Source organism: Streptopelia decaocto (assembly GCF_964273445.1).
Source record: "Streptopelia decaocto genome assembly, chromosome: 2".
Taxonomy (NCBI): domain Eukaryota; kingdom Metazoa; phylum Chordata; class Aves; order Columbiformes; family Columbidae; genus Streptopelia; species Streptopelia decaocto.
Window position 1 is genome coordinate 113969521 of NC_138655.1, and position 144179 is coordinate 114113699.

Below are 144179 nucleotides of genomic sequence, written 5' to 3' on the forward strand. Positions count from 1 at the left end.
GCACTGAAAACCTGTTGAATGAGAACCAAGGCAGGGAGGAATAGCTCCAGAGGAGCTGCAGCAGGAGGGCAACATTAATCATTCCTGATTAAATAAAGCCCAGCAAAACTCAGCTTTCCTTTCAAATAGGCAGGGTATCCCAATTTCTCCTTCCTGCTCCAGACATTACATTGTTGAGTTGATTTGCTACCAAGAGATATGCCGTGTTAAAGGACACCTTCAGACCATCCCCCTCTCATGTTAAAGTAGGCATGTTCAACAACAGCAGAGGGCAACTCACTGCCACAAGAGCCTGATGTTTATTGGGGAGGTTTTGGCCCTTGGTCTTTCTGCTCTCCTGCAGACAGAGAGGTCCTCAGCAGCAGCTCCATGCAGAGGCTGTTCAGCCTCACCAGCCCTGTGGCTCCCAGAGCTGGGCTCCTGCCACACCACATGAAGATAAGCACATGGGCCCATGAGCCTCAAGCATTCCTGTGACCACGGAGACAACATGTTGCTCACGACTCTAAGACTAGAAAAGACTGAATGACTTTATGATGACCAGAGATGCCTACAGTGAAGACTGTTTTAAAGGGGTGAGATTTTTCCATACTACTGGGCCTTGGCCTAACACTGTTTCCAGGAAGGTCAGCTAGAGTTTTATACTTGACTTGTGGGACCAGAGTCAAGCCAGTGCTTCATGCTCTTCAGGCTCTTTCCTCAAGTTCAGGAACTTGCTACCCTCCTGTCTTTACACCCCAAACGTGGGGAGCTTTGCACAACATGGCACTCAGAGGATGGGCTTTTATTCCCTCCCTCTAAGGCAGCAAGAAGGTAAGTTAAACTGCTGAAGTCCTCCAGGACCAAAGCCTGCACTGCTTGTGAACCAGCCCAATCCCAGTGCTGGAAATACCAGCTAGGAAAAAGCCAAGTTTGAGGGACACTGTATATGGTCTGTGGCTGAGGAACTTTAGTTTCCTTGTCTTTTTGTCTTAAGGGAACAAACCAGACTTCGGGCACAGCTCTGAAGAGGCAAGGAAAGAGTGCAACCCAAGAGTGCTCGTGTTCTGCTCACGGGGAGTGCAAAAAAGTCATAAAAGGCAGAGAAGGGGGAAAAGTCCATCTCTGAGCTCAACTGAGATGGGGGTTGTGCTAAAGAGCCTCTCATCTTTCTGTCTACGTTTTCCACTTGCTCTGAATTAAGTTCAAAGTCCAGTTCCCACCTTGCAGAACTACAGCACACAAATGGGAAGGCCCTTCATCACACAACTCTTCCTTTTGATGAGAGCAAGTCATCACACTGGAGAGTTGCTCTGAACAAGGAAGTAAGATTAAATGGGTTATAACAAATTCACCCCATCTCCACCCCTTCATGCAACATCTGCTGGAGAAGAACAAGGAGAAAGCAGGAGAAGCAGAGGGGTGGTGGAGGCTCTGGAGGGAGGTTTGCACCAGTTACTGTGCCTGCTGCCAGCCACCTCTGTTAGCTGCCACAGATGCCTTCACTTTCTAAAGAGAGCAGTGATTTAAGATGATGCCATTTGAGGGAGTGTCTAGCATAAACACTGCAAAAAAAGATCAAAGTTTCAAGGAGCGCTTAATGTTTTGAGAAAGCCTCCAGACAGCTGCCCGAATAGAAACCAGGAGTATTTTCCCTTTTCTTACTTCATCCTCACTCCTGGCTACTCGGAAAGATCAAGCAAGGAGCAGATGCTCAGAAAAACGTAAACTGGTTGGGAAAACACATATGTGCAGAGAGCACAGCTATGTGAAGAATACATTTCAATACCAGCAAAGAAACTCAGGCAATTCTGTTAATTAAGAAGCATCAATAGCCTGCCCTGCTCTCCTGCTCCCATGACAAGCAACAGCTGCTGTAGCTTTAGAGCAGCAGCCAGCAGCAGGGCTCATCAGGCAGAGCAGAGGATGGAGACATGGGAGAGATGAGTTCAGTGACCCTTGAGCACCAGCCTTCCTGCCTGCTTTGGCTTCCACAGCTGTGAAATGTGCCTCTCCTCTCCTGCAGCATCTCTGAGCTCTGCTGCTGCAAACCTGCACACAGCTACTAACTATGGAGGATAATCATAGTAACAACAATAATATAGGTGGGTCTTCCTTGCAAGAGGCTGGTACACTCCTAACTTATTGCTCAGGCAGGGTAGCATGTGGTGTATGAAATAAGGACTCCCAAAACACAAGCTCACTAAACCTTGCAGTAACACAGGCATCTGGCTTCTCTCTAATGGCTTTTTTTCAGCTTAAAAGGGCCTTCACTCCCCCATATTCTGTCTCCAGATCCAATATCTTGATGCTACTGATCCAGTCCTTCTGGAAGTACAAGCTACCTGAGCTGTTCCAGCTGCAGAGAAAACCCTCCTGCAGGCAGAGGCAGCAGCCCAGCTTTTTGGTTCTGGCCATTCTCACGCTTTTGGTTATTCCTGTCATGCGCCACCTTATGCCAGGCTGAACTTCCTCCACATAAATACTAAATAATGACCAGTCACCAAATGGCACACTTATCTTCTGAGAAGCTCATCCATCATCTGTAGCTGACCACTGACTCTGCTTCAGACCAAGGGCAACAACCTTCCTGGGTTATTACAAGACTGTCAGTTCCATTTGCTATAGGGGATTTCAAGCACAGGGATTATACAGATGAGGTGGGAAGCATGTTCCCTACAAGCCCTTGGGGCCCTGATGATGGCCTGGGCAACCACCTCCATGCTCCATCTCAGCCACTGATGGGGGACATGCCCCAGCATCTGGAGTCTTTGGTCCTGGAGAGCAGGGACAGCATGGGCTGGCTCTTGCTGCTGTCTCTGTGAGCACCAGGCCTCCAGGTGCATCATTGCATTTGCCTTTTTTTTCCCCTCCTCTTTAAATGATGTGAGTTTTCCCTCTCCTGGAGTCCAGAGGCACTGAAGCAACTCTTTGGGAACCCACTCTCTTTCCTGCTCTGCTGAAGTAGCAGAATATGCAGCATAGAACTGGCAGCTCTGCTCATGAAGGGAGTTGCAATGCTCACGTAAAAACTATCCGATTCCTCTTCCCAAGTCACAGCCTAGCTTTTTTTTGCCATGCAATTATGCATAGGAAAATTTGAAGGACTAGATGGCAGCTTGTTTCACTGCTGCTGCCATCAAGTAAGTGGTGTAGGGGGTAGATGGGAGTAAAAGTAAGGATTTGCCCCCAGCAGAGCAAACCTGGTAGTCCTTACTATTACACCCTACATGAGCAAACCAGACTTAGCCTCCCCAAGAGCCCTGCCAGCACATCACCCCATATGCTGCTGCACACAGCCTGCCAGGACCACCTGTGGGGTGGTGTGTGCATGTCCCTGCATACGGCTGGAGATGCACCCCAATTCCCTCTCTGTTTTCCTAGAAGGGTTTCCAGAATAGAAGCCTCAAAACTGGGTTTTGATTAGAATGATCCAGGGAATGATGTGAAAGAGTCAACAAATTGGACTGAATGGAGTAAACAAGATTCATCAAGGCAAAGCCAAGGCAGGAATACGTGGGCAAAGGGCTCTGCAAGTTTCAGGATGATGAAAAGAGGAGGGAATAAAAGGAAAGCCTATAAAATGGTAAATGAGGCAACCAAGGACAAGTGAGAATGACTAGCCCATTGCTGCTAATCCAGCCACAGTTTTCAAAGCAGGATCATGAGTCACCAACCCCACCAGGGCTGGAACAGAAACCCCAGCTTACCACATTAAAAAAAAAGGGGGGGGCGGGGGAAGAAAAAAAGCATTCTGGTTTTGGCAAAGCCAAGGGCTCCCATTTGTGGCACATGGGAAGCTGGAGATCTGGAGTCAGGTGCTGCAGGTACGTGTCCCTGGTAGGGAGTCTGCAGCAAGGCTGCCCACAGGTGAAAGGCTGCCTGGCTGGACCGCTCACCTGCATGGAGAGATGCTCCAGGGGAGCGGGGCTTTCCTGGCAGTTGAGGGCTCGCCAACACATCGCTGGGCAACCAGCCAGAATGGGGTTGCCCTCTACACATCGGTGTTTCGGTTTTGCTAGAGAACAAAAATCCGGGACTTTTTCTAGGGGGTTTTAAATAAGTTGAGTGTCCACGTTATTTCCTTCTTGCCCCAGCAAGACACAGCACAATCTGAGCTCTCACCCAGTGGTTTGGGCTATTTCCAGAGCCCTGAGTCATGCTGGAGGCTCTGGCTCTGCCACCAGCAGCATGGGGAGCTCTGTACACTCACTGATGACATTGTGGCCATGCCATGAGAGCCAGCAACACTTCTCAAACCCCTCTTTGCCAATCACAGGACTCAAGGCATTTTTAGAGAGCAAAAGGGCCTGTGAAGCTTCTGCCCTGTTTTAACTAACCCATCACGAAGCTGTGCCTCTGCTTTTGTGCCACTCTACATTGGAAACCTAAAAACACACAGGGCATAACACTGCAGACAGCACACGGCCTCAAAGAGGCACCCATAGAAATGCTGCGACTGTGCTGCCTCATGAACCCAAATGGAGCTGAACTGCAAACCAAGAGCATCAGCCAGCTGGGAGGGTTTTACAGACTTTAGGTTTGTTTCCCCCCTGGCCTGCACTACGTGTTTAGGGTCCCCAAGCCAGACAACAGAGCAGTGCTACCTAACATGGTGGGAAGCAGAAATTTGGGCTTGCACCAGCAGAAAGCAAGAGGCGCAAGTCCGTGTTTCACTCAGCTCAGGCTGCTGGGGCGGGCAAGAGATGCACATGTGCACACATATTTATACACACGAAAGCACAGGCATCTGAGAAAGGCTTCATTTCCCTGCAGTGGCTGCCCAGACACACTGAAGGTATTTTTGGGAAGCCCAACATCCCCTTTTCATGCAAATCAGCCAAGCAGCCCAGCAGTGCTCAGGGTAGCCAGTCTTTCACTGTTCAACCACAGAGCATCACCCCCAAATTTGGTTCTGCAGCAGGGCTGAGATGCACAGGGGCTTCCAACAAAATAAACACACCTCTTGCCAGACAACAAGGTGTATTACACCACCAGATCTGCAGAGTTCACCAGCCAGCACAGCCTTCCAGCTTCAGGTGGTTCCCTCTTTTATTTTAAGACCAGAAGCCACTATCATCAGGGTTCTGCTAGTTACAGACCACAAACAAGCAGGAGCCCTGCCTATGTGCGTCAAAACATGCTGTTGAGCTGAGGCAGCTATTTTGGGGGTGAAACAACAGGACACTCACAATTCCTAAAGCTGCCTGACCTCTAAGAAGTAGCAGTAGTGCTCAATGACATCAGCAATTATTTATGCATCTATAAATAGCAAACACCCCTGTGCTAGCTAATGTTATCTCCACCTCACAGATGTTTCACCTGGTCCCTCACCCTAGGTCTCAGGAAAAGCACTATTCCAAGGATCCCTACACACCTGGAAGAATTTTTATTTCTGATCTGGAAGATGGGATAAAAGAGATTTATTCCACATTTTACAGCCTGCTGGGTGAGACAAGGAGGGTGACAAGACCCCAAGGAATTCAGCCTTAGGAAAGGGAGAGAGCTGCTCCCATCGCAGCTCCAGCACAAGCCTGTCCCACCCACAAGCACTTGACAGTGCTGCCTGTTGCCATCTCCAAAGCAGCTTTATTTAGAATAAAAACAGCCATCACAGGGTCTCTGGGGACAGGTTACTGTGCAACTATCCCCCCCCGCCCGGGACCACAGGGCCAGGCTCTCCATTTGCCCCACTGTTGCAGGGAGGCACAGATGCCCAGTTCTCGCTGTTGCTTGCACCCAGGGGACAGGCAGCAGCAGGAGAAATCAGGGAGATCAGCCTTCATTTTAGAGGTCAGCCCAGAAGTCAGGAGAGATACAGGGTTCATTGACTTGTTAAGCAAACAGGGTGAAGCTAAGCTTATCTCACATCACCTGTGGGCAGCCAATACCCAGGTGGAAGGTAAAGTGGAGAGGCCAGCAGCTGCTCTCTGACCCCACAGCTATTCAGGTTTGGACAAATGACCCCTTCAAGGGACATGGCTGTGAATTGCTTAAACAAACACAAAGTTCAGACAACTATAAAGAATTTGTCTCACTTGCCAAAAACAATTACAAAACACCAGTGTTTTCCAAAAAACAAGTCTGTACGGCTCACTTGTAAGAAAGGTGGGAAGAAGCCAGAAGCTGGTGAGCAGTGGAGATGAAGAAAGACTTCAGTTCTTGCCCAGACAAGACTGGGAGGGAGGGCTGTTTTGCTATTATTGCTCACAAGAAAACATGCAAGGTGACCGTAGTCCTGCACACATTTGCAGGGAGAGGGACAGCAGAGGTCCCCTGGGCATAGTGGGTGAGGCAATATTTGATCACAGCCTCCCCAAGCAGGCTCAGGGGCAGCTTGTGTCATCACCCACTCAGTCAGGAGGTGACTCACCACAGCACAGGGGCTTTTTAAGTCACTTGCCCTCAAATCAGTAGCAACTTCCCACACAATGATCCCAAACAGCTTTGAGGAAACAGAATAACTTGGCCAGCATCTCCCATCAAAACAAGTCTATATGCCCTTGTCCCCTAGTGAGCAAGGGAGGCACATGAGAATTGCCTACCACAGCAGTGAGCTTTGCCATTGCAATGTTTGATTAAAAGACAAGGTACTACTCCCTTTTCTCTCCTTGAAGGCTGGGCAAGAGGGTGGGTTTTTACTCTGTGCAATACCAGAAGCATCTGGTCATTGTTGCTATTCTAAAAGCCATCTAAAAACATGAGCCAAAAACAGAGTCTTAGAGCTGTATGCAAGCCTAGTGAATGAAAACCTCAATAGCAGAGAGGACACAGCCGTCAACACCAAAATAACTTCTTGTCTCCAAAGGCTCAAACTGGTAAGAGGATCTGCTGGGCTGAACACTGCAGGAATACCATGTGATTTACACAAGTGTTGTGTAATTCATGGCATGAAAATGCAGCCATGCTTTCCCCAATCTGTCCAGAGATGAGAGGCAAGAAGCAGAGACAAAAGCACTGGTGCAGATGACTTTCACCCCAAAATCCCATCTGGGACTCCTCACCCACCCTTTGCCATTCTAACCACTATGATGGAAGCTGTTCTTTTACTGGTTTACTGCAGGATGAAATAAAGAAAGAAGTCTCCAGGGAACAGAAAGCCATTGTGAGTTTGCACAGCCACATGAACCAGCTGGGACAGGTCACCAGAGCAGATGAACCGCTGGCTTCCCATGTTCAGCCACACAGAAATATGCATCCAGGTATGCAGCTTCTCACACACCCCTCACTCCGGAGCGCTGCCAAACCCTCTTCAAAGGCTCCTCCAACCACACTGCGTTCCTACCAGGGGTTTGACACATTAAGAAACCTTCCATCCATCCATCCCCAAAGGTTGTTTTCTGAACAATTATTTTCAGTCCCTCCTGCAGGCAGAAGATGGTTACGCTTTACACCTGCCTGAAATGGATTCCCAGCAAGCCACAAAGTATCTCACCACACCTTCCCTCCATTCCTCCCTTCCTGAGGGCTGCCCAGACAAACCCTTTTTCTCCCCATGGGCCAGGCATGGAGCTGCATACCAACTGCCCCACAGCAGGGGGATTTAAAACCTCAGACTTTGCTGCTTCATTTTACCACCAAGCCCCATAACTTGCTTGTGTTTTGGTTTCCATTGCAGGGATAACAACCCTCAGGCACATTTAGGAGGTAAAACAGGCTGCATGAGGAGCTTTAGCACAACAGATTAGATCTCAAATTTTTCATAAAGAAGCATTTAAAGCAGGAACATAAGCATCTAAAATTTTAAAGTTTAGTCTATAGGGAATAAACATGAAAAGCAACATTTTTGGTTTAAAATTTCCCTTTGCCCCCACATCCCCACTTGCTGCAGCATGACTTACCCACCATCCCCATTCTCAGATGCTGAAATACCTCTTCTGGTGTCCCCAGTACAACAGCACTCTGAGTAGACTGAAAACTTGCCCACCACACTAAAACAACCTCCAACTCTACACCCAACCTGGGAGAGGGCTTTCAGGTCCCTCTATAACCTGACCTCACAACTGGCAGCTGTTGGGGATTAAGTCCCAAAAAGTGAGGGTCAGCAGTACTTCACAATTATCACCTCAGAAAGGTGCTGGGAGAGAATGCCCTGAGCCAGAAAGCAGCAGGGGAGCACCCTGGCCCCAGGGGGATTGGATCAGGGGAAGGTCCAGGGCAGCCAGAGGTGCGTATCCAGAACAACCTTAATCCCTTTGGGGTGGCCCTGCTGAGAGGTTCGTGCCCTCTGGGTCTAAGGAGTGCTGGCAGAGGGAGAAGGCAAGGCTTGCCATGGCCAACCAGTGAAGTAAAAGCAGGAACACCATCTTGCTGTGGAACAGAGAGTGGGACATTACCTGGCATGCTCCTTGCCAGCTCTCACATCTGAAGGCTTCGCAGAGCCCTGGCCCCTCTCAGATCAGGAAAGGTGATGTACAAGGCTTGGGAATGTCATCCCTTTCCTGCTGCTGAGCAGGTGGGTTAATTAAACAGGCCATGCCATTGAATGGTAAAGAAGATGCATGATCTGGAGAAGCATGATGACCTCCCAGCTGGGCCCAAAGTGTTGGAAAATTGTGATTGCTTTTCCATTTGAGCCTGGAGAGAGCATCCTCACTGAGCATCCGCTGCCACCACCAGTGACTGAGGGCCAGCACACAGGCAGCTCCTGCAGCCAGCACTCACTTTGGCTCACTGCCTCTCACGGACAGGTGGGGATGGAGATTTGGGAACAATTAAAATTTCTGGGGAATGATTTGAACTCTTAGCAAGGTCTGATTTGTGGAAAGCTGTAATCAGCCTCACTGAGGATTAAGCCCTTCAGTCTAAGTGAGGGCACCCAAAAGGCAAAAGCAACCCACACCAGATCTCCTCATCCCCTGCCTTCCCATGGCCAGGCAAAGGCTTGTTCATTGCTTTTCATCTGCCTGCAGGTCATGCTGACCGAAGCCATAATATCACCAAGACGGAAGTCAACAGAAACATGGAGGAAGAAGAAGAAATTCCTGTAAACACCACTGGCTGCTGCTAAAATTAGATGGGAAGGGTGATGTTTCTGAATTTTACTGTTCCTTCCTGTGATTTCCCATCCGCCAGGCTCGTGCTGGTGCTGTGAGAGCAGCTCCCTGGGATGGAAGGCTTCCCGCAGCAGCTGTTCCCAACAAGCTGACATTGCATGGCATGTAGATAGATATTTTTAAAGTTATTTGGCTTCCCCTGTCCTTGCATATTAGCCAAGATAACATGGGCAAGCACTGCCAAGAGACCTCACATCTAAGTACAGAGGAAAGTCAGGGGGCTATGTCCCTCCTGCCCTGTTATGGCTATCTCAGTCACCTTGGCTGGGAGAAGAGACCTTTGTCCCTGCGTGGGGAGCAGCCAGCTTGGCTCACAAGGAGGTGGTGGAGCTGGGAGAGAAGCAGCAGCACTGCTGGGAGCTGAGCGCCCTGCAGCAGCCCTGGCTGCAGCCCCATCTGGCCAAAATGGAGCTGCACACCTGCTGCATGAGAGTCAGTGATGGGGGGAGGCCCTGGTACTCCACTCAAAAGCAGGTGACCCAAGCTGTGTCATGCTTTGCTTGATGGTTATCTGTTGAATGGATTTCAAAGGCAGTTTTCACAGGCTGATGCCTCCCTAAGGCAGTAACTCAAAATCCAGAGCTGCCAAGGACAGGGTGTTCATCCTATTGTTCCCTTGGCTGCTGCCCTCCCCAGCTGAGGAAGGGGCCAAGCTCCTTTTCCAGGAGTTCATGAGGAGCTTACAACTAATAAATTTGCCTCCCAATGCTTCTTGTTGCTTTGTGCTCCTTGGTGGGCCTCAGGAAGCAACCACAGAAGATGCACCAGCATCAGTAGGGGAGAGTTCAACAACCGCTGCTGGTTTTGGGCAGCACTGGTGAGATACAACACCTCTTGCTGCTGGCCAAGCCACTGAGGTCTGAGCACAACCCAACTGCTTCAGAGTTTATTTGGCCAAGCACCTACCAAATCCGTTTGCATTTATAGTGGGGAGGAACACGGCCGCTGCAGGGCTTGGAGCAGCCAGAGGAAGCGTTTGCAGGAAGCCAGAGTTAAGCGAAGCCAAGGCCACACTGGGGTTTCTGCTCTGTTTATGGGACTCATCCTACCTTATGCAGATTCCTGGAGTCCCCACCAAGTCCAGCCCATGGCTTGAAGGCAGTTGCCCACAGCCCTGTGCAGGCATGTGTGGGGGGAGCTGAGGAGCTGGATCTGCAGGATGGTTGGTTTGCCTGTCACAGCCCCAATAATTCATCAGGATCAGATCACACAAGCCTTTCTCACTGCTCTCACCCACCATTTATTTCAGAGGCTGGCTTTTCTTCTCCTGCCATCTTCATTTTAGTATTGTTAGAAAGTAGTTACGACCAAAATTAAAATGGATGGATGAAGTTCATGGTTTACAGAAGGCTATTTCTACAACAGGAAAGAAACTCCACAGCTCTCTTGGTTTCCTATGTAAAAGACCAAACTTTTACTCCAGGTTTGCCTGTAATAGGTGTAGCATCCCTCATTTTTCCTCATTTTAGGCAACAATCCAGAGATGTGCAACCTCTGCATTTGCTGAGCATCTTTCCTCCTGGGCAGGGCAAACTCCCCCCCACTTCCAGGCGTTTCCTGGGGCGTCCCAAACTGATGTGTTGCCCTCAGGAAAGTGAAAAGCACCAGCAGCTCTGGGAGGGTAGAGACTCCTCCACCTCCCCACCCTACAGGGAAAAAATAGAGCAGCTTTTTCCCTGCTAGATTATTTCCTTGGAAGTTTCCTTTTGTTATATGCATGGGACGAGTCTGTTCAGACCTTTTCTGACCACCAAAACATCCTTTCTTATATAAAGCATTGGTGTCCGAGACCAGTGGAGGCTGGTCCAGCCCTGCCTTTGCTCTGCTCCTGGCCACCCTCGTGATTCCAGGGAACGCAGCCTTGCTTTCAGGGCACCCTTTTTGCATACACAGACTTTCTGGCAGGAAGAAAGCTGGAAATAGGCACATTTTCCCACACAGGTCCTGGCATGCAGCCCTGGGGCAGCACTGCTTTCTCCCCCCAGCCCTAACCCAATGCTGCCATTTGGGTGCAAAGCCAGGAGGAAGACTAATTGCTGACAGCATTGCCAAGAATCCCAACTGCACAAAACCATCATTCCATTTTTAGCATCTTCCATACAGGAATCTCACAAGCGTGTGACTGAGGAGGTGTTTTTGCCTTCCTCCCTTGGCATTCCAGGTGGGACAGCTGGTGCCTCTGCAGTGTGAGCTGGTCACCAGTGGCCACTGTGAGACAGGAACAGGAGCCAGCCCACCACTGGGATTGCCGATTTCCAGCTCCTGATGCCTAGGGAGCCCACAGCTGACCCAACCATGGTGTTTCTCAGGGAGATTTACTCTTCAGGGTCAGATCCACAGCTGGGTGCTTGAAATCTGCCTCCACCCAGTGCTTCTGTAAGCAACAGCAGAGAAGATTAGGAGGGAAGATTACGAGGAAAAGCTGAAGGAGCTGGGTCTCTTTAGCTTGGAGAAGAGGAGACTGAGGGGTGACCTTATTAATGTTTATAAATATGTAAAGGGTGAGTGTCACGAGGATGAAGCCAGTCTCTTCTCGGTGACAACTTATGATAGGACAAGGAGCAATGGGTGTAAACTGGAACACAGGAGGTTCCATTTAAATTTGAGAAGAACACTGGATCAGGCTGCCCAGGGAGGCTGTGAAGTCTCCTTCTCTGGAGACATTCAAGAACCATCTGGACACCTTCCTGTGTAACCTCATCCAGGTGTTCCTGCTCCGGCAGGGGGATTGGACTAGATGATCTTTCGAGGTCCCTTCCAATCCCTAACATTCTGTGATTCTGTGATTCTGTGACACCAAATACAGATTGAGGACAAAAATAATGCAAAATCACGGTGTTTTTTTGGTGGGATGTTTTTGTTTGTTTGTTGTTTTTTTGTTTGGGTTTGATTTGTTGTTTTTTGAGATAAACCATGTGTGGAGGCTGGCCACAACTATTCTGCTATGCAGAGCCCTTTCCCATGCACGCTCAAGCCCCTAAGCCCAGAGTCAGGCTCTCGAGGACTCACCCAGATGCAGAGCTGGCCAAAACCCAGCAAGTGTGAGACAGGGAGATGGACTTCCAGCAGCATTCAGCACCTAAAACCCTGCCTCACCATCCTCATGCCACTGCTCTCCATCGTGTAACAGAGAAGACCAAGCCCTGAGGGGGCTACTGGGGGACTGAACCCTGCCTGACAGCCACTGGGACCTTCACATGCTTTTCCATCCTACAAGTCAGTTTTCATGCAGAAAAATCTCTGTGGGCATCCCTGGCACCAATATTCAGGGGTGAGGAGGGTTTTGCATGCCCGGAAGCGGCAAGCGGGCGCGTCTGGATGCTAGCACAGCTTCCAGTGACAATCCGTGAACAGGGTTGGCCAAGCCTTTGATGAAAACCACATGGAGCATTTTCATCCGCCAGCATTTTTGGACCTGGGAAACCTGGTCTGAAGTAACTTGATGTGGTGAATCAGAAAATGAAACAATTGAAACAGAAGTGTCCCATGGTCCAGGCTGGGTGTGGGGATCTTCCCTGCAGAGCTGGGCACCACAGGTTATGAATATGTATAGGCGTTCCTAAAGCTTTCATGAATATGTAACACTTTACTGCATTTAACCAAGCTCACAGCTACTGTAAACACACGCATGACTTGGGCGGAGCTATTCCCTGTGTGTCCAGCGCTGTAAATGCTTCTTTACAATCTCAAGGGTTGTAAGGTAATTTCCTCACCTCATTGAGACTGTGACTGGGCCAAGGCAATGGGTCACTCTTTCCACCACTCTTTGCAGTTGGGTAGGAGCCAAGAGAGCAAGCAAAGTCTTTAGCTTTTCAGTCAACAGGTGATTTTGCATGTGACAGAGACTTAATTTCCATTTGGTTCAGCTCAGAGTCAGAGGAGACATCTGAAGCTCTGGAGCAACCTGAAAGTCACTGGCATTTCTGCCCCTTCGGTGCCAGTGACATTTCCCCTGAGCCCTCCCCATCCCTGGCAGCTCTCAGGAGCTTGGGCTGATCCTGGATACAGTCTGGGCAGAGAAGGTAGACAGTGCTTTATGCACAGCTAATTCATTAACTTCTTGCCACCTGCAAGTAGTCCGGGTCTGAAGGTCTGCCTGCACACCTGCTCCTCAGTGGGTGACCCATAACTCATCAAATATCTTGGCATGTATCAAAATAAATCCAAGGTGCATGAAATCCCTTGGGGTTCCAATGAGCTCAAACTCTTGTTTGACAAAGTGATGGTCACCTGAGGAAAAGGACGCCACCCCCTGACTCTCCTTTGGACAAAGCCAAATGCTGGCAAGGCTGTGGTAGAAAGGAAGGAGCTCGGTGTGTGGACAACAACAACTTTTGCTGGAGAGCAAAGACTTTCCTTGATATATTCATAAGGATATCTCTATTTTTAAGGCAACAACGAGAGCCACTCAAAGCACTTGGCTTGAATCAGCAGGGAGTTAATATCCCTGACAGAAATCCCTCAATGAAAACTCAGCATGCTGTCCCTTCACAGCGTGCAGCAAATCGGCTCAGCAAGCTGAAAAACAAGTTGTGTGCCCATCCTCTGGTGCTCAGCAGGGGCCAGAGCACAGCTAACACCACAGGTGGGGTGCTGCTGGTTGAAAATTTGGGCACAGCTGCCCTGTGCAGACACAATTGGCACAGTGGTGCCTGGGAACAAGGTGCTCTGCAGGGGCCCAAAGCTGAGGTGGATGCTCCTGCCTGCAGTGGCTGCTGCTTCAGGATGCCAGGAAAGTATCAAGAGTAGTGTGGCCAGCAGGTCTAGGGAAGTGATTGCCCCATTGTACACGGAGCTGGTGAGACCCTACCTCAAATACTGTGTTCAGTATTGGGCCCCTCACTATAGGAAAGACATTGAAGTGCTGGAGAGAGTGCAGAGGAGGGTGATGAAGCTGGTGAGGAGCCTGGAGCACAAGTCTGATGAGAAGCAGCTGAGGGAACGGGGGCTGTTTAGCCTGGAGAAAAGGAGGCTGAGGGGAGACCTTATCGCTGTCTACAACTACCTGAAAGGAGGTTGCAGCATGGAGGGTGTTGGTCTTTTCTCCCAAGTAGCAAGTGATAGGACAAGAGGAAATGGCCTCAAGTTGTGGCAGCAGAGGTTTAGATTAGGAAAAATTAAGGAAAAATGTATTCACAGAAAGGGTTGTCAGGCATTGGAACAGGCTGCCCAGGGAAGTGGTTGAGTCACCACCCTTGGAGGTGTTTAAAAGACATGTACCTTAGGTTCTCAGGGACATGGTTAAGTGCCAGAGTTAGGTTATGGTTGGACTCAATGATCTTGAGGGTCTCTTCCAACCAAAATGATTCTACAATTCTATGAAATGCAGCAGGGATGGCAGGCACCAGCCCCCAGATCCTGAATTAGGTCAGTGGATTTGTAAAATCTGGCACTGCAGCTGCCTTTCCACAGGGATTAGGCGCAAGCGCCACTCAGACACTCTGACATAAAAACCCCAAGAAGCAGCTCATGGATGCTCGTCTGAACATCTGTGCTCTCCCTGCAGCCAGGGGGTTGTGGGGCTGCTCCAGGGGCCTGGAGAGGAGAGAGCCTGTGGTCATCCCTCCCACGCGCCTCTCCCGGCCATGGCCTCGGCCTCCCCAAAGGGCATTGCCCTCCCTGGGGGTGGCTGCTGGGTCAGTCACCTGAGAGGCCCTGCAGCGGCGTGGGAGTAATCTCAGCAGTGAATGCAAGCAAACCTCCCCCAGGAAACCAGGAGAAACTGCCAGTAATGAGGCAATTATCTGAAATGGCTGAGAGCTACCCCAGGAGCTCAGGAAACCCAGCTCAGTCACGGGATGAGGTCATGGCCAGCGGGGACACCAGCTGCAGAGGCACATTCCTATTCACTGTGCAAAACTAGGCCCAGCTTTTTTATCCCATATATAAGCAAACAGTATCTCTGCATAAACTCACATCAATCATAGAATGGTTTGGGTTGGCAGGGACTTTAAAGATCATCCAGTACCAACTCCCTTGCCATGGACAGGGACACCTTCCACTAGACCAGGTTGCTCAAAGCCTCCTCCATCCTGGCCTTGAACATTCCCAGGCATGGGGCACCCACAGCTTCTCTGGGCAACCTGTTCCAGTGCCTCACCACCCTCATGGAAAATAATTTCTTCCTTATATCTCCTCTAAATCTACCCTCATTCAGTTTTAAGCCATTACCCCTCATCCTATCACTACATGTTCTGGTGAAAAATCTTTCTCCAGCTTTCTTTTAAGTCCCCTTTAGGTACGTGAAGGCTGCTATAAGATCTCCCCAGAGCCTTCTATTTTCCAGACTGAACAACCCCAACTCTCTCAGCCTGTCTTCATAGGAGAGATGTTCCAGCCCTCTAATCAACTTTGTGGTCTTCTCTGGACCCTCTCCAGCAGGTCCATGTCCCTCTTATAAAGACATACAGAACAACTTGCTGGTTTGGAGACATCAGTTTCAAATAGCACTTTAAGCAGCATTAAAAATCCTTGTTTCTGAGTCACAAGATACCTTTCTAATGCAACTTCATTTTCTGTGTGTTTTTTATTTCTTTTAAGTGCACACAGAGGCAGCAGCCACACTGTCAGTTGGTCCCTTCTTGTCATGTTGTGATGCTCACACCAGGCTGGGATGCTCCATATGGCTATGGATTTCAGAACAGTATAGTTCAGGGTTTTGCCTTTTCCACTGCTACTGGAGCTGCCCAAAGACACAGAATAATTCAGGGAGAATAATTCAGAAAGGGATGGTAGGGAGGTCTCTGGTCCAACCTGCTGCTCAAAGCTCAGGGCAGGGTGCTCAGGGCTGTAACCAGACAGGCTGTAAAACCTCCAGGGATGGAGCTCGCAGAGTCCTGGGCACCTGCACAGCCACCCTGGGGCCTCCTTAGAACTTGCTGCAGTTCACTGACATCCAGCATGTACTGGGGAGGATGCAGTATCCACACATGGTCTAATGAGTGCCAAGTAGAGGGAGATAACCTCTCCCCTTGACCTATGGGCCATGCTCCTGGACTTAGGGTGGGATGCCACTCGTCTCCATCGCTGCCAGGGCACGGTGAGGGCTCAAGCTCGGTTCCTGTCCCACCACCCCCAGGCCTTTCCCACTGAGCTGCTCCATGGTCAGTCCCTCCCCAGTATCACTGCCAGGGGTTAATCCTTCCCACTTGCAGCACTTGGTGCTTGTCCTTGATGAATTGCATAAGGATCCTTCCAGTGTTTTCTGACATCAGGTGTGCCATCAGCCTTTCTCCACTCACTGGGGCCTCCCCTGGTCTCCAGGCCCTTCCAAAGGTGAGAGACAGCAGTTTTGCAAAGACAGTAGCCAGTCTTCTCTGCATCCTTGGGCACAGATGCAGCCCAGGCGCTCAGGTGGACGTGCATGGATCACGTTCTCTGCCATAAACCCGGGCTTGATCCAGCTCCTCCAGACTCCCACCAAATGGAACCATCACATCCAGCCAGGACTATGAATTTCAAACGCTGATGCAGGAAGAGCATGTGGAAGAGGAACTGAAATTATCGAGTAGGAAGGAGCAGGTGTTAAGCTCAGGACTTCTCTGGCCATGGGAAATTAAATTTCTAAGTAAACGGGACTGTTTGTTTGCATGCTTTCTCCACGCAACTGCATTTCCGTAGCTTCATGTGGATGGGGATTGTCCTTGTAGATGGAAAGACCGGAAGACATGTAAACCTGGTATTTAGAAAAAACAACATTAATGGTAAGAGCAGATTTTAAGAGAGTATGAGGCTAATGAAAAAAACTGATCAAAGAGTAATAGGAATCACATGACAGAATGATGACCTTGACAAGAGCAGAAGAAATAGAACGTAGAAGCCTATTGCCAATGCCCATGATGAACCCCACTACTTATAATCACTTCGTGACTTAATAAACTGGCCTCCTCACCCATATCAAATGAAACTCCCCAGGCTTTCAGGCATCCACTGTTGACCATCTGTCTTTACGGACATAAATTTTTTAATATCTTTTAAATCGGTGTCACGTGTGCCTATTGCACTATTTCCAGGAATTTCTGGGCTAGCATTTGCTGTCTGCACAGCTACAGAGATGATCTTCTGTTTTACCACAATCTTGTGACCTGACTTAATTTTCTGGCTGCTTCTTTCTCCATAACAGGCTCCCTTATTTTGTTAGTTCCTCTACATTTCAAACAATGTGTCCTTACCTCTGGCCCTCAGCATTATCCACCAATGACCTAAACAAGATAACTTTGCAGAATGTATTTTTTACTGAATATTTTTCTCCTTTTTTTTTTTTAGAGCTCAACCTCATGATGTAGATTTTGCACCCTTCTATGCATCAGGTCATCTGCTTCACCATAAGCAGCTACTCACAGATCTGAAATCTGGAAGTGCCAGATAGAATTGCACCATGGTCAGAAGGGGATTTTGTTGGGGGCTTTGGGTTTGTTTTTTCAAAATCACTGCATTTTTGGACATCACCAGCTACCTCATGCCTAATACCATGATCATTTTTTCTTTTGCAAGCCAGAGGCATGGAAGAGCTGGACAGTAGAGACTGAGTATGTCTCAGAAGAACAACAGATGTAAGGTGAAGGCAGCACATAGAATAATTTAACTAGCATTCTCTTTGATTAATTAGAAATAATACCATTAAACCACACTATCTGGACCCTGAGACCTTCACCTGTATCCTCATGTGCCAGAAGTGCTATAATTTCAGACTTCTTCAAGTAGCTCCCATTTAAAAATTAGCTTTAGCCTTCTCCCTTTAGGGATTAGTCCCAAATGTCCCTCCCCATCCCACCAGCCTGCAGCTGAGCAGTACAGTGGATGGACCACACAGAAACAGTGAGGTGACTCAATGGGTTTAGAGCAGCTTTTCTAGACACTGAGGTTAAAAGATGCTGGAGTTATCAGCTGTAAACTAGCTATGAGTTTGTGGTCTCAAGGATGGCACTAAAGCTGAAGAGCTATACCTGGTGGAGCCAGTGTATCTCAGGTCTAATTGCTGTGATATCAACGGGGAGCCAGGACATTTCAAGGCAAAGCTTGAATTGATATTTAAAGTGGTTTGCTTGTGACTCAATAAGGCCCACACAAGACTTCAGGAGGATGCTGAGATTTAGTGGTGGGAGCCAGAAAGAAGAACAGTAGCAGCAACATCCTGTAAAACAGAAACTCGATGCACCATTAAAGGCAACGTGAGCAACACCGAGTCACACTTTCAAAATTCATGCAGCACTAATATCCAGCTTGCAATCCAATGCATCCCAAATGCATGGGACTACAGCTTTGCTTTGCCCCATCTCAGCACCAGGACACCCCTCTCTGCAGCCCAGAGACTGTCTCAGCTGTGGCAGCTGAACAATCCCTTGGCCCATCGGCTGGAGAAAGCAAACGGAGAGCCAAAGTGCAAGAGGAACAGCCATGAACAAGAGGGCTGAACGCTGCTCACCCAGTATGGGAATTACTCACTGGCTTTGCCTCATTGTACCCTCGCTCACCAGAGCAACAAAAACCTCAGTACAAGGAGCTCTTGTATGGTGGGAAAGGGAGATGAGATGAATGGCAGGAGGGGATGGTGGAGAGGTGGAGGAGAAGGGCAGGACAGTGTGGGAGGGGGCATGAGGCCATGGGGGGTCTGGGCTGGGGCAGACCCATGGGGTCTTTTCCCACAGTTGCTGTAGGGGCAGAAGGAGAGACCAGGGCTGGGGGAGCAGGGTGCAGCCATGGGGAAAGCAGGCAGGAGATGGGGGAAACTAAGGCAGGAGGAAGAGGAGGAAGGTCCTGGAAGTGAGCTGTCACTAAGCTGCCATGCAGGGACATGCTGGGAACAGGAAAGTGGAGATGTTTTTCTAAATGGCCCCTTTGAGAAACCATTAAAACACATACCCCTGCATATCCCTGTATTCAGGGAAAGCTTTTTTTCTGCACCTTTCCCAAACTTACTAAAGCCACCACATAGGGAAAGCGTGTGTCAGTACACGTGGAGACATTCCTGCACACACTCGCACACCACCCGCTCTCTTCAGGCTGTGCTCACTGAAAGACAGTGGGGAACAAAACACCTTCCCTAAACAGGAACCACAGGTCTAAACTCAAGGTGCTTCCCTACTGTGATTCTTAAGATTTTTATCTGAGGCATTGGCAAGGTGCTCCTGAGACAGACAGAGGCTGCAAACAGAGCCTGAAGTTTCTCCTGCTCCCAGAGGAGGAAAAATAAACCTTTGTGAACCCATCGGTTGAATTTCATAAGGCAGAGAATGTTGCCACCTACTGCTTAAATATGGGTAAATATCAGTTTTCCTGGAGTTTGGGTCATTTCCGCGTTTTAAACTGTTTTCTAACAGCTGTTTTTTTTGTGTTTATAACTCAGCTGCCAGCACCTCCTCTTCCATTGTACTGCTGATGAACACAGTGGACCACAAAACACCCCCTTCTCTGCAGTTTCTTCACTGTAAACAGGTTTGCAAATCAGGCGGCTACCACAGCAAGCAAGCAACACCTGCAAAGCCTTCAGAGGAGCCCAGGTAGGTGCTCAGCTGCCACTTCTTCCCTGGTGCCTATAAGTATAATGTGCAAATATTCGAGGATGGTGAGGATCATGGTGGCCAAATCCTGGGCACCCAAAAGCAAAATCAAGACAGGACAGGCTTTAAAAATAATTTTTAAAGAACTGTAAAAAGTGCATAACCTAAACACACTAGGACCAGGTGTCGAACTGCTGCCCTTGTTTGCGATTCAAAGAATTCAAAGGATTAGAGCACACACACTTTGTACAGGACTAAATAAAAAGGGCCACATTTCTGCAAGAGAGCGGCTTGGCAGGCAGAGGGAAGTGAAGCAAGACCAGCCAGGGTTGCTCTGCAGGCAGGGCTGATGAAGCCTCAACACTGCATTGCTTTTCCCCCTGGTGAAATGCCTCTGGGGAAAGATCCATTAATCACAACCATCTGGAAAAGAGTCTCAGCTGCAGATGCAGTCATGATACTGCAGAGGGGATGGCAGGACAGAGCTGGGGCCAGGGCTGAGCAGCCAGGCCAGCACTGTGGACAGGAAGGGACAGCACATGGTGACGATGCCACATCCCTCGGTGGGGCCCGGGGAGAAACTCCACTGGAGTTTGGTGCAATGTCCTTTGGGGAACAGAGCTGCAACGCCTTGGGAATCGCACAGATTCAGTCTGAATTCACCTGGTTACCTTCTGTAGGGTCTCCAGACAGGATGAAATTATGCTGCTGCTACTTTTCTTAGTTCTCTGAAAGTTGAATCAGCTCCATGCGGGGTCTAAAACCACCAAAGCAGCAGCAGCAGAGAGGAGCTCATGCCACACTAGGTGGCAGGACATTCAGCCACCAAAACTGGTCAAACCCATTTAATCCATTTTGCCAAGACTCATACCCCTGCCTCCACCCCCCACCAGAAACATATTTTTGCTTCTGCAGAGAGACCAGAATTTCTGTTTTCCCAATAGTAACTGAAAATGTCTACAATTTAGGTGACTTTCCCAAGTTCCTAGAGGCCTTTGTTGGCCAAGTGAAAGCCCAAAGGCTGTCAGCACGATTCTAAAACTTGGCACATTCAAAGTAATTCCTTCCTCTTAGCGAGGAACCAGTGGTGTGCTGGGGTTCTCATACTGCTCCAGTTAATCTCTGCTAAAGCCCACAGACCCGGGCAGCTTTTGCTGGGAAGAAGAGGGCAATATATTGTTTCTGAATTTAACAATCTCTCCTCAGGCATCAGTGAAGTTCAAATCAGCAAAGATTTCAAAACTTCACCATCACACTTGCCTTGTGAGAACTATATGGATGAACCAAGTCTGGGGAGAAGTGATCGAGCAGCTTCCCAAAGGAGAAGAAGAAATTACTCTCAATGTATCTAAATGAGATGCTCTTGTGAGCAGGAAAGGGATTCCTCTTGCCTCTCAGTAATCTTGATAAACTACAAAAATCTGCCTTGGTCATTGTGACATGCCAGATTTTTCCATTTCCTTTCATTGCCTTCCATGAAGATGATTGCTAGCAGATTAAGGGTGGTGGGTGGGTCAGAGAAGCCAGGGGAATAATATCCTCTTAACAAAGCAAAACCACAAGTTTTATCTCCACTTACGCAGCCTAGCTGTCCCAGGGCAAGCTGAAAGATGATCACCTTCATTTAAAGATTGCTCTGGCTGCACAAAATAAGCATCTTGGCTGCCTTGGAGACCCCTCCAGATGACAGCACAGAGATGATATATTACAGAAAGAGAACCAGAGCTGCCTTCCCAGGCATGAAGGGAATGGATAAAGGTTTGTACTTTTCTTTTTTGTCAGTCAGCAGTTTCTTCTCATGATATTGCTTGAAATATCTGTTTCCTCAGTCATCCGCTTTTTAAAAGCTCATTAGAAGAAAACAGGATACAGCACACAGGGATTATTCACACCTGCAGCAGCACTGCCTGGCATCCCTGTCCACTTGCAGGTCCCACAGCGCAGCTGCTGGATCCGCACCCACAGTCACAGATGCCCTCCTGCATCCCCTCCTGCTCACATGGGGATGCCCCAGGCAGCTGTGGATACCTGATGAATGGGGCAAACTCACTGATCTCACAGCTGTATATATCCCTGGTGACAACAGGAAGGGGAAAACCTTCTGTTTACTGTGCTTCCTCGCTGCTGTCAGTACCCAGAGACAGCCAATAACCTGTAGCAACAAAAGATGATGGGAATAATGCTTTGTTCCAGCATCAGCAGGTGGTTAGGTCCAGGTGTGGGGAGAGGAATTGCATTTGCGCTCTCTGAAGAAGATCTCTGCCATTTTTACCAGGAGATAGCACCCATTTCTCAAGATGAACACGTGCGACTAGTCAGAAGCAACAGCTGAGGAGTTCCTGGGAGAAGTCACCATGTGGCAACTGGAAGGCAGGGGTGGGCAAAACCACAACGCAGTGCGAAGCTTCCAGTGTGCTCCATTGCTGAAGGTGCTGGTACGGGCAGCTTGTTTCAGGAAGATCTGACACAGCAGATCCTAGTGTTGGGGCAGGCGAATCGTGATGGCTGGCCACCAAACCCACCAGCCCCCTGGCAGAACAGGATACACAAGAGAAGATAGGATGAAGCAGGCACGGGCTGCAGAGAAGGGAATAGTTGCCTTTGCTGAGCCTTCAACAGTGTCAGGTCGGGAAATGGAGATGCTGGCAGTGGACAAATATAAACTGCATTGAGAGAGGCTTGTAAACATTAAGGTTAAGCTGGCAGGAAACCCAAGAAGCACACATGAAAGCAACCTCAGCAAGTGGCCCTCAGGGAAAAGCGCATCCTCACCCTGGGCACGTAACTCGGGCTGTCCCGGCTGCCCACAAATGCAGCTTGACAATGCTGCACAAGTAAGATGAACCCTTAATACATCAGTCTGCTCCACAAGTTCAGCTACACCTTCTGCTTATTGCTAAAGCACGAACTGGTAATCCAGCCCAGTTCTTGATTTCCATATTGTTTTATTTGTATCAAAACCTTTAAAAGCATTAATATTTTAAGCCATTTATATTAAAATCAGACTGAGGGGTTTCTTGAATCAATGAAGGCAAAACCAATCCTCAAACAATTAAGAATCTCTTCTTTATGCTCACTCTGGAAATTACGAAGTGGGAAATGTAGGTTGCCTCACTCCCTGGGGTGCCAAATTGAGGAATGCTTTGGTATAGCTTGAGCATCCTGACCACAAGGTGAACTCTGGTGATAAAAAGGTCACCTGAACTCAAGGGGTCCAACATGTGGCCTTACGAGGAGTCAGAAAGAGCATCAGCTGGTCACCAAGTACCAAATGGGAAAACCAGAGTTAAAGCAGAAAGAACTACACCAGCGCTTTATCAAAACTTAGCCCTTCTTATTTCATACTGGAAACGGGAATATTAGCATCCAGATACTCAGGATGCTGAACCTGAACCGGTGCCAGTCAAGATAAGCAACCCAACATGGGACTCTATTTTACATCAGTTTGCAGACTTTATTCACTTTTTCATAAATATAGATGCATTTTCCTATTTCTCTCTCTATAAACAGGAATATACCCACACTCCCATGTAAGTGTACAGGCTAGCACTGTTCACAGGTCCATGCGTGACAGCACCAGGATCATTTCCCCTTCCTCACTACCTCTTTCACAGAACACGCTCCAAGCTGAACCAAGATCTTCACTCTAAAACAAGAGCAGCAAAACTTTCAGCCTCATGCCTGCCTGAAGACTAAACTATATTATTCTAACAACTGCTGCTACAGAAACATGCAGATGATGTACAGAACTGCTCTTTTAATACCTCTTCCTTTGTGCCTCAGCAGAACAGTAACATTTCCCAGCACACACACCGCAAGGGAAACAAGAGGCAAGTCCAGTGCTTTCCAGTGACACTGGTTTCTGACCCAACTATCATCTACACCACAAAACCTCTGCCACACGGTCTTTGAGATGTGAGGCAAATACAGGGAAATTTAAGTACTTATTTATCAGGAAGTAAAATAAATCTTGACACACTTATTATTTATTCAGTGGAAGAAAGAAAAGCCCTTGGGTGTATCACAGTACCTCTTTAGGTTACAGACTTCTTAGTTGCTACACAGCTTCCGTATCACAAGCTGCACAGGTTCACACCTCCTAGTCTCTTTTTTTATTTTTTTTCTTTTTACTATCACCCCCCTCCCCCACTAGAGAGGGCAGAAAGTCTGAAAAAGAATTTATTTTTTAGCAAACTCATACTCTTCTGGTGCAGCCCCTAAAAAGCCGAAGCACTGAAGAAACAAGTTACGAGGTGACAAAAGTTTTCCCAAAGGGACAATGCTGCATTTCAGAAAAGAACTCAGAACACTTGATTTCTATATGCTCTAAATTTTAATTCAAATACAAATGCTATATTATAGAATATATATGATTCCTCACACAAGATCTAACAACAGCTCACACTAATCTCTGATTATCCTGGGGGTGTGTGTGGGAGGATAGAGAATAGGAGTGGGGAAAAAGACGACAAGCATGATCAAAACAAGTTTCCTGATAAATGAGATCTCTGTTTCAGAGCAAATGGGAACACTGAAGCACTATTGTACCCACAGACAGTATCTCCGGAGTTTTGACGATTCCTAAAGGTAATTCAGAATCTGCAGCTTCTGTCCTAGATGGGAACTCTTGCCTGTTCTTTACATTATTCAGTTTATTGACTTGAAATGGGAGTGGGAGAGGGGCAGATGCAGGCAGTGTCCAGTCTCCATGACATTAAAAGATCAGATTTCACAATTCTATTTACTTGAAAGGGAAAGCTATGTCCACTTGCTGAAAAGAGATAGGCAGTATATGTGAAATGAGTTCGAAGGAGGCTGTTATATAGACTACCGAAAATGTCCTCACTTCTTTGGGAAGCCAGCTGAATAAATGGTATTTCTGGTAAGTGTAACTTATGTAAAAGAAAAGCGAAGAGCAAGGGAGTGATAGCAGGGGTTACACAAGGGACACCTGCAAAAAATCAGACATGCTTAATTGTTGCACAGGCAAACATAAAAAGCCCCCATCAACTTCTTAGCAACTGAAAGGCTGTATTTTTAAAGATCAAATTCCCAGCTAATACGTTTATTAGATTCTCATTCAACTAACTAGAAAAAAAAAAAGACAAAACAAAGCCCCCCCACCCTTGTCGATGACCCACACAGAAGCCCCCGAGGAGGCTGCAAATACGTTGTCGCACCAGAACGTCCCGAGACACAGAGAAAACCGAAGCCAGAGCAAGCAGAACGCAGCCCGGGGCCGCGGACACTTGGTGCCCTCTCCTGGGCAATTCAGACCCTGCTCTTGCCAAGCCAGAGCACAGACACCGAAAACTTCATTTCCTGTCGTAACCGTTCCACAGTACAGAGCATTTTCTATACCTTGAACTCACTCCTCGAGCGAATCAAAGACACGGGTCAATCAAATCCGGACAGAAGAGAGAAAGTTCAAACACCTCCCGGAGAAGCACTCGGCTGTTTCAACTCCTTCAAAATTTCTGACGCGGCAGCGTGTTACATCACAACATTGTTTATTATGTGACTTTTTACAATACAAACAAAAAAATACAGAAATGCAGTATATGAATACAGCTAAATGCAAAATGGTGATGTTTTTTCTTGAGGCCATATTCCCATTTCTAGTAAAATCAAGAAAGACTGCACACAGGTAGAAACAGGTTGGAAGTTAACTCCACAATTTTGCCTAGAAATGACCTATAAATGCGTTTTCCTGCTACTTACCATAAAATGTAAAAAGGGAGTTAAAGGAAAAGCTTTACTCACTGGTTCCTACCATATGAAAGAAGCTATATTCTATTTAGGAGGGCCAATATATGGAAAAATATCTAAATTAAATGTTGTTACAAAAAATGAAGCAGTAATGAGATCCTCCTGGCTAAAGAAGTTACTAAATGAGAATAGCATATATTTAAAGAATCCAAAACATAAAAGGGTTGTTATAAAAAGCTTAGGTGCACTGTAAGCCTACAACTTTTGTTTTTCCATGTGTACTTTTAAACAATGGAAGTGTCAAAAATAGGGTCAACTGTGTTAGACTAAATTACATTATTGTATATGCTGCACTGAATGGATTTCTTGTATTATAATAATAGAGAAGCATTGTTTGCATCATATTATGGCAATTTATCCTCACTAAAAACCGTCTAGAGTCCTTGCATTTTTTAACATCCTGTAAACTGTCAAACCACCAGAACATGATTGTACAACAGTAAAATGTTTCCTTTTGCATTAAAATGACATCTGTTTATAAAAAAAAAGGAAAAAAAAAAAGGTACTTAGAGCAGTTTTATTTTTCCAAGTACACAACACCCTAGACAATTCAAGGCATCTCATTCTCCATCAAAATTAACAAAAATTTGTCATGCTGTTAAATCCATTACTATGGATACAACTGGTGCAAAATTGGTCGAACGGATCCAACAAACACTGATGTCCAGGCTGGCATATTGGCAACTAATACATAACTGGTGGTCAAAATGATGTATTTAAAATATCTTCCCTTTCTTCTTATTCTTTTCCAAGGTTCTAAAATGATATTTAAAAAAAAAGTTGGTTAAATAATGCATACATGCTCTGGTTTAAAAAAGAAAAAAAAAAAATCAGTAATATACATCTTTTAAAATAAGCATTTTACAAAGCTTTACTGGTTGCAATACAAAGCATAGAACTTCTTATGTGCACAGTACTTGTGCTGCATGAAGTGAGGCAATGCATTTATCACCAGATTTCCCATTCCAAAGACTAGGAGAATTAAACACCTTCATTCTCAAGGTTTTAATTCTTCATCTTTCAGAAGTCTGACGCAACCTAGCTTTCAAATACAAACCATTTTTCTACATGGATCTAGTTATATATGGATACAACGTTTTTGAAAGTTAAAATCTCTTCAGAAGCCAATAATCTTCTCAATGTTTCTGATATATACCCATTTATAACTAAACACAGTTCAGTATTTTTCTTGGCTTTGAAGTGACACTCCCTTGGTGGTCAACCACCACTGACCATTATTACCACAGAAACTGCCTTTTAGCAGAAAGCTGCAGAACATTGACTGTGAACTGCAGGACAAGACTCCAATTTACCTGGAGGAATTCTGTTGTTCCAAAATACGTTGCTGAGCTTCCCAGTTCGCTTTCTCTTCCTCAAACTGGCGACGCTTTTCCTCTAATTCTTTGTGTTGTGCCTCCAAATTCTTTTTCATCTGCTCGTGGCGTCGCTGCAGCTGGAGAAAAAGTTATGAACAGAGTCAGTAAGCACAGAAAACACAGCAACTTTTGGAGCTGTAGTAATAAACATCAGCAACTGATGCAAGAAAATACAGTACTATATTTTCTCTACAGAGAAAAGTAACTTAGACCAAAAACTATAACGTTATAGATATTGCCAATAACAAAAACAAAGAGGGTATTAACTGTAAAATGAGGCTATGGGATGAACAGAAATCTCCCCAAACACTGCCCAAGTTAGAAATAGGAGTTGTAAGCAGCTACACATGCCAAACAAAAGGAAATTCCAGAATAATAATGTTAAGAAGCAAATTGCAGAGTATTTGAGTGTCAGTAATGCATAAATTAGCATCATCTTTGACTTTGTGCAGGGGAAAAACCCAACAAACATTGATTTCATCCTATACTATTAAGTATAGTAAGGATCTGTTTAGGAAAACATTAAGTGAATTAACTTATTCATTGATTATTATTATTATTGAACTGTCTGTACTGCTGGAACAGTATAAGAAGTCTCTCCTGCAAGTTGATGGGTCAGACTGACAATCAAATGTGTTGTACGTGAGAATGGTGACACTGTCAGGAAAACTGATTCCTTTTGTGTGGTGTAGCATGTTTTTTAAATTGAGTTAAATAAACCTCCCTCTTTTCTTACTCTCTTCTAAGTCCCTGTCTAACACAAGCCCTTTAAAACGTATTTCCTTTCACAGCTTTTTCTTTTTTTAGTACTTTATGTTCAGCACTGTCTATTGCCTACTCTTCTGCATTTAGAGAAATAAAACAGAAGTTTACAGTCATGAATGGTGAAGAAAAAAGAATGAATTCCATGAGTGTTTAAAAAGTGATAACACAGGATGCACTCAGTCAAAAAGTCACGAGGTAGTACATGAAAAATAAATTCTGGTTGGTTTTCATACATCAAGCAGAGTGTGGAGGCCGGAAGTGTAAGCGGGTTCAAAAAGAGTAGAGACAGAAACTGAGGGGGGATAAATCCAGTGAATAACTAAACATCTTGATTCAGATAAAACACCTAGCTTTAAAATCCTCCAATTGCTGACTGGTGCATCTTAGCATTTATATCCCTATCTATTCGCTCCTCCAAAAGAAGAAAAAAATCTAGATTGATACATGTATTTTTTTTTTCCTCTGATCCACTATGCCTTGGCTCCTTACAATGCCTGGGCTGCCAAGCATTTCAACTATTCTGCTAAGTTTCCTCACATTGCCTCAAATTTAGAGCCAAATTTTCTATAGGAACTTGCGACAACTTTGAACTTCTCTATTACGCTTCTTGTGAGAAGCTGCCTTCTCAAAACTTAATTTTCTGCTTAAATGTAATTTTACAATAGCCTCTTCAAAAAGATCACTTCCAAATCTGCTTGAAGCCCATAAAAAACAGTTTCACTGTGAGGACTTCACCTGGAGATGACAGAATCGGAATTAAATATCCATAAAATTTATCCACGTTCTAATGAGACCAAATCACTGACAACAATATATCCCTGATTTGCTCTTAGTCTAGCAATTCTCACGTAGGTGATTTCTTACAAACATAATGTGAAATTCCCGAAATGTCTTCTTGATATATAAAGCAAATTATCGTTACTACATTAGCTTATGTAAAGCATGAAAATCACAAGAACCTTTTAAAGCACATGAAAGAAAACGGGCATAAAACATTCCAAAGAAGTGAGAGGAAAGAGGATTAGTAAGGAAATAGAGAGGTATTTTAACATACTGTGAAAACAAAAAGAGAATGTATGTCAACATGCAAATTATTTTAAGTTTGGGCTTATACAATTTCCACAAAGAAAAACTGAGAAAGAATAACTGAGTTGTCTTTAACCATAGATTTCAACTACAGAATCAATTCCTAGCCAGAGGTGATGTTGCAAAGTCTTGGCAAACAGAACCACCTCTACACTTGCTCAGCCTCAAGCACATTGGAGTTTAAGACATTTCGATTACCTCAGCTTCAGAGTCCTTCAGTTTCTGAACCTTTTCTTTGACTTTCATCTCGAACACCTGTTCCATTTCCATTTCCATTTTTTTCATTTTGGCTACGTGCTCCCTCCTTTCCTCCTCCATCTGTGCCAACGGGCTCCTGCCAGAAATCCAGAAGAAGCAGTTAGCTATGTAAGAACTTTTTTCCTGTCTATTACATTAGGGCATCTGTAAAAAACAAGATAAAAATGCTGAAGTATTAAGATAAATAACATCGCTGTATGCACTGCTAGCTTGAACTCAATTGGCATTATTATACTAACTGTTTAGCTAAACTTTCCTCAAAGACATTTCACACAAAATCTTTTCCTTCCCCACAACTGATTTAAATTACATTTAAGTTAACAAAAAATCTTGACTTTCTATCTTTGGTAGAACCTGGTCATGGGAAGAGAGGAAATCAAAGTTACAACAAAAAAATATTGCATATTCCAAGTGATCTTCAGGCGTCCTGTTCTTTCCCATTCAAATATATACCAAAAATTAATGGACATAATAAGTTGGAGAGTGGTGCAGACAACAGTTCCATTTCCTCTCTAAATCTTCATTGTTCCAAGTGAGCCCAAGATTAAATTAACACTACAGCTGTGGTGAACACTGTGGTCATACTTTTGAAGAGACAGCAACTTCGCAAAAAAGGTTCGGGCAACCGAACATTATTATTTCATGAAAGTGTTAATTGGAATATGTTCCTTTAGAAAACTACTAATAAACTTAGTGTATAAAAATAACGTACATAGGTTTTAATTTTTCTGTACACTCTATGGTAACTACTTTCCTGGATTCTTCTGAATGTTTAAAGCTGTATAAGCCTGCTATCCATGCTGTGGTGAGACAGGCTTTAAAATGGAAGTTTCACATTAGATAACCAATAAACAGGATGATTTTGATCTAATGATGATTGCTACATACAGTCCTGTAGGACTTTTCTGCTCTTCAGCAAAGGGCAATGAAAACAAATCACTGGCCTCTTGTGCCAGTTTTGAATACGTACAGCTTAAAATGACAAAGTTTTGACTATTGTGTTGGTAAAAATGAAGAACGGGATGTATTTGGAACTGTTACAAGCAAGCAGCAGATGATAGCTACTGTAACATATGCAAAAGCCGCTCAGACCTGCAAACTGTAAAATAGATGTGGCAGGTCTAAGCCACATTTTTTGATAGGCAAAACTATTTTTGTTTTAATTGCTTGGAAAAAACAAACAGACAAAAAGAAAAAGCCTGTTCCAATTCAAATAATGCAAAAAAAAGGCATTCTGAAAGGAGAAAAGAATTGACTAATTTTCAGTCATGACTGAAACATAATTAGCAACATCTATCTTGATTCAGAATTTGCCACTCCTTCTTAGAGGAGCGAAGGTTATATATGAAACATAGTTAAGATCTGGTTTGACTATTAATGGCTCATTTTCTCCTTCCTGCTTGCCCATTTTCACCAACTAACCATACAGTCAAAGTAATTAATGTCATATGAACTTTTGACTCAAATACCAGTATTTTAAAGGTGGCAATTGGTGTGGGATGAGAAAGAAGAAAATGGCACTTCTGTTTAAAAGAATAAAAATTAAATTGAATCTGAACTAATAGGTGCAAAGCTTGGATTGGTGAGTAAAATGCTGTATAATATACATGACTGAAAATGATCCTTAGTCTAAGGTTTACTTTGGGCCTTCAAAAGGCCAACTGCTGGCAACTTTTGTCAAAGAAAATAAAACGGTTAAACACAGGTGAAGCACAATAAAACACAAAAATAAGAAGGAAAATGAAAGAAGAGATGAGCAACAGTACTTGTGTGGAAGCTAACCAGCTGTCACGACTATTTTCTTCTTGGTACCTATTAGAAGTGTAAAGTTCTCAAATGTATCTGCTCTTCAAAAATTAACCTAAGAAGCAGATCTGAACACTGACGAATCATTGTTGCAGCCTCTACAGACTTGAAAGGGGAACAGAACCATCCTTCTACTGACAACATCATAATCTAACGGGGGTGTCATGCAAGCTCTGTTTGAGAAACTGGTAAAAATCAGTCTGCACAGAAAACTTAATAAACTAACAAGTGAGCATTTACAGCTAAGAGCTTTACAACTTAGGTCACAACTGGTTTTGTTAGGTCTTAAGCATGTGACGTGGGAAAACGCACATCATCCTGCATTCCAGGATGAAACTATACAAGGGACTTGAACAACAAAAGAGTTGAAAGAAAAAAACAACAAACAACAACAAAACCCACAAAACAAACAACAAAAACAAACCACGAAATAAACAAAAACCCCACAAACCACTAAACAAAGATATAAAACATTGAAGTGATTTAACAAGACGTATGTTAAAACAGCCCTCTAAATTAATCTGCAAAAATTAAAAATTATTCTAGATATGCACAAAGTGGAACCTCTGCAAGCCAGTAATAAGATAATACCATGGCCAGGAAAGATTAAAGTAACTAATTCCCCAGTCCTATGAAAAGTGGTAAATTTAGACATAAAAAAAGAAAACTCCACTGATTCTTTATAAGGATCTATATGAAGAGGATGGAGCTATGGACAGAAATTGCGGGAATGTCATCATTTATGCACTTCCGCTCACTGTTGAAATTGGACCAAATTTGTCTTAAGGCTTAGCCAAAAAATTTCTGAAGAGGATGGGTTTTTAAAAGAGAGATTTTGTTACTCAAAGTATTTATAATTTCTTAAGGTTTACATTAGCACAACTTTAGAACGAAAAAGAACTGCTAGGGAGAAAAACAATGCCGAGAGCGGGATAACAGGAAATTGGTTTAAATTTGAAACATTAAACAGTGAAATCTTTCTTGTGTTTATAAAATTTTTGTCTTTAAGTTTTTTGGAAAAATTTAAATGACCACTTACATGCCTTCAACTGTGTCAAATCTAAAAAACAAAAAATACAGAAGCTTAGCTTAGCATGCTTAAATAAAACCACAAAACCAAAAGCAATAATTAAAAAAGTAAATTCATTATTAATAGATTCCTAAAGCTAATTATGTGCTTCCCCAAAAGCAAGTTTTTCACAGTACAAGGAAAGACTGTTAGTTAAAGCTTATTATATTTATTTCAAATTCAGTTAGTAAATCACTACACCATGTAAATATTAATGTAGGTTTGATGTGCAGATACTTCCAGGAATAGTTTCCCTAGAATACACATGCTTTTAAAGCTGTTTTAAATCTTGTGGTGACGTGAACAATCACTTGCTCTAAACTGGCTTTTGGAAACCAATGCAGTACCGAGGCTTCTCTGTTCATTTAAGAATTGTCACCTAGAAGAGGACGTGATATTAAAACCTCATGAATGCTCCTGTGCTGCAAAAAGAGCACTTGACTTGCATGGCCAGCAGAGGTCTCACCGCGGCTGGGCTGGGCTCAGAAGGTTTGGCAGCAAGGTCACCTTCCCAGAGCCTGGGGCTTAACCCCAACATACCTTGTGTTAGAGCTTCACTAGCGCTACAGGAGGGGGGAAAAAGGTCTGAAAACAAGATTCGGATATTAAGCCTCACCATCTAGTAAGATGGGCTTAATAACATTAAAACCACTTCACAGAATTCACTAAGAATATAGAGAAAAGGAGTTAGAAGTAGTCTAAGCTAAGCTGTTAGAAGGACCTCTACGCATCGTCTATTTTGTTACCCCGTGTGACAGGTTATTGAACAGATCAGTAGAGGGATAAGGCTCATCCTTACACTGTACAATACGACTTCCAACAAAATACGATTTTAAGTTTAAACTCACTGAAGATATCGGCTTCATGCAGGAAACTGAAAAGATTTCTCAAATAAATAATTTTAAATTTCCCAGCAAATGTCAATTTTCACGCATGTCATGTAGTACACGTGTGAAATTACAATTACCATGTAGTTTGAAGACAAGTTATCCATGTATGTGAAGATTACCCTTGACATTTTATGTTATCTTTTTAATGGATGGAATGAGGTTGAAAATTTGAAGAAATCAGACACCAAACCTAAAACACAACAAATCTACGTAACCATGGAAAATACATGCTTTGGATTGCTCTTAGGTCAACAAGTTACTTGTGGAACAGAGTTTCACCAAATCAAAGGAGACAAAACTGAGAGAAAATGATCAACTGAAGAAACTGTGTCAATAATTCTGCACAGTATTATCAAAACTTGTAGCAAAACTTGTATTTGTTTTCACGTTCACATTTTTGTTCGAAGAAATATGTTCACAGTTGCATGAAAAAACAAAGATCTGCTAAGATCGTAAAAATACAGCTGTTTTAAAAGTACAAAAGGTCAATCCAGCTCCAACAGCTGCCAGCAGGAGATACTTTTGGAAAAGCGCAGGAACCACTGCATGTACATCTTTTTTACATGTACCCTCCCAGCTTCCAAAAGAACAGCGGTGAAAGAATCAGATTTCCAGAGGACAAGTCAAATATTGCTCCATGTTGAGACACAGACACTTCTTTCAAAAGGCAAGCAGGCAAGTGTTAGAATTCCTCAGGGGGCACACAGATAAGCTGTTAATATTTGTTCTTCTCCCTTTCAACTCATTTCCAGCAAGGCACATGGTTATTAGGAAAATTCCATCTACGCTGCTTCAACGATGCCAGATTCAAAAGTACAAAACCACACTGAAGCCAAAAAAGCCTGTTAAGGCTTTAAAAAAAATGCTGCAAATCAACATGTGGATAAGGTAACAAGTATAACATCAGCTGCTTAATAACCAGTATATGTACTCAGGAATTTTATTTATCTACTTATTAAGTGACCCTCTGTTTGGAGGAACAAGCTGTAAGGGAAGATTCAAAATATTTCTTACAAGTTTGCAACAGATTTTGCCATCTTTAAGATGGTTGAATCAAACAAATTGATAACTTATTTATTCTCTTGAAAAAAGATAAAAGAAAACCTGCACCAGTTGCATTTATTCACTTCTGAGGTGCAGCACTGCAGTGTTCTGAGTGACAGATTTCTTACGGAGAAAATCGTTCCAAAAGGCATCTTTACCTAGAGATATTCAGGTGGGACAGCAGAGTGACCTGAGATGGCAGGAAATGCAGAAAACCAGCATGTTTCAGAAGGAGTAATCCCAGACCCTCTTAGCATAAATTCTAGCTAAAAAGGAAACCCCAGCCATGCTGCCTGGGGAAGGTGGGGAGAGGGCCGAATGAACAACACAAAACCAGTTTTTAACCTTTCTGGTAGATGCATTGATACAAAAACGTATCCTGTTATGTTTTTAATTTGGGAATAAATAAAAACCATCACTGCGTTATTCTTTTTAATAAGAACGCAGAATAGCTAATCCTTACTTCAATTAGCCAACAGACTAAGTCTGTAGATGCAGACCAGCACAAATCTGAGCAGGCACAAGAAGTGGTGAAACTGTAACCACTAAAATTAAGACTTTTCTAAATCTAAGGAAAACATACTAAGATTTGGAAAGGGAAAATAGTATTAAACAATAACAAAAGAATCCAAACAACTTCCTCTGATATCCAAAATTGCAATGAAAAGTTTCACTTTTCAGTACAATAACAGCAAATAATAGTACAGTAAAAAGTGTAGTAATAGCAACTTAGAAGTCCTGGAGGAAATGCAGAATTTTCTATTCTGCCCTACTATTTATACACTATTGCCTCAGCAAAGAGGATGTCAGTTCAAGTTCTTGTGCTCAAGCACATTTTCTTCTCTGATGTGGCCACCTGCACCCTTTTCTTCCTTAATGTGCAAACTACCTCACAGGCCCCTCACCCCATTTTTTCCACATTGATTACCTCATTTAGTAACTTTATTTCTCAAAACTCCTCCTCTCTCTACCAACACCACCATACTGTTATGAGGACAAGTGTAGCTTGAGAAATATTTCTAACCTACTTGCATTCAGAAGCCTTGAGATGCAAGTCAGGGATAATGTGACGGCAAGAAACACGGCAGTGAGAAAAATTAATCACTGTGTTATGGACACATGAAGATCTCAGCAGTAAAAATACTTAAATTCAAGAGTGTAGATGTTCTCAAGTAGCATTACAAAATGAAAAATACAGTAGAGCCTACTTTTAAATCTTCCATCTGTTTCATCAGACTGGCAACCAACTTTCTGTCAGAGGCAAATAAAATGACATGCTAGGGTTGAAAAAACCCAGCAACAACAAAACCCAAACCCCTGCATTGCAACCCTCCTCTCACAAAAGACAGAGATGTTGCAATAATTTCCCTCACATGATAAGCAACCCTAGAAGTAGCCAGGGCAGCATTTCAAAGATGACAGCAGTGCATCTGGATTTTCAACGTTTCTAAACAAATATTAACCCGTTCTTCTCAAAAACATCCCTGACACTGAGTATTGAGCATTCATACCAAAAGAGCCAGTAATTCCAAAAGTAGTATGCATACCAAAATAGAAACCTCAATGAACAAAAACTTTGCAATAAATACCAGAGAGAAACAAAACTTATGAACAGAAATAGTAAATGTAAGGATTCTCTTCAGAACTGAAACTAAACCCCAGTTATTTAACATGTTCACATAAACTAGTGCAAACCTTAACAAAAGAGGAAAAAAAAAAATTCATAAGTAAACCAGAAACATACAGTGTTCAGATCAGAACACAGTTGAAAAGGCAACCAATTGGAGGATAAATAGCAACAAAACCACCACCTCCCAAAAAGCCCCCAAAACTCACCACACATACGCAAAACCAACCAAAGAAAACAACATAGAGCAAAAAGATTACAGTGCAATACAACCTTAACAAGAACTTACTTTGTTAGCTGCCCTTTATTTTTGTTGTTGTCAACGCCATTGTATGTAACAGCTGCCAGTTTTCTGCTTCTGTAGTTCTCATAATGTACATTATTAGTGACATCTTTCAGGTCCTGCATATGAGTTCTGTCAATAAGTGCAATCAGCTTAGTGCACAAATACAAAATACTACCTGAAAAATCAGTCCCTGCTCATTTTGTAAATTGACTTAAATTATATCCCTCCATTCATGTTCCATTGCTCACAATGTTGTCATTCTTCCATTTACACAGTTGGCAAGACAGCACAGTCACAGAAATAGCAGATTATTTTGCAATGAACTATCTCAAGTTTGCAATATTGCAAACATTAACTTGCAGGACCAATCCTCAGAAAATTTTGAGTTCTTGGATAGACTTGCAAGCATTTGGAGAACAGATATGAAAAGTGTGCATTACAACTGTAGCAGGTGTGCCATGTCTGGCAAGAAACAATAAATAAGCCAAAACCTCCTCATTTCTATCTTTTAAGTCTGCAAAAGCTAAATGTAAAGTTCAAGACTACAGCATTAGCTTCCTTTAACAATTTTCCACCATCGGCTTGGAGAAAAGCAAAGCTTAATAACCAAGGGTTGTTCCAGCAGTTCAGTAAGTGATATCTGCTGTGAGCATAGGACTCAGCATCTAATACAACGAAGCACAGGCAGTCTTGCTTTATACAACTGCAGCACTGTAAAAAGCCTACAACTAAGTACACATCAGCACTGACAACTTGGGTTCCTATGCTTTATCACAATTTTTAAAAACAAGCAATCAGAAAGTAAGGAGAACTACATAAAAAAAAAAAATCACTACCACCACCACTTGCTAAATATGTGGTTAAATGAGATCATAAAGTGTAAGATACTATTTACAATTAAAAATATGAGTATTAATATGAACTCACTAGCTCAAATCCTTTTTTTATCCAATATATGACTTTGTACTCTCCCAGGCATACTAGAAAACCAAATGTTAACTGTAAGTTACTTACCTTATCAACATGTTCCTCAGAATTGTGAAGTCACAGTGTTCACCGTTTTCAACTACAGAAAGAAGTAAATTTTTGTTGAGATGCTAACAAAAGTAAGTGCCTTACACAGAGGCACGGCTTTGAGATGTCACCCATCTCCTACATTAATTCCAACACCAGATTACTTCCAGCCTTTCCTTACTCAAACAGTATGTGCATTAACAGTAGGAAAGTATTAACAATATATCAATATATCTTACCAGCAAAGTTCCTGTGCTCCCCTAAGTCATGCTGGCAAACTGTACTCTGAGTCAATACAGCAGAATAAGCTACCGCAACAGAAACACAGTTTTGCCAGTTTAACTAACTTTACAATCCTTTGGAGGCCCTTCCAGCACAGCTGCATGAGGATCAGACACCAAGTGATGAGCTCAGCCTAGAACCAGCTATATCCAAAACCCTCACAAGACAGAATGAACACAATATATTGCTCCCTGCCCCATCAAATTAGTTCCAAAAATCTTCATTTTAATTTTCATGTGGATTTAGTTCTAACCAAGCAAAGGAAGGTCCTACATTTAATTTGATGCACCTGCCTACAGACCAAAAGAGATGGTTAGCAGCTGTCATTAGATGCCACCTTTTCCAGCTCTGCCTCTCACCCCATCACTGTAGAGGAGGCTGATGCTGTCAGTGGCTTTTTCCTGACAGATAATGAAATGGCACTGGAGGAAAATGCACACCCCAGACCGCTCTGGCATGCAGACAGAGAAGCGACACACAAAGCTCTTCGCATACATAAAACCACGAAGCAGGTTCCAGTGTGTTCCTGAAGTAGAGATGGACACTTTCACGGGAAGAAGGAAGAAAAGCAAAATGAAGGAATTAAAAGGACCCACAGAAGTTCAGTGAATCCTACAAAGAAAAATATGAAGCACACAGCCTCTTCTATATGCACTCCTGTGTTATTTTATTCTATGGTTTCACACAAACTGATAAGTTCCACTCAGTACATGAAGCCATACTCCCAAAAAAGCATCGACTCTGAGTATTCTATCCGTAGCTGACAGACTCAAGGCCACTTAAAGAGGTTCCTTTTTAGACAGGCTGTAGTTCTCCCCTTCCAAAAGTTGTACAATCATGTGAGTGTGAAACATTTTAAAAGTTTTGTTTTAAAATAAAGCAGCACCATTTTTTCCATTTCCAAGTGCTAACACAAGAGCCTTAAATAAAGTTTGATCCTCTCTGGTGCAGCTGGTTTTTACTTTCTGCCAAACCTCATTTCCTGCCAGACAGGCACTTCAAAGTGCTACAGCATTTCTCTTTAAAGTATTCGTCCATACTGTGCTTGCTGGTAGGGTTTTTTTGGTCTGTTTTACACTGCATTGAATTTATAGTCGATTGCCTTCGGAGGGCAGAAGTAGCGAGAAAAAAAATTCTCTTTATTCAATACATGCACACTACAAGGAAAAAGTTCAATCATAATGGAAAAACATTTGAATAGTGATTGTTTCACTATACAGCATGGTGCAAGCCATGCTATGTGCCATTTGAACAGCACTAAAGCACAAACAATGTTTGCCAGAACATCATGCAATTGTCTTTACGTCTCTATAATAGCATAAAGTAAGTTTTAAATAAATTAAAAAGAAAAAAACGCAAAAAAACCTCACCACAAAAGAAGCCACTATCAGTTGCCAACCAGTTAACACAGTTACCTTCCCATTGCTATACCCAGCAATTAAGACTCAGATTATTTTGGGGGAAAAAGAAAAAATTCTTCCAGAAACTTTAAACTGAATTTATGCTAGTCAAGCTGACCAAATTAACATTTATCATGTGAACACTTTAGAAAGAAGAATTTAAGAAACATAGGTTTTATATGAACAAAACTACAAGAAGAATGCTAGCAAACAGTTGTAAATCTAAGCCTCATCATCAACTCTAGTAAGTTACTACAGGTTTTACAACTCCTCAGTAAGGCTTCAACAGGAATCTGCTTGCAAAGTTTATTGTTACTGAACCTTTACCTTGTTCCAACATTGTCAGAACAACAAATGGCATAAATAATAATAAATAATAAATCTCCAGGCCAAAGCACATTCCAAATTAAGCATTACAAACATTTCAAATACCAACTAGTGTCTGGTTAGTTTTAAATGGGTAAAAATAATGGGAAAGCCTTACCTTCTGCAACACCCCATGGGTACTGCCTTCCTCTCACTCTCTTGCCATTGACTTCAATGATCGTATTACTACCTACCACAGCAAGAGGTAAACGGTCCTGCAAGAGAAAGTGTCACTTTTAGAACAAAAATTTCTTCTGCCAAATGATACTGAAAGCATGGCCATGTATAAACTTGATGTAAGCTCCTTAGTGCTATAACACTGCAAAATGCAGCTTATCTGAAGTGCAAGAATAGTTATGTTTACTGACCTCTGTCTACTTTAATGGCATGTATATACACGCACCCCTTTTAAATTCCTTACACTGTTGTATTCTGTAAATTTAGTTAAGAAACAGACGTTACTGTTACTCAGTAAGCTAAGCAGCAAGCAAACCACTTCCTATTTAACTGATTGCACAGTAATTATTTATCAATTCATATTCCCACTGGCTACAGGACTGTTACTTTGACTGGATTTTGTACCCAGTTTTCAAAGGTTTGCAAGTAACTACATCAATTTTTTGTTTTCAGCTGAACCAAAAATCCATCCAGTATAACAAGCAACAAAAGAGCCAAGAGCAGCTTCAAGTAGCTGAAAGGAACAGTGTACTAAGTATTTTGGACTCTTGTCCTGGCTTTTATTCTGCTCTTCTCCTTTAGGCTCAGGCCCAGAATATCTTCTGTTTGTGCTATTTGTGTGTATCCATCCTAAGCGATTCCCACAGTAAGAAAAAAAAATTGAAAAGCTCTTACAGGCTGTCAAAGCTACTGAACAAACAGAAGCAATGCTCAAGGAGCATATACAAGATGGACTCCAACATAAAACAACGAACCAAAAAACATGAGTAAACAAAGAGAAAGCCTTTCAACTGCCTGATAGCCCTTTGGATTTTCTTTAGTCATTTGTCTCCATTAAGGTTTCAGTATATTAATTAGTCACACAGCTTTTAGCTGTAACACACAGACTCTGTGCCGCTGCCCACCTCTGCCTGAAAGAGAACCTTTGCCTCCCTCAAGGATCAGAATCAAACAAAATGTGGTAGGTGGATAAAAGTCAAATAGGGGTGGAATAAAAAGGAAGTGATCTTTTAATAGTTTATTAAATAAGCACATGATCTAGTGCTCTAATTCTGAATTTTAGCCATTAAAGTACTCAAGTCATCTAAGAGTGTCATCCATTGCCCCTGCTGAGGAACACTGACTCTCAAAACAGTTTTACATCCAATTTTTATCTTCTACACATATTGGTGGGCTCTTCATTAATGACAAAAAGCTTTACACTCTCTACCCTCCCCAACCAGTAGGTAGTTTTTCAAAGGAAAATGATTTACCTTTATCTTTTTAACAATCTTATTTTCTTCTTCATCATCCGTTTCTGGAAATTCATATATTTTAATTTTGTGTTCTTGGATTTCTTTCATTATCTAAAACCAAAAACATGTTATTTGTTGGACGAATTCATACTTTGTAATAACTCCCCTTCTTGCTGCCATTAGATTGTCCCTCCTTTTGTTTTATATGCAAAATCCTTGCATAGCAAGGTGACCAAGCTCCATCATAAAACTTGTACATCTTTAATGCCATCAGGTGACCACAAGGGATTATGAGCCAGAGCCTCACAGCTGACAGAATATTGTCCATCAACACAAGGCCCTCTACAAGAGGGCAAACAGAGATTTACGCTAATGAGAATTCTAACTGCACATGCAAAAACTAATACGAGACAGCTTAAATTCTCAGATCAATCACACAACGGAGTCTCTCTCTCAAAAAAAAATATTTAAATAGATAACTGCAGGCATACTTCAGCCCTTTGAGTTCCCACAATAGCTACTGCTGTCACTCCTTTTCTTTTCTGTTTCTAGCTCACCTGAGCAGCAGTTGCTTGAAGCAGGATCACCTGCCTACTTTAATAGAGCTTGTGACTGGCAGACTGACACTACTGGTTAGTTGTGTTGAAAAATATTTGCAAGCACTAATGAAAATTTAAGAATAACTGACAGCGTAATAAAAAATAAGACTCTACTGTTTTGGTGCTTGATTTGTCTGAAGGGTATTTTTAAAAACATGCTGATTAGTTTTCCAGAATTTTAGAATGGAAAAGCATTAGACCATTTAGCTGACAAGCTACACTCCAGAGCCCTGGGGAATATTTCTGGTTCACGGGTTTGCAATCTTACAAGAACAAGAACTTACAAGTTTCCAATTCATCCAAGGACTTATTTTCAACATTTGATTTGGGAAAGTCTCCCCTATTTAACATCAACTTATTGATAAAGCTGCTTATATTTTAAGAAATATTCTGCGTTCTACTGTTTTTCCCCCTTTACATCAAGAAAGCCCCATGAAATGCAACCAAAACAGACTTCAGGTCTATAGCACCTTGCTTAAGTTTCTCCAAGGCAGAAATGGTCCTTTAATTTTTATTCTTAAATCAAGAGATTTGCATATAGCATCTCTTAGTGCCACCTTCTTTTCAGAACCTGTGTTCTTCTAAAGTAAGACTGGACACAGTTCAAAAAACAAACTTCATGCCTTGTCTTGTTCTCTTTTGGGTCCTCCTTATCCTCTTTATACAATACAGCATATAGTTGAAATAAAACATAAGCCACTTGGAGACACTAGTACCCAATTAACTCTACAAGTACAAAGCAATTGTATCACTTGTATCAATGTTAGAATTATCTCACCATCTTTAAAATGCATTACCACAGCCCACAACAGAACAACAGGTATACTGATTCTCATCTAATACCTGAGGCATCTTTAAGAAATATAGCACATCAACATGAAAGTCAATACCACAATACAATCAATAATACTGTAATACTGTTAAATACCTTTTTTTTTGTTTTTTTAAACACACAACTTCTGTTAGGCACCTAAATCTTGAAAGCTCCCTTCCTTCCTTACTGATTTTTATCTCAGCAGTGAATTATTTCACTTGCCAAGAATCATGCTACACTTGAAAACTCTTCCCCTGAGGACAGAAACAAGATTATTTCACCAAGAAATATAATTAAATCTAGAGATATAAATTACTTAGCTTTGCTGTCTCAAGTTGTTGCTTCAGGGTTTAAACTTTGCATGTAAGAAGTTAAATCTCATCATTTCCATAGGGATCAACTTACTAAATTATCCCATGTTGTAAATATCAATCTTTCAACTCACCTGTTTTTTAAACTGTTGGCATTCCTCAGGTGTAAGTGTGTCTGCTTTGGCAATAAGTGGAATGATATTCACTTTTTCATGCAGGCGCTTCATAAACTCTATATCCAAAGGCTTAAGTCTGAAAGACAGCATTAGAGCTTTGCAATTTATAGTCATTAAACAAGAATGTACAAATGACTTGAGATTTGTCCTGACAACTACTCTTAAGATAATGATTTATGGGTGATAGATGCTTGAATGAAATTCAAAAGGCTACCTGCAACTGCTATAGGAAATCCCCTGGTTTGTATAATACCAGAAAAATAAGTTGTAAATGAATATTACTAGCAGTCGTGAGACTTCTGCTAGCTGAAATTGCACTATTTAAGCAAGTGATAAGAATGCTCCTATGAAGATAGTAAAGCTCATGCCATTTGCTGGAAGCCAGTTCCATTTAAAGCCTGACTGGTAAGAGTTTACAGATGTGATTCCGTTCAAATCTGTTCAAATACACAGTTTCAGTTTCTGAAACTCATGTTTATTTGTATGCTTCTTCCTGAGAGTGGGCTGTGAGATCTTTTTTATACATTACATTGCTAAGACAGTAAACTCTGTGGCCTGGGTACAAATGAAGTAGAAATATCTCATCTCTAAATCACTATGGATAACAAAAAGACCATTGTGAAAGTGGATGACAATGACATGAAAACTAAAACACACACCACATGGGTATATAAAACCATTGATGTGGATCAAAGTGGGCAATATTTCCTGCTTGCTAAAGTAAAGCCACAGAGGTTTTGATGCATTCATGCCTCAGAATTACAGCAAGTTTACTCAGGCTTAAAGGATTTAGCAAGATTATTTCTCATATAAAATAAATTAGAATTAGGAACATTAAAACCAGATTCATTTGGTACTCAAATTTAGCTGCTTCTCCAAAACATATATAAAAGAATAAAGAAAACATTATAGAACACATATTTAACTTCACTTTAACATTTTCCATCTGCCACTGAACTTCTCAGCTTTTCAACATGTTTCCATTAAATAGCTAACATGAATGCACATCTAGACTAAGAGCACCAGTCTGGCTATCCATTTGCCTTCAGATGCCTTCCCTCTCCTCGCTTCAAAAAGCTACTCCAGGGCAAAAACACAGTTTGAAGGGCAGTTGCCAAAGCAGAATAGTTCAGAACGACAACAGTGCTCACCTCAAGGGCTGGAGTTTACAGTCGAGACTGGAGCAGGAGCCTTTACATAAAGATCCCAGAACTGCAGAAAGAGTCTACAATTCATTATGACCCCATTCACTCACCTGGGAGTCTCCTCACACCCCTTCACTCTCTCTCTTTACCCCCACACAAACTAAGCCATCAGTTCAGATATTTGTGGGGATACCAGCTGAAAATGGTAGGATGTGTTAAATACTAGAATCGTTTAGGTTGGAAAAGACCTTTAAGACCATTAACCTAACACTGCCAAGTCCACCACTAAACCATGTCCCTAAGAACCTCATCTGCACATCTTTTAAACACCTCCAGGGATGCTGACTTCACCACTCCCCTGGGCAGCCTGTTCCAGCCTTTCAGTGTATAAATTTTCCTAATATCTAAACCTCCCTTGGTGCAACTTGCTGCCATTTCTTCTTGTCCTGTTCATGACAATTCTCCAGTAATTGAGAGACATTATGCAAATCTAGCTCAACTTTACACTTTTCTCCACAAACAACATGAAATACCTGTACAAGGAACATACTTTTCCAGCTTTTACCTCACAAATTTACATGACCAAAAGTTAATTTATGTGAAGCTTCACCTCTGTTTTTCCTTATGAACAATTAGTACCTCCCACTGGTTTAGCAAGTTTTAACAGATAACAGGGAAGTGTGGGGTGTGAAGGAAGACAAATGCGTTTTGCAGAATCTGTGAGTTAGCTTAGAAAAGATTCACTAACACAAGAAATGGATCCTTTTCCCTTTACTGAAATGACATTTTGATTTTCCACACTAGTAAAACAGTATATGCCAAAGACTCAAGTGTTTTCATTTAAAATTAAAATGCATGTTCAGCAAAACTGACATTACAAACATGCATGTTGAACAACAACAAAATGTTCTGTTAAGGCCAATCTACAGAAAAAAAACACTTCTCCATCTCCCAGTATTTCTTTCCAAATTTGAGAAGCCTGTCTAGTTCAAAATTATGAGAAACATTCCAATGCTAGCTAAAGAAGCTGAGTGTAATAAGTGGACATTTTTCACTGCCTGAAGAATATTCCTCAGAATTCCTTCATTATTACCTTCAACAAGTTATACTACTTTTGTGTCATACAATACAAGATACTGCTTATCTTCTCCTTCTGGTTTTGAAAGTATCGCCTAGGAGTCTCTGACAAATTTAATCAGTTATAATACAGAGATAAAATGCTCAGGAACCAATTCCAGATATAGTCAATCAGTATCTAATACACACTGAAAATGCAGTTCTCTCTGCCTACCACTAGATAGAAGTCTGATCAAGTTAAAAACTAAGCAGGGGTGGAACACTGCATCATAATTGGAAAAAAATCCAGAATATGTGTAGTGGAATTGTCACTAGACAAAGGATTACAGCTCAAGTGAATTAAAACATTATTATAAGGATGCACAGAACTTCCCATCTTCAATTTATCATTGAAATTAGAAGAAGGGATGAAGAGCAGAAGGAAAAAATCCTGTTGCTGGAAACATGAACCAGTTTCTCCTTCTAAACAGGAGCGTGTGCACAAAAGACATAGATGACAAACGTGTGAACACGTGTGTATTTTTAATTGTTCTAACACTATTTTTATTGTATGTATGTAAAGTACAATTATGTTTTCTGGTGTTCTAACTTATTACTTGTCTGGCTTGTTGACGTCTGACAAGCTCAAGTAAGCTCATCTTGAAATTAAGCATGGTCCACAGGCTGTTAGAAAATCCTATTTGCAACTTTACACAACCAAGAATGACAAACTTGAATATTTATCAGAGATAAGAGACAGAGAAAGGAAACATAAAATACACTCATACAAACCCATGTCCTGAAGGAGCAATGAAGTATAAACAACACTGCACTCTGTTATCTGGCATCTGACGTCTGTTCACTCGAGACTCTGCATTCAGGTAGTCCTCAAATTTACTGTCAATGTAGTCGATAACTGGCTGCCAACTGCAGAGGTTACATGAATAAAAACCTGTAAGTTATATCATTGATGTAAAAAAAGTCTGTCTTTGCTAAGAAAGAGGTGTACACTACTTCCCCATAGCTTGCTTTTTTTTTTTTTAATTAAGAGCATATAGCACATTTTAAGTGACCAGCTCTTCAACATAAAACCAAGTTACACAGCTCTGAAGATACAATCTGTGAGTTCCCTGAAAAACCCTTTAAAACACAATTACCTTCATTTTAATAGCATTAAATAGAACACTTAAGAACAGCAGCCAAAGGAATATGCTTTAGTGGTCACATCTTGTGACAGCAATAAAGTCAGTTCTGCATGTTGCATGTGTGGACAAAGAGGCAAATGCTCCATTCACTTTAAAGGGAAAAGCTGACAGCAATTCAATTGAATTATAAAGGTACTTGGAACTGCAACAGTTAAAGTTTTCAGCTACCTGAAAAGTTTAGAAGTGTTGATATTTTAACTGAAGATCAAAATTTGCATTGAAACAAAAAAAAATCACAAGGTATTATATCTCACACACACACGCAAAACACAATTCAGAATTATTGTGGGAGAACATACAAAGAATGTCTTACCAATTACTATTATCCACAGCATCTCCAAATCCTGGTGTGTCAACTATTGTAAGTAGTAACTGAACACCACCCTCTTTGATTAAAACTTTTGACTGCTCAACCTGTAAAATTGATAAGATTAAATTTTCAGCAATTTAATCACCCATCTTAAACACTGGGAAAAGCATTCAAGAAATAAAACATCTGACAAAGAATTGCTAACTTTACTGCTTCAGAGGGATACTGAGTCTGCCTTTTGCTTCTAAAATCACAATAATTTCATAATTATTTTCAAAAGGAAAAAAGGTCATAATTTAAATGAAGTCAGTGATAAAATAACTCTGCTAAGTATATACGATATTAAAAAAAATAATAATAATCTGAGGTATCCAGACAGCCCCATAAACCAGGCATTATACTTGAACTTGGGTCACTTGAAAGATAATTACGGTTTTCAGAACTAATCATCTCCCCAAGCATCTTGGATACTACACTTCTAGTCCTGCTAAGGTGCTTTAAATAATACATTTATTCTTCAGCTAATACAATGCTTTGGAAAGGAATCAGAGCGCAAGTGATGGTTTCCTGTTGAAGGTAACACAATCCAGCTGCAAACTGCTGAGCCAGACCTCACGTGACTGTAATGGATTGGGCTCCTGCGAGCTCAGGGCAGCGATGGAAACCTGGCTCGGGAGGCAGCTGCACCAGCACCAGGCGTGACGCAAGGGCTGGGCGTGGGAACGCGTCCCTCCCGCCGTGACCACCCATCCGCAGCGCAGCCCAGTCAGCATGTCACACAGATTGAGCACGTCCTGACGCTGAAAATTTAAGCTAAAGAGCAAATGGACTGCCGCCCCCTTCTTCCTACTAGTATCTCCGTAACTATTGATGATGCCCATGTCAGGGGTACCTGCCTGAGAAAGTCCTGGGCACCACTGACACATCAGCCGGTCTGATCCACGACAGTAAGAAATTACAAACTCATGTTAGCATGTTGGCTCCTTCCAATTGCTCAAACATTTAAGCATAGTTGTTTGTTTTTTGGTTTGTTTTTCCCCTGATATTAAGACAACTTCTATTAAAGTACTAGTAACACCATTTGCTAGATACAGATTCAAGAAATCAGTCCTGTGAGCCATTCAGAGTCACACGCAAGCTGGAAGACAACGATGCCACTTTACTGCTCATTGCTTAACCCTTCTTAAGCCTCCTGAACCCTAACTGAGGAAAGAAAAAGTTACATTTAACTAGGTGCACAACTGCATGCACATTCAGTAATGAACTTTCAGAGAGAGTAGAAACTTGGATAATAAATCCTATCTGGATGGTCTCTTGGCCAGCTCAAGATTTGAGAGAGATCGTATCAATGCTGCTTAAGTGCTTGCACATCCCTAGTTACAGGGGTGAAACAGACACACAGCCACACCTGAACATTCCTGCAAACACTTTGAAATGACTGGTTATGTGATGCAATGTAAGTCTACAAGATAAATTACCACTCTGCAGAAAGTCAAACTACATACCTCTTGCACAAGCAAAACATTGATTCCGATTCAGGAATGAATATATAGAAACACAGAAAACAGTAACTAACTGCAAAGAAAGCTCTATATTTCACTCCTGAGTATGCAGGATGCTATTTTTATCTACTCATCAGTATGGAGCCTATCTGAGCCAGATCCATCTCTTTAGCTACTAGGACTCAAACAATTAACTCAACTATACTATGGCTGTCTACAGCATGCAGTTGTCATGAGCTGGTTCCTCACCCAACAGACCAAAAAACCCAAACCCCACCAGTAAGGTAGCTTCACAAAACTAGAGTCCTCAACACTAGGCTACCTGGATGCCAGTCACAGCAGAAGCCAGGTTTGGGTGGACTTCAAAAGGCCAGCCAATTCAATTGCCTACTTGAGCAGAGTGTTGGGTTAACCCTTGCTGGATACCCACCAAAGCAGCTGTATTACTCCTCTCCTCAGCTGAGTAGGGGAGAGAAAAGTAGAACAAAAAGCTCGTGGGTCAAGATAAGGACAGGGAGAGATCACTCACCCGTTACTGTCATGGCAAAACAGACTCGACTCGGGAAAAATATTTGTTACCAATCAAATCAGAGTAGGGTAACGAGAAATAAACTGAATCTTAAAAACAGCTTCTCCCCACCCCTCCCTTTTTTCCAGGCTTAACTTTACTCCCAATTTCTCTGCCTCCTCCACCCAGCAGTGCAGGGGGATGGGGAATGCAGTCAGTTTATCACACATTGTCTTTGCCACTCCTTCCTCCTCAGAGAAGGACTTCTCACACTCTTCCCTTGCTCCAGCCTCGGGTCCCTCTCCCAGGAGACAGTCCTCCATGAACTTCTCCACAGGCTGCAGTTCTTCACTAACTGCTCCAGTGTGGGTCCCTTCCATGAGGTGCAGTCCTTCAGGAACAGACTGTTCAGTGTGGGTCCCCCACAAGGTTACAAGTCCTGCCAGCAAACCTTCTCCACCCTGGGCTCCTCCCTCCATGGGTTTCACAGGTCCTACCAGGAGCCAGCTCTAGCACTGGCTTCCCACAGGGTCACAGTCTCCTTTGGGCACTGCCCTGCTCCAGCATGGGGTCCTGCATAGGCTGGAGGTGGATCTCTGCTCCACCGTGGACCTCCACAGGCTGCAAGGGGACAGCCGGCCTCACCATGGTCTGTACCACGGTCTGCAGGGGAACCTCTGCTCCAGCACCTGGAGCACCTCCTGCCCCTCCTTCTTCACTGACCTTGGAGCTGTTTCTCTCACACATTCTCAGTCCTCTCTTCCGACTGCAGTTGTGTAGACTTTCCCCCCTTCTCAACTATGTTATCCCAGAGGTGCTACCACCACCACTGATGGGCTCAGCCTTGGCCAGCAGCAGATCCATCTTGGAGCCAGACATCACTGTCTCTGTCAGACATGGGGGGAAGCTCCTAGCAGCTTTTCTCACAGAAACAGCCCCTGTAGTCCCACCACTACCAAAACCCTGCCATGCAAACCCAATGCAAGCAGGCCTTACTGCAAGGTTAGGAAGTGTAAAACAAAAACAAACAAACAAAACTTAAAAACCCAAAAAACAATACCAAAACCAACACATCCACCGCCTAAGACACCACCAAGTTACCCCTTCACTAACTGTACAACTCCCATCCTTCCAGAAGTGTCCAGTCCAAAGCCATGAGAACGTAGGAATACACACAGTGCTTTAAAAACTTAGTTTAATTGTGGTGAATGTATTTTTCCCCCCTTAAGAGTTCTATGGAGAAATTTTCTTGCACACCATCAGTGCCAGAACTCAAGAGAGTAATCCCCAGCCACACAGTCAACTCAGCCAAGAGTTTACTACTCACAAGCTTCAGCACACAGGAGATTAACTTCTGATTCCTCACATTCTTTTTGCTATCTTGCACACAGCGGCCACAGAACCCTCCTATAACCAAGCTCTCTTGGAAGTATAAGAAACCCGTAACACATCCAAAGTACTAGAAATGATAATGTTACTGTACTCTTGCCAAGTGCTACAAGGTATCAGCTTTATTCTCCAGCACAAAAATTCCCAGCAAGAACATTTAAATTATTAAGCACTCACAGCGGAATGCTTTTACAAAAGAAGCAATTAATAAAACATTATCTTGAACCTGTGTTTATAACAAAGGAAAAGGAAGGTCAGAAGATCCTCAAGACATGCCACGCCAAACATTTTTCCTGATTCTGTATGCTTGTAGAATCTAAGTGTGGCTGAATTTATACAGTCACCTTCTATCAAATGGCCTGTGGTAACTGAATCCCTGCAGACAGTTCTAATACCTTACTGGGAGGTAAGGATTCAAGTTTATTCTTACTTTTCATAAAGTCATGTAGGTATCTTGCTATCAGGTCAGGGTTTTCAAAAACCTACAGAATAAGAAAAATGAGTTGATCAAACTAGATGTCCTCTGCTCCTGTCGTGGGAAATCAGACCATATCCACCATACATTGTAAGCTGTAGAAACAGTAGTTGAAAAAACTGCCATAAAGCCTCTGTAAAGCTGCATTTTTCTAACTTAAGGGGATGTGTCCATACATGGTCAAAGGCACAGAAAGCAGCAACATCTGGAACAGATCCAGAAAAATCCCTGTAAACTAGTGTCATTCACAGTTAAGCATCCAACTGCATCCTATCATCTGATTTACAAGTATTCCCAATGGATTCAGGGAAAGCATTAGTTCAAGTCTTGGAATTTAAAGCTTTTGATTAAAAGTCTCCTCCAAATGGCCATTTTCCCATGCACTCCAGTCAGCTGGGTCATACGGGGCTCCTTGGCAGTCACTTCGCTGCATTCATGTCGTGATGCTTGTCACAGCTTGACTACTTGTAAAGGATTAAACAAGCCCTTACCAAACTCCATTTAAGAGAGTCAAATAATGAGAAAAGAGATTTCATACTCATCTTTTTCTGAGGAAGTTTCCTTTGAATTCATCTGACATCAAGTCACTATGAACTGTTTTTCCGCGTTTTCCATTAACTTAATACAAAGGACCTGCCCCACAAAACTTCAAACTGCAATTGTTTTCAAGCCCAAATCACAGTTTCTATTAATCTATGTGAGACTCTCTTATGCAATTCCTGACCAATAAATTATTCCCACCATATAAAAGTAGGCGATTACTACCACCAAGATTTTAGGATGCTCAGGGTGATCCGTCTCATCTCTACCCTGCAAAACTCTTGACATCCTCAACTTAGAAAAGCTTACTCTGGCAAAAAGCACAAACTCCATGGATCCAAACAGCAGCTCCAACTGTTAATTCTTCAATTTCGTATTTGACTGGAATCATGTCTACATCATATGCATAGTTTCTAGCACACATAATTTTCAAGGTTGTAGGGAGAAATAGTTTTAGTCTCAGACACTGACACAGAAATAAGACAGTTTCAGTTTCCTTTTTAAAGTGCTACACTTACTAATTTATCATTCATCACCAGAAGTAATTGAAATCAAAGCAATGGTGCACTGCAAGTATACTCAAACAAAAAAAGAAACAAACCACTTACTAGATAAAGTAAGCAATAGTTTCTATGGGGGAAGGTGGTCTTTAAATATATTTAATTTCAATCATATTATTTCCTAAGTCATGAGAGACCCCAATTTGCTTCTGAAAATAGTTTTGGCTAGCTTTTGTCTTGGTGTTTGTTCGTGGTTTTTGTTGGTTGGGTTTTTTTGCTTGTTTGGTTTGTGGTTTTTTGTTAGGGTTTTTGTGTGTGTTTTGGTTTGGTTTTTGTTTGTTTGTTAGTTTGTGTGTAAATTTTACATAATATTTCTCCCAATTTAAATAAAGATCTTCTAATGACAGAGGATCCAACCCACGATTATTTAAATCGTAATCTAATGAAAATAGCCCGAATTGGTTTAGTTTCAGCTAAACCAGTGTGTGATTAACAGTAATGAAACCACGCTAAGTCTCTCTTTAAATAAAAATGAAGTCACCCTTCTACTTCATTTTCTAACATTCACTGATTAATAAGTACAGTATACCAGACCTTAACTATTTGCACACCTTTTCCATCTGACTTCACATGTATTTGAAATAGGTACATAAATTCAACCCTTTCCATTCAAATAACGGGCTAATGCCCCACTAACAATCTTTTAAGTCTACTTTGTCAGAGTCACTTTGGTTTTACATTCAACTGATAAAATACCCTAATAGACATGACCAAAGCTTAGAGGAATTTACATACATTGTTACTCAAACTTGGCATGTTAAAAATCTTTCTTTCAAATTAAAAAAAAAATATATTTATCCTGCAATAAATGCATTTGTATTAAAGACTTTGATGTTGAGCTAACTGACAAGCAATGTCATTCACCTTCTTAGTACGAGCATAACTAACTTTTTCCTGGTCCTCTGTTAATTATTCAGTGTTCTGAGATTAGATTAGAAAAATCCTTACCCAAAACCTCTAACAAAAACAAATCAAAACTGCCACAAAACACTAAGGTCAGTGGATCATAGCACTGGAGCACAGTTATTTGACCCCACTGAATAAAATAAAGCATCCAATTTTACAGCTTCTGCTTGGCACCTTGTATAATCCTCCTAAATAAGCACAAAGCTTAATCACTTCAACAACTCTATACTTGCACAGTCACTTCAACCACAGCTGAGGTGGTCTGAGATTCTTGTATTTTGTAATACAAAAAGCATGCTCCTTTTCTTGAGAGAAAATATAATTTCTCAGTAGGAAATTATAACACAAATCAAATGGATCAAGTTCAGTTTTTCAGTCTGGCTAAATATTTCAGTTGTATCAGGTACTTGAAGGAACATCTTCTCTGCCTATATAAGTCTAGTGCTTAAAATCAGCCAGGTTCACCCTGGTCCCAGATATGTTTCAGAATAATTGACAACAGGCAGGGGGGGATAGTACCACAAAGGACACAGGTTGCAGAAGACTGTTGGATACTATTAAACATTATGTCCTTGCACTTATGTAAAATCCTCTAATATCCAGCATCTCAAACCCTGCCATAGGGGGTTTAGTACACATTTACTGTTTCTACAGATGTACTCAATACTTTAATTGATAAAAAACCATTCCATTTCTGAGCAGGACTGCACCCATGTGATGTTTCCAAAGTACATGTAGCACACAAAGTACTTCACTTCAGGGTTCCCACGCTTCAACAGGCTACAAGCTCCATAACCTGAAAGTTTTGTGTAGCTAAGCTATCCTGAAAGACATACAGAATATTTCTTAGTGGCTCAAATCCTGGCTAAATTTATTTGAAATACAGGTGCTTATGTGACAACCGTATCCCCTTACATTACTAAATTGCAAGTTACATCCTTCAAGTTGCAGTTTTGTTACCCGGACATACCTGTACAGTCTTTTTAATTCTGTGAGAAGGACCTGGATACTCTGGGGAATACAATTCTGTTAAGAATAATGAGTTGATTAATGTTGATTTTCCCAGTCCAGATTCACCTAGAAGAAAACAGAACAGTTTCAGTAAAACCAGGGGTATCACACAGAGTATATACATTTAGATCTGCAGTTCATTACTCTTGAAACATACTACCTGAAAACACTTAATGCACTCTCGGCCTTGAAGAATCTAATCTTTTCCAACTTCAAGGAAAACCTTGCAAATGAAAGTGTCACTGCTGGATTCTATAGACGTTCATTTTTCTGATCCTATTAAGTACTGAACACACTTAGCACTTGTCCATCACTCCCATTACAAGACACAAAAATCAGATTGCCCCATGTTGAAGTTTATAAACAGTATGTCTTCCTAGTATTACTTCCTATCACGATGCCAAAGCAGACTAACCCATCTCCTTTATTTCAACTATTATTTGAAGGTCTTCTTGCCAGGGGCGGGGGGGGGAACAAAACCCAACAAAATGCAGTTCCAGAACTATGTGGTTTGCCTGGGAATTTTGTTGTTCATTGGGCATGGAAAGGGGTTGCATTTTGTTTGTTTGGGTTTATTTTGGTAATTTGTTCATGAGCAACAATAAGTCAGCCCTGCTAAAGCATCTGGAGACACCACTGCCATGGCAATCCGAGCAAATACAGTTACAATTCCCATAGCAAAAATTACCCCTATTGCCAGCTCTACAGAGACAGGAGCAAGAATTTCAGATCAACTGCTTATTACAGTATTTTAAAAGGCAAGTCTTTTCCTCAGTTTTCTATTGTAAAGAAACTACTTCAACTGGACAATTCACACTATGAAAAAAGTATACCAAAGTGATACTTTCTATTTAAGCTTTCATATGCAGTGCTGTTAGTACATTGACCTAAACAGGAACAGTCACATAGAAATTCGCTCTTAAACTAATGAATTTGGGTGCAAAGTGTTGGTGACATACTTTTACCAGGTGAGGAGAATGAGCTGCTCTGCCCCCATTCTTTGAAAACAACAAAAACCAAAAACCCACTAATCCTCCCCATGCCTAAACAAATACTGGTTGATTTAAAGACCAAAACTCAAAGTTTCACAACTTGCCTTGAGGTGCATGTCCCGGATTAATGCAAATAATTGAGAATTACAAAAAGTCGTTAGGAACCTCAGCAGACAAGACCTTGTCTCCACTGTAATAGCCAGCTCGATTTCATACACAAGCTGGCTTACGCACATCAGCCGTCTCGGTTACAGCGGTGTAGCTCAAAGCCTCTGCAGCACCGAGTGGCGCAACCTGATTAGCGATACCGTAAAGGGATTAGCAGCTGATAAAACATTGCAACCAGAGCTCCCGCAGGCTGCCTACGCTATTAGTAGTGTTCATTCTCCAAAGCCCGGCCTGCCCGACAGATGAGCTGCCCCGTGCTGCAGGCAGAGGGGCTGTGGCAGCCAAGGAACAAGGAGAGTGATATTCCCATCATAACCTCCAGACAGCAGTGCTAGGAATGCAACCCCCAACACAACAGCTGTGTGTGAACCAGAAGGGACAGGCTTGCTGACAAGCATTTCGTCACTACCGCTGCAGATTTTGCCTTTTTCTGCGGTCAGATGCATCAGACATTTCAGAACTAGGCGGTAAATACAGTGCATAAAAGCGCCTGACTGTAAGGGACTCATGTTCTACTTTAGGGCTGAGTCGGCTGCAGCTGAGAGGCTTCCCTGCCAAATTTGCAACAGAAAGGAGCTTCTGAAAAGCACAGCTTTTCAACCTCATAGCTGCAGCTGGTTTAGAGCTTAACCTATGTCACCATCTCACAACTCTGCTCAACATGCACGTATCATTCCAGTTAACTGAAGAGTTTTCTATCCACCCTACTGAACCCCTCAAGAGGAAGGCCCAGATTTTGCAATATGCAATTTATATCCCTTCAGTAAACGTAGCGTTTTTTACCATTATCTTGCAAAAGGCTCTCTACTGCACTAATGAAAAATTATTTCTGTGGCAGATTCTACTTCTATGTACAAAAGGGGTCGTTGCTGCTTCTCCCTTTCATTAGGGTTATTGCTGGTCTTAATATGCTGCAGAATTTGAAGTGGAAAACACGAGAAACAACCACTTCTCCCAAAAATCACAGTGCTTGTCAAGTTGCCATTGAAATGCAACATATGGAAATAAGATTTTCAGCTTTGAAAGAATGTGATGGAAAACCAGCAGGTCTGCCTAAAGGATTCCTGCAGCTGTGGCACTCCATACCAAGTAGCTCCTGAACTGCTGAAGCATTAAGCCCTGATAGATTTTAGGTTTGTTCCCTGCCCCTCACCCCCTTACAGCAGCAAGGATAGGAAAGCAGTTTTGAGCTGAAATTAGTGAAAAGACAAGAATACTAAGGATATCTGTGCATCACCTTGTTCGCAAAGGTGTCTAGCCTCCTAGGTACTCACACCCACGCTAACTTTAATCAGCCAGTGCAGACTGTAACAATTAAACTGCTTAACTGCTACCAGTAATTGAGGTCTTAGATGTAAAGGTGTGCATCAATACACCAATCATCAATGCGGTTGTCTTAGACCATGTAACAGTCAACACCTATGATGGTAGTGAAAGGGTATAATATCAAATAAAACAATTACACTGAAACTGTAGGTAAAACCATCACTGGAACATTCAGTCCTGCACTATGGGGAGTCAGGCTGCTTCCACTGTAATCAAACAGAAACGTCTCTACAGGGGAAGCAGAATTAGAGAAATCAAGTGTATCTGAACAATTCCAGTAGCCTTTTTGGACACATTACAATATTCTGATCTGTGCTAGAAATATGGTAAGGAAAAAAAAAAACAAACCACACCACCAAAAATAACCCAAGGACCAAACAAAACCCTTTGTTCTTCCCATAAAGAACCCTGCTCAACTCAAATTCATCTGAAAGTATTCCCTACTGGAAAGACTGGGAAGGCAGCTTCCAAGGATGCAATGGGCTATTAATATAACAAACACAAAAGAGAACAAGGAAAACAAGTGACATTTATTTTTCTTTAACATGAAAAGAGACACATCCCAAACAGAATTCATCTTCCCACTCTCAGTAAGCATGTCTAATGAGATTTTGTCCTTTCACCATTACATGAAGTGGCATAAAATGGAATGGAATAGAACCATTCCAGCAGTAATAACCTCCAATCACTCAATGCATCATGATGCAGCTGCCTGATTTAGAGTGAGGGATTTTTAGAAATACCCTGTGGCTCCTGTTTTCAGCATGAAATGTTTTGTTTCAAAAAAGCAAAGAAAAAAATATTTTGACTTCGCAGGGTAATCCTGAATCCAAGACTTTAATTATTTTTTGGTATCCACCTACTGCTTTTACCTTGCCCTCACTTTCCCACTACATGTTTCATATACACTTCATGGTCTTCCAAATAAATATATGCTTCTTTTTCTTCAATATTTTGTGTCTCATGTTTATAGGAAATTAGTGGTTTAAAATGTCAACATTTTCTCCAGCTATTTTTCTTCTATGATCACATTTAAATACATGGAGCTGAACACTCTTCTTGGTAGAAATAAGCATGTAATTACTAACATACTCCTGTCAGTCTTGCAAATGACAGAATCTCTTGACAGCCCTTACAGGGACCAGGAGAAGTTTCAACTCTTCTCAAGCCTATGAATTTCTAAACAGCTGTACAAATACTGTAGCTTTTCTTATACACTTAGGTTAACAATTACCCATTGACAATTAGCATCTCTAAACAGATGTACCACGGTACATAATTTAAAATTAACCTTGGATAGCAAAATTTCTTCTTCTATGAGCAAAGCACTGGTCAAGTACATCCCTTTTTCTCACTACACAGACGTCACTAGCTGCAATATGAGAAGAGAGGGGAAAAAAAAACTAACAAAAAAAACCCAACAAAACAACCAACCAAAACCAAACGCAGGAAAAAACACAACACACCAGCACCCCAATACATTCAGCTTTTATATCTCAAACACATTTTTCAGGGTCAGAAGAGACCACTGAAAACCACTGGAATGATTTGCAAACCATGGTAAATTGTCTCCAGAATATTATTAAAGCAGATACGTACAGAGAATTAACAATTAAAAGATTGAAACAATGAAGAGCAATCCATGGGAGTCAAGGGAGAAAGCAGCATTCCAGAGATGAAAAATAAAATAAGTAACTCAGTTTGTTCTCAATTGAAATACATCAGTCTTTCACCTTCATTTCCAAATCACTCTCTGTCAATTAATCAGAAATCCTCATCTGTGATAACCAGATAGAGAATCTACCCAAGTTACAAGTGTTGAATACATGGGGTGTTTTTTCAGTTCGACTTCTAGCCATCAGCTCTTGTTACAACTTTATTACTACAAAAACTTGAACTGTGAGGATCTCCTCCCTATGATAATAGAAGTGAATTGTTAAATCATAATGATGCTGCTTTTCTCACTGTTCATTGTAGCGGCACGTTGAAAATGTGGCATATTTCCAACCTCCTCCAACTTTTCAGCCTCCGCCATTCCTATCCAAACACCTACAGCAGAAATGCAAAAGCAGTTCAGTGCAACTCCTTTTCCAGCTTTTTATGTGACTCCTATTGGAGGCTGCTATTTTTTCATTCATGTATTACATTTCCTGACGATGCACCACACTACATCATCTAGCTACCACATCACTCTGAAAATCCAGGATCATTTTTCTGCTGCGATTTCCTTGTATTCTTAGGATCTTGTTTGCTAAAAATCAAAGCCTTGAACTTAGAAGCATGGCTTACATTCTTAGATTTGCAACCTCACGTGAGAGCTCATGAAACACATCAAGTGATCAAGATCACTACCCAATAGTGAACATCCTCAGTGTGCTCTCTCGATGTTTTATTTCCTACCTTTTTATTAAGTAGGAAAGAAAGTCCTCTTGCAGAAATCACCAGAAGTTTCTCTAGTCTTCGCTAACAATTGGCCACCTACCAGTCGAACAGCATTTCATGCTCATGCCCCGTGACAATCAATTGCACCACTGGGAATGTGATGGCAGGTGCTACCTGTGCTCAGGAATTTGAAGATGCTCTCCCAAGCCCCAGGTGGGACTACAAGACTGCCAAGGAGCAACCCAACTGCAAGGAAAACACTTTTGGTGATCGCAGCATCGTAAACTGACACTTCAGTTAAATTGCTTTGTGTATTGTCACCAAGAAGAGGACTCAGTCTCTATCGCTTTACCTATTAAATGAAAATGGTAGGAATTGCAGATTCAGAAAGTGCATTAAGTGCTAACAACTCTGGTGGGTGAGAGAAGGTAACTCACCCCAGTGGGGCTTGTAGCTTATTAGAGACAAGACACCAACACCTTATTGTCCCACAGTAAATGAGTTTTCTACAAATCACACTTTTTTTCCCAAAGCTTCCACTGCATTCAAAGTAAAAGCCCGCATTTAGAGTTACTTGACAGAAACAGTCAAACACAAGCTGCGGATGCTTTACCACTTTATCAGAATGAAGACATCCAAAAATGTGTTTCTTCTCTGATGTGAGGGGGCAGAGATTTTTTGTGCATTTGATAGCCCCAAGTTATTACAAAGAGATAAAATTCAACAAAAAAACCCTGTACTTCTCCACAACTTACATACACAGAATGTTTATGTCAAAGCACATTTTATTTTTAGCAGGTGAGCCATTTTTTCCACAGATTTTTTTCAATCTTCTAAATTCTAATTATTGTGACAGCTTTTGCTTAAAATACAATCCCATCAGTTTGATGTTGGTGACTCAAAAAGGGGTAAAAAGGCTTGTCAGAAGGCATAAAAATAATGCATTTCATCTTCTTTCATCCTTGTCCAATTCACAGTTTATGTGCACGACAGCACCTGCAGCTTTGATGGCACTGTCACACAGAGTTTTTTGCTTTTATACAGAAGGGAAGCTACATGGATAATCAAGGAGCCTGAACTACACCAAATGGTATGATGGAACTGTCCTCTCACTGAGGGGGAATGATGCTCTGCCACGTGATTATACATGACCACAGAGTCTACAAAATGCTTTTAATTTTACTTCTGATTTTAGAAGCTTTCATAAAGGCTAGTTCCTGCCTTCAGCACTCTACAAAATACAAACCAACATTTCAATAAACATACAAGAACACTCAAATGAAACCCATCAGGAGGAGGGGTGGGAGCAGCACCATGCTACACAGCTGCTCCCACATATCTACAGCTCCAGGTGGGACAGTGTCATGTGAAATCCTGCAAAAAGTTCAACTTTGTATGTAACTGATATTTATAAAAAGAAAGAAAGCCAAAGCTGCACAACTTGAATTTGGAGCATAAATTATGGAAGGAACATCTGTTAGAACCACAAAGCTGATCCTATGAAAACAGAGTGACAGGGAAGTCTACCAGCCATGAAGTCACTTTTGCCCATCAGCAGATGCATCAACAGCAACAAAATTTCAGCATTCAGGACACAATAAGACAATTTCATCAGCTTTCTTAGAGCAAAATTTAAATTTGAAGTACAATAACTGAAGTCAGACTCTTGACATATCATTCTTGTCACAGATGTCATTTAAATAATTCAGAAAAGCCATTAAAAGCAGGGAAGAGAAGTACTTCAGAAGATTGTAACAGATTCTAGGTAGCATTTTCCAAGTAATATTATTTCCCCTCAAAGCAGAGGCAGTTCTAGCTGTCTACAGCTGACAGATTAACATGGCCATGAAACAATGTCTTAACTCCACAGGTGAGATTTTGGCTGCTGCCAAGAGAAACGGCCCCCAACTCCCAACCCACCACTTGCGCTAGAATTCATAATGCAGCATGATGAGGCAAGAAGTGATCCAGCAAACCAGGGCATGAGGGGCTTGAGAATGGGAAAATGAGGGAAAACAGACACCGGACAGATGAGGAAGTCAAATCCACAGGTTTCCAATAAGAGGGAAGGGTAAATGCAAAAAATCTGCATTTAAAACCAGGCTGCTTCTCTGCAGGAAAACAACAGCCAACAACTCACAAGAATTTGTGGCACTTCACAAAGAAAGTAACATTTACTTTAATTATGTATATAGAGTTTACTCTTGATAAACAGCATATCTGCAAAGCAGCCATTTAAAATAGGATATCTTACTTAATCCAACATGAGGCAAAGCAAGCAAGTTGCCAGCATTTAAAGAAAAAAGCTCTAGTCTAGTAAAACCAAGGAACGAAAATCACAACTTTCTCCTCGTTTTTATTCTCCAACATGTCTGCAGATGAAAAAATACCCCACAGCATCAGTCCACCAATATCTAGTACCAACAACAGCTGAAATGTGACAACCTGGGATTCAGCATCCAAGCTTGCATGGAATTACAGGTATGCAATTAGTGGCTGCAGCCCAGGCTTGCCAAAGCTTACCTCACTTTGTTTTCTGCGTTAGTTAAAAGCAAACTCTTATATCTGATTGAGCTGTAGTCATACTGTAATGCGGCTTCAGAGACATTACAAGCAACAAGAAGTTGTCAAAACTGACCTACATAGAAAATCTGAATGCACAAGCTATCCGTGAAAGAACTGGGTTAAGGGATTCAATGGGAAATGACAGAAGCTGCAGAGCTCCAGGACAACAATTCTCCTGTGGTTAAACCCCATAACCAGCATGGACCTTGTATTTTTACAGGCTTTAAGGAAGGCAAAACTTTAGAAAAGCCTTCCCAAGTGCAGAAAAAAACCCAAACGTACTTCTTCAAAATGAAAAAGGAACAAACACTGTTGTGAAAGATGCTAAAGGAGGGTGCTCCTAAAAAAATATATAACTGAGACCACCACTGCTTGGTCTGTAAGATTTATCTGTCCAGAGAAAGCTGCAGAGCTGGACCTGCTCTCTGGAGAAAAAGTGACAAATATAATTGATTAAATTCCCCAATTACCTTAATTAAAATAAAAAGAGAGAGAGAAAGAAGACAGGAACATGAAATTTGTTACCTACATATTACTACAGACAACAAATTGTACATGTTTTCTAGTACAAATTTTTTAACATTTTGCTGGCTTGCAATTGAAAGGTATATTAACCAACAGATCACAGATTATTAGTCACAGTAGGATCTTTCATTACTTGGGCAGAAATAAAACCCACACAACTATCTACATGCTGATGAGAAAACAAAAGTGTGATTGGGTTTCCTTAATCTTTAAGACTAAAATACTTAGTACAGATACAGGGTCAACACCTTAAAGACAGTACAGCTTGCATTACTCACATTATACTTAAGAACAAGTAGTATTGTAACTACTCAACCAAAAGAAGAGAAAGGTGAAGGACATTAAGCAGGATATTAGCCAAAAACAACCAAACCAAACAAATAACAACAAACCAACAACTGATACATCTAACGCATGAGTATCACAGAAAATTTCAAAAGTACAAAAAAGAAAATTATTTTTGTACATGGAAACTAATGAGTCTCCACATAACTCTACAGAGAGCACCCAGATTGACTTACTCAACACTGCATGACCTCTTCCCTTGAAAATTTATGCATTAACTCAATAAAACCTACTGGAAGTGAGTGTTGAACACTCTCAAAATATCCCAGGTGGGACATTCTGCTATTAAACCAGTGCACAAAAATCTGTTAGAGGACTGAACTCAGAAGATTTCAAACGCTTGTCAAAATTTCTTTCAACACCTTATACCTTGTCTCTTCATGCCTTCTCTCCATAATGTCTTTGGAAGCACTTGTTATTTCGGGCAGCACAAAGAAAACTTTGTTAGGACAAGACACTTCACAGGCAAAAGTGGCAAGAGAAACTTGTAGATATCTTGACAGAATTCTGCAGATTTACCCCGCTGATATTATTTTGGGCCAATAAGGAATGAAAAGTTAGGCCAATGCCATCTGCAAGTTAGCATAATTCTGCTTCTGAATATTTGGTCTAATGTTAGTCAAACAAGGAGCAAAATGATCATGAGATGTGCTCTGCTGGATATGCTGCTGCCACTTCTCGGCAACCTTGGCAAAATACACAAATTTGATACCTCAATTACATGAGGGCGGTTACATGCTTTTGTTTCCATGAGACAGATTCTACCGTAATCTTAAAAATGGTTATTTTATCTCTAACAAAGGCTGACATAGGTTGGAATTATCTTGTGTTGCCAAGACTACCTACTTTTTAAGATGGTGAGAAGAACCATTCTGCTCAAGTGCTAAGCCACTGCTTCCAAATTGCTGCCACCAGTATTTAGTTTTCTAGCAGTTACTTAGTGGGAAACTGAGCTGCTTTTGTAGCCAACAACAGAAGCATATATTTACAAAGCTGAAAGGAAAATTGATAGGTCTGATGATAAGGTGAAATCCTAAGACCTGTTCAGTGAGCTTGCTGTATCGCAGCAGATGAGTGTGAAGGACAGACATGGGAGGTGGACCAGGGCTCCTTCTGGAGCTCCTGCCAGCTCGGGAGGACACAGCCCGGAGCCAAGAATGCAGGATTGGGTAAGTCACAGGCTTGTCCTTTACAGAGGTGAGGATGATATAACAACAACTATAGGCAAAAGAAATTAAAAAAATTAATTCTTGAAATATTCTCTCACATAAACTCTTAAATCATTCAGTCAAAAGAAATGTGAAAAAAAAATACTGACTTGGTAAGTTAGTGAAAATCTGACATCCTCTTTTTTCTCTCAACATCTGCTGAGTGGTCAGCTATTCATTTCTGCTATGCCTGGCACTGACGTAGCAGAAAAGTGGTGAATAAATACTTGTCAATAGTCAGTTTCCTCTAAATTAGCAGCTCTGCATATATTCTGCTTTTTTGTCAGCACTGTATGCCTCCAAGACCTACAGAAATAAAGAAATCTTACAATTTCTCCTCCAGTACAGTGTAATGGTATCCCTTTAAATTAGTCTCGTTAATACGAAATGTCACAAAATCTCACCTCATCTCCTACTTCAATATTTATGCTCCTCTAAGGCTCTGGTTTACTTTGAATTTTAAAGCTGCTTCCTTTTGTAGTGTTAGGAGCACATAAAATATTCTAGTAATTTCTACATTCCATACATTAGAACATGAGGATTCCACCTTTGCAGTACTATGGATTTTCATTTTATCTGAACTTCAAAATCTGAATTGAAAGAGTCTCATGTTACTCTCCCACAGCAAAAAGTGCTTCCCACTCCTCACGTCCCGTCTTTAAGAACTTGAGTAGCTGTCAGACTCCTATTCAACTTTGTGTTGAAAGTGTTACATAATAGACTTGTTCATACTGAAATAATAATTCTACTAATAAGACTACAAAAAATATGAAAAGCTTCAGTGATGTATGGATATCCAAACAGGATACATCTAATTAACATGTATTTTTTTATTTACAATTTAACATACATGAAACCTCCCAATTTAATAATAATTTTCATTTGAAAAATACATACAGACATACCCCACAAATGTTTCATTTGAAACACACATCCTAAACAATTGATTTAAAGCCAAGGCTGTATGTTTGCTAAATGATGTGTCATTTCCAAAACTTTAAGTTGTTCTTTTAAGCCAAGGAACAAAGACTTTCCTTCATCCCAGACCACATTGGGCAGCTGCAACAACCAGGGCTTCAAAGAACAGTCAACTCAAAAAGCATCTCATCAAAGTGTAGAATTATGCATGCATTAACATCAGCTGATATGATGCATGACTTCAGCTGAGCGGTGCCATACGTTGTGCTCTTCCCCTGAGCTCTCAAAAATTACAGACACATACAGAATCCACAAACAACTTTTAAACATAGGAATATTTTCCATTCAGATCCTACAAGACTGACTTGTGCACAGCTTCATTTAGTACTCTTAGTATGAAGGCACCCAGAGGGTAAGCTGCTCCTCCAACTACAGAAGTCTTGAGGAATTTTAAGGAAAGGTATCTCGGACATAAACATATTAATAGATCCTTCATTACAAACACCACAATATAGCCAATAGTAACAAAGTGGAAGATTTTTAGCCAAAAGCAAGCATTATTTTAGTGCAACCAAGGCTAATTTTGACAAGTGGCTGAATCAAATGCCTAATCACTGTCATATCAACGAGTACTGCCACCAAAAAAAAAAGAAATCCCAGCCTCCATGCCACCCCCTCTTTGTGCTGACACAAGATTTTTTTTTGCCATGCCACAAATGGACTGAAGACTAACCTTCCTTGCAGCTCCAGAAAACTGTCCAGCTGGATTTGCACACTAATCCAATTTGGGCCAAGCGCTATTAGTTCTTTCAGCAGCAGCACAGACTTACGCCAGGTTAAAAACTGAACTTCAGTCTAGAGGAACAGCTGCTATTGCTGGACCACAGTTTTTCCTAATTAAACCAGAACAACACTTCATAAATGCCACTGAAGCCAGTAAGCCTCTTCAAGTACTTAAAAATGACGGAGAATAATTTCCACACTCCTATTTACACAAGTGACACCCTCTACATCAACCAAACTTCCCCATTCAAGTATCTTCAAAAGGTTGCCTGTTATATTAAGAAACTGTATGAAAAGGGAATTTCAGAAACTATAAAAAACAGAAGAATCATTTATAAAAAGCTCCACAGAAAAACTAGTCAAAAAGAGGTTGACCACATTTGAAATGCATAGTTTAATATCTTCCCCTTCACTTTGTTCTGTTGTGCATTAAAGCAAGAAAAGCCTTCAAGTTGGTTTTCCCCCTTTCCACCCAGCAACAAAAAGTACTCACGTCTTATTTTCCTAAAAGTCACCATTAACCTGGTTTGGGAAAATAGCTGCACCAGCACACAATATTGAAATTAAAATACTCATTGAAATTTTACAGTTTTTAATTATTTGCAATTATCAGAAAGCTAGGGAAAAAAAAAAAAACAAAACCTTCAAATAAATAAGTCTAATACCGACTCCAGTGCCACACAAAAAAAAGTGGTTTTCTGTACAGTGTTTTATCCATTAACATCTGTGACACTAATCATCCTTGCCATGTTCCAATGGGAAACCTCTCAAAGGAACCAGTGATCTTGGAGACAGCAGCTCTAGTTATTTTCCAGTGGTAACTTTAAGCTGGTCACAGCTGGTAACTTTAAGCCCTACTGACACTAAAACAATCTAAGTAGGACTAGAAAAAGATGGTTTGCCACATCAGATTGGTCAGTGGAAAAAGAACCATGTCAAAGAAATTCACTAGTATTGAGGAAAAAAAAATAAAAATAAAATAAAAGAAGCCAGATGAGGTAAAGAACTGCAAAACAGAGTCATGGCTAAGGCAGCGATTGCCAAGGAATTTGCATTGATCATAATATTTTTGAAAAGGAAGATGGAAGTCTGGATTCGTCCTAGATGTTTCCAAATGCTATGGCTAAAATAGGTCATTGTTAAGAGGGAGGCGGGCTTTTACAGTTTCAGTAACATCAGTTATTGTCCAAACTTACTATGATGAAAAAAACAGAGCAAGTTTCTTTTGGACTTGGATATCCAGAGTGTTATTGGGAACCTGGTTCTCAAAAGCAAAGGGAAAGACAACAGCCAAGTCAAGTTCACAAAAATGAAGGCCTAAAGGAAGCGGCCTAAAAAACAGGGAATGACAAGGAAGAACCAGTGCATTCAGTAGTTACATTGCACTGTAAGGTGTCTCAAACATTGATACTGATCAGAAGGAAAACCAGCATGCAAGCAGAGGACAAAAAACAACAGAAGACCTGGGGTCAGGATGAGGGGAATCGAGAGAAGATAAAGTTGGAAAGTTTTCAAAAAGGACAAAGAATTTGGAATAAAATTGAAAAATAAACTGCTAGCTGTATCTGAAAATAATAGCTATATACAGGCAGCCCCAATTTACGATGGTTTTGAACAAAACTTCTCAACAGTGAAGTACTTAAGCCACGCAGGCTGGACAGAGAGTAAGCAAGGAAGAGAGTCTCAAACTGAGTATCAAACAAGGAGAGCAGTATTAGTCACCCCAGCACCCAATTATGCTGGAATGAAATTGTGCTACAGAAAAATCAATCAGAAAGCTGTGGAAAATGGTTTTAGGCAAGATCCAGACTTCAGCAAAAACCTCTGCTGCACTGAGCTGTATTACAGTGTACATCAATAAGCCCTCCGCTCTCCCAAGAATATTCCTTCCAAAAATAAACTTACCCTAAAAAACCACAACAAACTTCCTCTTTACAGTATGCGTTCCAGGTTAACTGCTTTTTACACGTTGATCTAAACTAATCTATACCGTAAAATAAAGATCAAGGCTCTCACTACCATCTCTCCAAAACATCATCGTTCCTTCCAAATTTCTATGAAGTTTATTTTTTTCCCTTGTCCCATTCATCTCTAGTCATGCTTCATTTGAATTATAGGCCTAAGTTGCTTTAGAGATATTTCAGGTACTGAAACCACCAACAGATTTATTCATTATTGGACATAATTCTAGTGGTAAAAGTAGCAAGTTATGTTTCACAACATCCTCCACTCCCTCAGCTGGAGAAGCAGCACTGCAATCTCTATCAGGATACTGTACTTTCTTTCAACTATACAGGTAAGTTCAAAAATAAAAATAAAATTAAAACAAAACAAAAAAAAAAAAAAAACAAAAAAAAACCAAACAAACACACACCACCCTTTTCTATGACCTAACTTATTAATTATTGGAAAAGGAGCATCCTCCTGACTCTCGTGCCCCCTGAAAAAAAAAAAAAAAAAAAAAAAGTGTACTCTTGTCACAGGTTTAAGGGCTTCCCCTTTCCCCATCATGAACATGAGCTGTGGGGTTTTTTTTCTGCTGCTTAAAACAATCCTGAAGGACTGGACATAAAATCAGCATATTTCTGCGTCAAAATTTTTCCTCAAACATACCAAGCGATGATGCTGAAAGGAGTAATTTAATGCATATTCAAGAAAGATTTAAGTTGAAGCCAGCCACTCCTGAAGTGCTTGTACCAGGCCTACTGAAGGTATTTCAGCAAAAAAGCATAGACCAAGCTTGGTTTTGTTGTTGTTGGTTTTGTGGGTTTGTTTGTTTGTGGGCTGTTTGTCACATGTTTTGTTTTGTCTGGAGGTGGGGCCTTTCAAATTAAAAAACACCTCCCCCCTCCACCCCCCCAGGTGCTTTTTAATTTGAAAGGCTTCACTGCAATTTTAAAAAGGACTAGTTATCATGAGTGATGGAGACCAGATGAAAGGACCTGGATGGCTTCTTCCAGTCACAAAGTATACTTTTTTTAAAAAATATTTATTTATTTAATTAAACATAAATAGCCCATAAAGACCTATATTAAAATCTTTAAAGTGATCAGACAACAGTAATGTCTGAAGCACAGGCAGAAATATAAAGGCCGTTTTCAGCTATAGTGTCTCTGACAGCAGATACAAGATATTCTTCAGCATTCAATTTGTTATTTTAAACCAGGTCAGATTTACTCAAAGCTACAGTGATTTCACAGCATTTGTACAGAAGTATTGAAAAAAAAATTGGTCACATCCTTATTACCGACCAGATTTTAAAGATATTTCATTGGTTTCTTTTTGCAGTTGGGACCAATTTCCTGATCTTCAAGATCATTACACCTATCGGCCTTTATTCAGCAAATGTTTGGAAGCCCCTCAAGTCTACTACAGACATAATACACGTACATTCCTGTCCCTTCTACATGCTTAATTGACCATTTTAAAATGTCATAAATGGTAACCATTGGGGGAAGGGGGGAGAGAAGGGTAGAAACCAATAAAAAACCCGCCATCCATCAAAGAGGAAGCAGAACTATCTGCTAATTTCGTCCGCCCACTGCAGATCCTCAAGTGCTACCTGTCCCTGCTAAACACCTCAACATTTATGAATTCAGACAAACAAGCTTGAAGCTTTTAGTGCTGAAAAGTTTGCAACAGTTGACAAAGCAATATACTGGTAAAAAGTGGTCAGAACTACTCTGGCTAATTAAAGTTAACTTGGAATGTTAAAGTTATAGCCTGCACTTTCAATACCTCATGTGCGATTTCCACATACAAAAAAACCCAGACTTGTAAAACTTGCTACTAGGCACCTTGTTTCTTTTTCTCCTGTTATAGATACCAGCATGACTTCACAGAAAATATTAACTACTTCCTACGTAAAAGAAAAGCCAAATGCTGCAAAATTTACATTAGAAGTTGTACTACAGGAACTAAGACTTGACTACACCTAAGGGCACATTTACACTTTTAATGGAAAAACAGCTATTCTCAGAAGAATTGTTCCTAATTTGTAAACAGTTAATACAGGCTTAATTGAAAGTATATACCTACCAAAATATTTATAAATTTTATACATAATTCTCATACAAGTTGTTCCATAACTGTCAGAACCAAGTTAGGTTTTATAGGTACCAGTGCCTGTCACTTCCCACCAGGTAGTTACTGCAGGTTCTGCTTTCAGCCCTCTGGCCTGTCTTCCTGAAAAGCAACTTCAGCATAAGCCTCAAGGCAGACAGACTGTGTGCTAATTAGCTAATGGACCCTATTAGATGTAATCCTGGACAGAATATTCTGATTTAGTATTTCTTCCCAAAGAAATTGAGTTCACATGCTGCCAGACTGCCCCATGATGTGAACAAAAGCCCAGTAAATGGGAACAACTGGGAGACTGACTTCAAAAATTGAATGAAGATTGGAGCTAAAACTCCCATGTAGATGCAACCACCTAGCACACTGTTTTGCCTGACCTGAAACACAAGAGAGACTTACTAGCCAGTAGTAACACTTGTGCTAACTAATCAGCCAGCTAACAGCAACTGTAGAATAGATAAAGCTTGTTTATGTTGTCCCCCAGGGAGAGAAAGTTGAAAAATCCTATAAAAATTTTGCAAAAACAGTGTCTGTATAATTACATGACATTTCTAGTCTTTGGCATCTTTTGACATTCTTCAAGAGGTCCCAGTGTCACCTAGTGAGGTGGTAGAGTGAAAGGCATCTGACGACAGGCAGCATGATTGCCGTGTCTTCCACCCATAAGGAAGAACAAGTGTCCTGGTGCCAGACAAAAGGTACCGGGAAAAAACAGCACTAACACTTTACATAGACATCAACAATCCTGAGTTAGGCTATAAATGCACTAATTTTAAAATCTGAAAGCAGAATACTTCCCCAGTCTCAATGGGCTCTTACGCATGATCACCGCTGGCCTTAGTTACCTAAAATCTTCTTCCTAGACAAACTATCTAATTATAGGGGTATAATTTATATTCAATCCAGAAGAGAAACTATCCTTCCTTCTCCCCTTTTCCTTAAAACTTAAGGGTCTGTCTTCTGACCAGCAGGGATGGGAGTGAAGAAGTAAGCTTTTATTCAACCAAGAGAGGAACACACCCAAAACAGTTTTTTCCTTATATTGTATTTCATATACATCTCTATTAATGCTTTTGGACTCCAGTTTCCTCACACAGAGCCTTGTTGTTGGTCTGTTTACTCCTTTTCCCTTCAAGTGCAGCAGCATTGTTTCTACAGCAGAGCAGCACTTTCTAGCCCTCATCCCTTCAGACTACCTAAAGCCCTCATTGAGTCAAGAGCCACTTTTGCCAACCCCATCAAAACACAGTAGTGTTTGCCAACCACAGCAGCAGGATTCATGAAAAACAGAGGAGATGTTCCTCCTTCCAGAGCCAGAGATGAAAATTATTATGGTGTTGGTGCCTTGGCAGTGGAATATAATTATTAGGAGCAACCAGTTGACTGCACTATCAAAAAGGGACAAGGAAACAGTTCTCTTGACCTTCTATTTAGGAATTGCACTCAAGAAAACACACCTGAAATAGCCTATGTAAAACCATGCGATTTTTGCAACCATACTCCTGTACTCAGAGATTTCATAACGCACTGCAGACATTTTATTTACAATTCTAACTTTAGTTCATCAACCCCAGTAGCAACAAGCTGCAGAATATGGTTAGGCTATTTTGAGTAGTATCTTGGCAAGTGTATATTAATGTCTTACAAGAAAATGAATTTAGCAGCTTTGGATCATAGAGGAGGAAATTTAATGCAAATTCTGTCCTAACAGGTCTGAAAATAAAGTATGGATTGCAAACATACTCCTACATGAAATGTGTTATTATACACCAGATCTCATGACTTCATAAAAACATACCTGAGAACCTACAAGCTTTATATAAAACTAAATAAACCAGTATTACTGAAAAACAAAATCAAAAAAACCCACACCACTGCAGCTTTAAAGTTATCCTTATCTTTTTCATTTGCTTCTTTCCAAAAGCACTATTGGACCCAAAGCATATATAAAATACCTCAGTACATTTAACTGAGTAGGATCAACACCAAACAACTACTGCATTTCACATATCCTCAAACAAAAAGTGCCAAGAAAAACATGCATGTAACAAGACAGAAAGCCCTATTAATTCATCCTGTTCATAGTCATAGCATACACAAACAGTGCTTAGTTTTGATATATGACCAATGCTAACTACTAATTAATTAGGCTTAGAACTGAAATATTAAGAAGGCTGTTCTGAAAGACAAGCGAGTTTTGACAAGCTTGAGTAATTAAATTATCAACATAGTACAAGTCATAGTCACTATGCATAAACTCAGCTTTCAAAACCAGCACTACAGAACAACGTATATACATAAAAAATGGTAAAATTTTACAACATTTTAGCAAAATTTATACTTCATTGGGAACTTTTTTCTTGCATATAAAGTTTTCAAAGTTTTCTTTGCTACTTTGCAAGATTCTTCAAAAAAATAAAAAACACACACACACAAACAGCCAAAACACAGAACCATAACTTCCGCATCTAGGTTTTGTTTCTGAAAAAATATAAAGCTGATACTCCTATACTGCAGGTCTCTATAACTAGCTTAGAGTGCAATTAAATATCTCAAAATAGTTGAAGGCAGGCAAGAGGCTTGGAATAACTTCCCTGTATTCTTTACAGCCATCTTGGACTCTGAAAGGAAAACCAGTATGCTCTGTCGTTCTGGATGCAGCTGATTTATTATGATCTATAGTTTGAGCTGGAGACTTCAGATTAAAGTATTATTCCAAACACCCTTCTTTGAAGCCAGTAAACTGGCACAGCTTCTCAACAAACTATAAGGCCAAAAGCCAAAGAACCCTTCAGAATGGCAACAGTCAACAGATCCATAGCATGATTCAGACTACGAAAAAAATGGACCACTGCATCTGTGCAAGAACTAATTCTGCACTTAACCTTTGTTAGACATGAATCATGTAAGTCAGAAGTTACCCAGAGGATTACCAAATGTACTCAGTGATATTTTGACAACAGAAAGGGCAGGACCAAAATACATTTAAGTCATCAAAAGGAAACACCCAATGAGCTCACATAAAACAAAATGGCAAAAAAGCTTCTGATGAAAGAGGTATGAAAAAGAATATATGCTTACAAAAATGGCTTATGATACAATATGACCAATTCCAAAAGCTTAAGTGGAACATCAACGATCCCATTCATTCTGAACAGTGTCTATGCACAATATCCCAGTTACAGTACCCATCACACTTGGCCCAACAAGCCTCCCCTAACAGATCTGCTTTGTAGCAAACTGCATTAAGGGGCAACCTACTTATCCCAAGCTTTTTGGGAAACACTATATATCACCTCTGCCTCATTGAACTGCTTGATTCTGATGTGTCCTCTTATCCTCATTTGCAAGGCCTTCAGTCACTTCAAAGAAAGATCACAAGAAGGTCTGATATCCAGCAGGTTTGAGATCAGAGAAAACCTTGTGGGTAGCGAGGTATCATCTGACCACCTCTTGTAGCACACTGCAAGAGGCTGAACAGAAATTCACCTTTGTTAGCAGACCTGACCAAGGAAACTTCTCTATGAACCACATTTCTCTGCTATCCCTGCCTACCTTATCACCGGGCAGCCACACAGTTTCTGCTTCTTCAGCAGCACCCAGCGATAATTCTGAATTGTGGGATTCAAATCAAGAAGGCAGCACACAGCAGGAACATCTGTCTCAGTCACATTTTTCCACCTTTTTGTCCATGGTAATTCAATAACCAATTATTTTTGTAAATCGAAATTTACATCTCAAGCCTACAAGCAACACAAGAAGCTTCTTTTGTTTTCTGTTTTCACCTTCCCTTTCAGTACTTTCCCACCTTCACACCCAGCATATCAAGCCCTCACTTTCTCCAACTATAGCTTAAAGAACCAGAGCTCTTGCTCGTTTCTAGAAGCAGACAGCTATACATATGTTTTGACATTTGCAGTCACTTTGTTAGAACATGTGGAAAGAGCTAAAGATGCTTCTGAACAATGAGTAACAAAAAGCCTTCCGGAAATGGTCCAAAGTACATCAACAAAAAGGCTGCAGCCAGAAACATCAGAAACAAGATCTCTACAATTTACTGGACCTGAATTGATGCTAAATATACTCAACAGTTCTGCTATGACACAGCAGCTTGAGCAAAACAGGTAGAAAGGCATCTAAGATATGGCCCTTGATCTTCCATTCTCAGAAATATGAATATAATCAAGGCACAATTAACTAAAAAGTCACATGTGATCATCTACAGAAACAAAATTAGTCTTTTTAGTTATCTTAGCCTTCTTAGCTGAGAAATAAAAGCTCATTCAGTTGCTCATTTCTCCTGTTTGCGCTGTGTCTGTTTTAAAATTGACACCTCATCTAAAAGCTTCTCACTGTAACAAGAAAACCCAGCTGAGTTTTTTTTTATCCTTTTGCTCTATTATGTAACAAAATCTATCATAAAATTTCAGCTAGAAAGAGGCTTCATATAAAAAGGCAAAATAGGGCGGGGGGGGGACGGAAGAAATCTTACACAGCAAACTGAGACTGCAGTCTATTACAAGTAAGAGAAGCTGCATATTTATGACTCTTCATAATAAATGGGTAACATTTACTGAGATGTTCATGTCACTCAAGACAATAGTGTCAGTACAAGTATATGCACCAGAAATATGTTACCTGAAAAAACAGGTGTTTTTAAAAGATAGATACTTCACACAGAAAATGCTCAGGAGAGGAAATACACAGCAATTACTACCAACCTAAATTTGGCATATACAGCCACCTCTCTAAAAGATACCACTACCCACAATATTCCTAACTGTGTCAATCTTCTATCTTTTTCTATAGAGTTAAAAGTGCTGGAGGCTCCTAAATCCTGATCCAGTAAGACTCAAGCCTCAAGCTTCATCTACAGCACATTGACAGTGGGTGTAGTTACAACAGTGTGACTACCTGACAATAACAGCCAGTTTTTAAGATGTTTTTCCTAAAAGTACTGACTCTTCTAGTACACCTGCAAATCTCGAGTTCTCAGTAGCTGGACAATTAGCAAGCAGCTTTCTCCTCCTTATTAAAAGCCTATGAAAAACAACAAAAGGGCAAAACAAAACAAACAAACAAGCAAACAAAACAGAAAAAAATCCCACCACTTCAATGATTGGACAGGGAAGGTGGTTTTGGAGAATTAGAAGTTTTACCACCACATATGAATGAAAATGCAAATTAAGCCTTTAATGAGTTACTTGTGGAGAGAGGACGACTTCTCAAGGGGGAACATTCCATAAAGCACAAATATGAACAGTGCATGGAACGAGTTATGAAATGCCTCCCCAAAACCACAATATGCAGTCAGTCAAGACTCATCTTTACTGAGGCCTGGGCCCTAAACTCAGTGCTTATTTTTGCACTCCGCAAGTCAAGGACAGTCTAACCTTAGAAAGACATATCTAAATTAGACAACTTAGAAGCATGTAAACAAGAACAAAACATCTTTAGTGAAGCGTGGTTGTTGAGCTTTTTATTTCATTTCTTTATTATTATTTATTGTAATAAACTATTTAAATATTAATCACATTTAACATTCATGAAATTGATTTTACTTTTTTTTTTAAGCTGACAGCAGCTGTCAGTTAAGGAAACTGGCAAATAAACAGTGTTGACAAACATAACCTTAATTGAATAAGCAGAAAAAAATTCTCTGCATCTGCCATCAGCTTATCTTGCTAATAAGAGAGAAGCCTTTCTTGTCCTGCTTTCCAATGGCACAAAAAATGATGCAATAACACATCAGTTTAAAAATGTTAAGTGAATAAGATAATCAACTACAGGTTTATTCATTAATTGTAAGATCTTTAACAGTTTATTAAAAAAGACATACCAAAGGTCTTCACATTCTACATATTCAAATTAGTGTAATTCAAATAAGCACTGTCATTATATGAAATTTAATCAAATGCTAGTTTCTATCTGAGGCAACCCTATGTAATCTTTGGTTAAAAACCTACTTTTAAATGAAATATTCACGGTATCTGGTTAATGAGAAACTGGAAATGGCCTAACTTCAGCTGATTAGCAAATGCAAAGCACGTCAAGAGAGAAATTTAGCCAGAGAAAAATTCTAAGGGTTATTAGATTCACAAAGATGTCAGAATCCTTTAAAAGTATCAGTGTCTTCAATCTTCCTGATCTCTACTTCTGGTTGAAATGGTATAAAAGCATTTTTCTAGTTCAGCCTTTTTTGAGACAAAATAAAACTGTCTAAATGGTAAAATGAGAAAGCTGAATGGTAAAGACTCCTATGCAGCATCTCATCCATGTGATGAATCTCTATATTATAATGTTGTCTGACTTTGAAAACACTTAGACTATCAAGTTAACATGACAAACTGATTTGACAGAAATATTTGTCAAGTAATTTTAATAACCACGCTGAAGAGCCTATGTGTCATCAGAAGTTCAAGAACACAACAGATGCCAGACCACTGTATACATTAATCGATCTAGTAAGACATGTGACGTGTTGGATCAAATATGCTCTACCATACCTATAGTATGACTCTGCAGTGAACATCAGCATGATGGTCCTGATGATTTGACCCTTGGCTTTCCAAACAGTGGTATATAGCAGTAAAATAACCTATAGAACAATGAACCGACGTGGTACACATCTCCAGATTTTGCTTTTTCCTTGCCTGTGTTGCTTCCCCAGACACTATGTAGCTATAAGTAACATACAAAAGACCTTTCAGAAAACTCCAGTATCAAGTGTGACCCCAAGTACAAGGAAAAAAAAAAAAAAAAAGTGGCCTGAAGCACAACTGCTCTTTCAGCATGAACATAAAGTCAGACAATTGCTCACTAACATTTTAAAATAATTCAATAACCCTTTTCAATAAAAGGCTATGTACAGAGTTTAAAACCTTTGGTCTAGACTAAGTGTCCCATACCAGCACCTCATAAACTGTCTTCAACTGTGACTTCAAAATGGGACCTAGAGTATTTTTTCTAACCCAAGATCCTCCTGCTGACAGAGGACAAAAGCACATCCTCATGAAAAAGCACACAAAAGCATCTCAAACAGGGGCTGGATCACACAACTTTGAGAGATCCCATCCAACCTGAACTATTACACGATTCTGTAAAAAGCCACGCAAGTAAGCAGTGATATTTCCTTGAAATACCATTTATCTCTGAAAGTTCGTATCTTTACAGATACCAGCTTTCTCCAAATTATTACCAGGTCATGATTTCAGATACTGTCATATATGCTGATCCTCCTTCTGATTTCCTGTATTTTCTACTTATCCTGCTGTCTCTATCCTTGCCCAAAAAGCAAATTACTTCTAAGAAATTAAGTTTACTTTTAGCAAAACAAACAAACAAACCCCACACAAACAACAAACAAACAAACACCCCACAAAACAAACAAACAACAAAACAACAAACACAGATGGAAAACTTGAGAAGATTGCCAAAACTGAGGGAGAAGAAGATATGTATGTATATGTGTATATATATATATACACACACACACACACAGAGCTTAGAAGTCTGTCTGTTGATTACTTTAAATAGTTGATATTTTGAACTTGAAGGTCTCAACTCCTTTCTAATTAGACAGGTGTATAAAAACATTTTTGTAGTTAGTTATAGAATAAATGCTTTTGTTGTCACTTAAAGCAGAAGCTGCTTTTTTAGTAGAACCTCCAACAGTCCAAGTACCTGCAAAGTTCATAAAATACTTTATCTGAGACAATTTTGTTCAGTTATCTGGATACTTTCCATTTGATACAAATTGATCCAAGCAGATAAATTCACTGTTTAATAAAAATTTGTACACTGCCCTCTGTTCAAACCACAGTCTAACAGTGCATAAAAATCACATCCTTTTACTTATTGTATAGATTGAAATAGCTGTGATAATTCAAGCCAAATTGTTCCAATTCAGGAAAAACCTGAGGCTAAAATCTGGTCCAATCATCCAAGACTCAACTCATTTCTTTGCATTCAGTCACTAAAAATGTTTGATGATACTGACCTCACTATTAAACAGTTCAACAGCAACAGGAAAAAGGACCAATATGTACAAATCAAGAACGGTATTTTAGAAACACAGTACTTCCTCAGAAGAAAAGTATATGGACTTAGTTTTCCAGCCAATAGACTGTGTTGGTCTATTAAGTGAATTCATAAGTAATGTGCATTATTGCATTAAGCTCTGCCTGCATTGTATCAGATACAGGTATCGATTTTGAAAAATCACTGATAAAAGATATTTCCCTGCAGTGGTAACTGGTTTAGTTTTTTAACCCCAGTTACTCAGGAAAGAGTAGGATATAAAATATACCCTTGAAATAACCATTCAAACAAAAATTTTACATACCATAAACACTCCAGACCATAAAAGAAAAAAAATGGAAAAATTCCAGCACAACTTTACAGACCAAGTGAACGTCAAATGCTATTTTTATTGATATAGAAATCTACATACAGAAGGCGATTTGGTGTAGTTGGCAAGATGGGGCTCCCTGAGGTCAGACATCACCAGGGTTTGACTCCTGTTAATCAGTGGGCCACAAATGGCAGCACTGTGGAACATACCTGGGGTGTGGGACAAGAGGCTTCACTCATCCTGCTCAGGCCAACCCCTGCCTGTCCCCTCAAAGAGGTTTCAGAGTACATGGAAACAAGGTGGTCAGGATTTTGTTCACCACTCTTTCTGCATCAGAAGACTCATACTGCAAGGTTACCTTTGGCATTTGCAGAGCAAGGGGTGCCATTTACTAAATATCCACAAAGAGATAACTCCTTTTCATGACTTCAGTTGTGTTGCTGGGAGCACAGTAGAACTGTTAGCCACAAACCTGTGCAACCATCTCAAAGGTGTCTACATTCCCTGAGTCTTCTGCCTGAAGTCTAGAGATACAAGATTAGAATTCTGGTGGTCAAAATGTACTAAGTTCAAGAAGGGAAATCCCCCTAAAAATAATTACAATTAAACTTGAACACTGTGTTGCTAGCCTCTCCACAAGTCATTAAGCAAAACACCATCACACATTATCCAAGAAAACTGATGTTCAGAGTCAAGCTTGTCGTCAGGTCCTTTAAAGAGCTCTTGTTATTTACTTGTGCCATGAAGACAACGGTATTTTCACTTCAGGGTCCTACATTAATTGCTCAAAAGGCCTCTTTGACAAGACTGTGCCACTTGCTATCTAAAGCATTTCCCAGGGGTGAAAAAAAAGAAAACAAACCAAATCCTCCTCATGGATGGCAGATGTAAATAGCTATTCAGGAAAACAGTGAAGCAAAAATAACCGGAAACTGACAATAAACTTTCTCATACCTTAAACCAAGGAGGAACAGATGGTAAAAGAGACTTGCTTACTTTCAATACAAACAAAAAAGTTGAGTCTCAGAAAATCTACCGCTCCCTTTTAACTCTGTAGCGTGGGACAGAAACTTTAACAATACCTCCTCATGACAAAAATCTAGCAGATGTGAAAGCAAATTAATGGATCACAGTTTAATACAAATACAAAGTAAATGTTTTACAGATTTACATCACAGGGTTTGAGGTGGCAGGTATAAATGAAAGCTCAACTAGCTCTTTACCAGAATATTGTATCACAGGTGAACCATTCAGATCTTCCATGAGACAGCTTCAGAATATTCCTGAGATCACCTCATTTGTAACAAAAATCAGATTATTCCAGAAGAAAAATCCAACTACATTTGGTGCAACAGTTCAAAATCATTTAATTTAGCGAACTGTTGGGTCTGAGTGGTGACAACCAGAGCCCTGATAATGGGCATTTCCATCACAGGAGATCAACATAACCTTTTGCTACCTCACAGGCAAGCAATGTTTAAGATCACAAAATACAGGTTTTAAATGAGAATAGATCAAGGGCAGCAAGTTCTATAACATAGGAACAAACTGAAGATCAACACCAGTTGCTTCTTGAACACCTGGTTCCTAACATGCTTTTGAATACAAAGCAGAATATTTCTGTCTTGAAAGACAGAAGAGGTGGGCAATGTGGATCAAGGCAGTAATAACAATCCACACGTGTGCAATGAACTCCCTTTGTTGCTCCACGCCATTGGAGCTTACCAAGTCCCACCAACTGCTTAGCTGACAATTATATTTTTCAGCAGTGGTTTGTTTCACAGTTCTTCATTTTAACACAATGTTCATTGGCCTGTACTTCCAAGTGCTCCACAGACATCCAACAACCGCTTTCTGACCACTGAATTACTATTTTTAATTGACATAGCAACAGAAAATGGACCCAAGATTAGCCCATAAATTCAAAACATAACATATCATGACTTCAGAGTGCAAAATTGGTATTTTAAAAAGCACTGCTGTCTGCACTTGGAGATGTTACCTGGAATGCTTCAGATTCTGATCTATTGAAATCAGCAAGCTGTCACCTTACATAAAGCAGCACCACTACACACTCAACCCAGGCAGCAAAATACCAGTCAGATGCTGTTAGAACTGACGCTTGTTGCCCCTATCTGTCCCTCGTTTATTTGTGTCCTTCCATTGCATCGCTTCTCATTCTGTAGAAGGCCAAGAGTTTAATTCCCTTAAATCGCAGATCATTTTTGCCCTTCTGAAAGGGCATCTGCCCCATGATAAAACACTTGTTTAGCCTTGACAGCAGAAGATTCATGAACAGAAATATCAGAATTATGCACTTCGCATTAGCTTTGACACACTTGTAGTTTCACTTATGTCAGTAGAATTTCTGACTCAAAGCCTCATCGATGACAGAAGTCAAAACTTCAGCAACACGAAGCCAGAACTGCTTGTGAAATTAGGAAATTGGGACCCTCCAAAAAACTTCCAAGCTGGATAGAGGGAAGGAACTACACTGACTGGCATTATCACACACTTAATACAGGTTATATCAATACCTGACAGAAACTTTGCACCATTTCAAGACAGAGTATAAAAGTTCTTATATTTGTGCTCTTGGTATGTTTAACAAAACTACCTACAGTGAAAAACTGGGATGGAAGTAAAGGCTGACAAGAACTCAAAACTAATCTGATGAAACAGCCACCTTCAGCAGCCTTTCTCACCTCCAACCACTGATAAATCTAAATATTCCACCTTAAGTATTATATGATGGTAAATGACTGGAAAAACAGATTACAACTACAAAAGGAGTAAGAAAAAATTCTTCCTAGATGTTAATCCTCTTTAAAAAAAAAAAAAAATCTAGACAAGAGTATGTTATAAACTCTAATTTGTCAGTAAATGTGCTCAGAAGCTCAATAGAAAAACATGCAAAAAACAAAATGCAACAGTTGTGCGCAACAGTCATACTACATACAAAAAACACTAGAAAAGGGAACAAAATTTAACAGCTTCGAACAGATTCAAAGTGACGATCTGAACTGCAAAATCGCAAAATTGCAAAATCAGCCAGAAGGAAAACATGGATACTGAATCAGAAGAGCTACATTTAATGGGTCACAGTGGCTTTACTACAATTGGACATTAAGACCACATATACTCCATCCAAGAACATCACTTCGGTTCCAGTATTAACCTATTCATTCATGAAACTGACAGCATCTCTTGATATAGCAGGCAAGCCTGATATTTTCAGCCAACAGGAAGAAAGAAGCAGTTTTCAACTCATACAGCATATTTATCTATTAAAAAAAAAAAAGATTTGTACTTTGAATCTCACTCTGGGATTATAAGATGGCCCCAAATCAGACCTGCAGTAAACTCGCACCTGATTATCCAGGGCTAAGAAAACAGTAGTTGTGACTCCTTCTCTGGAGACATTCAAAACCCGCCTGGACATGTTCCTGTGCGACCTCACCTAGGTGTTCCTGCTCCAGCAGGGGGATTGGACTAGATGATCTTTTGAGGTCCCTTCCAATCCCGAACATATTGTGATACTGTGATACTGTGACTTACAACAGATCATTCCTTACAAGATGTGCAACACTTAGCTCACATCCTACCAATGAACCACGACAGCTCAGGACAATCTGCTGACATTTGAGGGTAGCATAAAAACAAGGGTTGGCCAGCTGATAACCAATTGAACAAGTAAAATGTATCCACTAGTCAGGTACCTTCCCCAAGACAGTGTTTAAGTTCACACACTACATTAAACACCATGACATCTAAGCATCTACAAAAGCATAACTAGAATATCATGCACTGACTAATCATTCTTATTCTAATATATTAAAAACAAACAAACCAGATTTATTCATTTCAGTTAAACTGTGACCTGTCACCAACAGGAACAAGGATCACCTTTAAATGCTGATCTCACCATAATGAACAACCTTATATATGAAATACCAACAGAGTAACTGTGTGTTTGTGTGCATGTGTGCACTTATTCAGATGTGTAAAATCAGCAAGGACATTTTCATTTAGAAATAAAGTGAAAAACTGATAAGCTAGGATAAGAAAACCCACCTAGAGCAAAAATATTTATGTAGTTAGAAACATAGCAAAAGTTACAACTGACCTAAAGACAGGATTAATTACGCAGGTAAGTACTGAAAAACGCCACAAGACTTAAAAAAAAAAAAAAAAAAAAAAAAAAAAAAAAAAAAAGGCAGTGAAGATGACACCTACACAACGCAGAGCACAGTATCTCATTAGATGGTTTTCATTAAATTCCCTGAATTCATCTACTAGAGACCCAGTTTTAAATACAGACAGAAGTAAAATAATTAATACTATTTGTTATGAGACTGACAAGGAAATTATACGTGAAATAGGAAAAAATGTTTCCAACAGAATCACTGCTTATTTAAAGAAATAAAAGCCTATTAGGTTACAGGCAGACTTTTGCCAAAATATGGGTTCACATCCACACACTTAGGTAGAAGTCTCTTCCCTCAAAAACCTTTGCCAGAGAACAAAGAATTTTAAAAGATGAATTAGGGTCTAACCTAAATGCTGCCACACAAAGAACAGTTCAGAACAACCACCAAAGCTTTACAAACCCTTTTCTTATTTTTTTCAAAGCAATATTTTAAAACAATAATACTTCATACTTAAGATTAGTTGTCAGAAATCAAGAAATCATGATAGCAAACATCCAGTAAGCAATACCATACTGAAGTCAGCTTTCATATAATCTACTCAAGAAGCTTTGCATCCATATGGTTAATAAAGAAAATAAAAACCCAAAAGTTCTTTAAAAGTTGTCCAAGAAGCACTATAATTTCCATTAACAGTGTAGTTGCAAACAATGACAAATTAAGAATTGAAAAGCAATAATTTTAAATACCAGCTTCAGTTCTGGCCATTAGAGTCTTCAAGCATCCTTCAGTACAAGTCTAAACTACTGCACAGTGAGGAACATATTTAAAATGAGCTTAACAAAAATTAAGATTTTTTTTTTTCATATTGAGTGATAAAAAACTATTACACTAGGAGCAACTTGTGAGAGTATTTGAAGAGCTGTGGTTTCTAAGTAAGCTCAAACAGGCAGATTAACTGGCTTTCCCCAACATTAAGTTCCAACAACAATAAACTCTAAAAAGATTCTCTTCCTCCATCAGTTTTGAGACTTTGTGAAGGTTTCTTTCCCCAATACTAGAAAAAGGCAAGACGAGCAAGCATGTTGCAAACTGTATTTCATTACATTACAAAAGAGAGAAAAGTAACAAAACAAAACCCGCCACACAATACCAATACAACCAAAGACATATGAGAAAAGATTTTCTAATTGAGGCCAAGTAGTCACATCAATCTACACTTCAAGCTCTCACCTGAAGGTAACTTGGTGAAAAATCACACATGGCAGGCCAGTAAACTGACTGTTAGATTACTGACCTTTCACATCTTGAAGAGATATTAACTTCTTTTCCACAGAAAGATCTTCAAAGTTCATCTAATCTGACTTCTCAATAAACCTTTATCCATTTTTTTCCACAAAAAGGAGTGATGTGCTATTGCTGAGGCATTATTCCATCAACAGAGGAATGTGTCATCTCTAGGAATACCCTGGCTCCAATCCGAGTTTCACCAGTTTTATACTTCTTTCATTTTTATCTCCGCCAATTCTGCTGAAATCAACATATTTTGCTTCGACAGCCCCATCAGGTACATGTAACTATTAAGCTATCGGTTTTGGTATTCTGTAGACATCATCACTGGAACAGATACCCACGGAAACAGTACATGAAAGGCAGTAACATATTTTTTTTTAAGGTTACAAAATTCTTCAAAGAACTTTTCTTATTCCTGTATTTCACTGAAACCTCATAATCCTGTCAACAGAACACCTGCAACTTGAAATACTGGGAGGAAAAGGGGGGGCATGGTTTTTGTTTTGTGGTTGGTTTTTGGTTGGTTGGGTTTTGCGCGTGTGTTTGGTTTGCTTTTTATTTTTGTTTTATAGGTGTATGGGGGGGAGGGCTTGTTTGTTTTCTTGGGTTTTTTTTGTTTGGTTTGTTGTTTTTTTGTTTGTTTGGGTGTGTTTTGGTTTGGGAGGGTTTTTGTTTGTTTTTGTCTGCGTGTGCATTTGGGTGGTTTTTGGGTTGTGTGTGTGTGTGTTTTGTTGTTTGTTTGGGTTTTTTATTTTTGTTTATTTTGTTTTGGTTTGGTTTTTTTAATCTAGTTTCCTAAGGGAGCCGTATCTCCTACACAACAGTTGAACTCAGACTACTACTTTTCCTTACAGAAAGAATACCCTGGGAGCTGAGAGACCTTTGAAATAATGGCAAACTTAAGCAACAAATACTCAGCAAGGACACTTCACTGCTCCTAAGAAGCCAAGTATGAAGGTCACAAAGCCCAAACACACTCATATACTGTGGTAGTGGGGACGCTAAAGAAACATTAACAGGATTTCAAATCACAGGTGGTCAACAAGAACCTGAAACATCCCAAAATGCTTTCTACTAAACTGTACTGCCCATCCACAGGGTATTTTTCTGATAATTATTCTTCCTCTCCTGTCATATGTTTAATGACTTTGTTCCTGGCTTTAAAATCAGGGGTAGGATATCAGACAGGCAAAGCACAAGTAGCTGTGAGCATTCGAGGCTCCTGGCATCGCTGTTTGGCTTGATAAATAAACTGCCCCGGAAAGTGAACACATGAAAGGTGTAATTCTAATCAAAACATGATCTATCACCGGAAAATACCAGTATTAAACCAGTCCAAGTTTTCTTCAGTGAACAATAAAAGCTTTTTAAAGTCTGATTGTGCTTTTCCTTTAACGTAACTTCAAGTCTTACAAAATACAGCCCTTTCCATTCCATGCCAAAAAGCCATGTTTAAACCAAACCACTTGAGTGTGCATATAATTACAAATGAAATGCTATGACAATACTGCATGACATTTTCCTTAAAGTTGTAATCTACAGGTGATCTACAACACTAAAGTGACAATTAGAAAACAAAACAGACAACTTACTATAGCAGAGGTTTCAAAACAGCTTTCAGAGTGAAAGCTATCGAACAATTGTTTGAGAAATAGGAACTGTGTAGAAAGGTCCTCTGGAAAGCCACTTGAGTGTAAGTGTTCTGCACTTCACAAATCAGATGATTTAAAAAAAAAAAAATTAATAATAATAATTAAGAGTCCAACCTCTAATAAGGCTATGATACCTGAACACCTTAAAGTATATAGCTCTAGGAAAAGCCAGCCCAAATACTTGTTCTTAAGTACATAAACCCTATAGGACAAAAGAATTTTTTAAAACTATGACTTTGCATCTACTTGAGTGTTGGTTCAAATCATAATCATAATCATAATTACCAGCGTAATTTTAATGTAAGAACAACAAAAGAGGGATTTCCTGATTCAGTGTTTAGAAAAAAAGACACACTGAACAGCAACTCTGTCTGTTCCACACCTCATTACACTAAAACAAAAACACACGCCCACTACTTAAGCAAGTGTAATTATTTTAATAAACAGACATAACTACTTCACAATTAAGATCTTCTTTAACTGTGAGCTATTAACTATGGTAGTATTACTTCTGGAAGTTTTCTTAAGCATCTGACTTGAGCATGTACTTTCCTCAAAAAAAAACAAACAAACAAAAACGAAACTATACAGCAAACAAACACAGACACTACACTTTGGATTTCAAATAGACTAAATATTTAAGTCAGGATTTTAAGTGCTTCAACAATTATCTTATTTCTGAAGAGATTACGCAAGATAATGAAGGAAGCATCTTACTGAGGCAAACTTGACATTATTCCACTGGTGAGCTTTAATATTTCAGATATTGCTTTAAACCACTATTTCAATGCCATCTTTTGAAAGCATCAAGGATGAAGCTCAGTTTAATGTATACTTCTGCTTACTTTGTGTTATCTTCAGAGGAGGCACATGTTAATTTTTATTCTACAAAACCAAGTCATTTCAGAAGTAGTGTGATTTAAACTACTGATTAGCCTTTTAGAATGGGACCAATATGAAAGGCATTGTCTCATGAAGATTTTAAAGACAAATCCATGTCCAGTGACAACTGATCAGTAAGAAAAACAAAGGGCTATCTCAGTTTTCAGTTTCTTAAGAAAAATTCAGAAACACTACCAAAGGAAACAATACAACTTAGAGAAAACATAATTCAGTTAATGACATAGACGCGTTGATATGTTTATTATGGCTAAATATTATAGAGTAACCACAGTTCCTATTAAGATTAACTTTTCAATGATTCTTAAAACATTAAATATAAAAAGTATACTTCAACATCAACTTTTTATATTTACATGTGTACAGTCCATAAACACTTCACCCTTCAGTTACATTTAATGTAAACACCAGAACACCTTGAAATCTGTAACTATATTTACAGGAAAGACTTTACAAGCATTATAAGCGTCTCATAAAGTAATCTTACAGAGTCCTGACTCAAAAAGAAGTTACAGGACATGTGGCTGAAATGGAGCCACTTCCAAAGTAATGCCCCCAACCAACTTAGACCAGACCAGCTAAGGAGCACCCATGTCCTGAACCTGCTCCAGAAACCATGCTCCAAGGTTATTCAACAACTACTCAGCCTCATGCACACCCAAATTTAAAAGCCCTCTCTCCAGCTTCACTGACGCAATAGAAGTGTGGAACACGAGGTGGTTTCACCACATGCTACTATGGGCAAGCCCAGGATCTTCATGGCAATGACAATAAATCAGCAGCCTGGGGAACATGAATCTGAGGGAGTACATTCATGCTTTACGCACAGAAAAGATTCTGTAAAACTGATCTCCCTGCAAAAGTACTTACTGGAAACTGTATCAGATCTGTTGGATGTTGTACTTACTATTTCCTCAGCGGCAAATACATTGTTAAACTGAGAACTGAACTGTTTCTACAACAGTCAGAACAGCTGTACAAACATATTGGCATGTCCCTCCAAAACACTGGTCCTATGACTTTTGAATCCTACACATTTCAAGACAAAGAAGTCAGACATCACACTATGCACATCTATTAAGTTTAAGTGATAATTCCAGACTAAATGGACAACTGGAAAATAGTTGCTATACAAATGCAGTAGCTGCAGTATCAAGCCTTACTTGAAGCCTGCCTTACTCCTGAAAACAGTTGGACACAGAGATTGCAGATTGCTAAACATAATTTGCTTCCTTCCTTATATCTCTTTAGTAACTGCAAGTATTGGCTTTCACATTTTTCATTTCGGAACGAACAGGTAACATCCTGACACTGAAGAACCCATGAGTAAAGCAGCGCCAGTAGAATAGTCATTGTGCGATCTACAGCAAAAGGCAGCCACGTGTGCATGGTTCTTGGTAGTAGAAAGAGCAAGTGAATATTTTAGGTTATTTCCAAGAGACGACATATAAAGTATTCTTATTCAGTCAGCACTGACCATATACAGATTAGCACTACATTCTAAAACTTTAAAGTTCTAGTAAATAGATTATCGGTAATTCCCTTTACTATTACAGAATGGCATCATAAGGCCAGCTAAAGACTCCAAACCAAGTCATAGTACGTTCAAAGGATGTACACAGCAATAGATAATTACAGTTCTAAGAATCTAATGCACATTACGATGCAATGTTTACCAGCAAAAGTAATCACTAATACACAAGCTATTTCATCTTTGTATTTAAAATAGATGCATTTTTGAGGACATCCTATTACCAGACACATCACTTTCAAGTCCCAGAACAAAAAAATTTCTCCCTCCTGCCCCTCCCCAGATGTTTAGAGTACTAAGAGATCAGCTATCAGTTGGTTTAAACACTTTCGAATATCTGATTTCTATACTCAGGGGCTGGAAGGAGAGAACTAGGTGCATTTTTAATTTAAAAAACTACTGCCAGTTCCACCAGTAAACTTTCAGACAATGGCACAAATTCATATGCAAATAAATGAAGTCTTAGTAGTAAGTACAAAAAAATTAAAACTAGTAACAAGTTTTTCTGATCAACATTTCACTTTCAGTCTAGTTTTGGACCAACTTTTCTTCTCAGTGGCCCCAATTTTCTACAGTTCCCCTAAAAGCAACTGCATTAGGCCATACTACAGGCAGACATAAGAGCACTAAGGTAATTTTACACACTTTCTCCAGTTCAAATACATCACTACATCTACTCGTTGCGCTTTAAGTGACTTGCTTTTTGTGAGAATGAAACTTGGAAGTACAAATTATACCCCATCCTGGAATACTTTATGAAGACGGTTCCTTTTTCCTGTAGATAGCAGAAAACTAAATTTTCCGGAAGACTAAACAGTTTTGTACCAAATAATGTATTATGTACTTGGATGCTAGATAACAAAGGAACACTTAATCAAGTTCCAAAGGAAAAAAGCAACTCTCCTACTTCAAAATTCTAACTCAATTTGTAATTAAAATTATAAGTGACCTACAAGGAGATTTCACCAATTTGACCTTGATATCTAACTGTCAATAGTACTATTATATAACATGCTACATGCACGTAATGACTGTAAAGTTATCCATTGTATTGATTACAAAACATCAAAGCATTATCAAGCTATCCAAATTACAAAAGATAAATGTAGACATCAACAAAGAGACAACTGGCTATTATAAAACACTTTTATCATCACTATTATTATAGCTATTAGCATGTTAAAACTGAGTCACATATCCAGTATACATATATCAGTCACACACAAATGTACCCAACCTTAATAATGGTCTACTATCATACAAGTGCTTAAAACAGGAAGAAAAAAGGAAGGACAGATGACAATCTGGGTCATCACTGAAGCCTAAATGAACTGTTCTGCATGGCATTATTCATCCATACTAACTATAGTTTCCCATTCTCTGTAGCCCATAGGGAACACACTGTTTACATTTGGTTTTCCTTGCAACCATACAAACTAGAAAGGTTTGTTTAAATTAAAGCTTTGATTTTGTAACAAAGTTTTGTGGCCACAGGACTGCAAAATATACAGGATTCTGTTGCCTGGCTATGCACAAGGAAAAGATTCCAACTTTACTTTTGGACCCCAGTTTGCTATGTTGTACTCACAATTGTAAAATCATTTCTATTTTTTTATTCAAATGAAAATCCAAGTTCAAATTACTTCTATTACGTCATACTTGCAAGTTACATTTTAGACTAGATCCATACCAAACTTTTTTCTTAGCCTGTATGAACTATACAGTTCTAATTCCTTATTCTTCTCCTCATCTACTTGGACATCAGACGAAATGTTGGTGGGCTTTTCTGGTCTGGTTTTTGGCTTTTTTGTTGTTTTGGGTTGTTTGTTTGCTTTTGTTTGTTTTCTGGTTGGTTGGTTGGGGTTGGTTTGTTTTTTGTTTTTATGGGTGTTTTCTGTGGGTAGTTTTTTTGGTTTTGTTTGTTTTAAACACCAGAAATTTAACAGTGTAGAACAGGAGTGTCAAACTCATTTTCACTGGGGACGGCATCAGCCTGGCAGTTGCCTTCAAAGAGCAAATTGTAATTTTAGGACTGTATAAATATAACTACTCCGACATTTATACAGTCCTAAAATTACATTCGGTCCTTTGAAGGCAACTGCCAGGCTGATGTGGCCCCCGGTGAAAAAGAGTTTGGCACTCCTGGTGTTGAATAAGAAGATCCACATTTTGTCACAAGATCATGAAAAACATATTTACATCACCATCATAGATTTTAAGAACTATGTCAATACACTTTCAATGATGAACACTCAAACTTACCTACTACCATGAGAGTGAATTCAAATCCTCTCTTCACAGACTTCCGGTAAACTTGATTTGGAAGATTTGCAAACCCCACATATCCTTCAAGGTTCTTCTGTTGCTAAAGGAAGAGATATTAAGGGGAAAAAAAAAAAAAAGTTAAAATAAAAGCATGTAACTACTTAACTTTGCTTGTATGCTTTATTAGTTATTAAAACGTTCACTTCATTTTCACGTTTACAGAAAGGTGCTATCTACCCAACTTCTCAACAACCGAAGCTGTCTACATCAAAGAGTGCAATGAATTGCAACAATAAGTAGGAAAATTTGATTATTTTTTAAGGGGATAGCCAAAGGACTGGTACAGAAAGTTAGCTATGCTGACATTATTTTGAGCAAGTAAAATTACCACATTATTTATGACAGTGCAAGAACAAGAGTGTACAAGAACAAACAGATTAAAATATAATCAAGTTTGTCCCAATGCCCATTTGAAACACAGGCAAGTAGCAACAGTGTACCTTTTCTATTATTCCTAAGAGTCACGGTGGTACTGACTCAATATTAGGGGAACTAAGTTGACACCCTCTCCTTCAAAGTAACACAATTGAAGGATTTTTTTTTCTAATTATTTCATGGTAAATCTAGACCTACACTAAGGCAGCACGCATCACAACATACCCTTCAGAAACGGAAAACTTCAGTCACTTGGTACTTGGAAAAAGTTATTAAAAATATTGCCTACTACGAAATGAGATAAGAATTCTGGATGTTCACCATTACTCCTTCTTACCACACTAATGAAAATATCAAAAGTGCCTAAAATACCTCTCCCTCTCTGTACTAGACCCTGTGATCCTCCAGCAATCAGCCATGATACTTTTAAACCATTCTTCTAGTAGAAACATAGAAATGTGTTTGTTGTCACAGCAGGGCTCAGGATCTTTTTATAAGATGAGACAATTTAGTTCTTTTACAGAGAATCTGAAAATATTTTTTGAGACAACTGTCTAAATGCAACACAAGGTTCCATTTCTCATGAGGAATGACTTCAGCCTTCAAAACCATAGGCTTTACACGCATACAAAGTTGAGAGGATGTGGTCTGATACTACTTCCATTTCAGAGCTTAAAAGAGTTAGACACAACCACAGAGCTGAAGTGCTGTCTACGAGCTTGAACTCTCCTCCCTGAGATTATCTTCAAGAGGGCAAAGGAATTATAAAAAACTTAAGAAAAAAAATCTGGTCTAATACAGGCACTACTGCCTCAGAACTTCTCCGTATGGGATAGAGTACAGTTTATTTACATTTGATATTTGATTCCCTTACAATTATTTGCATGTTTTTCTAAATACTGAATCGACAGAATAAATTTTTACAGTAGTAAAACCTAGAGTTAAAAAACAATTCTTAAGTTCTTTAAAAGTAAAGCAAACATTCCGCTCAAAAATATAAAAAAATACTATTCCTTTTAAAACTTTAAATGCCAGAAGAACTAGCTTCTTTGCAATCCAACAGCACTAGTCAATGAACTGACACTCTGCTTTAAGTCACATAACTTATTTCTCCATTTGCCAAACAAACTATTTTTCTCACGTAATGCCACACCCCTACAAAGATACGCTGGTGCCACCATCAAATTTAAATAAATCTAAAAAATCCAAACTTAGCAGGATTACTTTGAAACAACCAATTTAATTCTAGGGCAAATTATTACCAGTTCTCATTTAGCCACAATACACTGTATCAACTATCTTTCAAGTTTTAAAAAAGGCAGTATCTTTGAACTCATTAACTCATACAAAATAAGAGAGTAACATCTAAGGACAGCCAGCTAAAACTAGGTGTTATGGCTTCAAGTTCAAATACACACAATACAACAAATGTTATTACTTCTCTAAATATAGGAATGTTTGCATTATGTCATCGAGAAACTATTCTTTCAAATGCTTTTGTTTCAATTCAGCCCTAGGTACAGCAATAGTCTCATCTAAAAGGTCTCAAAAGTTAAAAAAATCAGCTGGAATTTAAAAATCAAAATATTGTTCTACTTTTCCAAACCATTACTACAACTACATGTGAGGAATACAATTTAACACATTCCAAAGCCCTGAGCAGGAGTCAATGCACCAAAGGTATTACATGAAGAGTACTCTTTAAGACATTAAAGAGCTCGTTAACAGTGCAGGTCCTTAATAACTATTAAAAATACGCAACTGCCATTCATCTTAACAGATGTAAAATATCTAACCACAGTCTGACACTCCTTATAGTTCTACTTGTCAGCCACCTGCATCTTTGAATGTCTACATACCTTTTAATGTATGTCACGCTTACCAGAAACAGCTCACCCTCTCATTCAATCTAGGTAAGAGTTCTTTTGCTTAAAAGAATAGGTTTAAATATAATTCTTGGTTTAAATTTATTTTCTTTCTCTTCCCTTCCTCTTCACATAGAGATGCACATTTAGGACACCTTTACTACTAAGAACTTTAAGAATGCTCAGGATTAAATGCTAAAGAAGAATAGATGGCAACTTTCAGGTTGTTTGCTCTGTTAAGTGGGTCTATAGCATTTACATCCACAATTTTAGATAATGAAATATTAATGTTACTAACCAGAAAGATTTATGAAGTGTTACACTTGGCATAAATGCTGTATTTAATGTAAGCATTTATATTCCACAAGTCAAATGCCAGATTCACATCTGTGGTACACCAATACCAATTAAAACTGAAGCTTTCAACGTACCCATTTTAAAAGGTTGCATTGTTTCATAATGTGCTACTTTTAAACAGACTGAAGCAAACTAAGAATTGAGGTGACTTAAATTCCTGCAACAGCTTTTAAAAGAAGTTCCTTATTTTATTTTTTTTTGTTGAAGCACTGACTTCCACTGTACTGATCATTGTGCCAGGTGAGATCTCATGTTTCTAATAGTTACAATAGCTTCCCCTTAACTTCTATCCCTTCCTGGTTTTCAACCAGCTGCTACCTAAGCTCAGTTTCAGTCCACCTATTAAACCCCTAATGCTTCTTTTATTTCCACAATAGCTGTAATACATCTTTATCAGAGTAATACTTACAGCTACTTTGTAAACAACACATTTCCATCATTTCCAGGGTTGAAGGTATCAACAGAATACATCCAAAATAATCCAGTAAAGTGATGAATTCGAACCATTGCAGAGATGAGACCACACAGGTGCAGTAGCAAACCAGACAAAGGAACAGGGGCGGTGTGAGGAGAGAAAGAAAAGGGAAAAAAAAAGTTAATTACATTTGACCAAAGTTACCCACAATACTTTTAACCTAGTATGCTTAGCATGCAGTGTTTTATGAAACCTTCATCAGTTTGCTTTATACATACAACAGCTTCATTTCACAGTAATGCACTACATGACCTCCACACTATTTAATGATCAATACAGGTAGATATTCGATTGTTCTTTTTATTCTAGTTATTCAGCATGCTTTTTGTTTACCATATGCTATCTGAACCTGTAATAGGTTGAAGGGCATTTATTTTCTCCACAGGTGCTCACCAGAACATGTAATCTCATTTCACCATGCTACTCCACAGTATTTTTATTCTAGAGTGGAAAAGATACAAAGATCAAAGCCATCATCACAGTTAATGTCTCTCAGGATTTTGTATTTGTATGGCACTTCATACATTCAGTGAACAGTGTCAATTCACTTGATTTGCAATACTCAGCATTAGAGTATTGCTGCAAATTTGGGCATAACTTTGCTGAAAAGCCAGAAAATAAAGAAGAAATTAGGGGGCACAAGTTAAGCATCTGTTCAGCATCATCTAACTTTGGATTACAAGTGACTATGCTATTACAAGAACTATGCTAGTTCTCCAACATGGCACTTAAAATACTTTAACCACAAACACATACCAAAAAGACCTTTTCTATTTCTGTTTTTCACTAAACATCTTCCTGTGCTTGAGTATTTCAAGACACCAACACACACACACAAAAAAATCTCAATACCAAATCATAAGCCAGTAGTCAATGATGCTTCTAAGCCCTAACTTCCAATTTTTTATATCAATCCCATTCTCCCAAAGGTTCAAAGCCTATTTTTAGAAAATTTACACTGTGATGGAGACTACAGTTCAAAGTAGCACTGAAGTCCACTTCTCTTTTACTAACTAACAGGATATGAGCCTTCTGTTCTTATGGTCCCCTGATATTCTGCCAGTGTCCAGAGCCATAACAATTCAACACGTTGGGTACATTGCAGCTGCACTCTTCAAGAGGACAAAAAAAAGCAAAGCACTGCCAATTAGTTCCAGTCACCCTCTGTGCCCTGCAGAAAGGTGACACAAGAAATTTCATGCAGATTTAGTGAGGACAGATGCATATGCAGCAGAATTACAGCAAGCTGTAGAGACTGGAATACAACTAATACTGAAAATCCTGTGGCAGTATGAATGCCCAAATGTTTTGATATCAACCACCTTAAGCACTATATTACTATCATTTATCACATTGCACATCACCGCTTTCAACTTTGAAACAAGGTAGTGTTGTCAAGCAGAGAGAACTTCTCCATCAGTTCACCAAGTACACAGTAGGGCCTGGTTCTCTAATTGAAAATAGTATTATATTAAATAGCACGCTTTTAAAACCATCATGCTGCAAGAACCACCACATGGATCAGGCCAAAATTCCTGCCTTCAACAGTGCCCAAAACCATACATCTAAGCTAGCACATACAACTGAGTAAACAAGTCAGCAGTATTTCTCTAAACACTTTTGTAGGCACCAAAATCTGCCTCTCAGGTATTTCATAAGATGGGGGAAATTTTCCACTCAAATAGCACTTGACTGATTCCTCTTCCATGCACTTGTATGTTCATCTTAGCATCACACAAACAGAGCATCCACAAAAGTCCCTGTACCAAGGGCTCCCTCTGATTTCCTGTACATTGTTAAAGGGAGGACTTTATCATTTCAAAATCACCACCTGTTAGCTTCATTGCTGCACAATACTGTCTGTGTTGGAAAAGAGCCTTAATAAACTAGTATAGTTCACTGAAAAGAAGCTGTTTCATGCCTCTAACCACCTGTGCTGCTCTGCCATAACACTTTTAGCCCTGCAGCCGTCCAGAGAGATCAGGGTGAAAGCTACATACAGTATCCAAGATGCAAAACAAGTCTCAGATCCACAGTCTGATCATGTAGCATCTTGTTCTCTCTTCCTATCTTACTGATTCCCAACATGTCACTTGGTTTTCTGACTACTCCCTGAGTACTGAGCTGATGATACTGTGAACTGTACACAGGCACAAGACTTTGCTCCTGAGCTTTAACAGATGTTCGCAGCTTATCACTGAGCGCATGAAAGCAATCCACGTATATATCGCTTTACGTTCACCTAGGCTGCATTTTAGCTATCACTTCATATAAGTTCTTCTAACATTTTTAAGTCCTCATAGTTGTCCATCATTTCTGCTCTTAGCAGGAATGAAGGCAAGCTATATAAGCAATTATAATTTTGGCCTTAGCTGACTTTTCATGCGTCCACTCTGTGTATTCGATGTTACTTTAATTTAGGTTTCCCTCAGGCAAAATGTCAAAGCCCACATTAGGCAGCTGCAGAGATGGTGGTTTTAGATCCATCATCTGAATTGATGGACTAATAGCCAGAAGCAGGCTGCTGCAACTACGCAAGTGAGCAAAAAGAGAGAAAGGAGGCACCATTGGTGGCTTTCCAGGGAGTTTTCAGGAAAAACACTGTCAACCAAAAAGTCTTTTCCTTGTTTTCTATCAAGTCTATTATGTTTGTTATTGCCCAGGCACCATAATTTACATCTCCCTTTTATTCTGTGCTGCGTCCAGAAACAACTCAAAATTCATTCTTCAGGTAATACCATCTGCGCCAAAAGGTGACAGTCTCTGGCATAAGGTCCATTGCCTGACAAAACACCATACCTTAACCCTCTCAGCAAGAGGGGATGCAAATCCAAGGTGAGGCAAAGCCATTTTTTACCTCTACTACTCGGAATTTGAGAGCTCAGCTCACACTCTACAGGGCTAAGTGCAACTTCTGTGCACTGGTAGTAACCGTCAGACTGCTAAGTGATGTTATGAAAACTCTTCAAGGGCTTATGACTTAGCTAAACTAGCAGCAAATACTAATGAGGACAGCTGGAGAGAGAAAAAAAAAAAAAGACAAAACAGAAAAGCAGTCTGACATCAGGGGAGTCACTGAACTTCCAAATTAAAGTTCATTTTGGAGTTTCTCAATCAAACTTACTCTAAAAGAAGGACACGCAATACGTTTTTTCCCCAGTGTCCTAGGACATTGTTTTTAAAACCTCCAGAATCATCACAGGAAACCTAAGAATTGTTGAAATCTGACCACAACTATAAGAAACATAAAAGTCTTAGAAAGGGCACAGACACCCATTGCAGTAGGCATCTTTTCAGAACATTTGGCTAATTTTTCATACTCTTTAGCCACAGCATTTCTACCATCATGCTATGAGTAAGATCAGTTTGACAGAGTTTGTAGTTTTACACAGAAAGACTAGTCTATAAAACACTATGTACTTATATTTCCTCCAAAGTACCTGACATGGTCACCTTCTATTTTCTTCTTTCTACCAGTCCTAGCTGTTTGAAGACTCCACATAAGTAACTAGAAGTCTCCAAAACCTGCAAGAAGACAAGGGATCTACCTTGCCATCATCTTCAAAATCCCTAAAAACCTTCTACAGTTTAACAAAAACTGCATTTTTTTCCAATTTTCAATACAGAGGCAATACATAAAAGATCCAGCTAATACGTATCCCCATCTTGTCCTGTCACATTCCAGAGGCAGACAGCAACTGCACATCTTGTAACTGACAGGTTTCGTTACCGCATTTTTAAAATAGGAGGTTTAGGTAGCAGTATTTAGTGTGGCAATGCTTCTATAAGCCCTGAGCACTCATTAATACAATAGATTAACATATCCACATTAAAGAAAAATAAAACCTGAATTTTAGAAGTATGGAAATAACAATACAAAAGGGGGAAACTCATTAGCTCTATCTGTGAAGTTAAACTTATGCTGAACATCTACAAACACGTTTCTCCTTTCAATATTTAAAGTAAAACATCTTTCAAGTCAATAAGATCTCCTATAATCTGCGTGGTAGAAGTCTACTACTGATGGAAAGGAAATCAGCACTTTTATTTCCTCAAACAGGCATCAATTGCAGGCAGTACCTGTCTTATTGTAAAAGAAGCATTTAACAACTCTGCTTCCAAGCGTGAACCTAGGGTCTTGACCTACATCATAAAAAATTAAAATGATCCTCAAAAAGAAGCCCACAAAGTATTTTTTTTTAATGTGTAACCATGATTAAGAAATATCTTTCAGTCTCCAGGAGCAAGCTGATTAAGTCAATAATGGACAACTTTGCTGATCCAGTGAACGCACTTTCAATACCACTGTTCCTCTAAATCTCACCACGCATAGTGAGTTAGTATAGGTGAAGAGTGGGTTTTAAACTCTCTTTTCCTATGCCAGACACTATTATCTGTTTTATTTACAGATACTGTAGAAACATATGTGATGTCCAAGAGCAAAAGGATTCTGCACTGTTGAAAAATCAGTAAGAGCAGACAGCACAGTCCCTCTGATGAGTTACAGGCAGAAAGAAAGCAGAAAACTCTGAACAAAAAACAAAGTGGATGTAGCAGGCACACTACTAAATCTTATATATTTGGAAAAAAAAATAAATAAGGCAACCTTCAGAGCCAGCATAGAGTACACAAGGGCACGCCTGAGCAAACTGTGCAGACCACAGCAGCTATAGGGAACACAGCCAGTGCTGCAGTTCTTACAGTGGCAAAGAAGTGCAAAAAAGCAGACAACTACGGGGAAAAATAAGGCAGTTAACTATTTAGAAAAAAACAAAACCAATTATAGATAGAAGGGGGAGAGAGGAAGGGAAAAAAACCAAACACACACCACCAAAACCACCACACCAAACAAAATCAAAAGCACAAACAAACCGCATCAGGCTGTCCAACTACTAAAGCAAGCCTGTATAACTACAGCACAAAATATTAGATGACTCTACAAAACATTCAGGCCAGACACACATATGGACATTTTTTTAAGTAACAGTTCATCCTCCACCAGAATTAACTAGACAACAAATTCCTTGAAGAAAAAGTAAACCTTTTTTGTGCACTTTAAATATAATTTAAAAGTACAATAATACAATTTTAAAGCTTCTTGTTCTTTTCGTGCATTTTCCCCTTTATTCTGGCTTTTTAAAAAGCCTTGCAGAAAGCAGCATGCAAACCACCATCACGTAACAACTTGCGTCTAACTGAAATAACCAACTCAAAATCAAATTTGACAGTAAAGTGACCGATTATCTTCCACTCCATAAAGCAGAGGTCAAAATGACTACAGTAAGAAATGGCACAGGAGACAGGAAAGCTTACAGAAAGAGGTCACCAAAACGGGAAACAGGGAACTAGTGTCAGAAACAGCAGCAGGTCAAGCACCAACCACACATCACTTGGTGTGTCTATCACCACTTTTAACCTTCCTTCCTAATTCTTCCTCCTCAGATTTGCTATCCATGAATGTTTATTGTAATACAAATGCTGAGCCAAGGGTTGAAGATGAAAGATGCAAAGGAAAAATGCTCTGAAAAACACTATGAAAGATTCCTGGATACAAAACCTCCAAGGAAAAAAAAAACCCTCAAAACAACGACCACCACACACACAAAAAAACACCACAACACACTAACAACAAACAAAATAAAAAGGTATATTACTCCATTCCATATTTAGCACTTCTCTCGTCTATTTAGTTTGTTCAAGTTTCCCAAGGAGATGCAAATAAAAGGTTTTAAAAATATTTTTAAAATACATATATTTAAAAGGAAATTTAAAAACAAGCTGGTGGGAACTTCCAGGCAGTTTTACCTCACACTACTTTCACCTCCTGTGAAATCAACTAAACCATGGGTTTGGAAAGAGCAGTTTTTAAAAACACAAATTTTCCATAAAGTAGGTTAGTACCTCAAACTGAAGACCATTTCAAGAGTCTTACTTAACACTGGAAACATAATGGAAAAAAGCAACAACGTATAGCAGGTATTAAGAAACACATTAAAGTATCATGCTGTAATGTATCACTTAGTTTCTTTGACATTTCCTTTCAATCTAAGTTACTGCTCAGCATTTTTCAGTTCCTTCAGGTTCACCTCAACATTGCATTTTCCTTCAAAACTTGCATACAGGTTGGTCAGTTAAGACAAAACCTCAGCAGGTAGTGATAAGTTATGGTTTACAGGTTTAGAGGTATTAAAAAACAAAACAAACAGAAGGAGAAAAAAAATACAAACATGCAAAACAACAACTAAATACACATTAAAAAAAAAACCACCCTAATTCGCTCCCTCTCCCACCCCGAATTTCTAGGTGAAGCAACTGCACCTTACACCTGCGCAATCACAGGGGTGAATTTTTGGGAAAGAAGAGGGATTCCTGCAATGCCACTGGCAGTATTTCAACCCGGGGAGTCAGAAAGAGGCACTGGCAGGTGTGCACTCTGCGCTACCTTCTGTTCTACGCCTTGAAATACTGATGGCAGTGAAGTCCCCAGCAGTCTGTCCCATCCTCCTCACCAAGCAGCCATAAGGATGGCAATACAAGAAACTGTACTGTTACATTCCTAGCCTCAAGGGCAACTATCAGATCTAGCAAAATTTCTTGAACATGTAGGTGCAGAAATGCTAATGAGAGGTGAATCATTCACACAGAAATAGCCAACGTATGTTCAACATACTCTAACTGTGTTGCCCTTAAAGTCATGAAAGAAATTACAGTATTTCATCTCTGGTGGTTCTGTTAAAATGAGGAATTTCCATTTAAAGTAACTGGGGTAAAGGGCTCTTACCACACCTTCCTATATGGTGAAGGCAACTCATTCCCAATGGAAGCCATCTGTACAGACAGGTTTTCTGTATATTCTCTTATTTTCCTATACTAGTTTCTATGCTGAACACCTCAAGCTCTGACTTCTAGAAGCCTTCAGAAGTCCTGCAGTTTTCACCAAGAAAGACATTTGGAGCTAAAATTTTCTAAGAGATACGTTGCCGTCACTTGTCTGCTACAGCACAAAAATACAATAAATCTTAAACTAGCACCCCAGAATAGTGAAACCCAAGTGCTTCTGAAAGCACCAATTCTTCTGTCTCAGACAAGCAATTTTTCTGGAAAAATTAAAATATATCTTGAGACTCATTGTTAACAAGCTGTTATCAACTAATCATTTAAAACACATTTTTATGAATAAAAAAAAACATAGTGGTAGTTGGAAGTTACTGTATTTTTATATCACTTGAAGCAGGTTACATATTTTTCTACAGCAATTACTTGCCCCCACAACAGACTATTTTAATAACACAAAAAGACAGAAGTTACACTTTTAATTATAAACTGAATTTTCAAGAGAGTCTGAAATCACGTTTATTTTTATGTTTCAATACTTCTGCTACCAGGTTCAAACACAACCAAGAGAGGTGCTTAAGGATATTATTACGTTACAAATACTTAAGAGGATTTTATGTTTTAAGTATTTCCACGCTGTCTGAGGAGTTCTGTATTTAAAATATAAAGAACTCTAATGAGACCAAGGAAAAAAAAAAAAAAAAGACACAGGTGCTATTTTCAAGAATTATGCCAACTAAAAAAATCTCTCCACATGTTAAACTTAGATGTTTTGAAACACAGCTGGCTGGCTGCATTGTTTTTAATTGTCTTTATTTTTAAGCTAGAGAGATGCCACAAAAAGATAGCTCCCATTATAATTACTGTATAAGGAAGATAGTAAGTAAAACTTGTGTCCCTGCGGGTTGCAATGGCAACTATACAAAAGAATGGTCCATACTGATAATACAATGTATCATCCAGGTTTAATATTCAGACTATTACAATATATAACTGGTGTTATTACCACTCATCTGTAGTATAAGTTGGCAGTTAGAAAACTCAAGTTTTCATTTCATTTATTCCATGTCAAGGAATTAATTTTCAACTTGGCATTAACTGCATACGTTTTTCAATGAGGAAGGCAACCCACTTGAGAGCATCCAGAACACCAGCGCTCTAATTGCCTTGGGTGACAAAACTAACAACTGCGAGGACTGAAGCCACAGCTTGAAAGCAAACCACCCTGGTGATGAACAGCACCAAATCTGTTCATTTCTCAGCTTCCCAAGCACTGTTGTTTTTGGCATTCATAACAAAGCTGGCTGTGAAGAGCAGACGTTAAGTGGTCCAACGTGTACACCAGCAGAGCAGCCATCCTGCGTGATCAGCCACACAAAATTTCCGAGCAGGAGTTAACTCCTCTCCATACCTGCCTGCCACACCAGGGTTCTTGATGGCTGAGATTCACAAGTGGAAACAATTCAAAAGAACAAGAAATCCAGAATAATTTTTGCTACCCACAGCAACAAAGACTTAAACATACCTTTAGCTAAGGGGATATTGGCTGTCTTGCAGGCATATTGCTAGGCAAGAAGCCAGAGGCACAAAGCAAGGGCCAAGTGAAATTCATTTAGTGACCAGGTTAGAGGTCATCCATTGAGCATATATTTGGAGAAGCTCTGTCTTAATCACTTTCAAAGTCTTCTCCAAAATCAATGCTTGCGTATGTCTGGACAAGCAAGATGTCAATGTCACTTCATTACTAAGGTATTAACACTCAAAGTAACTTCACTTGGTCTGCATAAAACACTTAGTACTATATAACTTTGAAGTCACCTGCTGAAAATTTCAACTATTTAAGGATTCAGAACACAACAAATCTTAAAGACCTTTTACAGAGGCTCTGTTAAACATACAAAAAGGAGCAAACACCAACCAGCTCAAAAATAACTTGCTTATTAAATTTGAAACTGCTGATAAGGAAAAACTCCCCTGCTGAAATTCCCAGCTTTCCTTGCAAATTTTTATAGGATGGGGGCTTATCACCCCTACCTTCTCCTCCTTTCAAGCAACTAGTCTTTAGCATTGTCTTGAACTTGTAACATTAAGACATTTTTCTTTCAACTGATTAAAAAGATTCCTTTTATTCACAATCCACAACCATGTCCTCTAGTTTTTGCCCCAGTCTCTTCAAGGTCTTACGCTCCAGTCTGTTGCTTACAAACCACAGGTTCTTTCCACTGCTCTGAAAACTTACAGGTTTCCAGATGCCCACAGAATCACAAATAAGAGCACTGAGGGTCAATATTTGGCACAGCTAAACAGTAGGAGATAATCCTGAGCTTCAGTAACTAATACTGCAGCAGTCTGCAGACTATTCTCCTCTCTAAGTTCTCCCTCAACTAAGTGCTAAAAATATAAAGAGCACAGAAGGCAGCAACAGGACGGCTCCCCTTTACCCAGCAGCAAGTGATTACTCAGACCTTGATTTTGCACCATCTGGCAAAGCCTCCCAAGAGGAAACTAATTTAATCTTGAATCTCTTGGTTTGTTAATACACCTTTACTAACCACAATTAGGAAGAATTTGTTTCCAGAAGCAGGGGTGGAGGGGAGAAATAAGATGGGTTTCTTGGCTGCCTTCTACTCGGGAAACTCTCACTGTCCCAAACTTGAAACTGTTCAATTACATGTAAGGCAGCATCTGGAACTCAGATTTTAAGTCATGTACTCCAAGTTTAGCATTCTTGTTTTAAAAAGCTACAAAGAGTATTGGTAAGACTGCACAGCCAGAAACGTCTTTGCTGTCAGAAAGCTGCCAGAAAAATTACATTTCTCCAGCAACAGCTTTTAATGCTCCACAACTGCCTTTTTTTTTTTTGACAAGTCAGCTAAAGCTGGTATCTCAGCTTACTTAAGATATCATCACAGTTAGGAGCTGGTCTGGACCACAAGACCCTCTGCACTGCCAGATTTCTGCAACCATCATTAGTCAGGGCTTTAGTTTTGCACATAACTCAAGAAAGCCCTAATGCTAATATTAGTATTACCATGAACACCTCTGGTAATGATGCAACAGCAGATAATAAAAAAGCAACTCACCTCACCCATTCAGTTCTCAAGGAGTAAATGATAGTGTCTGAAACAAGGGCCATTAAACTTTGCCCAGTTGTTTATCTTGAGCTAAGTCACCACCAGCTCAGCACTAAGGGGAGAACACTACCTTCTCAACCACCAGCATTCATTCCTCCAGCAGAATAGGGCTTTCCTCTTTGCCTATCTTAACCACCGGTAGGGTGGAAATAAGCAAGTTGTGCAACTAGATCAACTACCACGTATCTTTTCTGCCTTGGGCACACCTACCACAGTCTTCAGCCTAAGTTAAAGATTCATTGTTAGGGTAGGAAGAGCAAATCAACCTTGCTTGTTTTTGCAGCAGTTCCATGTTATGCCAGTCTAAAACAGGCACTAAACCAGGACTGCACACACCTGTCTACTGCTAAAATGAGTCGCTGAAGCTCCATCTCTTACCTAAACCACAACTGATGTTTTATTTTTTCATGGCAACGCTTCCATGATCCTGTAATACAAAAGCTTCAGGGAGCTCAACTCAAAGAAAAATAATCTTGAGAAAGAAAAAGCAGGCAGCTCCTGTGAGTTGAGCTCCATGAACCGACTCACTGTCAGGTCAAAGAGGCACCGCTGCAAGGATGGTGAGAGCAGCAGAACTGCCTCATTTCAAGCAGCTGGCAAACAGATTCACCCAAAAACTGTACCATCTGGGGTGAGCTTAGGCTTCCCTCACATCCCAGTTCTGTTAACTATACAGCCAAAGAACAACCCAGATTAGCTCACATATCCAGCTGAAAACTGCTCTACCCTAAGATTAACTTTTTGTTACATCAGCAAGCTCATCTAATCATTCCAATGTATAAACCCTAAAAGTAACACAACAGAGAAAAAAAACACCATCAAGACAGTATTTTTCAGCTGCAGTCCAGCTACCAGCAAAAGCTATGAAATTGCATGATAGGCTTCTTAAGAAAGAATGAAGAGGCTAGCAGAGGACACTGTTAGAAAATTCTGCTGGGCACACTAAAACTTCCTGCAAACTGTGAAAGAATTACACATAAGATTCAAACTCTCCAACTGGCCAACACTGGCAAAGGTTTGATTAAAGTTTCATGTTGACATTAACTTAAGCATTCTTAGCAATTTTGACCACCTCAGTAGGTCAAATTTCATTTTAAGTTCAACTTGGATCATAGTATTTTAACGTATGAGACATAAAAATAGGTAATCTCTCAAACACTATTCTTCCATTAATCTGCCTACCCACAATACAGCAACTATTGGCACCAGAACCAACACTCATGACATCTTGCATTTTTTTCAGCACCAACTACAATAACTCGCAATGCTTTTTTCAGACAAACGTCACAACAGAAATTCTGCCACCAATGACTTCTGCAGCCTTTCTGAAAGGTCTCTTTGTAATAACGCTACTGTATGATAGACTGATTTCTACATATAAGACGACTATTTTTATGGGAACTTTATAAACTGCTACTTTGCAGTTTAACACTCATCAACGTTGAGGATGCCTCATATATCTAGTTTGCATTTCTCTTTTTCTGGCCACTGTTCCTGTCATGTTTTACCCCAAAGCACTGGAAAAAGCTTAGCATGTGATATTATCTCCTTTGAGAACACGCTTCTAAGAGCACTGTCACCCCTTGGTCTTTTTTGTGGTCAAATGAAAGATGAGTCTAAAGTAATTATTTTTATATTATTTCTTCAGGTCTTGCATCTTTTGTACGATGCAATCTTTCCATTTAAAAAGCTCCGTTTTAAAAATGCTGATACCAAAACTAGGTGCTGTATCTTAATATTGATCCCTCTGAAGCTACAATGGGTCAAACGAGGGAAAAATGCTCCCTGAGGTTTTAATCAATCCTCTCCCTGGTTGTAAGTCCTAACTTCTTCATTGTTCAGGGTAAGAAAATACAACCAAACCAAAAGCACACAACCATTAAGTGTAAAAGAGGAAAGAAACAAACAAAAAAAAGAAATTGAAAGACCTACATCTTGAGACATGATCTTCAACATTGACCAAAAAAAATTATAAATCTTCTGTGCTACTAAGAAATCATCCAGTTCTATTTTAGTTGCTTAAGTGCTTCTGAGCGTAACACCCATAGTGTTATTGTTCTGTAACACTACTTCCAGAATTATTTGCAAATGCATTCCGAACTACCATTGCGTGAAATGACAGAAATCTGGCATGAAAACGGCCACACAAAGAGCTATTTGAAGATGAGATAGAGAGCTAGAACCACTGAGGAACAGACTTCCCGTAGGTGGCTTTAAGAAGCGCTGCTGGGCAGCGCACCACTCTGCGCACAGGCACTGAAGTCAGTATGTGACCAGCGGGTTTCTGTAAGGCACACTTAGAAGCGTGGAACAGCGCTGATGCACAAAAAGCAAAAGTAAGATGAAGTGGCTTTTGCAGGAAGGAAGTCCAGGATGCAAATCAGAACAAGGTATGGCCAGGCATGTTTTACATACCTCTAGCCCAAGCTCTGGCAAAAAGAAAGCGGATACATATTATCTTCTGAAGTGCTTATGAGCCTGCTGGTTACTTTTCAATTTTTTAATGTAACACAAAGAATGTTTTAACTTACAGTAGCTTCACAGCCATGCTTATGCAACGCAGCAAATACCTGGTTTTGCAGGGCAGCTTCACTAAACTAAAGCAGAAGGCAAAACTACAAGTTATGTAAGCAAATATTGATTTGATTCTTTCCCATTAAAAAAAAATAACTACACAAATAGAGAAGAGCTACCTGATGACATTACAGAGCTATCACGACACTACCATTAAACCAGGGCTGGAAAAAAAAAATCCAATTTGATTCACCCCTGACATATGTGAAACTCACCCTGGCAAGGCGAACAGGAAGTCATTGGTTTCTGTGAGCCGAGTTTCTGGTCCTCACAGTTGAGAAATGTCCCTGCCTCACCTATGCCACCATCCCCGCCTCTGTAAGACATCTATTCTATAAACATCAGTTCAAGGCATTCAAAACCCTCCCAGGGAATAGTTTGTGTCCGCCTACAGTTTAACACTACCCCAAATTTGAATTACTAATTTAAACGAGACTTAACTAAACTACTTAAATGGTGACTAAATGCCATTCTAATTACAGAGAACACATTGCAATTAACCAGCTTATTTCAGGAGCTAGAGCACCAACTTACAGAAAACAGAACATCACTCATACATACACATCTCTGGTCTAGACAGGATAAGTGAATAGTCTGGCAATAAATTAAAACTAAAAATGTATGTCACACTACAGTTCTGAATAGAAATCTCTCTCCTACACCTTCTGCAAGGCAAATTTTCCTTCAATGACTTGGTGTTTAAAGTGGGGTTTTGAATCTGCAGCCAATGTGTTTTATAACTATTTGTTGTCTTAATGGGTATTTTAAGATACCACCACAGTAGCACTGGGTTAAGCTACTAGAACTGAAGAAACCAAAGTACAAGAAGTATGAGCCTGACCCATGGAAGAGAGAAATGAAAGTACCACTAAGTTGCCAGACAGTTAAAGAAAAAAAAGAAGAGAGATCTACTGTCCAGGTTTAAACATTTTTGTGCAAAAAGAAAGCAAAATCTATTGTATTTTAACTTACAAAGACGACAAATCTCATCCTTTATTTCTGCATAAGATAAACAACTGAGTATTCATCCCTATATACACAAACACACATTTGTTTGTCACACTGAGTATACATCAGAAGCATCATTTTAACTAAGACTAACCGCTTGTCCTTGTGGGTAAACTGAAGGAAATGCTGTGAATTATCAGCACAGACTGATACACACAGTCCTGGGTGCATTTGCCTTCAATTTCAGAATGACTAAGAAGCAGCCCGTTCTCCCACAGTAGCAAATGCAGAACAGGTGATGTGCTTGTATTTCAATTCAGGTTTCACTACAGGCAAGGCAGTAATGGGCCTTTACAGTAATGGCTTTTTGAAACCTGCTCTCCCAAGTAAAATTCCTATTTATTGTTTTTCATTATTCACATGTCAAAAAACACCAAACCAAAACAAAAACACATGCAGTCACCTGATGCCAGAACAAAGTAATGCTCTTCCATTCACAAATCACCAGGTAAAGGTGATAGTAATCTCACGGAGCACACAAGACAGAAACATTACGAACTAAGCAGGTATTAAATGAATGATGTTAAAAAGATACAAAAATACATCTTCCTCAATGTTTTAACAGGCAAGAACTTTAAAATATATGTAGAATTATCAAGGCGAAATGCTTTACAATAACACTAGTTTGATATCTCAGCGGAAGTTCTAGTCAGAAATTGAGTTACCGCTTAGCACCGAAAAGCTACTACTACGAAAAACCTCTTGCATAAGAAGGTATGTTCTACCTTTTCACTGAGATAGAGCAGTGGACCATCTAACTTTCAAGGGAGCTGAGCCTGCATATTCATACAAGCTGACTTTTTTTGGTCCAAATATTAATATTGATAAGTATTTCCACATATGGAAGCATTTCTTTCGCTGAACATAAGCTAAAGCCACTGTCAGAGGGAGATTCTTATGGCCAAGAAAAAACAAACCAGTGAATGGGCACTTCTGACAGCCTTCTGTTCACTGATTTTTTATCTGCAGGAGGCGGCACACAAACTGCACACAGAAGATTCCTGAACGTTGTCTTTCACAGAACTATGCTGGTACATAACTGGTACAGCATGAAGTCAGCAACTTCACGCTAAAATCAGTTTAGCTGCTTTTCTTTAAGTTGCCCGTTAAAAATCTTTGTATATAGCCACGCCTTTTCCTAGTCACCCTCACGAAACACGAAGAAACCCTCCAATTTATTTTGCAGGGCTGGTTGGCAAAACGAGGGGATCACGCAGGAACGGCCCATAAAGCATTCCATACAGATTTCCGCGGGAGCTGCTAGTAAATTATAATTTTTAGGGTTTGTTTGGGTTTGTTTGTTTCCCGTTTTGTTTCGAAAACGACCGGCCGAAGCCCTGGCTGTCCGAGGGGCTGGCCGGGCCGGCGGGGCTGCGCGGGCGGGTGCGGAGCGGACGCGGCGCGGAGGCGGCCAGCAAATGAAAGCCAGACCCGAGCGGCATAAAGCCCTCCAAAAAAAGGCCTTAAGAAAATAATAAATAAATTCAAAAGGCTCCAGAGGCGGGTAGGCGGCTGGCGGGCAAGCACGCCGCGGTGCCTTCGGCCCTCTCCCGCTGCCACACACGCACCCACCCGCGCACAGGCGCCCCCTTCCTCCTCCTCCTCCCCCCGGCGCCGTGATTTCGGTCCCACCCGCTCCTCTCCCGCATATTTGAAGGCTGCTTTAATTCCTGCAGCAAATTCCTCCCTCCCAAATTTGGGCGCAAAAGGAGAAAAGAGGAGGAGGGACAGAGATGGGGGGGAAGGAGGGGAAGGGGAGAAAAGCGAGGGAGAAGAAATATCTCCGGCATTCTCGCCGCCTGGCTCCTCAGCTCGGCGCAGGCATTCTACAATTTCGGCGAGGCAGGAAGTGACTGCGGGGGGGGGAGGTGGGGGGGGAAGGCGGCGGCGGGGGGGCTGCAGCCGCATCTGAGGAGGAGGAAGGCGGGGGGCAGCGAGAGGGATGGGGGCCCCGCGGCGGGGCCGCCGCTCGGCAGCCGGTCCCCACCACCGGGATGGAAGGTCTCGGCGGTGCCCGCTGTCCCGTCGCCCCCCCCCAGCCCACCCACCATGGAGACCCCGCGGCCGCAGCCTCCCTCCCGCCTCGGACTGTCACGGCCCTCCCGCGCCTCGGCCCCGGGTTGGAGACTCACCCATGGCGCTGGCCGGCGGCGGTGCTGTCGCTGCCGCTGCTGACGCTAGGCTCCGGCTGGCTGCCGCTCCGTCCCTCCCGCCCTCCCTCAGCCGCGGCGGCAGGAGCAGCAGCGAGCGGGCCGCCCCCTCCTCCCTGCGCGCCTCCCGACAGCCAACCCGGCGGCTGCCGCGGCGATTCTCAAACGCCCCCCACGCCGATTCCGCCGAGGGGCCACGGCCCTTCCGCACAGCGCCTACGCGCGCCCGCTCTGGCGGCCAGACGGACTTAGCGGCTCGGCTCCGCTCCCCTCGCCGCCGCCTGCTGCTCCTCCTTCTCCCTCGCCGCCTCCGCCCCGCTCTTCACACGCTGTCTCGCTCCTTGCCCGCCTCCCCGAGCACGCAGCGGGCGGCTTCCGGCTCGGCCCCTCCGCTCGGCGTGAGGCTCCGCCGCGATCCTCACGTCCCTGCCCCCGCCCCGCTCGCGGCCCGGGAGCTGACTGTTACTTCCTCCCGCTCCGTGTCAGGGAAAAAAGGGGCCGCTCGGCGGCCATTTTGGAACCGGGCACGCTCCGGAGCGCGAAAGCCCCACGGCGAGCGCGGGGCTTTGCCCGATACAAAGATGTCGGCCGGCTGTGACAGACCGGGTGAGGCGGTTACAACGCTCACTCCGTTCTCTGGGGCGATTCTTGGAGCGTCACTAGTCCGTATGGGCTTTGCGGTCCCAGTGAGCGCTGCGGCGCCTTACGCTCCCTCCGCTTGCCCGCTCACGCTGTTGGCGTGCGGGAGGCCGGCAGGAAAGCGGGGGGAGCCCAGCGGCAGCCCCTGGGCTGTCTTTAGGCCGGGGGCGCTGGGCCGAGGGCCCGCCAGCCGCCCTTGGCTCCAGGGGGGGATGCAGCACCGGGGCGGGCAGTCACGGCGTCCTTTTTGTTCCTCCGCCCGGTTTCGAGGGTTCCCCCCGCCGCTGCTCCGGCGTGCCCGCCCCTGAATGAGGCGCTTGGGTTCCATTCATAACCTCATTCACAGAGCCGCCGCCCAGGCGGCCCGGAGCCGCTCCCCGCCGCGGCTGCGGGCCTCGGCGGACAAGACGCCGGGCTGCGCCCGCTGAGGCGCGGCGGACCGGGCCCTTCTCCCCGCGGACACCGGGGGCTTTGGGGCCGGCCCTCCCTGGCAGGTGTGGGCTCTGCCGGGCGGTGAAGGTGCTGCCGGGCTGATCGTTTTCTTCACTGTCAGGCCCGCACATGGGCGCGAAGCCGGGCCTTTCCTGCCATCGGCGAGTGATAACGTGGTGCCCACGTCCCCCATAATGAATGAGAACTCATTTAAACACAAAATAAAATACAACTTGAACGTAGCTGTTGGGAGGCACCAGACAGAATCCCAGGAGGCTAAGGAGGTGCTGGTGCACCCTGGGAGTTAGGCAGACAAGTCCTACCACTTGGGCTGGTCTGGCATGTCCCCGGGACCCTGAATTGGCTCTTCTGAAATGGTACAAGTCGAGGTGAACATCTGCTGCAGTAAATAAGTGACACTGGAAAAAAATATGTGCTCCAAGAGAAGCAGAAAAAATGACTTTTGCCTTTCCTATTCCAATACAGTTCTTAATGTTATATTTCCTTTTTGAGTTTGGGACAGATATCTTTGGAGTCTTTTTAAACTCTGGGATATTTTATGCCCAAACTGAAATACTGGAGACCTGTATTTATGATGTGTGATTTGAAACCTAGCATGCTTTAATTTGTGTTAAGGATTTCTGGGCATGGTCCATTCCTTGCCTTTTCTTTCACGCAAACCGCAGTAGACTTCTCTAGTAGGGAAAGGTATTTGGCAAAAAGGGAAAAATACATAAACTTATTGTTCCTACGATGTAATTTGTTTCTGCGGTTATTAAGAGTACATTTTAAGAGCATGCTTTGGTACTAGAAGGATTAAAATAACAATTTTCATTTCAGCAGCAAAAGGGAAACTTTCAATAATGCAGGGTTTCTGTCGCTAGAGTCATAACGAGGGAGACAGGCACAACTGTGAAGACACTAAGATCGTCTTTGCTTATCACCAATTTCCATCCAGTTCTTTCTTGTCTAATGTCTGACTTTCCTTTTTTGGGCACATTTGATAAACAAATCTTTTCTGCGACAACAAGGAAAACTCATCATCTTTTCAGAAAGGTATGCGGCCCTGCACAATGTGGTTCAGTACTGTTTAAGAACTGGAAGTGTTACAATATACTGTGGTTCTTGGATGCCCAGGGGAAAGAGATTTTTATTATTGTTGGTCACAGGACTGCCAAATGTTATCTCATAAATCCTTGTCTTTCACAATGGATGAGGTAAAAAATAACCTTTTTTTCATTCTGTTTGGTTTAGGTGGTAATGTCCATGGCAATGAGATACAGCTATATTGCATTCGTGGTTATTTAAATACCAAAAAGAGACATTTTACACCACAGAAGTTCTTCACTGAATACAAAATATGGTCTCTGCAGCTGTCCCATAAAAGTACATTGTGGGAAAACAAACAATATGTATAATACTTGTTTTCTGTCGTGTAGTAAGGGCTTCAAATTGCTCAAAAACATTTTTCTTGGTTTTCAGATATGCAATGTTGAGAAAATAGTGTGCAACTGCTGTGGATATCTTCAAAAAGGCTTTTTAAGTAATTTTCTTTTAAGCAAGACATTACTTTGTGGATTGATCACTGGAAAAACAAAAGTGAGCTTGCACCTTTGAAATCTACTGTTAAACTGGCACAGGTTTAATGAGGAAACAAGATGCAAGCCAGTGGGTTTTATTTGAGGTTAATGTCCCATTTTTCTGTGTTGTGAATAGTTCGGGAGGGGGGGAGGTCTCTTTTCATACGGTAATTTACAGGGTTAGGAAGATTTTGCAAAATTGTGTTCATTTTGAGAAGAAATAAAGCAAATGCAAATGGGTCCCTGAGGCTGGAAGAATACTGTGTTCTGTGTACAATATAATAAATCCAAACTTTTCCATTCCTGTAGTGATCTGCTGTTCTTCCTTCAAAAGGAAAAGACTTCAGTAAATCTGTCACTAAACTTTAACAGACTGAACTCAGCAACTAAATGTCAAGACTCTTTGGTTTCTATTTACTTGATTCTCTTGAAAGAAGATTCAGTTTTGTGACTGCTTTTTCTGAAATTAATAAAAAGCTTTGCAAACCTCAACGTGAAACTCTTATCTGCCATAAGTCAGAACCCATCAGTGTCCTTCTTGTCTTCAGATACAGAAACAAAACCCACTCACCTTATTTACAAAACCTGACTAGGGTTGCTGCCAAGTTGGTTCCCAACCAGCCTAGCCTGTTTCAGTGTCTTCTTGCCAGTGAGACATAGGAAGACTATTTTATTTGTTGTGTTTAGTTTTTTTTTAATGCAAGCATGTGTGACTCATTAGGTGAATATGCACATAGTATTAGTTTCAGCATGGGATGTGGTGGAATTACTGTGCTTATACCCTGTTGATGTGCTCCTGCATGGCAATGCCAACACCTCCTGGGTTTGTAGGACACATGATGCATCTCCAGACCAAGTTGCACTTGCTCAGTCTGTACAACGTAGGTGCCATCCTTTTGAGCTGCACTGCAAGTGTAACAGATCTTTGCATGCCAAGCAATCCCTTGCCAAAACAACCAGTTTCATTGTACCAACTGGGTGAAGTCCTAAACTCCCACTCCTATAAGCAATCCAGCTCTTGCGAGATATGAGGCTGAGGATGCTCCACACAAAATAATAAGCACAGTATCTTCCTTCATACTCACCCTTAAATCTCAGCTTTGTAGTAATGCTACCAGCATCTTGACCACTCTTTGACCTCTGCTTGTCATGCTGGCCAGAAATGTTTCCCACCCTTGTACTTTGTTGCCTCTTTGACATCTGTTGCCCTTTACATTGGATGATCTTTTTGTAAATGCTACCATTTTGCTGCATTTTTCTTGTGTTCGCTAACAAAAGAAACAGCCCAACACAATGGTAATACAAATGCTAACAATAGTATGAGACATCTGGTGTCACATCTAATTGGGTCCTGATGTCTTGTCCATCAACTCGTTCCTATTTTGAAACACAACAAATCAGTAGGGCCACCTGAATAAAGGTTTCCAGAATCAGGCCTGTATTTATGGCACTCTTCTGTATTCAGAGGAAGGCTGTCATGAAACAAAAAACCCTTGCAAACTCACAAGCAGCACAGTAACCAGCTGTCCTAACTATCGTTGCTGCCATCATGGCTGTTGTCTTTGCCTGCCACCTACAAAATTATTGTACAAATATGCAAATGACACAACATAAAACGTATACCTCTTGGCCCCCTTTTAAGGCTGCCATTTGCTCTTTAAAAAAATGCTCTGCAACAACAAGAAAGAGCTATATTCATCAGCAAATGCTTATAAAATGCTGTAAAAGTTATGAACACAGGCTTCTATTGAACAATTGCTATGGGAAAAATACAGCATCTCTTGTTTTGTAGTGTGTTTACTGTATCGTCCTGGTATACATCCATTACTTCAATTATCTAAAGAAAGAGGCTTTGATAGATTACGGCCCAATGATGTGATCCTTGTGAGAGGCACACACATGCACTTATTGTTTAAGGTAGAAAATGGTTGCTTTGTGCAATTATAGTTGTGTGGCAGGGAATATAGATAAGTAGAAGCAGGAAGGCAGCCTAACCCTTAGTCATGTACTCATACCAACAACAATTACTTCCTCAAGTGAGGTGAGATACAACCTTCGTGGTAGTTTCCTTCATCCGTGTGAGGGACCTGTGGCTTGGGAAACATAGCGGACTTCCAGTAATGTTAAACTATTTGAAAAATGCACCATCTTAATACATTGTTTGTACAACATTCGCAGATGCAAGCCAGTGAGCTGACAGATTGAAAGACCCATTTCCTACACCAGGGAGCCGGAGCCTTGAGCAAACGCCCCCATTGCCTTTCCACCCCTCTGCTTCCAGGCAGCAGCAGCAGCTGCTGGGGTGACCGGGAGCAAAGCGATGGTGTGCGGCGTGTGTCCTGTAATTCCAGTCCTCCATTTGTTTATTTGTTAATAAGTAAACCCCATTGGGGTTGGGCAAGTCTCAGTAAATCCTTAAGAGGCCTTTTTTATACGCCGATGTGTAATCATTAATACCCAGTGCTGCAGCCAAACATACACCGATGAACCGTTGTGTCTCAGCAGAGTCCCACAGGCATGAAGGGTTTACTCATAATGCCACCACTGCGAGAGCAAGGCCTTGGGATAGTCGGGCTTACTGCCTGTTTGCATTAGTGAGTGCTTCTTAGTGTAGCATAAGGTACTGCTTGTCATACTTTGCATATTACATTAGGAAAAAGTATGAGGCATTTAATGCAATGTGGCATTTTATTACATTTTTTTAAATGTAAGGAAGGGTCTTAGGTCCTCCAAAAGAAAAATAATTTTTCTTAAAATGAATTAATGAGCTTAAAATGTAAATGCTAGACAGATTGTTTTTAGTTTGTTTTTTATTCCAGAAATACAATATTATAGAATAAATAATAGTAAAATATCACAGAATGAAAACAGATTAATTCTGTATGTACAGCAGTCAGCTCTTTGTTCTCTTTACTTATCAGAACACGGTTTCTATAAAAAGTAAAGTCAGTGACAGGTTGTGATAGGAAAGAAGTACTGTGTACCCTGTGCCACTGTGGTCCCAGCAGTCCAACTTTGTATTTTCCAGTTGCCCTCTTTCGATTAAAGGACATCTACATCATGCTAGGAACAGTGAATTGGGCTTTGTCCTTGCAAACACTAAAGCGATAGTAAGCCTGGTACTTGATGTTAAGACTTGAGGTAGCAGTGTGCCACATCAAGGCCTTGGGTACAAATGTTGAATGACTGAGGCAAAGTGTTGCAGACTGTGCTACTTGTTGGCATTTTAATCACTTGGTCACTTTGCTCCATTTCCCTTACTTGTGAAAATGTGACTATAGCTTCTGGCACGGTTACTGGGCTACCTACAGCCTGGAGTCCTCTCCAAACTCATCCCCAAGTGATGAGTATCTCCCTTTGTGGTGCAAGTTAGACCAGCCTAGACCCTTGGTAGGTGGGTCCTGAGTCCACCACTGCACTTACTGGTCTGACCTGCACATGACTGGGCTTCCAGATCCACCCTTTGAGGCTGCACCTAAATGAATCCATAAAGCAAAATGAATTGCTAATTGCAACCATCAGGAGCACAGCACTTCACAGAGAGGAGGACTTGAAGCCCCACACCTGTCCAATCCACATGTAACTTGCTCAAGGTAGCCAGACTGTCCTTCCTGTCTTTTTTCTGATCAGCGGCTTTGTATGAACAAAATTACTGGTGCCTCAGCATGAGGACACACACCCTATGCTTCCTGAAGGTCACTTTTCAGATATTCAGTAGCACTTTTCAATTTCAGATATTCCATAGGCTTTTGATCTTTAGGTTCCAGCTTAAAATCGGCTGTTGAACCCTTGGGCTAGAATCAATGAATATAATCTTTACAGTTCACTGCTTGGCTCTGTCTCCTGCTTTTATCACAGGATGGTTTATTTGTACCTGTCTTTTGGGCTTTGGTGGTAGTTAATCTACCAGCAGCCATTAAACTGAACACACCTATGCATGCAGCTCTAGTTAATCCAATAGAGCCACTTACTTGTCCCTTGCAACAGAAGGTGATAGGAAACATTTATTCATATGTAAAAAAAAACAAACCCTGGTTTTTTTTTTTAAAGCCATGTATGAGGATTGGTGTCTGTTTACATGCGGAAGAGACTGAAGCCTCCTGCCACTGATGACAATGGGAATTTTGCAATTGGTTATATACTCTCCTACAAGTTAAATCTGTCTATTATCAGGAAAAAATAAAAATCTCAAAACTATATTTTCTGAGAAAACCATGACAGCTAAAATATAAATGTAGCAGTATAGAAATACTCAAAACACATTATAGTTCAATCTGGTTAGTTAAATTCTAGGTGCATAATGTGGAAAATGCTGAAACTTAACTCAAATTGCTTCTTCATATTTGTATTCTGAATTGCATCATGCTGAACTGCTTTTTTACATAAGGAGAACAGTACTTGGTGATTTTGCTATGATGACTGGGCAATACTAGAAACAGAGCACAGTTCTGAAAGAATCTGTTATGTAGACATTTGGGATTCATAATGGAAGATAATGGTCTTTTTGATGATGAATCCAGTATATAAGCCAAGAATATTTCAAGAGCTTATTTCAAAGTAGATCCATTAGCATAACCCGAGACATATCCTTGGTCTTCTAGATAAGAAAAGTTCTTGTATTGCTGTAATAACAGAAGGTTAGAGTGTTACAGAGTTTTTGGAGAAATTAAGTGCTTGTTACAAAGCCAAACTTCAGGCTCAGTTCTTCCAGTGTATACATTTTAATGCAACATACATAATCTGTGTTAGCGTGGAAAAATCAGTGTTGTGTCTCTTTGCATATTATCATAGATGTGTTTTATGAAACCCCAGTTTTTTCCCACTTCTGGATCACGGGGTCATTAAATGTCCTTGGACTAACTATCAAAGTGGACTCTTCCTACCCAGGGTGTTTCTAAGCTTCTTGCCAACATGTCTTCTTTCTTTTTTTTTTTTTTTCCTTTCCCTAGCAGTCTAATGTAATGCCCAATGTTCTGTAAAAACCTTGGTTAAAAGCTGTGGCTGAATATTTGTGAAGCATGTACTGTCTGGTTATACATTGATAACCCTTTTTGATGGTTAATCTTGTGCTCTACAGAGTGCAGGGGAACACCTCAGTTATGTAATATGCTAAATAAACCGTTATTTTTTTAATATCTGGAATGCCTAGTCGCATGACTTCATGTTTTATGAATTCACAAGCATTTGTAGTGCCCATGCCCGTTTTCAGATATTACTCATCTTCACCAAAGACACTGCGATAGAAATTGCGTATTGGACATGACAGCTAAAGACTAATTGCTGTGCATTCTTTATTTCCTTGAAATATCTAACTGAACAATTAAATGTTACTTCCTACAGCTGTGTTGGAAGCAAATATTTGCCTATGTTATCCTTCTTTAAAAAGTGTTTTGACTACTTTTATTGCAAAAAGAATCATAGTATTGTTCTACCAGTAGCATGTTATTACGTAGCTCATACAGTTACTGCTGTGTTGAGCAGCTGGTCCAAAAATTCACTGTATTTAATCTCAGTTTGTGAGCCAGTGATCTCCCATTTTATATCAATTTATTTCTTGGTGTTTTTCAAGTTTATTGTATTTATCTCAGCCATTTAAAATGTCTGCAAATATCCCCATGGTAATGGAATTCACTTGGCAGCAATATATAGTTATATGAATCATAACTAGGCAGTAAATAAATGGTTTAAGGCATAACTAAATACCAAATGGAAGCTGATATGTTTGGTAACAGCAGAAGATGTTTATTGTGAATATACCTCAACACCATTAATATTCTTCCCTGGAAAACCCTAGTTCCCAAAATAGTTGTTTTTGGCATGTTTGAGAGTTTGATCCTGATGTTCTGGGGGATGTCCCCCAAAAGAAACCCTTTCCCTGTGGATGGGTGGATCACCCCGCAACTCTGCTGTAGGTGAGTCCAGAGAGCAAAGGCAGCTGTTGTAATTCTATATGAAAGATTTTGGGATCATTGAATTTTTATGATCGTGGATCTGTTAGTGCTATGGGTTGTCCATAGGAGATAAATGGAGAAGGTTCTTAGCTTGAGGCCATGCTTTTGACAGAAAGGAGGCTAAAACAGCATTTATGGACCTTCAAAATATCTACTGTATGTACATGTAACTTCCAATGAATAAACAAGTCACTGTCTTTTTTAATGGCATGTAATGGAATAAGATAGCTGAATACTTGCAGAGGATTTTTTTGTGAGAGAACAGTATTCAATTTTCTTGGGCTACAGTTGGCAAAGAAGCCTTTGTCAGAGTATTCATAATTACCACAGCTAGGAAAAAAGTGTCTGTTCAACTTAATGTCTTAGACAGACCCATTAGCTACTGATGTCTTGTTGGATAAATGTACACAGTTGCAAAAGTGACACAAGTTTTTAATGTAGGACGTCTTAATCCATTGTGATAGCTACATGGCTTCTCCTTCAAACACAGAGGGAAGACTGTGCAGTCAAGGGTATTTTAATTCCATATCTAAAGTTCAGCAAATGGAAGAGAGAGCATTGAAAGACTTAAATAAACCACAATGTGATAAATCATAACAAAGTACAAAATCAAAACATTCAGTTTATTTAGAGTATGTTCTCAAAGAATGGAATACATCAGTCTTGAACCAAAGCATACATTTATCCAGACTGCTGTTAATTCACAGTTTATTTATAAAAAGATTCCATTTTTGATAACATCTGTATCTGGCAAGGTGCCTAACCTCTGGGGCACAATGGGGAGAAATTATTAAGCTAGCATCCTCCTTCCTCTTTATCTACAAGCAAAGAAGCTGAAAAGAATCACAGTGTTACTCTGCTGACTGAACTCAGGCAGCAGCACCAGGTGGGTCTCAGTAACTTCCACTCATCAGAGAAAAGACAGAGCTCCTCTAAAATGGAGACAATGGGAAATCTTGGCAGGAGGTTCTCAGAACGGCCAGCCAAAAGCAAGCAATGTAAAAGACCACAGACCTGTTGTGATAGTCAACACTTGGACTTCAGTCATGGAGGAAACTAAAGAAAAGCAGTCACGCAAAGTGATGAAATTAAATCAGAAATTACCTTATATGTTTTGTGTCAGTTTGTGATAAAAACTCCAGCTGTTTACAGGCAGCACAAAAACCATGGTTATTATAATTCTGCTTTTCCCTCTGATTACTTGACTGGGAAAAGACTGAAGCATCATTTCTGTGCAAACTTCTGAAAGAGCAGTGAGTGCTTATGAATAGTGCACCTATAAGGTAAGTACTGATCTGGACTGAAACAAAGTTCTTAAAATACATTTTTGTGTACAGGAATTCCATTTGCTGTACATCACCAACGAATTTAGTATGGCTGAAAAAATAAATCTGATTGGCCACAAAATGTTTTTCTCTAATAGTTATGACCTAAAAAATATTTTTGATATTGGAAAAAATAACATAATGGTCATTTTGTCTGATGGATTTTACCACTTCCTGCCTGATTGTTGAGGAATTCAGAATGCTTTTTGGCCAACAAGAAGTATGTCTACACTGGGGAATTTCTCGCTCTCTTTTTCAGGAAACACAGCTACATTAGTGCTATTGATGGAGGCGTTCTCACCACCATTTGTCTAATGCTGTCTGGCCTCCATCGCTTTTCTAGGTCCCTCTTATCTGCTCCACAGCAGGCCCCTATCCTGCAATTAATTCCACTTGGCAGAGAGGTTGGCAGCTCCGGCCGTGGGGTCCCAGACATTACAGAAGTCTGTACGTCAACACAAAGGAGGTAGCAGTACCTGAGCTAGCAAATACCAAGCCAGCAGCTTTCTCGCACTTGCGTGGAGATCAGCCTGAACTCATTGAGGTACAGGTACACAAAGCGACTGTTCCCGCTTCAGCATGTGAGGCTTTGGGGCAGGGACCATACTCTCCCAGGGCATTTGGGTCCCCACCCTTGCTGGGGCAAGTAATTAGAAAAAGAAGATGAGACCTGGCAGACCTGCTTCCCCACCTACCTGCTGCTGTCTTCCCTCAGCATGGGCTGAGGAGGTATTTTACTGTTCTGGAGTTTGCCTGTCTGTCCTTTCCTTCCCCACCCTCAGGGTTTGTTTTGTTTTAAATGAAGCTTTATTTCTCTAAAACACAACACATTTATTAATAAATAACACATTAGCAAACAGAAGGGTGTTTTTAAGACTTTTCTCGTCAGCAAACTGGCTTTCACTGAGCATTACACATGCTCCTGGTAAATAAATTAGGAGATAAAGAGCATTAAACTCATAAAACAATTGCTGTATTTTGCTGACGGTTGGCATCCCTGCGATACAGCTGCTTCTCCCGGCCTCCTGGGTGCTGAGAAAGGGACAATAGCGAGCTATGCAGTGTGACTGGCATCTCTTCTACCCTGCCAACCTCAAGGCACACACATCTATTTACCCATACTCACCATCAGATCAGAGCAATTTCTGTAAGTTTGGTATCATCTTAAAAGACTTCCTGTCACTCAACCACAAGCCAACTGATGGTCAATGCAGGAGGTCACACAGGAGGGTCTTAATGAACTCTTTCGGCCATGCAATCCGTCACTGATTAGACAATCTCCCTGTATTTGTTAGAACATATCTTCTTTCTTAGCAACTAGCCTAACAGGTGCAGCTCTGCCTGTAAGCTGCCCAAAGCAACCAGCTGTGCTTGCAATGAAACATTGCAATCTGCAATCACCAGAGGAGAGGAGTCCTCACTGAAGGCTGTAAATAAAAAGAATGTAGTGGCTTTGGGTTTTTTGCCCAAGCAGATAAACCTTGACTGCTGTTGCGCTTTTGCTTTCTTACGAAGCTCCAAGTGCTGTTTCTGATTGGAGAAGAAAGGAGTCCTCTTGCTGCGACCCTCATCATTGGCCATGGCCATTCCAAGCTGGAGGAACCAAAGGCCAGAAGAGCCAGGGCTGAACCCGCAGCATTGCGCCTGTCCATGTGCAATCCCCTACGCTGTCATCCATATGTGGCCGCTGATTGCTTCAGCCCAGTTCTATGTGTTTCCTTCTCCACTGCTGATTTATGATGGCTTTTCGGTAGTCACACCCTGTTTCCCAGTGCCTGTGTCCTATGAGGAACTGTCTGCATTAAAGAAGGTGTTGAGAAGGAAAGAGGGAACAGGAAGGTACTAAGTAACTGGGTGGTAGGTAATTAAATTAGCCTTCCAGAAGCTAAGAGACAAGAAATCTCACACACTCTAAGGAGAAGTCACTCCTCAGGAAATCCTTATGGATCATTGTTCCTATGGAGCAGGAAAACAAGCCTCTCACAATAGAAAATATCTTCCCATCAGCAGCATTAGAAAATGATAAAGCAACCAAACTGTGGTAGAGTGAGTCATCACTCAACAATTTTTCTTCAGCGTTTTCCCAGTGATTGCTAGGAAAGGTCATGGGTTGCTAAGACAGAGTTTGGAGGCTCTGAGATGGGAAGGGCCATCAGGAAACCCTGATGCCAACAAAGATGCTGACTTCTAAATTTCAGTCAAGCTCAGAAGCAGAGTATCAGAGGAAAGATCCATCTTCCTTGTTCTAAATTAAAAGACTTGCTTTTTAGCAAATCTGAGGGAAGTGTTGTGGTTGCTATGGATAAAATGTACATAGGGTCCAAAACTCAGAATTCACTCTTTTAGTAGACAAGAGAGCAAAGAAGACAACAGAACTTAAAAGAATGTAGTGCTGTCACATCCCCTGCTGACACATCCAGTTCAGGGTTAGCTCCAGGTTATGACACAGAAAGTAGCCTTGACTGCAACGTTCCCCTGCCTATTGTGACAATCTGGCCTTAACGACTTTTTAGTCCACTGAAGTGACTAACCTATGGAAGGTCTTCAAGCCATCATTCAGCTCTATCTTCATTCCCTATTTGAACTGTCCAAATAATTCATTTACCAGCTGTAAATCCATGATGGTAGGAGGGATTACGTTCAAAAAAGGAAAATCGCTGCTTTCTGCTTCATTTAACCTTAAAACAAAATCCCTACAGACGTGTCACATTCCCTTCCTTCCTGCAGATGTAGGCTTGTCTAAAATAGCCACCCTCCCCAAACATTCAGTTATCTCTGGTGTAGCACCATTGCCTGTAGCAACACTGAGAACAATTAAGATAAGACATCAGCGTTTATCACAGTGTGGTCTAACCTTACTTGAAGCAAGTCTGGTTGACATAGTGATAATAATAAAAAAAAATCAACGCCTAACAGTACCTCTCCTGCCCTAAAGCTCATACTGCTATCAACACTCCAGCCACAGGGGAAGTCACAACAACATAAGATGTTATGGAGGAAACTCTGGTGTAGATCTAAGTTTTGAAATTACACTGGGGCAGCAGGTATAAGCAGAGGGAAAGTCCTGGAACTAGATTTCATGTCCGTTGCATTCTCATCTTTCTGCGATATCCCTGTGAAAAATTATATAAAAGTGCTTGGTCAACTATTAGTGTCCTCCTGAGCTCTAGGGAATTTACGGCTTTCATGGAAGTCGCCTGCTCTTTTTCCAAGGTTACAGGGAGATTGTTTCATTTCTGTGTTTCATGGTGGTTTGATCTACTGTGATTTCCCTGTGCAAGGGTAGAGTGACAGGCTGTGCTCAGGTAGAGCTTCTGTCCTGAGAATGTCCAGACGTGCCCCATTCCCCTAATGAGATTATTTTCACTCTATCTTAGGGGTATTTTAGGTCTTCACAGAAACTGCACAGAAACTGGGGTTTAGCTGCATACCTTACAGGCATATTGTATATATAAAGACCAATGTCAGCTACATACAGTACAGCTTAAAGTATGTCAGAAATATCTAATGTATGATAAACAGAAAGATGTGCTTGGGGTTTCAATCATCTTTCTTCTTAGTGAGGCATTTCAGGGCTTCAACTAAATGCAGATGTCTTACATTAGAGAAGCTTAGCAGGCTCAGAATATGTATATCCCCATTTCCCTTCAGCCTGTGAAGCTGCATTACTACCAAAGCTGAGTAAAGTATCTTTATTGAGTCAGTGTAAACAGCTTCTATTCAGCTCTCAGCCCTGCAATCACAGTACTGGCTGTTTTTTTTTTTTTTTTCCTGCAGCTTTTTTCTTTTTCGGAAATAAGAACCTTCTCATGCCTGTTGATTTCATCATTCAGGAATTTAATTCAGCAGTCACCTTAAAAGGCCATTCATTTAGACTTTAGGGAGGAGTGCATTTGCTTCCGTTGCAAAATGTGATGTCAAGGCTTATATTTTTTCCCCCCTCAATTCATCTTAAAATAGGAAATGCAGAAAGAGGAGGGTCCATAGTAGAACACAGCACACATTTATATGGTCACCTAAATGAACAGAGCTGAAAAGCTCACAAGTGATACTTTTCTTACTGAACGCAAGTACACTGGATGCTCTTTCTGAGGGACACAGGTATGGGAAAAGGCACAACCTATTTCAGCAGGGTGCTGATTCAAGCTTCTTAATTAGCCAGCTAAAGAGATCAAAGAGTGAAAAGAAGTCAGATGAAAGCTAGGTGCTGGTGTGGCTGAAATTCCTCTCCTAACTATCTGGTTCCCAGATTACAATGATGTCAGGCTGTATCTGTCACAATGAACATGGGGAGGAGGAGGAGGATAAAACAAAAGCCTGTTTACTGTAAGCTTCACCAAAACAGTTTTCGTATAGATTTCTCCAAATGAAATCAGTTATTGTAGGTGAGGCGTGTGGCTCCAGGTGTTATTACAGTTGTCTGTACATTTTATTACAAAGCCCTGTTTCAAGCCAGCTGTAATTTATGAGTTCAGCTCCCAGAATTGAGCCATTCAGAGCCATCTGGCTGTACTAGGTACACCTACGTACACAGGGCTGTACTTTTCAGATACAGGAGAAAAGTGAAACGTGTTTCTTGCTCAGGTCAAAGAGGTTTGGAGTGAAGATTTGGCCTTTGCAGCCAGGAGTTGTGGGGGAAGAGGGAAAAGTGGTCTTTCTGAAAGGACTCTCTCTTTGACCTTCCTTCAGCAAATCCAGACACAGTTAGCTCAAACAGAGAGAGGCCTTTGACAGTTTGCAGCTCACGCACGTTGAACAGAAACCTTCACAATTTTAGCAGCTACCCTCCCTGATGATTTTGTCTGCCTTGAGCATACCCCAGTCCAAATTTAAGATAATCCTCCCCCCGCTACAGTTTCTAGGAGGCTCTGTGGCAGGTCACATTTAATTTAGACTGGATATTATGAAAAATTTCTTCACTGAAAAGGTTGTCAGCATTTGGAACAGGCTGCCCAGGGAAGTGGTAGAGTCACCATCCCTGGAGGTGTTTAAAAGATGCATAGATGAGGTTCTAAGGGACATGGTTTAGTGCCAGTGTTAGGTTAATGATGGGACTTGATGATCTTGAGGGTCTCTTCAAACCAAAATGATTCTATGATTCTACTCTAGTCTAATGTTGAGATCTGAACTGAGCAGGGGGCACAGCCTGGTTTCCAGACAGCATCTCCTGGCTGGCACTATGGAGGGAAGAGGAGCTGCTGAGGGGAAGGAACCTCAGAAGGGTGGAACTGGTCCTGGAGGTGGCATGAGGAAGAGGTTTAACTGGCAGCAGAGGTGTGGGGAGAAAACTGGTGCTGAAGCAAACCGCAAGGCAGAAGTTAGGAGGGAGCTGGGAGGGGAGCATCAGAGCTGGGGGACCTGGGAAGTACCCACAAGCGGAGGTGGGGGCTGAACCTATTGGAGGTGGCACAGGAGAAAGGCAGCAGGGACAGCGATGCTGAGACAGTGGGAGGATAATGGTGCTGGTCCAGGCCACAAGCTGTGCATGGGGCTGATGTCTGCAGTCCACTTATCTTGGATTTGCGAAGGCCTAGGATTTGCTGAGCAAGAAGATTAGGACCGGGTGGGAAGTTAACGGAGTGGAGGTGAGGACTGGCTCAATCAGAGGTACAGCCCTTAAAGCTGAGGACATGGAGAAGATGTGGTGTGGATAAATGTCCCCTGGAGTTTAAATGCTGCCTTAATCTCTGTGCCCCTGCTCCAGAACTCCTTGCACACCAGCCAAACTCTGCATATGGTTACCTTGAAGCTCATTTCCCTGGTGATCAACCTGATGCCTGACCTGAGAAAGTGCTGAGTGTTCAGAGCTATGACTAAAGTCAATGGGGGCTATGTTTTTGTGCATACCAAAAAGCCACAGAAGTCAAGTGCTTAGGAGGATCAGGTTTTAGTATCTCAAATTGGACGCCAAAATTAATTTATCTTTTCCCCCATTTTTCATCTACTCAGCTCCGAGTTTTATTTTAAAAATATATATATATTTGTGATGTACTCAGATTTTATAATGTTAAATGCCAATTTAAAAAAATGGGATATTTTTGTAAAATAATACAGCACAGTAAAGTCTGAAGTCCCATTAAACAACCAGGAGAATACAAATCATTAAACAGTTGCTCATTACATGCCCAGCTTTTGTTCTGGCTGAAGCAGAGCTGCTCTGAAAATATAGTTATAAATCACGCTACTAGGAGCTGAGTCATCCATGGAAGTACTAATTGGAAAAATACCATCAATTTCTTTTCATGTAATAGTAATAGCGTAAAAGTAGTGGTTTTGAGCTTTCTTCACATGCAGATCCCTATAAACTTTGGAGGAGAGGTGCAGGCTGTTTGTTGGGGGCAAGACAGCAGCTTGTTCCTTAGTTACCTATTCTAGAGCCCTTGGAAGTCATCTATGGAACCCTAGGAGTCTGTAGACCACATGTTGTAAACTACTGTCTCTGACAGTATAGCTCACAAAGGCAAAAAAAACCCGTTAAATCAAGAATAATTTTCCCGGTCTTTCCAGTGATGTGCTCTGTGTAATAAGGAAGTATATGAAACATTCAACACCCTTGCTGCTAGCAGTAATCTTGAAAGAAGGGAATGAGTTTGTTTTGATTTTGGCTTATCAGTTGTTCTAAGACTTGTCTCCTTGCTTGCTTTTTGGTTTTCTCTCCCTTGATCGCCACTGCCATATCTTGCATTTCTCTAGATGACCTTCATTATTGTACCCTCAATCTGAGTTAGGATCCCAGTACACCAGCTCAACCTCTGCCAAGTTAGTCTAGCTCCTAACATGCACCACGTAGGGCTGCAATCTGGTTTAGAGGCTCACATACTCAAATGTTTCCATTCCATTGCAAATTGAGAACGTTATTTGATTCTGCAAAAACAAACATTACGAAGGTGTTTCCCCATGGAGTTTGGGAATTTCTGTCACTGATGTGCAAGGATCTGTAATTACAGCAGTGTTTCCTTCCATCCACCACAGCTGTCTCCAGCAATGTTCCCCCTCATTAGGAAACTATCCTATAATTTAAGATTAGAACTGGAACATAAGGCAGTAATTGCCCCTTTCTGTTTGAGTCTTTGCAGAATTTATGTTGTCAAGCTGAGGCGTCTGTTGTGCTTAAAGCTTTCCACCCCTTGGCAATAGGTCCTTACTTGAACTTCATTTTGCTTTGCCTCATTTGCATCAGCAGTACCCATAGCTCAAATGCTGTGAGAGCTGGTTGTAGATAGCATTTGCTTCAGGGAAGCACAAGCCTCTGAGTCTCTTGATAATGTTACAGCCACTGATGACTTTTTCTCACTATCTGACATTCAGCTTTTTGCTACATTGGTGACCTCTGTTGCTTTCCCACTAAGCTATTCTGGCTGTGAAACCTGTGGAAGAAGAACTGAAACTGATGTGAAGTGACAGGTTTGTTCAGCTCCCCGTTCTGAATACCCGTTAGTTTCTGGAATATGGTACAAGGCACATATATCTTTATTCATTGTCCTTTAAATTGACACATATTTTTAAATTTTGTTGGTTCCATTTATGTAAGTTATAAGAGACCTTTCTGAGCTTAGAAGATGTCATTGCTGCCTCTGTGTGACAATTTTAGTAATAGGTGCTGGGCAATATCTGCTTTTTAGTTCTTCTAAGCACTGAGCCCTGGTTGCGCTGTTCTGAAAAACTCCGTATTTGCTAGCAGAATTATAACAACACATAGATAATATAAATTTGCCAGCAAGCTCCTTTTAGCTATTTATTTATTTTGATTTCAATTCGCAAAACATAAAAAAGTATGTATTCCGGATTGCAAGCACATTTAACAAAGGATTAAAAAAGCAGACCAACCCATGAGAACTTTAGCAAACCACTGGCTTTTTTTCCCACATGCCAGGGCTCTTCATCAGATTTTTCAAAACTAGCAAAGTGGACAAAAAGGGCTCAGTGTGGGTGGGCTTGGGACAGAGGTCTAACACATGTGACATGGGCCTAGAGTGCTTAAGCTATTAGTTGTTCCTGTCTTTCTGCCTCTTGCCTCCATATCTGTATGATAGAGGTACGTGCATACACACACATGTGCGTACATATGCATGTTTTGCTCCAGGTGTGTGTATAACATCCATGCATTGGGAATTACGTATTATGTATTATGTATTAGCTGTTCATGATTTTTTCTGTTCCCCTCCCAAACCACCAACATTAAGTTACTTCTGCTTTACTGCCAGCACACGACACAATGAAAAAGATAAATTTTGAAATTCCATGGGTAATTTATAACACTTTCTTTTCAATTATCCCCAGTTAGTGGGGGTAAACATTTCCCCAGAAGACAAAACGCTAAACCACACTCTGGCATTTTTGTTGACTTTTTGGAGAGATTGACTTTTACAAAGTGATCCGCTGCTCCAAGGGAAGGAAATTCCATCCTCAAAAGTGCTTCTGAAAAATCAAGCCTTCCTTTTCAGAGAAACCCGTGCAGTTTCCATTTGCTGACTCTCTTCATGTGCTGCCAATGAGTGGGGATAGCCCGAGCCTGACTTTTCCTTTCTCATTGTATTTGGAGCGTGTTTGTTTCCCTCGTGGGCTCTGTTTTGAATGTGTTTGTTTAGTTTCTCACTGTTTGCCATACTGACTTCTTTATTCTTTCCCTTCTGAGTTTGCTGCATATTTTATTTCTGCCTTGCATCTGCACTCTGCTTTGCTTTGCTCAGCTGGGTTTAGCAACTTGATTGTATGAGGATACGTCGTCTTTTGTCATTTTAACCTCTTGAGGGTTAGGCCTCTGTTGAAGAAAGAGACTGCAGAGAGGCAAGTCCAATAGCTAAGACCCTAAAATAAAGTGCTACTAACAGCAAAAAAGAAAATTAAAAAGACAAAAAAAAAGTATATGCAAACCTAAAATTAATAAAACAGGCACAGGATTTTAAAAGCTGCATAACTTCTTCCTACAGACATAATACAGATGTTGCTCAATAAAAGAATCACATTTATATATAAAAGAATCATATTTGTTGCATTGCATAATCACTATATTTTCTGAGTTCAAGAAAAATATGAAAAATCCAGGTTCAGTAATGCACACCTTTCACAGGAATCCAAACCTTGCATAGCATGGTTTATGGCCATAGTGCAATATGATCCTTTTATCTCTGGTAAAAGTCTGCAAGGTTTATCAGCAGCGTTTGACACAAATGAACTTAAGATCTGTCTGCTTTTCCACAGAAGCTATCTGGGATCAGTGGGGTCATTCTAAAGATGAAAACTATCTGCACTCCCCAGGGTCATATTGGTTATCTTTCTTCCTTCACATCCCCTCATAGAAAGCTAGTTGTCAATATTTGCATCAACGGGATGCCACTTGATGAGATACCTCAGATTTTTTAAATGAACAGTTATATGTATCTCATAATCTGTACTGAACATTACAATCATCCAACTATAGCAAAACATGGGCATAGTGAATGTCAGAAGGAGAAAAGAAGCTAACTCAAAATAAGTTTGAAGATGAGCTGACAGATGGTACAGCACTTTAAGGAAATCACGACTTTCCCCTCCTTCTATCAGTTGCTAAGAAGAGATTATATATGAAAGAGTATCAAGACTATCAGCATTCAGGTAATACTTAATTCTGACCAGTGTTTGAACACTCATGAAGCCATTTTATACTCCTTCCATCTTAATCCACCCTGCTTCTTGGGACTGTGGCATTCATCCCTGTGACTCTTTATATGTAAGATGGCAGATGGGAATTCTCTATCTTTTAAACTGACCAGAAAGATGCTCATAACTGTAAACCAGTCCACCATGCAGTTATACATCTCTTGAGCTGCAAAAGAAAATGGGAACATGTCAGAACATATTTCCCTGCATCTTGGTGACTCCACATTCACTCGCTGCTTTAAACCAGAACAATGATCTTTCTCTTTTCGGCTTTCCACAGGATAGGGTTCAACCCCATTAATGACTGTATTTCCCTCCCTACCACTTCAAGGGTACTTGCTGAGAGGGGATGATGTAATTGTCATGACTGAAATGAAACTCAGTTCAGTTGAGGAGACTGAGTGTGAAGAACATGCATTTGCTACATATATTCATCTGGCAAAGGAAAAAAAAAAAAGCAGAAGGTCATTGCTTGTTTTTTTTTTTTTTTTTAAATGCAAGATGCATATTGTTTACTCAAGATTTAACTGGCTGAAGGGCAGAGCTCAAAGGGTTGTAGTGAATGAGGCTACATCTGGCTGGTGGCCGAGTACCAGGGGTGTTCCTCGGGGCTTAAGTCTAGGGCCAGGTCTGTTCAATATGTTTGTCACAGATTTGAATGAAGAGCTGAATGCACCATTGGCAAGTTTGCTGATGATACCAAACTGGGAATTGGTGTTGAATCTCTTGAGGGAGAAGAGGCCTTGCAGAGGGATCTATATAGATTGGAGCATTCAGCTTTGATAAATGGGATGAAGTTTAACAAGTCCAAATGCCGGATTCTGCACTTAGGATGGAGTAACACCACACACAAGTCTAAGTGAGGAGAGGGGTGGCTGGAGAGCAGCCCTGTAAAAAGAGGTCCAGGGATGCTGTTTGCCAGGAGGCTCAAGAGGAGTCAGCAGAGTGTGCCCTGGCAGCCAAGAGAGCAAACCCCATCGTGGGGTGCACTGATCACAGCATAACCAGCCCGTCAAAAGAGGTGATTATCCTGCTGTATTTAGCATTGGTGGCGCCTCCCCTTGAGTATTGTGTGCAGTTCTGGGCTCCACAATTTAAGAAGGATATGAAGGTCCTTGAATGTGTCCAGAGAAGGGCACCAAAGCTGGTGAAGGGGCTGGAAAGCATGTGTCCTCTGAGGAGTGGCTGAGGACATGGGATTTGTCTACTTTGGAGAGAAGGAGGCTGAGGGGCAACCTCATTGCTCTCTAAAGCTTCTGAGGAGAGGAAGTGGAGAGGGAGATGTTGATCTCTTCTCCCTGGTACCCAGTGCCAGGATGTGTGGGAATGGCTCAAAGCTTTCCCAGTGAAAGTTTAGACTAGACATTAGGAAGCATTTATTTACCAAGTGGGTGGTCAACCCCTGGAACAGGCTTCCTGGAGAGGTGGTCAATGCCCCATGACTATCAGTGTTGAAGAGGCATTTGGACAATGCCCTTAATACCATGCTTCAACTTGGTCAGCCCTGAAGTGGTCAGCCAGTTGGGCTACATGACTGTTATAGGTCACTTCCAACTGAAGTGGTCTATTCTGTGTTCTACTCTAAGTCTTCCTTCAACAGAAGCAGTGAAATATTGCCTGCTAAATTACCTTCCTTGTCTCCTACTTTAACTATATTGTATCCACTAATTCATCTGAAGATGAGCTATAGGACAGACATAAGAGCTGAGGATGGAGCAACAGAATCCTCAGAGCTAGGCGAAGCCATGTTTATGACATCTTCCTCTAAGTGACATGCAGCATGCTGAAAAGTGGCCATGTCCCATCTTCTTTCCCATCTGAGGTAAAACCAGCCCTTGTTTTAGTAAAGTGATGCAGAATATTGTGTCTTTTATACACAAGAATGACAATTATGCATAGGAGGTAATGATGAGCACTCCTACTTAAGAACTGAGACCCGACAACAGAAGTGTCTGCAATTGTATACAGTGGAGTATACAATCATTGCATAGTAGGATGCAGTTATATGCTGCAAACTAGTATTTCATCAAAGGCCTTCAGGGAGGGGAAAAGGACTGGGCTTGTATATTTTTGCAATGAAAAGCACCAAAGAGAGCCCAAAGCCCCTTTAAGTGTTACTGGGAGAATCCCCCTGGGCTGTAGTGTAGTTGAGGTTTAGGTGACTGGCAGCAAAACATGCTGCAGACTAACTGCACCTGATTATGATACCCAAAAGGCAAGGCACAGAAAAACAAGAGACTGGGGAAGATGGTAAGGAGAAGAGGGCCAATGGTGGTAGCTGGGGGATATTAATGTATTTTATGGCTGAAAGAAAGACAATAAGAAGCAAAGCCCATATAAGAGAGAGCAGAGGTGAATAGATGAAGCAGTCACTGGAGGCAAGTTTTCAGTTCAGAGCACAACAGTAAGGGTGAGGATAGACAAATGTCACTCAGGTTAGTTCCCCAGACCTTCCTCAAGATGCACTACCTCCCTTATTCCACATAAGAAAGACTTAAGATCCTTCTGAAGATTCCTTTATTTTGGCTTGACTTTGACTTCATTTTAATAACATACCCAGCTGTAACAATGAATTGCATAAATAGATTATAAAAGGGTAGGATGTAAAATCATATAATTGTTTTCATGGGAAAAGACCTTTAAGATCATGGAGTCCAACTGTTGTATATGAACATTATGTAAAAACTACAAGCTGTTATGTAGAACTTGTACTTGTGGAATGGTTCCTGCAACGGGGTTGGAATACTAGCGTAGCAGTTTTTTGGGGGAAAAAGTAGTGGTAAGAGAAAGTTAATTTTAGTTTTGAAAGGTTCTCTTGTGCAACAAGAACCCTCTGTATGTTGTGAGCGTGCAGAAGAAGTGGTACCATCACAATCATACAATGAACCAAATGTGCCAGAACTCTGACCGAATTAAGATGCAGTCAACAATTTTAAACATCATGCTACACATTTTATCTAAGGCATTTAGTAGCACAAAGAAAACCTCCTTACTGGGTGAGAAGCTGTGATGTATTTCTAAAGCAAGAAATATCACAGACAGAGCTGTCACCAGTGGAAAACAATTTGGACTCAAGTGAAAGAAATGGTAAAAAAAACTATGATAGGAAGCCATTATAGGACACTGGGGGAGGATGAGAAAGCAGAACAGGAAATGTTTATGTAGATAAAGGAAGCCTGCAGAACAACTACAACAGGGATCATAAGAATTTTAATTGGCCTGTCACTGAGGGAAATTGTAATTAGGAAATATCAAATAAGTGTGAAAAGCTGAAGACTTTACATAGCCCTGAATCGTCCTTAGACAGTTTATGAATGTGCAGCTACAGACAGAGAAGAAATGGCCTCAGCTCACATCCCAGTTTTTATCTCTAACACCAACATAGTTCAGGTCTGAAAGAATCGGTTTATTGACCTTCTGGGTTATACTACTAGCTCTGTTTTCTCAGGCCTTCTGCAGATGGCTGGGGGCTGTTATATTCACAAAGGATGTGGTTCATTTAACTTCTGGGGATTTACTCTTGTCATGTTTGTAGAGGACGTGAACTATAAACTGTTGGGAAGACAGCTTTGCAAGCTACAAGATGGTTAAGTGGCTCTATGTTTTTACCACCTAAGTTATTCTTAAATAAAGTTGGAATATATGATAGTCAACTAGTCAATTTTGGAAATTGCAATATATATTAACAAAAGTTTAGTTCCATTTGCAGTTAAAAAATAAGGTACAAGCTCCACTCTGCTGCCAGCGGTACAGTCTTGGCTTCTGTGAGGTTTAAATTCTCCACTGCCAAAGAGTAATTAATAACATGAAGCTTTAGCAAAACTTCTCTGTGTTGCAGTTGTAAGAAAGAACAGTTAAGTCGAAAGCACTGGGTGTTATTTAGGTGATGTTAAAGCACGAGGTCTGGCAGCATTGGTCTTCTGTCCATTCCTAGCTTTTCCTTGCCTTCTGCTCAGGCTCCGTGTGTCCGCTGCACCGCTGCAGGCCTTCCTTTGCCAGGGGCTTCCACCTGGTCCTTCCAGTTGCCACTCAAATGCCTTTGATGCTTGACTCATCCAAAACCAGTGTGTTCTGCCATGGGGCCAGCACAAAACAAGTGGGAGTCCCCTCTGATGCTGGACTCAGGGAACATCACACCATACTAACAGGACTGCAGCCAGGAAGTAAGAAATGTTGCAAGAGTAACCACCAAATATTTACAGGCAGTAGTTCAAAGCATGTTCTGAGAAGCTGAAGCTGTAAAATTTATTGCACTGTACTCCATTTTTGCAAAGATTCATCTGAACAAGCATCTGATATATTCTGATTCATAGCACACATCTGCTAGTGTATTGTTCCGCACAACAATAATCACTTTAAGATTAGCCCTACTACTATAAGACAGATTATTCCTTGACATCTGCTAAAATGGATAACGTACTTTTATATTATTTTATCTTTTCTGGTCTGTATTTATCCTGTTGAAAGATGATCTAGCTTGATATTTCTCAAGACATAATTGTTGTGTCTGTAGTCATCCTTGTTTGTGTAACACGGATTGTGCTTGTGAGGCTTGCAGGGGGAATTAAAATGAGCACTGATTTTATAAAGAGACTGTGATTTGCTAAGGTTTCAATGAAACTGTGGGAGAAGAGTGCAGATAGTCAATTCAACTTTCCTCTGGTTGCAAGTGTGTACAATGGTCTCCAAAAGCTGTGCAAAGAGGTTTTCAAGAACAAACTCTAATCAAGCCTTTTCTTAGGAAACTCTCATTAGCAGCTTGCAGAAATGCCCGCTGTATTTTAATGAGCCTTTTCAGCAGTATCACACAACAGTTTTCATAATCTCAAAACTCTTCTTTAAATAGCTGTGACAATCAAGCAATTATGCTACCATGGACCAATTTTTAGTTATCTTTGGTTGTCTTCCACTAAAAACATATTTGTGTCCCTTTGCTGTCAGCCAAAATATTTTTTTGGAATTCAGTATTATTTCTCTCACTAATTACCCTTTAACTTGCTTTTGCTTATTTTTACAAATTTCCCTTTTTTCCCCTACTAGATTATTTATTTTTTTAAGGCTTACTACTTATTGTTTCTACTGACCTTTGGATCCCTGAGCCTATGAGTCTCTGGGATACTTTTCCTATTTAAAATCCAAAAGGAGACATTTCAGTTTCCTCCCTCCTTCAGCCCCCCAATATTTTCTGCCAGTAATTCCCTTTTATGTAATTGCCTAATTTTGTTTCCCCAACTCATAGAAATTTATGTTAAAATAGGAGTAGAGGAGATTCTTTTGGCAGCCTGCCTGCTGAACTCTAGAAATGCCACTTCACATAGTCCATGCCTTGGATGGTTGAGTGACTTCCAGAGAACAGAGCTGGGAAGACAAACCTGTTAATCTGAGGAGAGGGGAAGCCATTCTCTAAATTCCTTCATCCTGATCATCACACGTCTGTTTTGTTCTGAATGCTTCATCTTGGCAAAATAATTCACTCTATTTGCCGCTTCATTTGTCGTTCACTGCGATAACCTAGCCAGCAGGCACTAACAGTGCCCGTGAGTTTATGACACTGATGCCTATTTACTAATAAGCGTATTAAGTTATGGCATACAGACAATTATACAGTTTTTAGATAGTAATAACTTTAGACTTGTGCTTACCTGAGTGTCCTTTAAAGCAGAAATGTGGCTGGGAAAGGATGGCTCTGTTGTCACTTCATGGTCATGCCCCAAGCAAGACTATCCTAACTGAAAAGTCCTAAAAGCATTTTAGTGTTTCCTAAGTGAAAATAAACTGCAAGTTTACACTCGATCTTTGTATGGAAAACTTTAAAATTCACAGCAGGTTTCCAGACGTCTGCTTCCCAACTGTTTTTAAAATCTAGGTCATTATATATAGGTGGCATCACATAAGTCTCCATGGAAGTCTCAGGATGTTTTGAACAGCAAAATGGGTCAGCTTTCTTTCAAGCTTGTAACAATCTGACATAAGTTTTTCATATGTGTACAGTCCAAGAAAGGTTAAATATCTCTCTTGACCCCTCATTGAGTGTGAATTTTTAACATTCCATGTTCTCATAGCTCTGTAAGGCAGTATTTTGTAGGTAAATTCTCTTGCTATTTCAATGTTTGCAGGTTTTTTGCCATCTGGTATGCAACCTACAGTAATGTAAATGCTATCTTGTTCCAGACTTTGGTCGTTCATGGCCACATGCTGTGCAGTCATTCCTTGACTGTAGGCATTTTCCATGAGCTGAAACGTTTGATGTGCCTCAGCTACTACCGTTTATTTGGTTTTGCTATTATTATTCTCCTCATTATACTGGCGCAGCTTGGGCCTGAAACAGCGCTTCCAAAATGGGCCTCACTCCCTGTGTGAGATTTTACACAAGCTCGCAAACAATTTTCAGACTAGTGAGCAACACACATCAGTCTAAGCCGTGGCAGAGCAAAAGTGCAGGGTAGTGCAGTGTTGGAGGGGGCTCCTGGATGGGTGCTGATGGGAGTAGCAAGGGGATTGATGAGAAGAGATGGTCACCAAGGCTGACAGTCCCATCGGTAGGGAAGCAGAGAGACATGGGACCCAGATGATTTCGGTGGCAGAATGTCGCTGGATAGCTAAGACATTGCTGCATGAGGAAAGCAGTGGATGCTCTAACTTTTTACCAGTAGAAGCAACTTTACCTGTGGAGCAAAATGTTGGAGGGGACCTTCCTACAACTGGCTACAGATGTGCCAGCTTGGGAAACTTTATCCTCGTTCCCTTGGCCTGGAGGAGGTCCACTGCTTAGGGGCACAATCCAGTTACAGACAGAACATGATTACATGCCTCAGGAAGAGAGCCACGGGGGCCCCTAGCAGCCCCAAGACAGAACTACAAGCAAAAAACCTGTCACATTTTCCCACCGCCAGCCTGAGTGCCTGAAAACCCAGCTGAGAGCCAGGCCAGCGTGAGAAGGTCCCCGCTAGCCTGATTCAAATGCATGACATTTGGCAGCTCCATTGCTCCATGGGCTATTGAAACCCGTAAAAACATTCCAGTGCCTTCAGAGGACTGCGAATCTTGCCTACAGGCACCTCTCCTTGTGCTGCAACAGCACTCCAAGAACTCAGATAATGTCACCACATTTTGAACATAAATCCACCTGCCTCTGAAAGTATTTACTATGTTTTTTCCTAAGCTTTTTACATCTGCTGCTTCTTTTCAAGCACTTGCCCACAATAGCCAAAGAATAAACTATTCTTTTTTCATTTCTTTCCATTGTGGCTAATACAGTCTCCTTTTGCGTCTTGCAAATTCCTCAACCACTGAGCTCTTCTGACATCATGCTGGCTTGTGTTTTTTGGGCAGAGGGAAAGAGGGTTTTGTGTGGTCATTTAATGCATGAGAAAACTCATTAATAGATTTTTCTGGGTAACTGAAATGTTGTTTTTATCTGCAGAATAGAGACAGCCCAACACTGCAAGCTTCCTCCCGCTGCCCTGGCAGTCTCCTGCAATCCCAATTTGGTGTGACTGTTTATTGGAAGGAAAGAGTAGCTTGAACTCTGTGCTTATTCATTCTCACCGCTGGGCTGATCAATGAAGCAATTGTATTATCTGGTGATGTGTTTTAAACTGACAGGAAACCATTCACATACGATTGCTAGGCCACCAGGTGAGAATGAGAAGGAACCAGGACAGTGATTATGAATATGGACCAGATCTGAACCCACAAGACAGCTGAGGAGACTCACAGTCCGGTTTTAAACAGCTGAAACACACAGTTCCTCCATGGTGGCTTGTTTGTGATTTTCACAACCTGTTGCTGTGAAATTAAGATGATGGTAATTACTTCAGCTAAGGTGTATAAAACAGCAACAGACAGACTGTTCAATCAGTGTTAAAAAGATTTTGTGCAACTAACAAATAATTACATAAAAATAAGTAGGGGAATTGTACGGTGTATAAATTGAACCATTTAAAAACAACAAAGTGCAAAGGTCTGCATGGTCCGTCAGTGGCTCCTTATGTCCCTGGGGAAAGTCGCTCTCTTTCTTGGCCATAGAAACACAACTTTCTTCCCTGAAGATGACTAGACTCAATACAGCCATCTACTGACTGACAAGGTTAACCACAGCATGTTTATGTGTTTATCATTTGACTTGCCATTTCTATCCAAAAATAGGACCCGTGGAAAAGTGGATCCATGGAAAATAGGATCCGTGGAAAACTGGTTTTCAACAGAAGCTAATTACTGAAGCATACAACAGCTGATTAGTAACTTGCTGACTCTCCTTACTACTCATTGCTTTGACATCTGGTTAGGTAGCTGTGTGTATAAGCACTCCTAAGCATGAGCCTTATATTTTCCCACGTGTTAGATGGCATCACATCTTGTAGTTGACGTGCAATTCCCCCATCTCCGCTGCTGTGTGGGACTAAGATAAAACCATAGTCACAATATGTTTCCACCGAAGAATGTGACAAGGCTGTAGCTGTCCTGTTCCCCTTTTGACACCTCATGTTGGTGTTTGCTGCACACTGATCACTTTGTGGAAGTCAGAGAAACACTCTGGACACCAACACAATGTTTGGAAGCAACGTGGCAAAACAAGAGGATGCGAGTCTTTGACTCGAGAATTATTCAGGATATTCGTGTTTAAGAGCTGTTCATAGGTTGCATGATGATGCAGGTGTTTGAAAATGGAGCCTGATGTGCAATATCCTGTGTGTTCTGTGACTTGAGGGCTCACATGGCCTAAGAACATGTAATCTTGCAGGAAGACCATGCCTTGCCACAGACTCTCGTTGAAACAAATTAATGAAGAACATTTCAAGTTCATACAACTACAATGAAAGATATGAAAAGGGAATGAAAGTGGATTAAATACTGCTTTTAAAGACAGTTTGTATTACAGTAGCAACTAGATTCTGGATAGGTGTCAAGAATTTATCTTTTACCAAAAGGCTTTTGTTATCCTTAGATGAAAATGAAGTGTTGGTTAATAATCATATAAGGATCAGCAGGAACAGTGTCTGTGTCAGCAAACTGAGAGAAATACCTGGCATACTTGGTGCACAAGTAGCTAGCTGAGCAGTCCAAAAGGCACTCATGAAAACACAGTGAGGCAGCAGACTATGTGTAAATATAAAAACAGTCTTACATTGTTATGGAAAGACTGTAGGGATCAAGACTGACCAGAGCAACCGACTCTGCGTGACAAGCCTTACGACAGCTTACAGAACGTGGTTTCACAAACGGAGAATGAAGTCCCACGATTCCCTTTAGGTTTAGGAGGAGCCGTGTGACCTGCAGTGCCACTGTGACAGTGCTCAGCACTCTGGTTGCAGGAGGCTGATGGCAACTGTTGGAGCGAGCTGACCTACATGTACACGTCTGGGTCCTACCCTTGCTGGAACTGGATCATCCAGATTTACACGACTGAGACTTCACTTTGAAGTGTCACTGTGAGGAAATTGGGCCTTTCTTCCTCCTGAAACCACTTCAGCATGGCTTGAATTAAATTTTAAATATGTTTGATCCCTCTTGCTTACATAACACATAGGCTGAAGTCACCCTTTGCAATTTTTAGAATAACCAAAAGCTGAGGCATCAAGAACTTCAGGCAAAATAGCACTCCTAGGTTATTTTATTGTATCTTGCTATTGTAAATGAGTTGTTACTATAGATTCTCAGAACACAGTGTAAAGCTCCCCAAATATGAGCAACAAGCATTTGAGACTTTAGACTGAGACTTGAGACTCTCCTTATGATATTAATGAACTTGCAAAAGCTTTATTTAATAAGAGCATGATATATAAAGGACAGAGATACATATAATGCTATTATAAAATCTTATAGCTACAAGAATAGCATTCCAGGCTCAGAAGGTTATATTTTACAGAGTACAGATGTCAAGATGACACCTAAAAAGACAAAGAATTACAGAGAAGCATTTGGAAACAAAATATTTTGAAGCATTTGGAAGCAAAACCTAAACCAGCTTGTTTCCACCCAAAAATAAATGAAAGTGTCATCACAACAGACAGGAGACAATGGCTCAGACAGAATAAATTACAAATATACAAAATATGTGGATTTCCAGAACAATTGGATCTTGTTTCTGTAAATACTTACGCAGATGAATTGAATGCATTGAGTTTCCTGGGACTGTTCATCTGTAAAGTTATTAGTTAGAGTCTATAAGTCTCCAGTCATGTGCAGTGACATTTGAAAACCTGTAGGACTGGAACTTCAAAAATAATAAATTCTTCTGTAGAGTGATGCTTCCTTTCTATGGACTGGATGATACTTAGCCAGCATTTAGTGTCGCGAGTGAGACGGACAAACGACATAGACAAAGTTCTTCTTATGTACAAACAGCAGTCTCCATTTATTGCCACAAACGTCTTTTTATATAGTCTTCACCAGCTCATGTGTCTTTTTGATACTGGTTATAGGCTGCAATAGTAACATATCATTGGCTAATTTTGCTATTGTCAATGTTACTATTTTACTCCCTTCTTTTTCACAGGTACACCTTAATATCTTCAAGGTCAATCTCTGTTCCCATACCCTCTGTCAGGGAACCCACGGGCCCACCGTAGTCCCCCACAATTTGCCAATTTCTGTTATAAATAATAATAAGCTTTATGCATAAAGCTATGAAACAGAGGCTGAGAAAGGATTAGACATTTCATAATTAGATTGGCAGCTCTTTAATGTCTCTTCTTCCGTATCACAAAGGCACATTCTGGGCCTTGCACACTCTCCCAACAAGTTGTGAATTATTTATTTCCGCTTCTGCAGCATTGACATATAAGGCATATGGCAGCGGGGGAGATGGAAATGCTGTGGGCAGCGCTGGGAGGGATACTGCCAGTAGGCAACGGCTACACCAGAATTGCGAGCAGGAAGGAGCTGCCTTCCTAATTCCAAGCATTTTCCTCACCGTGTTCTCCCTACCCTGTTCCCACCTGGACACTTCTCCCATAACCCCACTCCAAACTCCGTTGCTTGTGCCTCAGATGCCACTGGAAGAAGGCAGTGGTGCTGGGCCATGCTGTGCCTGGACCATGGTGAAGAAGGCTTGGAACCAGCTGTGCCACTCTGCTCTGCCTGTGCCATTTCCTCATGCCATGTCCCAGGACCTAGGGAGGCACTCAGAGACAAACAGCACTGTAATGGTTAGTGGAAGAGCAATCCTTGTTGTAATAAAAAGCCAAGTATTCACATGCATATCTTAATTCTTTCCATATGTGTCCTTTCTCACCCTCACCCCCTAAATTTTGTTCAAACAGAAAAACAGGAATTTGGCCTATGTTTGGGATTTCTGGATAGCTAGCAGCCTGACTGGATGTGCAATAGTGCAGATCAAATGATGGCTGTCCTGATAACGAGCCAGCACACATACACAGATCAGCTGCACTTCATGTGAATATAAATCTGAGGCATCTGGAGCATGTCATGCGTACTGCACAGGTGCGAGTTATCTGAGTATGTGCCAGGAGATGCCTGTATCCACGTTTCTGTCTGTGTTGTCCTGACCTGAAATTAGAGATGCTGGCACAAACTTTATGCAAGATAAGATAAAACTCTTAAGAAATATCTGACAGAGCCCTTGTAAGGTAAATCAGCAACCTATCAGGTTTCAGAAGAACTTTTCCTTAGAGCCTGAAAATTCCTGGCTACCATCAAGTTGCCTGTTTTCCTTCCTAAGTTTTTAATCCTGAACACAATCAGAGAAAAAATTAGACTAGAGGAAGGAGTGATCTTTCCAATGCCAGTAAATTTTACATTGCCATTGATCTAAATCGGTCCATCACTGCTTCCTAGAGGTGGAAGGGATGATACTCTTATAGGCAATGCCTCAGCTTAGCTTGTGTATTATAGAGAACGAAAAAGGCACCTTTTCAGACTGCACTTGGGCAGCTCTTAGGTAGTGTAGAAGTTACTTCATTCCCCCTCTAAGCCATGCCCTTCCCTAAACTACTTCTTCCTGCCACTTCCCTCACACTGGGGCTTGGCAGTATCTTGAATTAGCAAGTTCCAGGGACTAATTGTACACTATTGTAAAAAGAGCTAAGAAAAAGGGTTGCCTTGGTTTCAACTTCGCGTCCTCTTAGTTTAATTAAATATTGCTTTGCTCTTAAATTATGAGAGATCCCTTAGGACTTATTATTTCTGTGGTTATGGGACCCAGAAATTTGGGGCGCCATGCACTTTGCCAGATGTAATGGACAGATAAGCCCCTATTCTGCAGCCAGTTATGCACCTACCTCTTTTCATACGTTGGAAAAGCACAACGGGTTAGCTGCTCAGTCTATAGCCAGGCACTGTGGAGAACTGTCTCTGCCCCAAACAGCTTATAACCTCAAAAGAAAGTCAAGCAAGTAACAAAAACCAAGGAAACATTTAGAGTGAAGAATATTATTTCAGGTCTCAGTGTCACTTGATCATATATTACCATATCAGTGTCTGTGTAGGAACTGACTGCAATTTCTTTCACGTGATGAGGCTGTGAAGTCCCTTGACCTTAATGGGGCACTACACGAATAAAGAATGCTGCGGATGAAAGCAGAAGCTGGATCACAGCACTGACCTCCTTAGAAGCCTCTTGTGGGCAGTAAGTCCAAAGGCTTTTTGAAAGTTAAAAATCAATTTTAATAGTAGTCTTTCTTTTATTCACTGCCCTGTAGAAAAGATCTTCCTTTGTTCAATGCTGATTTGGCTGTAATTTTTCTTGGTAGCATCTTAGAATTACTTGAAATTTTAAAAGACAAGGAATTTTCTAAATGGAAAGAGTATTTTTTACAAGGACAAATGCTCTTTTAAAAAATTAATAACAGTTTTTGATAGATTTGCCGTAGCCATTTTGGCAATTTGTTTTAAATAAAATACTTGACATAGAGTTTCTTTAGCACTCTGTGACAAAACAATTTATAGACATTTTAACAATGATTTTGATAATTTGCATAATCATAGAATCATAGAATCATTTCAGTTGGAAGAGACCCTCAGGATCATCGAGTCCAACCATAACCTAACGCTAGCACTAAGTTATGTTTAGTAACAAATGTTTAGTAAACCATGTTTAGAATGGATGAGAAATTATTGAAAAAATAGGTCTAATTTGAACCTATGCTTAGGAAGAATAGCACACAAAAATAAATTCCAAACAAAACTCCATGCTAAATCTGTAAGCAAAAAGCCATTCTATAACACCATAGTCCCTGCCTGAGATCAAATCAGAGATCTGATCTGACACCATGTAACACAGCGGTCTAGCTATTTTACACTGCGGTTTTGCAAGATAAAGAAGGCTCCATTCAAGTCCTGTCCCAGAAAGCTACTGCTCACCTAAAACTTTTCTACCCCTGCAGCTCTTTAACCAGAATATTTACTGTTTGATTTTCCTTGAAACAGTAAGATACCAGGACATTCTTTTACTTTTTGAAGCACCTCACATGTAAAAGGGAAAATTTATGGGTAACTGCTAATTCTCTTCAGTTTTGAAGCTATCATCAGAGCAAAAATATTTGCAGATGAACCACATTTTCATTTAACCATTTCAAGAAGTTATCCCTCAGACATGCGTCGCCAACTGGATTACCACTGCTGGTAACATTGCACACAGTTGCAAGTGTTTTCAGGACCTGTCAATAAAACCAACTTTGTGTCCCTGTTAGAAACTAGATATTGCTCTTGCAGGACTTTATTCCAGAAGTCAACTGTTGGAATTGCATAGCCCAACTGAATTCATTGAAGTCCACTTCCACGTTTCAGTCTGTCTATCCACCAGACACCTAATGCAGACTAGTGGGGCCTTAAACTGTCGCGTTCTTTACAGGAAATTTGCAAGTCAAAGCGAGTAGTTCTGTATTTCCCTCTCAGCCTGCCCCAAATGAATTCTCCAGTGGCTGGAGAGGAGAAAGCTTATCAGCTTTCTTATCAGTGGATATGCTTGTGAAGTCTCTCTCTTAATAGCTCCTTAGTTCCTGAAACCTTCAGTATTGTAATGTCCAAGATTGCCACCCCTTGTGAAGCTGGATGGAAATTGGCTGCTGGGCTCGAAAGTTACAGGAGGATCAATGGGTACACAAAGAAAACATCAGTGTGTAAGTCCTGACAAACAACTGAGAAGTCCATTATTATATTTAAATATGTATGCATTTCAGCTAGTTTGCTTACAGAAATATCAGGAGGGACAAATTGTACGCCTCCTGTTGAAAGATGTAGTCAAACGTGTTTGTGAGTGTTGCTAATATGGCAACAAAAAGACTTGCAGAGCCATTTTTCCTCATGGGAATCCCTTATGGCAATTCCTATAGAACTGGTGGGAATTCTTAAAATTTCTAGTACAGAAGAGATGATATACACTTCCAGAGTAGAGAAAACCCATGTGAACGTGACCTTTCCCTTAGTTTTCTGCAGGAATAAACCTCTCTGGCTTCATGTATACAACTGAGGGGAGCACAAACAGCACAAAACCACTCTTTCCTGCTTAGTTTTCTAGATCATTAAATGAAATGTAAATTCTGTAATCTAAAACTGAAAACCCTGTTGGGGGCTGAAATATCTATTTTTCCAAAGCCATTTGTTCTGAAGAAGGAATGTGGGAATCCTTGTCAGCGTTTCATAGTAAGGCAGAGTTTTAAAAAAATCTTGGAGAAAACTGATGTGTCTGAGCATAGAGATTCTCAAGATCTTTCTGGTTGTCATCCCACATACAGGTCAGTAATTTCACATGACCCCAACTATTAATATAAATAGCAAAAGAGGCTGAATTTGTTAGTTACAAGCCAGCTTGTAACTGCTTGGTGCTACAGCGCCTCAGCTGAGCCCTGCTGGTTTGTGCAGAGGGGTGAAAGAAAAAGGTGGTCCAGAGTTTTTAGAATGTACACTCACTGTCTTATCAGAAAATAAATTAAAATAATCAAGAAACAGAGAAAGTATTTTACAGGCAATAGTGTGAGATTCTGGTCTATTCCAGGTTCATAAATGGATGTCAGCATAGATTAATCACACAATGTATCTTCTGTGCCTTCATTAAGAACCTGGAGATGTAGATCTTACATGCTCTGAATTTTCCCTAGTCTAATGGCTGTATAAGAAGTCTCAACTCTCAAATTTGGTACCTGTTGTAGACATTTCAAAAGACAGAACATGATCCCTCAGTCTTCCCTAACATTTTCATGCCTGAGTTCCTCTATTAAAAAAAAAAAAAAAAAAAAAAAAAAGTCTTGGCATTCTTAAAGATGATTTGCCATAATTTTTCCTCTCAGCTACACAGATGTCACAGACAATACAAGTATGCAAAAAGATTACCGTGGATTTGTCAATGTATGTCAAGTCAGACAAGTATTAAGAATAACAACATCATTCCTTGCATGTTTAAACATCACTTGGCCTCTTGGGTGTGATACTTTGATACTTCACAATGTATATTCATAAAATGTTTCCTGGAATGTAAACTAATGCCTATTTTTACTGGGTTTTAATTTTTAGTCCTAAAATGAGATCACTCCAAGTGTAATTCTGGCCCCTGAGGGCCTCTGCACAGTACAGGGATCTGCTCATAGAGCTGGCACAACATGCAGCTTCTAAAATGACACCACAGAACAGATGTCATTGTTTTCAGGTTGTGACTCAGGATATTTCTTGGCCATCTCAAGTCTGCAGCTTTTTGTAGTAGCTAATGGGTGTGCTATAGAAATAGTATGTGTATGCAGATGGCCAACTTGTAAAACAATGAAACTGCAACCATCCTAAATGCAAAGTTTAAAACTTACCACTTGCTTTGATTTCTGTGTATCAATCCTTGCAAGTGCTCGTCTAGCTGATCCATTTTGTTGCGTCACCCTGTGTACAAATATTTGCTTAGTGCTTTGAAATTCTATTCCAGCAGATTCCTTGGAATTCCCAAGTTACATGCCCTGGTAAAAACAGCATGTTCAGAATTTCAAGTGCAAATAATTGTTCTTATATAACAAGGGAGGGAGCTGGGAAACTGATACGTTAAATATTACATTTGAAGGTGTTATCAAGCACCAGTTGTTCACTTTGATAAGCCACCTCAAGGACAAAAGGTGATCTGGAAACACAAGAGGTCTCATGCTCCAACGCAAACACAAAGTTTGCAAAGGATGGGTTGTAGAGGGAAATAATTATAAGTCATTAAACATAAAAATTAAATTAGTTTCTCTGCTTTTGCAAATTATTATATTAGCTGTAGTCTGTGTCCAGGTAATGATAATCCTTCAGGCTCTTATCTTTCCCTTCAGATGCTGGAGCTTGTTAGGGTCATCTCTTTATTAGCAAACCTTTCTATGTCTTACTCCTTGTTCATACTGCAGAGCCTAATGAAATGTATGATTCTTTGGCATTAAAAGGACACTATCTACTTGAAAAATCAAAACTGTCTGAAACTCTTGTGCCTTTTGTAGTTACATGAAGCATTTGAAGACTGGAAGAAACAGAAGGAAAGCACTGTTTCTTGGTTCTTTTCAAGAGACAAAGTATTTTTTGTAAGCAGTTTATTGTTTTTGTCATGTCAATAAGGCCAAATTTACTACATAGATCTTTAGCAGAAGTATCATGAACTGAACTCTTCCCTTATTCATTATCCCTCAAACTTGCAGGTTCTCCTTCAAAGGATTTTCTTCTCGGCAAGTGAAAATCTCTTAAGATGATCAGAAGTTTACAAGGCCGACCTGGGACTTCAGTGAGACATAAGGCAAATCTCTTCCTATGACTCCATTCTGGTTATAAAATAGTATTTCCTGAGCTCACAAAGATATTGGGGATAAATACACTGAGATGTTCCCACACCGTGGTGATGGAGGTAAGTCACACAACAAGTAATAAAGTTTTAATTCTTCTGCTAAGAAGCATTTAACCTTTTCAGCCCTGAGACTGTCCTGTGAAGCTGCATCACAGAATCACAGAATGTTAGGGATTGGAAGGGACCTCAGAGATCATCTAGTCCAATCCCCCTGCTGGAGCAGGAACACCTAGACGAGGCTACACAGGAATGTCTCCAGAGAAGGAGAATCCACAACCCCCCTAGGCAGCCTGTTCCAGTGTTCTGTCACCCTTACTGAGAAGAAGTTTCTTCTCAAATTTAAGTGGAACCTCTTGTGTTCCAGTTTGCATCCATTACCCCTTGTCTTATCACCAAAAAGAGCCTGGCTCCATCCTCGTGACACTCACGCTTTATATATTTGTAAACATTAACGAGGTCACCCCTCAGTCTCCTCCAAGCTAAAGAGACCCAGCTCCCTCAGCCTTTCCTCATAAGGGAGATGCTCCACTCCCTTAATCACCTTTCTTGCCCTGTGCTGGACTCTCTCTCTAGCAGTCCCCTGTCCTTCTGGAACTGAGGGGCCCAGAACTGGACACAATATTCCAGATGTGGTCTCACCAGGGCAGAGTAGAGGGGAAGGAGAACCTCTCTCGACCTACTAACCACCCCCCTTCTAATACACCCCAGGATGCCATTGGCCTTCCTGGCCACAATGGCACAGTGCTGGCTCATGGTCATCCTGCTGTCCACCAGGACCCCCAGGTCCCTTTCCCCTACACTCCTCTCCAATAGGTCATTCCCCAGCTTATACTAGAACCTGGGGTTGTTCTTGCCTAGATGCAAGACTCTACACTTTCCCTTGTTATATTTCATTAAATTTTTCCCCGCCCAATTCTCCAGCCTGTCCAGGTCCCGCTGGATGGCAGCACAGCCTTCTGGTGTGTTAGCCACGACAGAAGGAGCCGGTGGACACTCCACATCCTGTACCACGGGCCTCCCTCCGCGGCCACAAAACCGGCGCCTGGCGAGGCCGAGGTGCCTGCGCTTCCGCTGGGGCTCTGCTCTCCGCACACACCACACCGCCCCGCGGC

At 40.8% G+C, this 144179-nt stretch overlaps 2 protein-coding genes across 3 annotated transcripts; one reads left to right on the plus strand and one right to left on the minus strand.

Annotated features, from left to right (window-relative positions):
- Positions 1–25027: 25027 nt before the first annotated feature.
- SEPTIN7 (septin 7) lies at positions 25028–88022 on the minus strand. Of its 2 annotated transcripts, XM_082046392.1 has the most exons (13): positions 87920–88022; positions 52451–52557; positions 45604–45704; positions 44878–45012; positions 41843–41960; positions 40003–40095; positions 38691–38787; positions 36525–36576; positions 35514–35639; positions 31634–31654; positions 28729–28864; positions 26617–26756; positions 25028–26059 (listed from the first exon to the last, which is right to left on the minus strand). In XM_082046392.1, the coding sequence occupies exons 1-13, from the start codon at positions 87927–87929 to the stop codon at positions 26020–26022; spliced, it is 1176 nt and encodes a 391-aa protein (XP_081902518.1). In that variant the 5' UTR covers positions 87930–88022; the 3' UTR covers positions 25028–26019. The 2 variants fall into 2 exon arrangements, with proteins under 2 accessions (XP_081902518.1, XP_081902519.1); XM_082046393.1 differs by lacking the exon at positions 31634–31654.
- Positions 87918–107701, plus strand: LOC309436842 (uncharacterized protein; the record flags this gene model as incomplete). Its single annotated transcript, XM_082046394.1, has 2 exons — positions 87918–88018; positions 106731–107701. Exon 2 carries the CDS (start codon positions 106739–106741, stop codon positions 107699–107701), a length of 963 nt encoding a protein of 320 aa, XP_081902520.1. The 5' UTR covers positions 87918–88018; positions 106731–106738.
- Between the last annotated feature and the right edge of the window lie 36478 nt (positions 107702–144179).

Excerpts from the sequence above, each read along its gene's own strand:
- SEPTIN7 (XM_082046392.1), bottom strand. Across the intron at positions 40,096-41,842 it reads GCCAACAGTTTAAAAAACAG|ATAATGAAAGAAATCCAAGA; the intron begins GTGAGTTGAAAG and ends TTTTGGTTTTAG. Across the intron at positions 38,788-40,002 it reads AGATTGTTAAAAAGATAAAG|GACCGTTTACCTCTTGCTGT; the intron begins GTAAATCATTTT and ends TTTCTCTTGCAG.